This window comes from Grampus griseus (genome assembly GCF_964374135.1).
Source record: "Grampus griseus genome assembly, chromosome: 12".
Lineage (NCBI taxonomy): Eukaryota > Metazoa > Chordata > Mammalia > Artiodactyla > Delphinidae > Grampus > Grampus griseus.
In genome coordinates this window covers 32,914,707-33,058,885 of record NC_139006.1, presented here as the reverse complement: position 1 = coordinate 33,058,885, position 144,179 = coordinate 32,914,707, and the positions used below count along the sequence as shown (strand labels likewise).

The window sequence follows — 144,179 nt, the reverse complement described above, 5'->3', positions numbered from 1 at the left end:
TTGGGGGTGGGATAAATTAGGAGGTTGAGATTAACACATGCACACTACTATATATGAAATAGATAAACAAGGACCTACTGTATAGCACGGGGAACTATAGTCAATATCCTGTAATGACCTATGATAGAAAAGAATCTGAAAAAGAATATATAGGTGTATATACATATATATGTATAACTGAATCGCTTTGCTGTACACCTGAAACTAACGCAACACTGTAAATCAACTCTCCTTCACAAGAAAAAATTAAAATTTAAAAAGCTACTCAGTGTATTTACTCCTTCGTACACACAGTCTCTACAGAACTTTACCAGGCAATTTGGTAGACACTGGCCTCTAACCTAAGGTTCAGCCTCAATGCTACTGTGTTTTCTGGTTCTCTTTGATCTTTCTTTACACGATTCTTCGGGACATGCATCCTAAGCATGGTCTCCCTTGGTTACTATAGTGGCTAATAACTTTTCTACTCCTCTAATTAATTCTGAGGCACAGCAGTGGGATTTGCCTAATGTGGCTGACCTGGCCAGTTGTGTTTATTAGCTCCTCCTCTCCTGGCAAACTCAGCAGCCGGGCTATGAACTTGCCTCCACCTGTGGACCCGAGGGCTGGGTAAGTTGAAAGGATTAGGTCAGAGATTGTAACCGACTTGCTGGTTTCTCTGAGCCTGAGTTGGAACCCTCACCATCCCCTCAGGAGCGTAAGGTGCCATCACTTTTAGACGTCACGGTCCAATCAGAACAACCTGACTAGACAAAGCTGCCTTTTTATCCCCTCGCTCTCACGCATCAACCTGGGCGTAGTTCTAGTAGGAAATTTCAGAACTGATTTTGTGCTGCTTTTGTAACAGGCAGAGTTTTTCCATCTTTTCCTATTGGCACAGTTTATAAGATGCTCCTCCAGTGGGTGGATCCGAGATAGGCTGGGACCTGGGACCCTTTGCTGCAGTGCTTGCACCTGAACACACGTCTCCTCAAGCAACACAATACAAAGAAACTATAAGGGACTAAAAATAACGGCGTGCATGCACAGTTGGGGCAAATTCTGGACAAAAGATACAAAAAGACAAACAACACTCAACTGGCACTTCTGAAGAGCCAGGAGCAGAAACAGGGCACATGCCCCCTGCACACACCACCACCAAAGGGGTGGGCAAACCCCTTAAGCCACGCCTCCAGCCCGACCCCTGGACACACCCCTAACCTCACGCCATACAAGGAACCAGCTTGCCCTGCCTCGGGAATAAGCAAGGGAACCTGTTACTTGTTTTTGCTCCCTCCTGCGGAAGCAGGAGCCCCAATAAAGCCTTGCCTGAATTTCTTGGCTGGCCTTCTATCAGTTTCTATTGACTGGGGAAGGCCAAGAACCCTGGTCGGTATCAGATGTGCTCCTTGAACAATTTGCCTCTCTAGCTCCGTCCAGCACTGATGACAGCCTCCCCACTGCCCACGTCCACCCCCTTCCACACGGGAGGGGAAAGTCTGCATGAGTCTGAAGGACAAGTTCGGTCTCCCTGGGCACCACATGACAGTGGCTTGGACTCCACAAAAGCTCTGTTTGAAATAATACTGGGGTTTGACTTGAGCAGAGACTTTCCACTTCTCTTAAGATACTCAGGAAAAGGGATGCTTTCCCATTTAGTGTAAGCTGTTGGGTGCCCACAGTGTCTGGCACAGTTCTAACCAATGGACAAGTGCTGCCCTCCTTAGGCATGGCCCGAGACCACAGAGACCTTCCTGAAAATAGGTGGTGGTGAAACAGCCTCCTCACAGAGCAGTGGTTTTCAACTGGGGTTGTACCACCTCCTAATGGACACTTTGGAAACTTGCAGGGTTTTTTTTTAACTGAAGTATAGTTGATTTACAATATCGTGTCATTTTCAGGTGTACAGCAAAGTGATCCCATTATACATATATTTTTCAGATTATTTTCCATTATAGGTTATTACAAGATATTGAATATAGTTCCCTGGGTTATACAGTAAATCCTTGTTGCTTGTCTATTTTATGTAAAGCAGTTTGTGTCTGTTAACCCCATACTCCTAATTTATCTCTCCCCCCCTCCCTTGCCTCTTTGGTAACTGTAAGTTTGTTTTCCATGCCTGTGAGTCTGTTTCTCTTTTGTATATAGATTCATCTCTGTATTATTTTTTTAGATTCCATATATAAGTGATATCATATAATATTTGTCTTTCTCTGTACGGCTTACTTTACTAAGTATAATATTCTCTAGTTCCACCCATGTTGCTACAAATGGTATTATTTCATTCTTTTTTATGGCTGAGTAGTATTCCATTGTGTATATATACCACATCTTCCAAAGCCAATTGTCTGTTATGATTATGACAAAAGTAAGCACTCCTGCCATTTAGCGGTGAAGATGGGGGGGAAGGGCAAGATGCTCTATGACCTGCAATGTGAATGCAGGTCATATGTGCCCAATAAAAAATTGCCCAATAAAAAATTGTTCCATGCCCTACACTACTCTTGAATGTCCCGCAGAACAATTAGTACAAGTGAAAAATCTGTAAGTTTCTGATTCTAGAGTCTAAGTCCATTTTACATTTAAATATAAAGTATTTTTTGCACGGTTTTAATATAAACTGAATTATGCAGGGATACAATTACAAAGTAAAATAAGCAAAAGTGTTCCTTTGATTTGTTGGAAACTCTACCAAGAGCTGTTGCTTATTTCATAAAGTCACGTTACCAGTAGCTGTGCCATTTCTGGTATTTGAGTCAACTCTCTCAATGTCACCTGAGAGCTGTCCCACTCCCAGTGATTCTATGTATGAGGACATCATCTGACAACTTCACTATGCTTTCCAGAGCAGTGGTGCCTATGCGTTTGCATATTAAAATACACATTTTATTGTGAATGTCTTTCCTTGGATTTTCCCTTTATATTACATTAGAACATTATATTGATTTTTTAAAATAGTTTAAGTGTGGTTAAGCTATATTATCTATGAACTTTTTTTCAGTAAAAGGTAGCATTTTAAATACTATAAAAAGGAGGCCTTGTCTGATAAGATTGGGAACTTCTTCCTAGATATAAGTCTCTCTTCACATAGACTTTATTTAAACCTGATTGAGGATAGCTCACTGTAAGCCCAATCTACCACCTCCCTACCCAACACTAGTAGCCTAAAAGCCTATCAGTGACAGGACTTTCTTATACCAAATATAACAACAATTCTTATTAATTGAACACCTGTTATGTGCCAGGCCCTGTGCTACACACTTTCCATATATTGTATCTAATCCTCAACTCGCCAAAGGAAGTAGATTTATTATTAGCTCTGTTTTACAGGCAAGGAAATCAGTGCAGGACGAAGGTTAAATAACTTCCCTGAGGTCACACCATTGTAAGTGACTTGATCCATATGGATCAAATTCTAATGTCTGACTTTGCCCAAGACAGATGGGTCAGAATTCAAAACTGGAAATTTGGTAAGTAGCCAGGAACAGCCACGCTCATTTTGGCTGAATAACTGTGGAAAAGTGGAAGCAAAGAACAGGACACATCACCATCTATTGATCTCCCTCCTGGTTCTTCACCCCAACATTCGGACCCTCACTCAAGCCCCAGCAAATTCCCACCTGCCTCATGCTCTCAGCAACGGCAATCGAAAAGTGGCTCATCTGAATTGAAATGCGCAAGATATGCTGGGCATCCCTGGTGGCACAGTGGTTGAGAGTCCGCCTGCCGATGCAGGGGACACAGGTTCGTACCCTGGTCTGGGAAGATCCCACATGCCGCGGAGCGGCTGGGCCCGTGAGACATGGCCGCTGAGCCTGCGCGTCCTGAGCCTGTGCTCCGCAGCGGGAGAGGCCCCAACAGTGAGAGGCCCGCGTACCGCAAAAAAAAAAAAAAAAAAAAAAGAAAAAGAAATGCACAAGACATGTAAAATACATGTCAAACTTCAAAGACTTGGCACAAAAAAGGAAAATAAAATATCTCATTAATAATTTTATGTATATTATATATCTCTTCTCATGATAATGTTTTTGGATATATTGGGTAAAAATAAAGTAAAATTAAGTTCACCTATTTCTTATTATTAAAGTTTCTAATGAGGCTATTAAATTTTTTAAAATTATGTGTGGCTCATTTAGTATTTCTATTGGACAGAGCTGAGACAGATGGTTTTCCTGTCACTTAGTATCCTTTCCCTACCCCACAGTAATCTGCAGAAACTTGGAGTCTAGGGCAACTGTCTCCTCAAGTGACCATTCAGGCCACTGAAAGCAGCAGGAGAAAAGCATGGGTGTGGGAAGGGGAAGGTCAGCAGAAGTTCCTCCACATTTTCATTGTGGTCCTTTGGTCACTCGGATTGTGGGAACCACATGTCCATTCCCTATTTATTACTATTATTTTTATCCCATACGCTTCACACATCTGGCAGCACATGGGAGCAGTAGGCAAAATCTGGAACAAAAGCTGTGTTTAGATACATGTGTAAAGAAAAGTCGAAATATTTAGCATATTACCTAAATGTGATATTGTTTACATCTACCAACAGTGAAGGAGGTGGCTGGTAGCTCTATGGAAACCCAGACAAGTAGTACGAGCTCATCACAGATGGAAAGCACTAGAAATAGTTTAAATATAAACTGATTAAAGTCAGGGGAGTAAAGTCTATGACTTCATAAGATCTGTCCCTCCCAGGATCAGACCCCCAACTTCTGTACTCTGATCAATTAATAACAGCAAAAAAATATCAATTAAAAAACCAGAAAGGAAACTGAATTGAATGAAGTTGACTACAGAGATCAATCACAGGGATTTTACTCACACTTAATAACTGACCAAAATACCAAGTTAAAGAAAGTAAAGCTTAGGGCTGCCCTGGTGGCGCAGTGGTTGGGAGTCCGCCTGCCGATGCAGGGGACACGGGTTCGCGCCCCGGTCCGGGAGGATCCCACATGCCGCGGAGCGGCTGGGCCCGTGAGCCATGGCCGCTGAGCCTGCGCGTCCAGAGCCTGTGCTCCGCAACGGGAGAGGCCACAGCAGTGACAGGCCCGCGTACTGCAAAAAAAAAAAAAAAAAGTAAAGCTTATAGACAAATCACATGTACCACTTCAGTGTCTATTGATAGAAGAATTGTTCATTATTTCTTATATATCCTTACTGTGAGATATGACACACTTTGGGGAGGGGGAGAGGGAGGGAGGGAGAGAAAGAGGAAGGAGGAAGGAAGGAAGAAGGAGGAGGGGGTGTAAGGGAGGAAGGAAGTTTTAGTTCTTGATGTCCAAAATGTACTATTGTCTGTTGTGGCTTCCTCCCATCATGTTTCATAGCTCTTAGGGAAACTCAACACACTTGTTTGATACACAAGACCTGTCCATGCCAGAAAGAGCAAAGAAGAGCTTCTAATAATTATGCAGACAACAGTGTGAAACAACTGTTTTAACAACTTGGCTACAGTCTCTGAGCTCATTACTTGGCATGTGCCCACGAGGACCATTTGAGAGTCTTCAGCTGAGCCAGCCAAGCTGCTGGGGAACTGCAAAGCTCTCGCCACATCATTTTTCTGGAAGAAACTAAGCAAAATGCAGCTACATTTTGGAGGCTCTTTAGTTTCAACTCGAATGTGATCTAGTCTCAGAAAGTGTTTCTGGAGCCTGCCACAGAAGGGAGAGTTCATCTCTCCCTTCTCTCTGCTCCCTACTTCTTTCTGCCTATTACGTAATTAGGTGCCTGTAGGTTTGTCTTCCTTATCAGATGACAAACTTCACAAAAGTGAGGAGTAGGTCTTATTCCCTTTTATATCTCACCTAACACCTGGCGCATAGTAAGTTTTTGTTGTGTTGATTTAATCTCTCTTGACTCTTTTAAAGAGCGGTAGCAAAGAGGGGGCATTGGCAAAAGTAAGATGGACTGAATACCTGGTGGAGCTGAGTTATAATCCAGACCCTACCACGTAATCTCTCCTGGGTTCAGCTCTGCTCTCTATAGAACAGGAGGGCTAAACTAGCCTGTCTCCAGGGTCCATTTCACTTCCAAATCTTTGCTTCAGAAGTCTGAAAATGTTTCCATTTTGTCAGCTTGAGGATCTAGAGGATAAACTCTGTTTCCCATGTTTTTATTAGCTGCAAAGCCCAGATTTCCAGGAAATCTATATCACACTGTAACAACTCAATTTGAGATTTCTTCTAGTAAATCACGGACTAGCTTTTATTTTATTAAAGAACAGTCCAGGTTAAGCTGTTCTATATAATAGTTTAGTTAGGCGTAAGCACATGTGAGAGAGGAAATAGAGCAAAATCTCTAAGACAATGTTTAATCTCCTCTAGAGTGGGTACCATACCTCCTCCCCTTTTTGAACCACAGATGTCCAGCCCCTCTTGCATATAGGATGCTGCTTGACACATAATACATGTTTATTAAATAATGGATGAATGAATGTGTGAATACATGAACGAATGAACAAATGGATTTTTGGAAAACTGTTATCAAAATAGATTTGCAGTAAGAATGTGTATGTCCTGATTTTGGCTTTTCCCTGGAAGGGCCTAGATTCCTAGGCCAAAAAGAAAAAGAGAAAAAACCTGCCCATAAAGGTAAAAGAAACAAACAACTGCACAGCAGGGCAAAACTGAAGTGCTGTCTTCACCCAGAGATACCAGAGGGACTGATGTGGGAGAATCAGAGCAGGTAAGCCAAGACTCCCAGGTTAATTCTCATCAGGGAACACCCAGACCTTTGAATCCCCCTAGCAGCTCACTATGGAATTCAAAATTATTTCTGATTGAACTCCAATGCCAGCTGACAGTCTCCTCTAGAAGTTACAAGAAAATGATTGGGGATTATGGCTCAGGACTTTCTAAGATAACTGGTACCTTTGTTACTTCCCTTGGATTGCTGGTATCTGCAATATATTGGGTTGGCCAAAAAGTTCGTTCGGCTTTGTGGAAAAACCCGAGCGAATTTTTTGGCCAACCCAGTATATTTCTCTCTAATCATCATATACTGGGGGGGAAAGGAGACGTAGGTTTCTCATATTAAGGCAAACAAAAGAAGTAGAAGGCAAAGCTTAGGGAATGAGAAACTTCGGGAACTACAGTGAGAAATGACGTGTTTAACATAGAAAGATGAGTAAAGCTAACCCAGCTCTAGGAAAAAGAAGATGGTGTAAAGGACAGTGTGGGACTGGGAAGTGACCCTAGAGTTTCACGGACCGTAAATCCACTTGTCTCCCTTAACACAGAGATTCAGGACTGAGAACGAGCTTGGCAACTGCAGACTCTAATACTCTCTACTGAGAAGCATGAACCCCAGAGATAACTTGGGAGGTGCTGTGGAAATAGCTATTACAAGCCAACCGCACACGAGCCAGAAGGAGAGAAAGTCTCCAGTACTCTGAGCCCCTTTCCACCCATCATCTAAAAAGCTTGGCAGACAAGGAGAGATTAAAGCAATGATACAACTAATAAGTCTAAAGCTGTTCTGATGATTTTTCAAATCCTGGTATTCAAAAAACAATTTACATCTTGATCAAAGTCTTAGTTTTGGGAAATAATGAAGTATTAACTAGTATTAAAATGGAAATTAGGGGCTTCCCTGGTGGCGCAGTGGTTAAGAATCCACCTGCCAATGCAGGAGACATGGGTTCGAGCCCTGGTCCAGGAAGATCCTACATGCCACGGAACAACTAAGCCCACGTGGAACAACTAAGCCCATGTGCCAAAACTACTGAGCCTATGCTCTAGAGCCTGCAGGCCACAACTACTGAGCCCATGCGCCACAACTACTGAAGCCCACGCACCTAGAACCCATGCTCCCAACAAAAGAAGCCACCACAATGAGAAGCCTGCACACCAAAACGAAAAATAGCCCCCACTCGCCACAACTAGAGATAAGCCCGTGTGCAGCAACGAAGACACAACGCAGCCAAAAAAAATAAAATAAAATAAATAAATTTATTTTAAAAATGGAAATTAAAGGGCTCAAAATTTTCCTCTGCATCAGTCTTAACCAAAAGCCTTTCTAGTAGGCAGCCTCCCAGAGGGTTCTAATTATTCTTGCCCACTGCTACGCATGTTCCTCTGCTCTCCCCAACACCTCATTGGACAGAGGTGATTGGTGTAACTGTAGGATGTTGCAGAAATGATGGCGTGTGATTTCTAAGGGTGAAGGAAGAGCCCCTCCCAACGTGGAGTAAACAGAGAAGATCTGAGAATGAGGCAGAAATATTGAGGAAAAACCATCTAGCATCATAGCCCCCACATTAAGTACAAAGTAACACGAAAAATATTTGAACTTGATGGTACCCTGAAGATAATCAGAGCACAACAAAACCAAAATCCAGCTCAACACCTTACATAAATGAACGGCCATCAGAAGAAGAGGCGTGCCCACTGCTAGTCATAAATACCCTGTCTCTACTGTTCTGTACGTATTGTCCAGCATTCAGTCAAAAGCAACTAACAAGATGATGGATTTAAATCTATTCATAGCAAAGATTATACTAATTGTATATGGTGGAAACACACCAGTAAAAATAGAGAAATGATCACCCTGGATAAAAAATTAAGACCCAGTTATATGCTGTCTATGAGAAATCCATTTTTAAGTATATATAGATTAAAGGTAAAAGGGTAGAAAGATATATTATGTAGTCACTAATTAAAAGAAAATTGGAGGAGGTGCTTCAAAATGGCAGGAGAGTAAGACGTGGAGATCACCTTCCTCCCTACAAATACATCAGAAATACATCTACACGTGGGACAACTCCTACAGAACACCTACTGAACGCTGGCAGAAGACCTCAGACCTCCCAAAAGGCAGGGACAACCCCTACGTACCTGGGTAGGGCAAAAGAAAAAAGAAAAAACAGAGACAAAAGAATAGGGACGGGACCTGTACCGGTGGGAGGAGGCTGTGAAGGAGGAAAAGTTTCCACACACTAGGAAGCCCCTTCGCGGGCGGAGACTGCGGGTGGCGGAGGGGAAAGCTTCGGAGCCGCGGAGGAGAGCGCAGCAACAGGGGTGCGGAGAGCAAAGCGGAGAGATTCCAGCACAGAAGATCGGGGCCGACAAGCACTCACCACCGCGAGAGGCTTGTCTGCTCACCCGCCAGGGCGAGCAGGGCTGGGAGCTGAGGCTCGGGCTTCGGAGGTCGGATCCCAGAGAGAGGACTGGGGTTGGCTGCGTGAACACAGCCTGCAGGGGGTTACTGCGTCACGGCTGGCCAGGAGGGAGTCCGGGGAAAAGTCTGGACCTGCCGAAGAGGCAAGAGACTTTTTCTTGCCTCTTTGTTTCCTGGTGCGCAAGGAGAGGGGATTCAGAGCACTGCTTAAAGGAGCTCCAGAGACGGGCCCGAGCCGCGGCTAAAAGCGCGGACCCCAGAGACGGGCATGAGACGCTAAGGCTGCTGTGCCACCACCAAGAAGCCTGTGTGCGAGCACAGCTCACTATCCACACCTCCCTTCCGGGGAGCCTGTGCAGCCCGCCACTGCCAGGGTCCCATCATCCAAGGACAACTTCTGCGGGAGAACGCACGGTGCGCCTCAGGCTGGTGCAACGTCACGCCAGCCTCTGCCACCGCAGGCTCGCCCCGCATCCGCAGCCCTCCCACCCCCGGCCAGAGTGAGCCAGAGCCCCCGAATCAGCTGGTCTTTTAACCCCTTCCTGTCTGAGTGAAGAACAGACGCCCTCAGGCGACGTATACACAGAGGCAGGTCCAAATCCAAAGCTGAACCCAGGGAGCTGCGAGAACAAAGAAGAGAAAGGGAAATATCTCCCAGCAGCCTCAGGAGCAGCGGATTAAAGCTCCACAATCAACTTGATGTACCTGCATCTGTGGAATACCTGAATAGACAATGATTCATCCCAAATTGAGGAGGTGGACTTTGGGAGCAAAGATATATATATTTTTTTCCCCTTTTCTCTTTTTGTGAGTGTGTATGTGTATGCTTCTGTGTGTGATTTTGTCTGTATAGCTTTGCTTTTACCATTTATCCTGGGGTTCTGCCTTCCCGTTTTTTTGAGGGGTTTTTTGGGGGTTTTTTATTACTTAAAAAAAATTTTTTTTAATAATTATTTTTTACTTTTTATTTTAACAACTTTATTTTATTTTATTTTATCTTCTTCTATCTATTTTTTCTAGTTTTTATTCTGAGCCATGTGGATGAAAGGCTCTTGGTGCTCCAGCCAGGCATAAGGGCTGTGCCTCTGAGGTGGGAGCGTCAAGTTCAGGACATTGGTCCACAAGAGGCCACCCAGCTCCACATAATATCAAATGGCGAAAATCTCCCAGAGATCTCCATCTCAACACCAGCACCCAGCTTCATGCAACGACCAGCAAGCTACAGTGCTGGATAACCCATGCCAAACAACTAGCAAGTTAGGAACACTACCCCACCCATTAGCAGAGAGGCTGCCTAAAATCATAATAAGGCCACAGACACCACAAAACACACCACCAGACGTGGACCTGCCCAACAGAAAGACAAGATCCAGCCTCATCCACCTGAAAACAGGCACTAGTCCCCTCCACCAGGAAGCCTACACAACCCACTGAACCAACCTTAGCCACTGGGGACAGACACCAAAAACAACGGGAACTACGAACCTGCAGCCTGTGAAAAGGAGACCCCAAACACAGTAAGATAAGCAAAATGAGAAGACAGAAAAACACACAGCAGATGAAGGAGCAAGATAAAAACCCACCAGACCTAACAAATGAAGAAGAAATGAGCAGTCTACCTGAAAAATAATTCAGAGTAATGATAGTAAAGATGATCCAAAATCTCGGAACTAGAATGGAGAAAATACAAGAAACGTTTAACAAGGACCTAGAAAAACTAAAGAGCAAACGAACAGTGATGAACAACACAATAAATGAAATAAAAAATTCTCTAGAAGGGATCAATAGCAGAATAACTGAGGCAGAACTGATAAGTGACCTGGAAGATAAAATAGTGGAAATAACTACTGCAGAACAGAACAAAGAAAAAAGAATGAAAAGAATTGACAACAGTCTCAGAGACCTCTGACACAACATTAAACACACCAACATTCGAATCATAGACGTCCCAGAATAAGAAGAAAGAAACAAGGGACTGAGAAAATCTTTGAAGAGATTATAGTTGAAAACTTTGCTAAAATGGGAAAGGAAATAGTTAATCAAGTCCAGGAAGCACAGAGAGTCCCATACAGGATAAATCCAAGGAGAAATACGCCAAGACACATATTAATCAAACTAACAAAAATTAAATACAAAGAAAAATATTAAAAGCAGCACGGGAAAAACAGCAAATAACACACAAGGAAATCCCCAAAAAGTTAACAGCTGATCTTTCAGCAGAAATTCTGCAAGCCAGAAGGGAGTAACAGGGCATATTTAAAGTGATGAAAGGGAAAAACCTACAACCAACATTACTCTACCCAGCAAGGATCTCATTCAGATTTGACAGAGAAATTAAAACCTTTACAGACAAGCAAAAGCTAAGAGAATTCAGCACCACCAAACCAGCTTTACAACAAATACTAAAGGAACTTCTCTAGGCAGGAAACACAAGAGAAGGAAAAGACCTACAATAACAAACCCAAAACAATTAAGAAAATGGTAATAGGAACATACATATCGATAATTACCTTAAATATAAATGGATTAAATGCTCCAACCAAAAGACATAAACTGGCTGAATGCATACAAAAACAAGACCCGTATATATGCTGTCTACAAGAGACCCACTTCAGACCTAGGGACACAAACAGACTGAAAGTGAGGGGATGGAAAAAAGATATTCCATGCAAATGGAAACCAAAAGAAAGCTGGAGTAGAAATTCTCATATCAGATGGAATAGACTTTAAAATAAAGTGTATTACAAGAGACAAAGAGGGACACTAATAATGATCAAGGGATCGATCCAAGAAGAATATATAACAATTGTAAATATTTATGTACCCAACATAGGAGCACCTCAATACATAAGGCAAATACTAATAGCCATAAAAGGGGAAATCGACAGTAACACAATCATAGTAGGGGACTTTAACACCTCACTATCACCAATGGAAAGATCATCCAAAACGAAAATAAATAAGGAAACACAAGCTTTAAATGATACATTAAACATGATGGACTTCATTGATATTTATAGGACATTCCATCCAAAAACAACAGAATACACATTTTTCTCAAGTGCTCATGGAACATTCTCCAGGATAGATCATACCTTGGGTCACAAGTCAAGCCTTGGTAAATTTAAGAAAATTGAAATTGTATCAAGTATTTTTTCCAACCACAATGCTATGAGACTAGATATCAATTACAGGAAAAATCTGTAAAAAAATACAAACACATGGAGGCTAAAGAATACACTGCTTAAGAACGAAGTTATCACTGAAGAAATCAAAGAGGAAATCAAAAAATACCTAGAAACAAATGACAATGAAAACACGACGACCCAAACCTATGGGATGCAACAAAAGCAGTTCTAACAGGGAAGTTTATAGCAATACAATCCTACCTTAAGAAACAAGAAACATCTCAAATAAACAACCTAACCTTACACCTAAAGCAATTAGAGAAAGAAAAACAAAATAACCCCAAAGTTAGCAGAAGGAAAGAAATCATAAAGATCAGAGCAGAAATAAATCAAAAAGAAATGAAAGAAATGATAGCAAAGATCAATAAAACTAAAAGCTGGCTCTTTGAGATGATAAACAAAATTGATAAACCATTAGCCAGACTCATCAAGAAAAAAAGGGAGAAGACTCAATAGAATTAGAAATGAAAAAGGAGAAGTAACAACTGACACTGCAGAAATACAAAGGATCATAAGAGATTACTACAAGCAACTCTATGCCAATAAAATGGACAATCTGGAAGAAATGGACAAATGCTTACAAATGAACAACCTTCCAAGACTGAACCAGGAGGAAATACAAAATATGAACAGACCAATCACAAGCACTGAAATTGAAACTGTGATGAAAAATCTTCCAACAAACAAAAGCCCAGGACCAGATGGCTTCACAGGCGAATTCTATCAAACATTTAGAGAAGAGCTAACACCTATCCTTCTCAAACTCTTCCAAAATATAGCAGAGGGAGGAACACTCTCAAACTCATTCTATGAGGGCACCATCACCCTGATACCAAAACCAGACAAACATACCACAAAGAAAGAAAACTACAGGCCAGTATCACTGATGAACATAGACGCAAAAATCCTCAACAAAATACTATCAAACAGAATGCAACAGCACATTAAAAGAATCATACACCATGATCAAGTGGGGTTTAACCCAGGAATGCAAGGATTCTTCAATATACGCAAATCAATCAATGTGATAAACCATATTAACAAATTGAAGGAGATAAACCATATGATCTCAATAGATGCAGAGAAAGCTTTCGACAAAATTCAACACCCATTTATGATAAAAACCCTGCAGAAAGTAGGCATAGAGGAAACTTTCCTCAACATACTAAAGCCCATATATGACAAACCCAAGCCAACATCATTCTCAATGGTGAAAAAATGAAACCATTTCCACTAAGATCTGGAAAAAGACAAGGTTGCCCACTCTCATCACTATTATTCAACAGAGTTTTGGAAGTTTTAGCCACAGAAATCAGAGAAGAAAAAGAAATAAAAGGAATCCACATCAGAAAAGAAGTAAAGCTGTCACTGTTTGCAGATGACATGATACTATACATAGAGAATCCTAAAGATGCTACCAGAAACTACTAGAGCTAATCAATGAATTTGGTATAAAGTAGCAGGATACAAAATTAATGCACAGAAATCTCTTGCATCCCTATACACTCAGGATGAAAAATCTGAAAGTGAAATTAAGAAAACACTCCCATTTACCACTGCAACAGAAAGAATAAAATATCTAGGAATAAACCTACCTAAGGAGACAAAAGACCTACATGCAGAAAATTATAAGATACTGATAAAATAAATTAAAGATGATACAAATAGGTGTAGCGACATACCATGTTCTTGGGTTGAAAGAATCAACATTGTGAAAATGACTATACTACCCAAAGCAATCTACAGATTCAATGCAATCCCTATCAAACTACCACTGGCACTTTTCACAGAACTAGAGCAAAAAATTTCACAATTTGTATGGAAACACAAAAGACCCAGAATAGCCAAAGCAATCTTGGGAAAGAAAAATGGAGCTGAAGGAATCAGGCTCCCAGACTTCAGACTATACTACAAAGCTACAGTAATCAAGATGGTATGGTACTGGCACAAAAACAGAATTATAGATCAATGGAACAGGATAGAAAGCCCAGAGTTAAACCCACGCACATATGGTCACCTTATCTTTGATAAAGGAGGCAAGAATATGCAGTGGAGAAAAAATTGCTTCTTCAATAAATGGTGCTGGGAAAACTGGACAGCTACACGTAAAAGAATGAAATTAGAACACTCCCTAAGATCATACAAAAAAATAAACTCAAAATGGATTAAGGACCTAAATGTAAGGCCACACACTATCAAACTCTTAGAGGAAGACATAGGCAGAACACTCTATGATATAAGTCACAGCACAATCCTTTTTGACCCACCTCCTAGAGAAATGGAAGTAAAAACAAAAATAAACAAATGGGACCTAGTGAAACTTAAAAGCTTTTGCACACAAAGGAAACCATAAACAGACAAAAAGACAACCCTCAGAATGGGAGAAAACATTTGCAAATGAAGCAACTGACAAAGGATTAATCTCCAAAATTTACAAGCAGCTCATACAGCTCAATATCAAAAAAACAAACAACTCAATACAAAAATGGGCAGAAGACGTAAATAGACATTTCTCCAAAGAATATATACAGATTGCGAACAAACACATGAAAGAGTGCTCAATATCATTAATCATTAGAGAAATGCAAATCAAAACTACAATGAGGTGTCATCTCACACTGGTCAGAATGACCATCATCAAAAATCTACAAATAACAAATGCTGGAGAGGATGTGGAGAAAAGGGAACACTCTTGCATTGTTGATGGGAATGTAAATTGATACAGCCACTATGGAGAACAGTATAGAGTTTCCTTAAAAAACTATAAATAGAACTACCATAGACCCAGCAATCCCACTACTGGGCATATACCCTGAGAAAACCATAATTCAAAAGAGTCATGTACCACAATGTTCACTGCAGCTCTATTTACAATAGCCAGGACATGGAAGCAACCTAAGTGTCCATCAACAGATGAATGGATAAAGAAGATATGGCACATATACAGAATGGAATATTACTCAGCCATAAAAAGAAACGAAATTGAGTTATTTGTAGTGAGGTGGATGGACCTAGAGTCTGTCATACAGAGTGAAGTAAGTCAGAAAGAGAAAAACAAATACCATATGCTAACACATACATATATATGGAATCTAAAAAAAAAGAAAGAAAGAAATGGTCATGAAGAACATAGCGGCAAGACAGGAATAAAGATGCAGACCTACTAGAGAATGGACTTGAGTATACGGGGAGGGTGAAGGGTAAGCTGGGACAAAGTGAGAGACTGGCATGGACATACATACACTACCAAACCTAAAATAGCTAGCTAATGGGAAGCAGCCGCATAGAACAGGGAGATCAGCTCAGTGCTTTGTGACCACCTAGAGGAGTGGGATAGGGAGGGTGGGAGGGAGAGAGACGCAAGAGGGAAGAGATATGGAGATATATGTATATGTATAACTGATTTACTTTGTTATAAAGCAGAAACTAACACACCATTGTAAAGCAATTATACTCCAATAAAGATGTTAAAAAATAATAATACAAACGAATGTATATATCAAAACAGAAACAGACTCACAGATATAGAAAACAAACTAATGTTTATCAAAGGGGAGAGGGAAGGGGGGAGGCTCAAATTAGGGGCATGGGGTTAAGAGATACAAACTACAATGTATAAAATAGATAAGCAACAAAGATATATTGTATAGCACAGGGAATTATAGCCATTATCTTGTAATAAGCTATAATGGAGTATAATCTATAAAAATACTGAATCACTGTGCTGTACTCCTGAAACTAATATAATATTGTAAATCAACTATACTTCAATTAAAAATACCTAAGGTAAAAATAAACAAATAAAATAAGAAATATATAATAAAAAGTAAAAGAAAATGAGTGGCTGTACTGATATTGGAAGTAAACATTTCAAAGGATAAAAAGGACATTGCAAAAAAAAAGCCATTATATAATGATAAAGGTGTCGATTCATCACAAAGAAATAACAATCCTAAATTTGTATGCGTCTCACAACAGAACTTCAAAATAGATGAAGCAAAGTTTGAGAGAAATGAAAATAGACAAATTCATAATTAAAGTTGAAGATTCAACAATCCTTTCTCAGTAAACAACATAACAAGTAGAAAGAAAATAGGTAAGGATATGGAAGACCTGAATAACGTTATTAACCGACATAACCTAATTGATATTTCTTGAATGGTCCACCTCAAAACAACAGAATGTAAATTATTTTCAAGTGCACATAGAACATTCACCAAGATAGACCATATCTACAACCATAAACCCAGCCTCAAGGAATTTAAAAGAACTGAAGTTATACAAAGTGTGTTCTCCGATCACATGGAAACAAACTAGAAATCAACAACACAAAGATATCTGAAAACTTCCCACATATTTGGAAACCAAGCAATACATTTCTAAATAACTATGTCTAAGTGAAAGTCACAAAGGAAATTAGAAAATATTTTAAACTGAATGCAAATAAAAATACAATGTATCAAAATCTGTGAAATGCAGCTAAAGGAGGGCTTAGAAGGAAATTATACTAATAAGTGTTTATATTGCAGAAGAAGAAAATCTTAAATCAGTTATCTAAGATTCTACCTTAAACAGATGGAAAAAAAGAAGAGTAAATCAAAACACACAGCAATCAGAAGGAAGGGAGTAATAAAGAGCACAGCAGAAATCAATGGGATCGTAAGTAAACAAACAAACAAAAAAAGGAGAAAATTGAAGAATCAAAAATCTGGGCTTTTTAATCGACAGACGAATGGATAAAGAAGATGTGGTACATATAATAATAATACAATGGGGTATTACTCAGCCATAAAAAGGAATGAAATTGTGTCATTTGTAGGATGTGGATGGATCTAGAGACTGTCATACAGAGTGAAGTAAGTCAGAAAGAGAAAAACAAATGTATATTAATGCATATATGTGGAATCTAGAAAAATGGTACAGATGAACCAGTTTGCAAGACAGAAATAGAGATACAGACATAGAGAACAAATGTATGGACACTAAGGGGGGAAGTTGGGAGTGGTGGTGGGATGAATTGGGAGACTGGGCTTGACATATATACACTCATATGTATAAAACAGATAACTAATAAGAACCTGCTGTATAAAAAATAAATAAAATAAAATTCAAAAAAAAATCTGGGCTTTTTAAGATCAATAAAATTGAAAATTTTGCAGCTAGAATGATCACAAGAGAAAGAAGGCCCACATTACCCATATCAAGAATAAAAGAAAGGACAAAGCTATAATTCCTATAGACATTAAAAGGATGATAAGAAAATATTACATGAATTCTTATAGTAAATACTCCTTTATATCTGTCTTCTTTTGCTCAAAATTTGGGGGGGGGGGAATTCATCCATGGTGTTGAGTATGGCAATAGTTAATTGATTTTATTGTTATATAATATGTCACTGTATGAATATACCATAATTTGTTTACTTATTCTACTATAAATTGGCTTTTTTATTGTTGCCATTTGAGGGCTATTGCTACAGCTATAAAATTGCTACATAAACGTCCTTGTGTATGTCTTTTGGTGCACTTACAAAGTCAGTTCTGTTAGATATACACCTAGGAGTGGATTTTCTGAATTATTGGCTATGCGTGTGTTTAGTTTTACTACATATTGCCAAAGGATTTTTCCAAATGACTGTGAATTTATAAGTCAAACAATAGTTTACAAGTGTTGCATTTGCTCGTCATTACTTGCAGGACTCATAAATGATCATCTTCATTGTAGTTGACAGCATTTATTCTCATGCAAAACTCTTTCTTATATCCAAAGACCGTTAACCTTTCCTCAGGCATAAGTCAGGCACCATGTCCTGGAATGCCCTCGTGTGTGGGGACGGAGGGGAAGATATAATAATCAAGCTTAAATGGTTCTTTGAATACTCTCACCACAGTGCTTGAGGTGAGGAAGACACATCCCCAGTCTTCTGTTTTGAGGGGTCGAACTCATAGCACAACAATAGCTTCCTCTCTCTTTCTTAAATTATGGTAAAATATATCTAACACAAAGCCATTTTCACCATTTTTAAGTGTACAATTCAGTGTCATTAATCACATTCACAATACTGTGCAACTATCATCACTCTGCATTTCCACAACTTTTTCATCATCCCAAACAGAGACTCTATACCCATTAAACAGTAACTCCCATGACCTCTGCCCCCAGTCCCTGGAAAGCACCATTCTACTCTCTGTCTCTATATCAACAGCTTTCTCTTAAACTTCATCACTAAATCTTCTGCCTGTATTAAAGAAGCCTACATTTCTACGCCCTTACTACACGTACAATGCCAAAGAGTCATAAAACACAGTCCTGAGTACTTCCTCTGAGAATTCTTGGTCTGACTCCCATACTTAGAAATTTCATTCTTTGTATATGTTGATGGCTCAGTCAAAATGTATCCATTAAAATGGACCTAGAGTCTGTCACACCGAGTGAAGTCAGTCAGAAAGAGAAAAACAAATACCATATGCTAACGCATATATATGGAATCTAAAAAAAAAAAAAAAAATGGTACTGATGAACCTAGTGGCAGGGCAGGAATAAAGATGTAGACATAGAGAATGGACTTGAGGACACGGGGTGGGAGGGGGAAGGGGAAGCTGGGGCGAAGTGATAGTAGCATCGACATATATACACCACCAAATGTAAAATAGATAGCTAGTGGGAAGCAGCTGCATAGCACAGGGAGATCAGCTAGGTGCTTTGTGACCACCTAGAGGGCTGGGAGAGGGAGGATGGGGATATGGGAACATACGTATGCATATGGCTGATTCACTTTGGTGTACAACAGAGACTAACACAGTATTGTGAAGCAATTATACTCCAATAAAGATCTATTAAAAAGAAATTCTCCATTAAAATTCTATTACATGAGCATGAAACCTTAATGAATTACTTTTTTCCCCTTTCATCTTCCTGCATCTCTGACTGTCTTTTTGTACTGTCCTTCTAAAGAGTCAGAATTTTTTCACAGGAGAGTCTCCATGAGTTCTGCTTGCCATAATGTGGCTGATGTTTGAACTTGCTGTTGTGGCTTTGACAGTTTAGGAAGCAGAATATTTCCCAACGTGGGAAATGTGGGTTTAATAGATCCTCCAGTGCATCGGTCCAACTGATGCACTGTAGGATCTATTAAATTTAGCTGCTATCGTGGGAGTTCCCCCAGTAACTCAGCATTTCTATAAATGTATGATCCTGCAAAAGGATGTTCTTACATATTTGCACAGCACTTTTGGCCTTTCCAGCAAATTGAAGATAATGAAAACTGGTAGTAAAGTGTTAGAAATTGTCTCTTTTGGTGATACATGAAGAAATTGCCTATAAATTGTGATCTACTATCTATAACAAGTTCTTCTGAAATCTCCTTATGAGCAAAACAGATCCTTCATCTCTCAAATGACATCCAACCTGGATAAAGAGTGCTTTTTCCTCCCAATAGAATGAAGAGTGATTTTTCCTCCCAATAGAATGAAAAACCTGCCTAATATGAAGAAGTGTATATATATATATGTATATATATATATATGTATTCGTAGCGAATCTTCCCCAAATTGCTGTCATTTCACATTGCCAGCACTGTACATTTTCCCATCACCAGAGCTTAACCTGGAAAGGACCTCAAGAAATCTTTCATCTGTCATCGTTTCAGGGGAAAGTGTCCAAATTGGCAGTCGGAAACTGTCTGCCAACTGCATAATAGCACCAATTCACAAAGCACTCAAATGAACCAACAGACCAGTGAGCGTCTTGACAAAAGGACAAGTCATCCTCACCTATAGAAGGCAACACAGGGAGGCTTCCCTAGCTAAAAATCGCCCCATTTAAGCTCTATGTCAGTAGTCGGCAAACTTGTTCTGTTAAGGGCCAGAGAGTAAATATTTTAGACTTTGTGGGCATCTAGACTCTGTCACGAGTACTCAACTTTGCCACTGTAGTGCAAAAGCAGTCAGACAATATGGAAACAAATGGGTTGTGTTACAATAAAACCTTTATTTACAAAAACCATCAGGGGGTGTCACCTGGCCCATCGTCCATAGTTAGCCAACACCTGCCCTACATATTCTTGAATTCTAAATCAGTTATTATGCCTTTGCATTAAAAACTGTCCTTTGCATTAGAGGGTAACTAAGTCTGTATTATTATCAAAGTATTATTATCAAAAATTCCTTATTTTTAAGGAATTTAAATATACATATAGTAGACCTCAACCCATATCTCTTCAGCCTGAGTTCTCCTATATCTGCTTCAGTTGCTGGCCAATTAATTTATGACAAAGGAGTCAACAATATACAATGGGGAAAGGGCCAGTCTCTTCAATAAATGGTGTTGGAAAAGCTGGACAGCCACGTACAAAAGAATGAAACTGGACCACCATCTAACACCATAGACAAAAATTAACTCAAAATGTATTAAAGGGACTTCCCTGGTGGTGCAGTGGTTAAGAATTTCCTTGCCAATGCAGGGGACACAGGCTGGATCCCTGGTCCGGGAAGATCCCTCATGCAGCGCAGCCACTAAGCCCGTGAGCCACAACAACTGAAGCCCAGGTGCCTAGAGCCTATGCTCTGCAACAAGAGAAGCCACCACAATGAGAAGCCCACAAACCGTAATGAAGAATAGCCCCTGCTCGCCGCAACTAGAGAAAGCCCATGCACAGCAACGAAGACCCAATGCAGCCAAAAAGTAAATAAAATTTTTTTAAAATGGATTAAAGACTTGACTGTAGGACCTGAAACCATACAACTCCTAGAAGAAAACATAGGCAGTAAGCTCTCTGACATCAATCTTGGTGATTAGTTTTGCCTTTGACACCAAAACACAGACAACAAAAGCAAATATAAACAAGTGGGACAATGACAAACTAAAAAGCTTCTGCCCAGCAAAAGAAACCATCAACGAAATGAAAAGGCATCCTACTGAATGGGAGAAAATATTTGCTAACCATATATCTAATAAGGGGTTGATACCCAAAATATATAAAGAACTCACTCAATAGAAAAAAAAATTTTAAAATGGACAGAGAATCTGAATAGGCATTTTTCCAAAGACATACAGATGGCCAAGAGGTACATGAAAAGGTGCTCAATGTCACTAATCACAAAGGAAATACAAATCAAAACAACACTGAGCTATCACCTCACACCTGATAGACTGGCTGTCATCAAAATACAAGAAATAACAAGTGTTGGCAAGGATGCGGAGAAAAGGAACACTTGTGCACTGTTGCCAAGAATGTATATTGGCGCAGCCACTATGAAAAACATTATGGGGATTTATCAAAACATTAGAAATAGAACTACCATATGATCCAGCAATCCTACTATGAGTTTTTATTCAACGGGGAAAATAAATGCTAACACAAAAAGATATATTCACTCCTATGTTTACTGCAGCATTATTTACAATGACCGAGATATGGAAGCAATCTAAGTGTCCATCAACAGATGAATGGTTTTAAAAATGAGGTTTGGGGGGATCTTCAAGACGGCGGAGGAGTAAGATGTGGAGATCACCTTCCTCCCCACCAAGTACATCAAAAATACATCTACATGTGGAACAACTCCTACAGAACACCTACTGAACGCTGGCAGAAGACCTCAGAATTCGCAAAATGCAAGAAAATCCCCACGTACCTGGGTAGGGCAAAAGAAAAAAGAAAAAACAGAAACAGAAGAATAGGGATGGGATCTACACCTCTGGGAGGGAGCTGTGAAGGAGGAAGTTTCCACACACTAGGAAGCCCCTTCACTGGCGGAGATGGGGGGTGGACAGGTGAGAAGCTTCAGAGCCACAGAGGACAGCGCAACAGGGGTGCAGAGGGCAAAGTGGAGACATTCCCACACAGAGGATCAGTGCAGACCAGCACTCACCAGCCTGAGAGGCTTGTCTGCTCACCCGCTGGTGCAGGTGGGGGCTGGGAGCTGAGGCTCGGGCTTCACAGATCAAATCCCAAGGAGAGGACTGGGGTTGGCTGTGTGAACACAGCCTGAAGGGGGCTAGTGCGCCACAGCTAGGAGGGTGTGAATCCAGGAAAAAGTTTGGACCTCCCTAAGAGGCAAGAAACCATTGTTTCGGGTGCTCAAGGAGAGTGGATTCAGAGCACCACCTAAACGAGCTTCAGAGATGGGTGCAAGCCGTGGCTATCAGCTCAGACCCCAGAGACAGGCATGAAACACTAACACTGCTGCTGCAGCCAACAAGAATCCTGTGTGCAAACACAGCACTATCCACCCACCACTCCCCTCAGGATCCTGTGCAGCCCACCACTGCCAGGGTCCCATGATCCAGGAACAACTTCCCAGGGAGAACACACAGCGTGCCCCAGGCTGTTGCAACATCATATCAGCCCCTGCTGCCACAGGCTTGCCCCACATTCCAATTATAACTACCGTACCCCTCCCACACCCCAGCCTGAATGAGCAAGAGCCCCCTAATCAGCCACTGCTTTAACGCCCCCCCCCCGTCTGGGTGGGGAAAAGATGCCTGAGGGCAACCTACATGCAGAGGCGGGGCCAAAACCAAAGCTGAACCCCAGGAGCTGTGCGAACAAAGAAGAGAAAGGGAAATCTCTCCCAGCAGCCTCAGGAGCAGCGGATTAAATCCCCACAATCAACGTGATGTACCCTGCATCTGTGGAATACCTGAATAGACAACGCATCATCCCAAAATTGAGGTGGTGGACTTCGGGAGCAACTGTAGACTTGGGGTTTGCTACCTGCGACTGATTTGTTTCTGATTTTTATGTTTATCTTAGTTTAGTGTTTAGCACTTCTTATCATTGGTGGATGTGTTTATTGGTGTGGTTGCTCGATTCTTTTCTCTTTTTTATTACTATTATTTTTTCATAACTTTTTTCTTTTTTTAATTTATTTTTCCTTTTCCTTTATTAATATTTTTTTCTTTATTCTTTTCTCCCTCTTCTTCTGAGTCGTGTGACTGACAGGATCTTGGTGCAGCAGCCTGGTGTCAGGCCTGAGATGCTGACATGGGAGAGCCGAGCTCAGGAGTAGGACCACCAGCCTTCTCCAGAGACTTCTCTCAATGCCACATAATATCAATTGGTGAGAGCTCTCCCAGAGATCTCCATCTCAACCTTAAGACCCAGCTCCAGTCAACGGCCAGCAAACTCCAGTACTACTGAGGGTCCCATGCCAAACAACTAGCAAGACAGGAACACAACCCCACACATTAGCAGAAAGCCTGCCTAAAATCATACTAAGTTGACAGACAACCCAAAACACACCACCAGATGTGGCCCAGCCCACCAGAAAGACAAGATCCAGCTCCACCCACCAGAACATAGGCACCAGTCCCCTCCACCAGGAAGCCTACACAAGCCACTGAACCAACCATACCCACTGGGACAGACACCAAAAACAACAGGAACTACAAACCTGCAGCCTGCAAAACAGAGACACCAAACACAGTAAGTTAAGCAAAAGGAGAAGACAGAGAAATACACAGCAGATGAAGGAGCAAGGTAAAAACCCACAAGACCAAACAAATGAAGAGGAAATAGGCAGTCTACCTGAAAAAGAGTTCAGAGTAATGAGAGTTAAGAGGATCAAAAGCTTGGAACTAGAATGGAGAAAATACAAGGAATGTTTAAGAAGGACCTAGAAGAACTAAAGAGCAAACAAACGATGAACACCACAATAAGTGAAATTTAAAATTCTCTAGAAGGGATCAATAGCAGAATAACTGAGGCAGAAGAACGGATAAGTGACCTGGAAGATAAAATAGTGGAAATAACTACTGCAGAGCAGAATAAAGAAAAATGAATTGACAACAGTCTCAGAGACCTCTAGGACAACATTAAACACACCAACATTCGAATTATATGGGTCCCAGAAGAAGAAAAAAAATAGAAAGGGGGCTTCCCTGGTGGCGCAGTGGTTGAGAGTCCGCCTGCCGATGCAGGGGACGCGGGTTCGTGTGCCGGTTTGGGACGATCCCGCATGCCGCGGAGCGGCTGGGCCCGTGAGCCATGGCCGCTGAGCCTGCGCGTCCGGAGCCTGTGCTCCGCAATGGGAGAGTCCACGACAGTGAGAGGCCTGCGTACCGCAAAAAAAAAAAAAAAAATAGAAAGGGATTTAGAAAATATTTGAAGAGATTATAGTTGAAAACTTCCCTAATATGGGAAAGGAAATAGTTAATCAAGTCCAGGAAGCACAGAGAGTCCCATAGAGGATAAATGCAAGGAGAAATACGCCAAGACACATATTAATCAAACTATCAAAAGTTAAACACAAAGAACAAAAATTAAAAGCAGCACGGGAAAAACAACAAATAACACACAAGGAAATCCCCAAAAGGTTAACAGCTGATCTTTCAGCAGAAACTCTGCAAGCAAGAAGGGACTGGCAGGGCATATTTAAAGTGATAAAAGGGAAAAACCTACAACCAACATTACTCTATCCAGCAAGGATCTCATTCAGATTCGGTGGAGAAATTAAAACCTTTACAGACAAGCGAAAGCTAAGAGAATTCAGCACCACCAAACCAGCTTTACAGCAAATGCTAAAGGAACTTCACTAGGCAGTAAACACAAGAGAAGGAAATGACCTACAATAACAAACCCAAAACAATTAAGAAAATGGTAATAGGAACATACATATCAATAATTACCTTAAATGTAAATGGATTAAATGCTCCAACCAAAAGACATAGACTCGCTGAATGGATACAAAAACAATACCCATATATATGCTGCCTACAAGAGACCCACTTCAGACCTAGGGACACGCACAGACTGAAAGTGAGGGGATGGAAAAAGATATTCCATGCAAATGGAAATCAAAAGAAAGCTGGGGTAGAAATTCTCATACCAGACAAAACAGACTTTAAAATAAAGACTATTACAAGAGAAAAAGAAAGACACTACATAATGATCAAGGGATCAATCCAAGAAGAATATATAACAATTGTAAATATTTCTGCACCCAACACAGGGGCATCTCTATACACAAGGCAAATGCTAACAGCCATAAAAGGGGAAATAGTCAGTAACACAATAATACTAGGGGACTTTAACATCCCACTTTCACCAATGGACAGATCAGCCAAAAGGAAAATAAATAAGGAAACAGAAGCTTTAAATGATACATTAAACAAGATGGACTTAATTGATATTTACAGGATATTCCATCCAAAAACAACAGAATACACTTTCTTCTCAAGTGCTCATAGAATATTCTCCAGCATAGATCATATCTTGGGTCACAAATCAAGCCTTGGTAAATTTAAGAAAATTGAAATCGCATCAAGTATCTTTTCCGACCACAACACTACGAGACTAGATATCAATTACAGGAAAAAATCTGTAAACATACAAATATATGGAGGCTAAACAATACACTACTTAATAACCAAGAGATCACTGAAGAAATCAAAGAGGAAATCAAAAAATACCTAGAAACAAATGACAATGAAAACATGACAACCCAAAACCTATGGGATGCAGCAAAAGCAGTTCTAAGAGGGAACTTTATAGCTATACAATCCTACCTTAAGAAACAAGAAACATCTCAAATAAACAACCTAACCTTACACCTAAAGCAATTAGAGAAAGAAGAACAAAATAATCCCAAAGTTAGCCAAAGGAAAGAAATTATAAAGATCACATCAGAAATAAATGAAAAAGAAATGAAGGAAACAATAGCAAAGATCAATAAAACTAAAAGCTGGTTCTATGAGATGATAAACAAAATTGATAAACCATTAGCCAGACTCATCACGAAAAAAAGGGGGAAGACTAAAATCAATAGAATTAGAAATGAAAAAGGAGAAGTAACAACTGACACTGCAGAAATACAAAGGATCATGAGAGATTACTACAAGCAACTATATGCCAATAAAATGGACAACCTGGAAGAAATGGACAAATTCTTAGAAAAGCACAAGCTTCTGAGACTGAAGCAGGAAGAAACAGAAAATATAAACAGACAAATCACAAGCACTGAAATTGAAACTGTGATTAAAAATCTTCCAACAGGGCTTCTCTGGTAGCGCAGTGGTTGAAAGTCCGCCTGCCGATGCAGGGGACACGGGTTCGTGCCCCGGTCCGGGAAGATCCCACATGCCGCGGAGTGGCTGGGCCCGTGAGCCATGGCCGCTGAGCCTGCGCGGCCGGACCCTGTGCTCTGCAACGGGAGAGGCCACAACAGTGAGAGGCCCGCGTACCACAGAAAAAAAACAAAAAAAAAGTTAAAAAATTAAAATGAAGTTTATATATACAATGAAATATTATTCAGCCATAAAAAGAATGAAATCTTACCATTTGCAGCAACATGGATGAACCGCAAAGGCATTATGCTAACTGAAATAAGCCAGACAGAAAGACAAATACTGTATGACTTCACATATACGTGGATTCCAATAAAAACAAAAAACAAGCTCAGAGATACAGAGAACAGATTGGTGGTTGCCAGAGGCACGGGGTGGAGGTGGGGGCCGAAATGGGCAAAGGGGGTCAAAAGGTACAAATTTCCAGTTATAAATTATATAAGTCATGGGTATGTCATGTATAGCATGGGGACTATAGTTAATAATACTGTACTGCATATTCAAAAGTTGCTAAGAGAATAGACCTTAAAAGTTCTGATCTCAAGAAAAAAAAATTTGTAGCTATTTGTGATGATGGATATTAACTAGACTTACTGTGGTGATCATTTTGCAATATAGGCTAATATCAAATAATTATGTTGTATACCTGAAACTAATATAATGTTGTATGTCAATTATACCACAATAAAAAATAAATGCTGAATCAACAACAACCAAAACAACAGGTCAAATTAAAACATCATGTAAACAGAAACAAAGTTGATTTATGTAAACAAATTTTAATATTTGACTGGATTCAATCATTTCCCTTAGCGATATGCTACAAATATTTGATATGTATTTAACACCTCATATATGAACGGATCCTAAGCTGTATGTGTCGACTCTGTCCTTTGGAATATCACAGTTTAGGGCAGCACCACAGGGTGAGGAATCAGGCAAATCTGAATTCAAATCCCTACTCTGCCTGTCTACCATCTGTGTGAGCTTGGATGAGGTACCTCAACTCTCTAGTTTCTTCATCAGAGAAATGGAGACAGTATTACCTATTTGCTGTTTCTCCCTGCAGGTAAATGAGATAGTACATAAAACACCCACAGGGCACCTGAACACAGAAGCCACCTGGATATTAGTTCCCTTTCCCATTTCCTTCTCAGCTTAAAAGGTCAGCTGTAAAGAACAGATGACCAAGAACGCCATGCACCCAAGTTCAGACACATACTAAGACCAAAGTACATATGCCCTTTATACTTTGGGACTAAAGAAGCAGAAAGGTACTGATTGATCAGGAATGACCACGTACAGAGCACAGAGCATCCTCATTATACTCAGAACAGAGAAGCTCTGACTTGTAGAAGCATCAGCTACAGAAGCTGTCTGCCTTCCTAGATGTAAAGATATCCTAGAATTTATCTTTTCAAAAATTATTTTCCAACATGCCTGTCCACATTCAAGGAGTATTTCATTTAATTTTTGTTGTATAAATAATGGGTTGGGATAGTGAGTGTTTACAATTGTCTGCATTCTCCAAGGCCAATTTCATCATGAATATCTGGGTCCTGGGAGAGTCACATTGAAGCAAGTGCCTATTTATTTTCCTGCCCTCTGAACTCTCATGCCCTTCCTCACAGGACTTCCCTAACTCACAAATCAAGGGAAAGACCATATGCTGAATTATGACAAGATATAATGCCTATTACACAATTAATATAGTAGTGTTTACCACAAAGAACCCTTTGATATTGTTCAAATGTCCACAATAGTTATGTTTCTTCCTCCTTCACACCAGAGATTATAGTTGTAACCTCCTCCCTTTAGAAAAATATAATTTTTCTTATCTCCTACCATGGCAACATGGCAACTTTGTTGCTTCCTTCCAAGCCTTGCCTTTATTCTCGAGACTCCAATACCAATACAAGAATTACAGAGGCCTCTGTGCGTGCCCTCATGTTGGTGGAAACACCTTCCAGGACATCTCCATACTAACTAATCTTACCTGCTCAAAGAAACCCACTCTATCTAATTTATCTGTATCAACAAAAAATATCCTAATAGTTGCAGGAAGAACGACTTCTACCATTCTGTAAAAATGTGTTTTAAATTTTTAGAATAACTAAAGCAAATTTTTTGACAGAGTTCAGGTTCCAAAACTAAGAAGTCAGCAGATTGGTAATGCATAAATCATCTGATAAAGATTCATTTTAAGCAAAGATGCACTTCCCAGGGCTTAGATTTGGAGAAGAAAACTTGGCCATAGGGGGAAAAATATATTCTAATTGGAAAATCACCAGTATTGAGTTTTATGAAACTCTGGAAACTTCATACAATATTACAGCAAATTTCTTAAAAGTGAGGGCCTTGTTCACTCACTAGCTAGGTGATCTGAGGACATTGCTTCATCTCCCGAAGTCCTAGTTACCCCACCAACAAAATAGAAATTGTAATAACATGATTTACCTCATACACTTACTGTGAGGATTGAATGAGCTAATGCATATATAGCCACTTAAGTGACAAGGACAAATGTGTTCCTCCCTGAGTTCTTCCATGTTTTCTTCCACCAAATCCTTTAAAAGAAAAGGTTCTGCTTTCTCTCTTCTTTGCTTTCTTTTCCTTTTCTTCCCTTGCTTACCCTCGAAAGGATTCTATCTTTGCTGACTTCATTCCCAAGTTTTTAAGATAAAGATTCGAGAGCAAGGGGTAGGGAATAATAGAGTTAGAGAAAAGTGGGAGAGAAATAAACAGACAAACCTGCTCAGACTTCAGGGATAGTAAGGGGCAGCTGTGTGAGAGACACCAGAGCACGTGGAATAATGGATATTTTCGGAGCAGAAAGGGGCTTTGGAGACGTGTTGAGATTTGTGCTGCTCTGGGTTATGCAGTGAATACTCTTTAATGAGACTCATGTTTCCTTTCAATTACTTTGGCCTGCTGTTCAGGGTTTCTTTGAATGTGACTCTGCATGGAGACTGGACCACATAGGACTCCAGCTTATATGTGATGACAAAAGACAATGATGATGATTGTATGATCCTCTTCCTATATGCAAATGTGGGTGGGTATAGTAGTCACTAATTTTCCATGGAAGCAGGATACTGTTTTGAAGTCCAAGTATATTCAAAGAAGATAACATGAAAAAGAATATTCTGGGTTCTACATGGAAAACTGATGCTCTCTCTTTGAAGAATTATAAGCATTATTTTAAGAAACTTTAAGAAATATTTGCCACAATAATTTACCTAAAATCCCCAAATCAGACAACAAAAGCTAGCCAGAAGCTCCTAAAATATTTTGACATGTAAGAAAATATACTGGCAAGTATAGAATAGGGAAAGCCAAAATCAGATTAAGAAACGATATACAGGGCTTCCCTGGTGGCGCAGTGGTTGAGAATCCGCTTGCCGATGCAGGGGGTGCGGGTTCGTGCCCCGGTCCAGGAGGATCCCACATGCCGCGGAGCGGCTGGGCCCGTGAGCCATGGCCACTGAACCTGCGCATCCGGAGCCTGTGCTCCGCAACGGGAGAGGCCAGAGCAGTGAGAGGCCCGCGTACCGCAAAAAAAAAAAAAAAAAGAAACGATATACAGCAATTAACACTAAAGAAGAAGAAACCTTTGGTTCCCAGTTTCCACATTCATAAAATAAAAAGGGTGAAAGAGATCACACTGCCTCATGAAGCATTAAGGTCCTATGGAGTTGCCGTTGAGATGAAAATGATGAAGTAAAAAAAAGAGAACTGAGTTGTCCAGGCTCTGAGTCCTTCACCCCAGCTTCAACCAAAGAGACATATCCTCAAAACTTTTACTGATTGAGGATAACATTATATTTGGAATTTTTTTTAAAAAAAGAATTCTCTGGCTTACAAAATGTTTTTCAGTATTCAATTAGCAGGTCTACTTCCTGCTAGCTCAAAAGTGCTCCCAGACTAAGATATGTTTTAAATATTGCTGTAAACAATATTTCCCATTTAAAATTTGTGCAGATGTATTTTATCAGTGATTCACTCTAATGTTTACAGAATATAATTTTATTAAAGAATAATATTTTATGGGAAAGGTCATTTTAAATAAAGTATTCAACTCTACAATTTAAAAAGAGAAAAGCAAAACAAAGCCAATAAAATCAATAGCTAGAAATGAATTCATGTGATAAAGGTAAAATTCTTATCACAATGCCTGACACAGAGTAAGTAATTACACTCACTAGCCAGATAAAGAAAAAAGGTTAATTAATAAATCAAAAAGCAGAAAAATGTTGTAATTGATAAACAAGAACAGGATCTGTAGAGGAAACGTGTGGGGTGGGCAGAAGTAGGGTAGGAGACACTAAAACAGATCAAACATTGACAAATCCGATCAAGGAAAAATAAAATCACAACCTAAATAAATATCATTAGAAATAAAACAAGACACAAGTGATGTAAAGATATTGAGAATTAGCATCATTTTTAAACAAGGTGAGATCCACCAGAGAGCAGACAGCAGAAGCAAGAAGAACTACAATCCTGTAGCCTGTGGAACAAAAACCACATTCACAGAAAGATAGACAAGATGAAAAGGCAGAGGGCTATGTAACAGATGAAGGAACAAGATAAAACCCCAGAAAAACAACTAAATGAAGTGGAGATAGGCAACCTTCCAGAAAAAGAATTCAGAATAATTATAGTGAAGATGATCCAGGACCTCGGAAAAAGAATGGAGTTAAAGATCGAGAAGATGCAAGAAATGTTTAACAAAGACCTAGAAGAATTAAAGAACAAACAATACAATAACTGAAATGAAAAATACACTAGAAGGAATCAATAGCAGAATAACTGAGGCAGAAGAACGGATAAGTGACCTGGAAGACAGAATGGTGGAATTCACTGCTGCAGAACAGAATAAAGAAAAAAGAATGAAAAGAAATGAAGACAGCCTAAGAGACTTCTAGGACAACATTAAACACAACAACATTCGCATTATAGGGGTCCCAGAAGGAGAAGAGAGAGAGAAAGGACCCAAGAAAATAACTGAAGAGATTATAGTCAAAAATTTCCCTAACATGGGAAAGGAAATAGCCACCCAAGTCCAAGAAGCACAGAGAGTCCCATACAGGATAAACCCAAGGAGAAACATGCTGAGACATATAGTAATCATATTGGCAAAAATTAAAGACAAAGAAAAATTATTGAAAGCAACAAGGGAAAAACGACAAATAACATGCAAGGGAACTCCCATAAGATTAACAGCTGATTTCTCAGCAGAAACTCTACAAGCCAGAAGGGAGTGGCATGACATACTTAAAGTGATGAAAGGGAAGAAGCTACAACAAAGATTACTCTACCCGGAAAGGATCCCATTCAGATTTGATGGAGAAATCAAAAGCTTTGCAGACAAGCAAAAGCTAAGAAAATTCAGCATCACCAAACCAGCTCTATAACAAATGCTAAAAGAACTTCTCTAAGTGGGAAACACAAGAGAAGGACCGACAAAAACAAACCCAAAACAATTAAGAAAATGGTCATAGGAACATACATATCAATAATTACCTTAAATGTGAATGGATTAAATGCTCCAACCAAAAGACACAGGCTTGCTGAATGGATATAAAAACAAGACCCATCTATATGCTGTCTACAAGAGACCCACTTCAGACCTAGGGACATATACAGACTGAAAGTGAAGGTATGGAAAAAGATATTCCATGCAAATGGAAATCAAAAGAAAGCTGAAGTAGCAATACTCATATCAGATAAAATAGACTTTAAAATAAAGAATATTACAAGAGACAAGGAAGGACACTACATAATGATCAAGGGATCAATCCAAGAAGAAGATATAACAATTATAAATATATATGCACCCAACATAAGAGCACCTCAATACATAAGACAACTGCTAACAGCTATAAAAGAGGAAATCGACAGTAACAGAATAATAATGGGGGACTTTAACATCTCACTTACACCAATGGACAGATCATCCAAACAGAAAATTAATAAGTAAATACAAGCTTTAAATGACACAATAGACCAGATAGCTTTAATTGATATTTATAGGACATTCCATCCAAAAACAGCAGATTACACTTTCTTCTCAAGTGTGCATGGAACATTCTCCAGGATAGAGCACATCTTGGGTCACAAATCAAGCCTCAGTCAATTTAAGAAAATTGAAATCATATCAAGCATCTTTTCTGACCACAATGCTATGAGATTAGAAATCAATTACGGGGAAAAAAACGTAAAAAACACAAACACATTGAGGCTAAACAATACGTTACTAAATAACCAAGAGATCACTGAAGAAATCAAAGAGGAAATTAAAAAATACCTAGAGGAAAATGACAATGAAAACACAACAATCCAAAACCTATGGGATGCAGCAAAAGCAGTTCTAAGAGGGAAGTTTATAGCCATACAAGCCTACCTCAAGAAACAAGAAAAATATCAAATAAACAATCTAACCTTACACCTAAAGGAACTAGAGAAAGAAGAACAAACAAAACCCAAAGTTAGAAGAAGGAAAGAAATCATAAAGATCAGAGCACAAATAAATGAAATAGAAACCAAAAAAAATAGCAAAGATCAATAAAACTAAAAGATGGTTCTTTGAGAAGATGAACAAAATTGATAAACCATTAGCCAGACTCATCAAGAAAAAGAGGGAGAGGACTCAAAATAATAAAATTAGAATTGAAAAAGGAGAAAAAAATAAAAATAAACAAGGTGAGAGCACTAACTTTAACTAGGAAAGGTTTACAGAAACTTGGGGATCCAATGTTTTTGAGTGATCCTTGTTTGCCATTGGTGACTGTGGGGAGAAAGTGTGAGTAGATTTTAAAAGGACATGAGTAATCTTGCTAGGCAGAAGTCCCCATATCATCTTCAAGCAGATGGCAGAAGTAGCCTTCAACTGGAAAAAGCGATAGCTCTTACTTCTGTAGGCCCAAAGCGTCCAGGAAATTCAAGATATTTGAGTGTATTAACTCAAATGTCTAGATCCCAAGTGCTAATACTCTATTCTTGCCAAGTCAGGGCCCTGACCTTGGATAACAGACTTGGTAAGGTTCAAAATTTTCCTGGACTTCTACAACTCTTACAATCAAAATACATGCATATATATATATATATATATATATATATATATATATATATATATATATACACACACACACACACACACACACACACGTGTGTATAGATATGTGTGTATATACATCCATATACACATATTAAAAAATATAATATTGGGTTGGCCAAAAAGTTTGTTCGAGTTTTTCCATAAGATGCTACAGAAAAATCCAAACGAATTTTTTGGCCAACCCAATATATAATTAAGAAAAGAAAGAAATCTAAAAATAAAATAAGCCTGATGGACTAGAAATTTCAAATCAATGTATGGAAAGAAATCACCACATAATTATATTAAAATATAGATGAAAACATTTTATACTTATCCCTTCTTCTGCCCATGTGCTCTTCCACATTTTTTCAGAACAGGCTTTGACAACAGTCCTTGCTTTTCACCCATCTTTCTTTAACCTTGAGATTAGAGGTATGTTCTTTTTGAGAGAATCATTTGATGTTCAGAAGACTCAAAAAGGCTTGTGAAGTGACTTTGAAAACCTCGAGGTCTTTTATGCCACTTTAAGGCAGTCCTTCCTATCAGTAGGTATTTGAAATCTCTCCCCTGCAAATTACCATTTTCCTTGGTTCACAAGTCCAACCTGCAAGTTTAAAAATGGGTCAGGGATTTGAAAAATTCAAAGTAAAATCCCCTGCTAGAAAGCAATGTGATGACATAGAAAGACTCAAGAGTCTAATCATTTTTGATGCCTCGATGGGCCATGACCTTGAGCAACTTAGTTAACTCTTCGGCTGCTACACTGTATAAAACTGAAAGAAGCAAGCGCTTGGGTCAGCCAACTGTGCAGGAGAAATGACACTGTCAGGAGCAATGTTTGCCAGAAGTGAATGCACACCTCAAAAGATGACCCAGAAATCCACAATTTCTCCAGTTTACTTTGCCAACCTGAGGATGATTTGTTGGTTCTTAGTGGCCCCATGGGAACATAGTATTAAATAAAGGTTTGAGAGGTATGCAGCTAAGAGGCATGTATACTCAGGTTTGAGTGGCATGTAGCTCCAAGCTAATTACCAATACTTTTCCCTCAGAAACCTAGCTTGGATATGATAGAGAAACAGGAGGCATTTAGGTTGAACCGAAAGTATCATTATGTCCCCTTCTCCAAACTATCTACCTAATCTTTCCCCGACCACAGTCCATCAACTCAAGTTAATTTGGCAAAGAAGCTCCTCTTTTGGGCTACAGATGGGTATTAAATATAGTACAGTATATAATATATACTATACAGTATATAGTATAAATAGTCATTTACTCCTTAATGTTAAAAAGCACTAAGTTCGTTCAGGCTCAATGACTGGGAGTTTTTTATTAAAGGAAACAGAAAGAAGAAAAGCAATCATGGAAAGTGAATTCCTTAGGCAGGGAGGAACAGAGCTGACCCCATGCGGGTTGAGAACTTGGGAGCATGTTGGCACGAGGTGGACACTTGGTGTCAGGAGGTTGGGGTCGGATATGGAAGTAGAGAGGGCAAAGGAGAGAAGTGGCCGTGGTTTGCCAGGTAACTGTCCCAACATTCATTTGCGGGAAACCTTACTGGAGGTTCGTCTGACTAATGTCTTGACTGGAGTAATTCAGACTTGCTTGGAAAACTGCAATCTTCTGTTCGCCAGTTTATTCCAGCCTCTCCAGTCCCGTGCAGGCTAATTCCAGTCCTAAAGTATCATTTCAGTCCCTGCCTACTTGGAGATAAAAGTGAGAAAGGAGAAAACGGAGAAGAGAAGGGGAAAAGCTACATGCCTTTTCCCTGCAGACGCAGGAAGCAGGTAGGTGACTCCTGCTTTCAGGACCCGTACTCTTCCCCATTCTATTCCGTTAAGACTTCTCCCACTCAAGTGAGCCACTAGAAATTATTCTCCATAAATGAGTTAGACCTCCAAGATTTACATAATTCAGAATAGATCTGCTTTACTGCAGGTCTTTTTCAAGCGGTTAGGGCTATGTAGACACAAGCAAGGAATCATTTAAAGTAGAATCGGGCTGAGAGTGGTCACTGGTAGAGGGATAAGAGAAAATGAGAAAGATTGCAAGGTCAATGCCTGTGTAAGTTAGGATCCAGTAAGGAGACAGAAACCACATAGTAATGTGAATGAGAAAAGTTTAACGTAAAGAATTATTAGCATGGAATTGGAAATAACGGAGAATTGGCTAATAAGAGTTAAAGAGAATACTTAAGAACCAGGAGGAACAGATATATGGAGCAACCCGTATCCTTAAGGTTGAAATGGGTACCCTCAGAAGGGCCCTCTTCTCCAGGGCTGAAATGCTGTCTCCTTTGGGAAGGGGAAAACCACGGCTCTCTGGGTGGTGGGGAGTTCCTAAGTGCCTCATAAGTGGGACTTGCAGAAAATCTGCCCTCCAGGCGCCAAGGGAAACTGCTGGAGGAAGCCTTCCCTGTAGGAGCCCAGTGTAAGAGAAAGCCATGACCCTGCGGGCTCCCAGAGCTAGAGAGAGCTGAGCCATTGCAAGCGCGGACCGCTGAAGAAAGTGTGAACCAGGAAGGGACCGGGATAGAGAAAACCAGGCTGCTACGGGACGTGAGCACTGCAGAAATCACACTCTGCAGGAGCCCAGCACTGGAAAAACTGGTGACACTGGCCGAGGCGAATGCACAAAGCATACCTTGGCGAGTAGCCCACACTCATCAGCAGGGCACCAGGAGGTCTGAGGTGCATGATGTCCATGTAGGTGGTCGCCAGGCCAGAGCTGGGGCTGGGCGCCTTCAAAATGGCAGTGTACTCTGGGCACACAGCTTGAATTGAGTGCCATGGGACGCTCCCCCCCCCCCTGCCCCACCACACACACACACAGCTGACAAATCCAGGGAGAAGAAGCAAGTTCCGCAGCTGCAGAACTAGGAAGCCCCATCTTGTACCATCACCCTCTAGCTCCCTCTACTGGCAAAGCTTGACAGAGTACTTGCGGCAAAGCAGAAATGTGCTCCATGGCAGCAGAGAACGGTAGGGAAGGGTGAACGTGCAGCTGAGAAGCCATAACTTGAGAACGGGCAGAATGCCTAGTAAAGAATCATAAAACTCAATTAAGTGTACCTACAAATAACACCAATACTAGTTATGTCATCCAGCGATAACTTGGAAAGCCCAATTACGGTATAACGTTGGATAGGTAATAACTAATAGTAGTCTCAGTTTATTTTTATTGAGGTATAATTGACATATGACATTAGTTCCAGGTATGCAACATAATAATTTGGTATTTGTATATATTGCTAACTGGTCGCCACAGTAAGTCTAATTAACATCCATCACCATACAGAGTTATAACTTTTTTTCTTGTGATGAGAACTTTCAAATATGCAATACAGTATTATTAAATATAGGCACCGTGGTGTACCTTATATACCCATGACTTATTTTATAACTGGAATTTTGTACCTTTGGATCTCCTTCATCCATTTTTCCCACCCCCCAACATCCCTCCCCTCTGGCAAGCACCAATCTGTTCTCTGTATCTATGAGCGCAGTTTTTTTTGTTTTTTATTCTACCTAAATGTTGTCACAAGTGGCAAGATTCCATTCCTTTTTATAGCTGAGTAGTATTCCATTGTATATATACACCACATTTTCTTTATCCATTTATCCATTGTTGGACACTTAGGCTGCCTCCATATTTTGTCTATTATAAATAATGCTCTTTTTGTTTTCTTTGACTAAACACCCAGAAGTGGAATTTCTGGGTCACGTGGTAGTTCTATTTTTATTGTTTTGAAGAATCTCCATGACGTTTTCCATAGTGGCTGTATCAGTTTACATTCCCGCCAACAGTGCACGAAGGTTCCCTTTTCTCCACATCCTTGCCAACACATTTTATTTCTTGTCTTTTTGATGACAGCCATTCTCATAGGTGTGAGGTAATAACTCACTGTGGTTTTGATTTGCATTTCCCTGATGATTAGTGATGTTGAGCACTTTTTCATGTGTTTCACTCTTAACCATCTGTATGTGTTCTTTGGAAAAATGTCTATTCAGATCTTTGGCCCCCTTTTTAATCATATTGTTTGGATTTTTGCTATTGAATTGTATGAGTTTTCCTATATTTGGGATATTAACCCCTTATAAGATATATGATTTGCAAATATTTTCTTCCATTTGGTAGGCTGCCTTTTCATTTTGTTGGTAGTTTCCACTGCTATGCAGAAGCTTTTTAGTTTGTTGCAGACCCACTAGTTTATTTTGCTTATGCTGCCTTTGCTTCTGACATCAAGCCCAAAAAATCACTGCCAAGACTGATGTCAAGGAGCTTACTGCCTATGTTTTCTTCTAAGAGTTTTATGGTTTCAGGTCTTACAGTCAAGTCTTTAATCCATTTTGAGTTAATTTGTGTGTGGTTTGAGATAGTTGTCCAATTTTGTTTTGTATGTGGCTGTCCAGCTTTTCTGACACCGTTTATTGAAGAGATTGGTCCTTTTCCCGATGTATATTCTTGGCTCCTTTGTCACTAGCTTCAGTTTTATTAATTGCAAGCCATACATTGCTTACCCCAATTCACCAATAGAATCTAGCAGATGAAAATGGCACAGTTCAAACTCATCATTGGCCACAACCCCAAAAACTTCCTTCCTCATTTACTCAGTCCTCATCCTCCAAAGACCTAAGCTTTAGAGTTGCACATGATTCTTCTGATTCCGTAGCCCTTCCGCCCCCAGCGTTTAATGAATCACCATCATGGTTGTTCATCTTTATTTCTACTACTACCAGTGCAGGAAATTAGCTCCTAACACCATGACTTTTACAACAGCTTTCCGGTTTATGTTTTTGTCTTCCCTCTTTTACTACTTTAACGTATTCTATAATAATCGTCAGACGTTAACCTCCGTAAACACTTCGGTTATATCACATTTGTTTCAAAAAGTAAATAACCATGTTTTGTTTGATCAAATTAAACTTTCTTAACGTTGCATAAAATGTGCTACCTCCATGGGCCTCAAATGACTTTTCCGAGCCGTCTTATTAAGCAGCCCTTTTGCTTTGCATCTTGCTATGGGCAGTGCTTTTCCAGGCCTTCCAGCATTTCTCCATTGTCTCATAAAGCAGGAAACTGATGGTTTACTCTCCTAGAAGAAAATGGTCTCTACGTGCTCCCTCTCTAATCTTTTTGGTACAATTGAGAAAAGGAACTGAAAACACTTGATTCAGTACCTTCTGGACACTCTCTTTGGAAAAGTGTGCCCTCAGGTTGCCTATATTCTCTGCTTCTCCAGGCAGTAAGCTTACAGAGGCATCTATTTGCTGTTCCGGTAAATCAACGTACCAAGCAGAGAAGCAGTATAGCGAAATGTAAGAGGTACACTGGCTGCACATCTGAACTATATTCTCCAATCCAGCTTTTATACAATTAAAATTTATAAGATGGAAATGTGGTATCCATCTGTTTTAGGAACATATTTTACTTTCATGTGATTCCAAATTCTGGAGAGGAAGAAAAATGCTACTTAGCTCTCTCCCTAAGCCCCACCCCTATGCTTGGCACGGAACTACAGCTCACACCAGGGCACAGGTAAAAACACTGCTGCCCAAAGAGGTTAAAGCGACTAGCCCAACCGTGTGCCTAGCTAGTGAAAGAAGGATTTAGGCAGTCCAGATTTCGGAAGTCCAAATGTAATGTTACTGGTAATAAACCATGATTCTTTCTATGTGGGAGTCATTGGGGTCCCTTTGAAAATCTGGTGAAAGCTTAGAACCCTCTCTTCTAAAAAGGGCACATTATCACAATAACACTTGCAACAATTTCAGGAGGTTTACAGACTCCCCAAATCCTAAAACTGACCCTCATGCGTTGCATGGAGTCCAGGGTAAGAACTTCAAACTAACCCCTATTCTGCTTGTACCTTTTAAATTTATATTTACACTCTTCCTCCTTCTCTCATTTCATCTTCCGTCCTGAAAAAATCTCATTCTTTCTACAATGTCCACTGGTTTTTGGTCATTTAATTTAAATTTTTAAAGTATTAGCTAGCATGCTTCCCAGGTCTATGTTCTTAGTTCTAAGTGGCATTTAACTGTAGAAACAACTAATATCCCCTCCAAGACAGCATGACACAGCTGTTATAACCTGTACAAAATGTTACCTCTACGCACAGACTCCCGAAACTAGATTTTGAGATAGATGAACTGAATTGAATTTTGAATATTAAAGTGATGCCTTTAAATTACACAAAAATGCACTCAAATTCTAAAATGGGTAGGTATAATAAATTTGGGACACATAGATTTGGTCAATACCATCAAAATGCCTAGAATAGAATTGACTAACCATTTTAGGTTGAACTCACATATAAAACTGATTAATAATGAACAGTTGGCACAGTTCTAATATTCACTGCTTCTCAGATCATGCCAATATTTTGTGTAGCCTGAAACATGCAAATTAAAATTATTCATATTATGCAAAATGAACATAATAACATCTGTTATCCCCTTCATGTCACAGGATGTTAAGTGCAAGTTTCACCCGAAGACCTAAGGACGGTACATAGTGCCTTCCAAAGGAAGTGCGAGACTCCATGAAGAATTCATAAAGGAAACGTCTGGAAACAGTTCATAAGCCTCATGCCCCACTCACATGAAATGTAAGAAAAAATTAAATTTGATATTGAGGAAGGATTTATTGGGGGGGCGGGGAATATTTGGAGAGAGCTCTTTTCCTGCAAGAATGAAGGCAATGGATGTATTTCCTCTTCAAGTCAAGTAAAAGGGGCATTCTGTGTCCCCTAAGTTAGAGGTCATGGTTAACCGGTATCTTCTTCCTGCCCAGGGGACCTAAGGTATAAGAAATAAGCTTTGATGGCAGAGTCAAGGAAAATTACTGGATCTTGGACACCTTGCATGTGATGAGTTTTTCAGAGCAAAGAATGTATGAGTGTTTGGGGTGGATCAGATGTGGGGCACTCATGGGAGACCCAATGTTCAGTCTTGTCCAAAAGGGCTGGCTGACTCAGCTTCAAACCTCTGCCAAGTGTGTAAGTGCTGACGCCAGGTCATGGAACAGCCATCAGATGAGAACCTTCTTGACCACCTTTCCTTAACTCTCTCCTTGCATGCAACCTGGTGTAGTAGGAACAGAAATGGGGAAAGAGACAAGAAGTGGATCAGGTCCCCTAACCCAACCCGAGCCCTTACAGGTGTGGTAGGTCCAGGCTGGGGGAGGGAGGAGATGCACCTTTAGATGATGGGCACAGTCATGAATATCATGGGGGACTGGACATGTAAGTCCCTGGAGTGAAGCCATTTACATACGCTGGGAGAAACCAGACAACCCAGCGAACATGACTTACATTTAATCCTGGGCAGGAGAGAAACAAGGCGCAGTGGGAGCCAAAAATAAAGTTGTTCATGATTAAATCCCCCAGGAAGTGTTTGCTCAATATTTATTTAACATTGTAAAACTAAAGGAGAGAAATTTTAATCTCCATCCCTTTTCAAAAATAAATTAAGATATAACACTGGCGTCACAGTAATCTAGAAACATGTAAACAGAAGTAAAGATAAGCAGACCTCTGCCAGAGGGGGAAAAATACACAAACAGTGGAAAACAGGCTGGTCAGTTTATACTGACATCAGTGAGATGTAATTATACCGTTCTTACGTGGTTTAAAACATATAAGCATAACATGGCGTGCATGAACTCGGAGAAAAATTAACTGGTGTTATGGTTATCACCAAGGCACCAAACAGGCTAAACTGAAAGACCAACCCAAGCCCCACATTTAATGACAAGATGATAAAAGATAAGCGCATTATGAACCTAACGTCTGTAGGTAGATGTTATTGCAAGATAACCCTGAGGGAGGTAATAGGCAGAGTAAAGAGAAGGAACATAACAGGAAAAGGTGTTTGGGTTTGGTTTGTACACATGAATATCTCATTTTATTGCATTTCGCAGACGCTGAATTTTACAAATTAAAGGTTTGTGGCAACCCTGGGTCAAGCAAGTCAATGGTACCATTTTCCCAACAGCGTTTGCTCTGCATGTCTCTGCATCGCATTTTGGCAATTCTCCCAGTATTTCAGCCTTCATTATTATTATATTTGTCAAGGTGATCTGTGATTAGTGGTCTTTGAGGTTGCTATTGTCATTGTTTTGGGATGCCACGCACCACTACCATATAGAGGGCGAACTTAATTGATAAATGTTGTGTGTGTTCTGACCGCGCCACCGAATGGCAGTTCCCATTTCTCTCCATCTCCTGAGGCCTCCTTCTTCCCTGAGACACAACAATATTGAGATTAGGCCACTTAATAACCCTACGTGTTCAAGTGAAAGGAAGAGTCGCATGTCTCTCACTTTAAATCAAAAGCTAGAAATGATTAAGCTTAGTGAGGAAGCATGTCAAAAGCGAAGACAGGACAAAAGCTAGGCCTCTGCACCAAACAGTCAACTTGTGAATACAAAGGAAAAGGTCTTTAAGGAAATTAAAAATGTTACTCCAGCGAACACATGAATGATAAGAAAGCAAAATGGCATTAGATAGATTGTTAATAATAAAAAAAAAAAGATGCAGTAAAATATACGTAGATACTAGTCTATCCTTTCATAGGCATAAGGTGATATTTAATGTAAAATTAATAGCATCTTAGTTTTCTTACTGTTTTATAATTTTGCTTTCAAAGAATCACACTACCATTCAGGATGCCTCTCCCATAATCAAAGAAACAACATATCAGCCTATCATCTCAGGTCAGTGATTTTTTTTTTTTAAAATGTAACAATGTTTCCAATGCTGTATTATGAATATGACTGTAATACTGTGTGCCATAAAAATTTTATAATGATTAGTGCATATGCTATGCCACTGTGAAGCAATCATATCAGTTACACAAGGCGACCATAAAGCAATCATCCTGCTGCTTCTGTATTATCAATGCACGAATAGCGATACCTATAAATAAATACAAGATTTTTCCATGTTATCTTTTCATTTTTGATGTCTAGTGTTAATACACATCAAAAATGGAAAGATATTGTCTTTTCTCCACTGTATATTCTTGCGTCCTTTATCAAAGATAAGGTGACCATATGTGTGTGGGTTTATCTCTGGGCTTTCTATCCTGTTCCATTGATCTATCTTTCTGTTTTTGTGCCAGTACCATACTGTCTTGATTACTGTAACTTTGTAGTATAATCTGAAGTCAGGGAGCCTGATTCCTCCAGCTCTGTTTTTCTTTCTCAAGATTGCTTTGGCTATTCGGGGTCTTTTGTGTTTCCATACAAATTGTAAAATTTTTTGTTCTAGTTCTGTGAAAAATGCCAGTGGTAGTTTAATAGGGATGGCACTGAATCTGTAGATTGCTTTGGGTAGTATAGTCATTTTCACAATGTTGATTTTTCCAATCCAAGAACATGGTATATCTCTCCATCTGTTTGTATCATCTTTAATTTCTTCATCAGTGTCTTATAATTTTCTGCATACAGGTCTTTTGTCTCCTTAGCTAGGTTTATTCCTAAGTATTTTATTCTTTTTATTGCAATTGTAAATGAGAGTGTTTCCTTAATTACTCTTTCAGATTTTTCATCATTAGTGCATAGGAATACAAGAGATTTCTGTGCATTAATATTGTAACCAGCTACTCTACCAAATTCATTGATTAGCTCTAGTAGTTTTCTGGTAGCATCTTTAGGATTCTCTATGTGTAGTATCCTGTCATCTGCTAACAAACAGTGAGCTTTACTTTTTTGTATAGTATCCTGTCATCTGCTAACAGTGAGCTTTACTTTTTCTTTTCTGATCTGGATTCCTTTTATTTCTTTTTCTTCTCTGATTGCTGTGGGTAAAACTTCCAAAACTCTGTTGAAAAATAGTGGTGAGAGTGGGCAAGCTGTCTTGTTCCTGATCTTAGTGGAAATGGTTTCAGTTTTTCACCATTGAGAATGATGTTGGCTGTGGTTGGCCTTTATTATGTTGAGGTAAGTTCCCTCTATGCTTACTGTCTGGAGAGTGTTTATCATAAATGGGTGTTGAATTTTGTTGAAAGCTTTTTCTGCATCTATTGAGAAGACCATATGGTTTTTCTCCTTCAGTTTGTTAATATGGTGTATCACATTGATTGGTTTATGTATATTGAAGAATCCTTGCATTCCTTTGTAAACCCCACTTGATCATGGAGTATGATTCTTTTAATGTGCTGTGGGATTCTGTTTGCTGCATTTTGTTGAGAATTTTTGCATCTATGTTCATCAGTGATATTGGCCTGTAGTTTTTTTTTGTGACATCTTTGTCTGATTTTGATATCAGGGTGATGGTGGCCTTGTAGAATGTGTTTGGAAGTTTTCCTCCCTCTGCTATATTTTGGAAGAGTTTGAGAAGGATAGGTGTTAGCTCTTCTCTAAATGTTTGATAGAATTCACCTGTGAAGACATCTGGTCCTGGGCTTTTGTTTGTTGGAAGATTTTTAATCACAGTTTCGATTTCAGTGCTTGTGATTGGTCTGTTCATATTTTGTATTTCTTCCTGGTTCAGTCTTGGAAGGTTGTGCTTTTCTAAGAATTTGTCCATTTCTTCCAGGTTGTCCATTGTATTGGCATAGAGTTGCTTGCAGTAATCGCTCATGATCCTTTGTATTTTTGCAATGTCAGTTGTTACTTCTCCTTTTTCATTCCTAATTCTATTGATTTGAGTCTTCTCTCTTATTTTCTTGATGAGTCTGGCTAATGGTTTATCAATTTTGTTGATCTTCTCAAAGAACCAGCTTTTATTTTTATTTATCTTTGGTATCGTTTCCTTCATTTCTTTTTCATTTATTTCTGATCTGATTTTTATGATTTCTTTCCTTCTGCTAACTTTGGGGTTTTTTTGTCCTTCTTTCTCTAATTGTTTTAGGTGTAAGGTTAGGTTGTTTATTTGAGATGTTTCTTGAGGTAGGATTGTGTGGCTATAAACTTCCCTCTTAGAACTGCTTTTGCTGCATCCCATAGGTTTGGGATCATTGGGTTTTCATTGTCATTTGTTTCTAGGTATTTTTTTATTTCCTCTGATTTCTTCAGTGATCTCTTGGTTAATTAGTTCTATATTGTTTAGCCTCCATGTGTTTGTATTTTTTTACAGATTTTTTCCTGTAATTGATATCTAGTCTCACAGCGTTGTGGTTGGAAAAGACACTTGATACGATTTCAATTTTCTTAAACTTACCAAGGCTTGATTTGTGACCCAAGATATGATCTATCCTGGAGAATGTTCCACGAGCACTTGAGAAAAATGTGTATTCTGTTGTTTTTGGATGGAATGTCCTATAATTATCAATTAAGTCCATCTTGTTTAATGTATCATTTAAAGCTTGTGTTTCCTTATTTATTTTTGTTTTGAATGATCTTTCCATTGGTGAAAGTGACGTGTTAAAGTCCCCTACTATAATTGTGTTACTGTCGATTTCTCCTTTTATGGCTGTTAGCATTTGCCTTTTGTATTGAGGTGCTCTTATGCTGGGTGCACAAATATTTATAATTGTTACATATTCTTCTTGTATTGATCCCTTGATCATTATGTAGTGTCTTTCTTTGCTCTTGTAATAATCTTTATTTTAAAGTCCATTTTGTCTGATATAAGAATTGCTACCCCAGCTTTCTTTTGATTTCCATTTGCATGGAATATCTTTTTCCATCCTCTCACTTTCGGTCTGTATGTGTCCCTAGGTCTGAAGTGGGTCTCTTGTAGACAGCATATATATGGGTCTTGTTTTTGTATCCATTCAACCAGTCTATGGTCTTGTTTTTGTATCCATTCAGCCAGTCTATGTCTTTTGGAGCATTTAATCCATTTACATTTAAGGTAGTTATCGATATGTATGTTCCAATTACCATTTTCTTAATTGTTTTGGGTTTGTTATTGTAAGTCTTTTCCTTCTCTTGTGCTTCCTTTAGCATTTGTTGTAGAGCTGGTTTGGTGGTGCTGAATTCTCTTAGCTTTTGCTTATCTGTAAAGGTTTTAAGTTCTCCATCGAATCTGAATGAGATTCTTGCTGGATAGAGTAATCTTGGTTGTAGGTTTTTCCCCTTCATCACTTTAAATATGTCCTGCCACTCCCTTCTGGCTTGCAGAGTTTCTGCTGAAAGATCAGCTGTTAACCTTATGGGGATTCCCTTGTATGTTAACTGTTGTTCTTCTCTTGCTGTTTTGTTTGTTTGTTTCTGTTGTTGTTTGCAGTACGCCAGCCTCTCACTGTTGTGGCCTCTTCCATTGCGGAGCACAGGCTCCGGATGCACAGGCTCAGCGGCCATGGCTCACAGGCCCAGCCGCTCCGCGACATGTGGGATTCCCCCGGACCAGGGCACAAACCCGTGTCCCCTGCATCAGCAGGTGGACTCTCAACCACTGCGCCACCGGGGAAGCCCCTCTCTTGCTGTTTTTAATATTTTTTCTTTGTATTTAATTTTTGATAGTTTGATTAATATGTGTCTTGGCGTGTTTCTCCTTGGATTTATCCTGTATGGGATTCTCTGTGCTTCCTAGACTTGATTGACTATTCCCTTTCCCATATGACAGAAGTTTTCAACTATAATCTCTTCAAATATTTTGTCATTCCCTTTCTTTTTCTCTTCTTCTTCTAATTCTTCTTCTAATTCGATTGTTGGTGTGTTTAATGTTGTCCCAGAGGTCTCTGAGATTGTCCTCAATCCTTTTCATTCTTTTTTCTTTATTCTGCTCTGTGATAGTGCTCTCCCCTATTTTATCTTCCAGGTCACTTATCCGTTCTCCTGCCTCAGTTATTCTGCTATTAATCGCTTCCAGCAAATTTTTAATTTCATTTATTGTGTTGTTCATCACTATTTGTTTACTCTTTAGTTTTCTATGTCCCTGTTAAATGTTTCTTGTATTTTCTCCATTCTATATCCAAGATTTTGGATCATCTTTACTATCATTACTCTGAATTCCTTTTCAGGTAGACTGCCTATTTCCTCTTCATTTGTTGGGTCTTGTGGGTTTTTACCTTGTTCCTTCATCTGCTGTGTATTTCTCTGTCTTCTCATTTTGCTTAACTTACTGTGTTTAGGGTCTCCGTTTCACAGGCTTCAAGTTCGTAGTTCCCACTGTTTTTGGTGTCTGCTCCCAGTGGGTAAGCATGGTTCAGTGGGTTGTGTAGGCTGCCTGGTGGAGGGGACTGGTGCCTGTGTTCTGGTGGATGAGGCTGGATCTTATCCTTCTGGTGTGCAGGACCACATCTGGTGGTGTGTTTTGGGGTGTCTGTGAAACTGTTATGATTTTAGGCAGGCTCTCTGCTAATGGGTGAGTTTGTGTTCCTGTCTTTTTAATTTTTTGGCATAGGGTGTCCAGCACTGTAGCTTGCTGGTTGTTGAGTGGAGCTGGGTTTTAGCATTGAGATGGAGCTCTCTGGGAGAGCTTTCGCTGTTTGATATTATGTGGGGCCGGGAGGTCTCTGGTGGACCAGTGTCCTGAACTCGGCTCTCCCACGTCAGAGGTTCTGGCCTGACACCCAGCCAGAGCACCAAGACACTGTCAGCCACATGGCTCAGAAGAAAAGGGAGAAAGAAAGAAAAGAAAAGAAAAGAAAGAAAGAAAAAAGAGAAAGAAAGAAAGTAAAAGAGAGAGAGAAAGAAAGAAAGGGAGAAGGAAAGAAAGAGAGGGAGGAAGGAAGAAAGAATGAAGGAAGGAAGGAAAGAAAGAAGGGAAGAAAGAAAGGAAGGATGATAGAAAGGAAGGAAGGAAGGAAAATAAAATAATTAAAATAGAAAAAATTATTAAAAATTAAAAAATTAAAAATTAAAAAAAAGGAGAGAAAGAAGAGAGCAACCCAACCGAAAAACAAATCCACCAATGATAACAAGCGCTAAAAACTATACTAAAAAATGAAAAGAAAAAAACAAAAAAAAACCAGACAGAACCCTAGGACAAATGGCAAAAGGAAAGCTATACAGACAAAATCACACAAAGAAGCATACACAGACACACTCACAAAAAGAGAAAAAGGAAAATATATATATATATAATTTAAAAAGAGAGAGCAACCAAATCACTAAAGAAATCTACCAATGATAATAAGCTCTAAATACTAAACTAAGATAAACATAAAACCAGAAACAAATTAGATGCAGAAAGCAAACCCCAAGTCTACAGTTGCTCCCAAAGTCCACTGCCTCAATTCTGGGATGATTCTTTTTCTATTCATGTATTCCACAGATGCAGGGTACATCAAGTTGATTGTGGAGCTTTAATCCGCTGCTCCTGAGGCTGCTGGGAGAAATTTCCCTTTCTCTTCTTTGTTCTCACAGCTCCTGGGGTTCAGCTTTGGATCTGGCCCCACCTCTGTGTAGGTGGTCTGAGGGCATCTTTTGGGAGGTCTGAGGTTTTCTACCAGCGTTCAGTAGGTGTTCTGTAGGAGTTGTTCCACATGTAGATGTATTTCTGATTTATTTGTGGGAAGGAAGGTGATCTCCGTGTCTTACTCCTCCGCCATCTTGAAGGCGCCCCCTGGTGGGGAGTTTTTTGGTTGGAGTTCATTCTAAGCAAGAGTTTTCCCTGATTCTTCAGTTATGTGTTGGTAGTTTGTTTTAAAATTTGTTTATTCTTACTAAAACTTTATATTATTGTATACGGACTATAGATTCTGACCATGATTTACTTTCATATTCAAACTGTCCTAGATTTGACCACTGACAGTCTTCAAGCTGCCTTCTGTGCCCTTTTGAAATGTCTCATAATTTTTCAAGCCCTTTCTTATTTTCTGACCCAATTTGATGTTCCAGTTTATTCTTGTGTTTTCCTTGCCCTAGCCCTGGAATAAGACATTTCTCCAAGAAGCATCCCTGAGTCCTTTGGGGAATGTCATCTTGCAATCAAAATCTTGGTATTTGTCTAAATCTTAATAGAATAACAGAAAATCCTTATTATTCACTGAAACATTCTACTCATAAAAACAGGCTAACAGGTTGCCCACTCCCACCCCTTTGCAGGCATGGGTGTCAGGAGAGGGGCTGGTTTCTTCTCAAGCACTTTGCATACTTCTTTTACCTGCATTGCTCTTGCCCACCCCTGCCTTTAAACCCATCCAAAAGCAGGGCTATGTGAGAACACCCAGCTGCTTTCCTGCAGAGGTAGGTGCAGAGCAGCTGATCCTAACTCTGGCTCAGGGAAACACGGGCCAATCCTTGAGAGGAAGACTTGTCAGACTTTTTCATTGTGGTACCATACATATTACATATCATTTATCATTTTAACCCTTTTAAAGCATACAGTTCAGCAGTACTATGCACATGTACAATAATCACCACTAGCTACTTCCAGAATATTTTCATCATCCCAAACAGAAACCCATGGACATTAAGCAGTCACTCCCCTCACCCATTTCTCCTCCCCCCAATTGTGGTGGTGGCCACTGGCCACCGCTTATCTGCTTCTGGTCTCAATGGATTTGCCTGTTCTGAGTATTTCATGGAAGTGGGATCCTATAAAATGTGGCCTTTTGTGTCCAACTTCTTTCACTTAACATAACAGTTTTCAAGGTTCATCCATGAGATAACATGTATCATTACTTCAATTTCTTATGGCTGAATAATATTCCGTTGTATGGCTATACCACTTTGTTTATCCATTCATCAGTTGACGGACATTTGAATTGCTTTCACTTTTTGGCTATTGTGAATAGGGCTGCTTTGAACATTCCTATACAATTTTTGTTTGAACACCTGTTTTCTGTCCTTGGCATCTTTCCTCTCCCGTTTCAAAACCATTTGGCTATTTGGGTCCACTTGCAATTCCTTACGAATTGTAGAATTGGATTTTCCATTTCTATAAAAAGGCCATTGGGACTTTAGTAACAATTTTATTGACTCTGTAGATCACTTTGGATGTCATCTGAACCACAAATAATTTACCAGTTTTCCTGCAACAGCACCACCCCTTTTACATATATTCATTTTAGAGTTAACGCTACATATGGATGCAATTTTATATCCTATTCCTCAGGGTCTTCCTTTTTAAAATATGTATTGATTATTCGTGACAAAATTACAGCTCAAAGAAATCACAAATGATTCATATAAACATCTCCCATGACATGGAAATTTATTTTCTGAAAATGGAAGTCACTCCATCGTCCAAAAGTGAATGAATACCTGTGAAACCAAATGACCCAAGTGTACTGAAAACCAAGCATTCAAGCTTGAATTGTTTGAGATGCTTAACAACAAAAACAGTGCTCTCCATCTCCCTCCTCCACGAACTGGCATCTCACAGAAAGGAGCTTGTACCCTCCTCTGGCACCCCAATTTTTATGGCTGCTGTGAAATCTAGAGGTCACCTGGCTCTGGTGGCCAGTGGGGCTTGTGCTCAAGGGTCCCCCAGGACTAGAACCACTGAAGAAAGAGTTCTTACAAGGCTACTATCCCTAAAGCCTAGCAACAGATACAAGTCAGAGGAGACTTTCTGTGAAAGAGGCATATTCTCTTCTCATCATAGCTGCAGCCTCAGGGGCAGGCTCCTAATTAAACATATCTGGGGCCTAATGTAGTCCTGTCCAGAGATGTCAGAGAGACTGTATCTTCTTTGTGTGCTCTCCCTCTGCTGCACTGCAGAATGCTAGTATATCCCAGAGGGGAGCTTTTCACATGTCTGGTGCACTGGTTTTTGCAGCTGCTGCCCAGGGTATACCCCTTGATTACGTGGCTCAGGTGGCCGGGGGGGGTGGGGCTTGTGTTCCTGGGTCCCTTGGGACTGTAACAATCAGCCTTGGCAGGCTACCAGCCCCAGGGCACTGTGCAGACAGCAGACTGAAACAACTCCAATCTTTCTGTGAAAGAGGCCTATGTGCTTGTCCTGGAGCCTAAGCCCGAGGGGCAGGCCTCTGGCATGGCCCACATCTCTTGGGAGACCGAGGTCAGTGAACATCATCTTTGCACTCTCCCTCTGCCTTGCTTCAGCTCGTCAGCATCCCTTAAAAATGAGCTTGTTCATGTATCTGGTGCCCCAGTTTTCGTGCCTGATGCCCAGGGATGCCCCTTCATCACCTGGCTCTGGTGGCGGGCAGGGCTTGCATCCCCGTGTCCCACAGGACTGTAACAAACGGAGACAAAGTTCTTAGCCAGCTACCACCCAGCACAGACAGCAGACTGAAACATACCCCTTTCTCTTTCTGAGAAACAGAAAGACTAGCTCTGGAGCTCCAGTCTGAGGGGCAGACTTCAGGTTCTCACACATCTAGGGGTGCACTGAGATGCAATCTGGGGATGGAGGCCAGTGGACGCCATCTTTGTACTCTCCCTCTGCCTCATTCCAGGCCACCGGTAAGTCCTGGAAGGGAGCTTGTACACGCACCTGGCACTCTTTTGTGACTGCTGCCAAGAGGACACCTCTAGGTTGCCTGGCTCTGGAAGCCAGTGGACTTCTGCTTGTGGTCCCATGGGGCTGAACATATTCGCACACTGTAAAGGTTGCTGCCTGAGGGTCTGGCTTCCAATCAGTCCAAACCTAGCTGCTAAGATCCTCCCCTTTGGACACTAACAGGTATTGGCACGTCCTCAACTACTGGGAGCCACTAAAAATAAAATGGTTGCTTAGATAATCACAAAGGTTTAAGAGACAACCAAGAGGTAGGGCAGAGTTAACAGTTCATCTCCCATACAAGGCCACTTCTTCAAGACTGGGAGAGGTGGCTATTTTATATAATGCATAGAAACAAACACAGAGAGTCAAGTAAAATGAAGAAACAGAGGACTATCTTAAAAAAAAATTTTTTTTTAAAAGAGGAAGAGTAAACACTTCCAAATCCATTTTGTGAGGCCAGCATCACCCTGATACCAAAACCAGAGAAGAACACCACAAGAAAATTACAGGCCAATATCCCTAATGAACATAAATCCTCAACAAAAATATTAGCAAGTGAAATTCAACAGTACATTAAAAGGATCATACACTATTATCAAGTGGGATTTATTCCAGGGATGCAAGGATGGTTCAACATTCACAAATAAACCAATGTAATGCAACATATTAACAAAAAGAAGGACAAAAATCATTTGAACATATCAAAAGATGCAGAAAAAGCATGGGACAAAATTCAACATTCATTTTACAATAAAACTCTCAGCAAAGTGGATGTAGAGGGAACGTACCTCAACATAATAAAGGCTGTATGTGACAAAACCATATATGATGCCATGTATGGCATCATATTCAATGGTAAAAAAGCTTGAAGTTTTTCCTCTAAGATCAAGACAAGGATGCCCACTCTTGCCAATCTTATTTAACATAGTACTGGAAGTTCTAACCAGAGCAATTAGACAAGAAAAAGAAATAAAAGGCATCCAAATCAGAAAAGAAGACAAAAAACTGTCACTATTTGCAGCTGACATGAAATTATGTATAGGAAACTCTAAAGATTCTACACAAAAACTGTTAGAATTAATAAATGAATTCAGTAAAGTTTTGGGTTACAAAATCAATATAAAAAATCTGTTGTGTTTCTATACACTAATAACAAACTATAAGAAAGAGAAATTTAAGAAACAATCCCATTTACAATTGCATCATAAGCATAAAATATGTAGGAATAAACTTAACCAAGGAGGTGAAAGACTTGTACACTGAAAACTTTAAGATATTAATGAAAGAAATGGAATAAGATGCAAGTAAATGGAATGATAGCCCATGCTCATGAATTGGAAGACTTAATATTGTTAAAATGTCCATACTATCCAAAGCAATCTGCAGCTTTAATGCAATTCCTATCAAAACACTAATGGCATTTTTTCACAGAAATAGAGCACACAATCCCAAAATTTGTATAGAACCTCAAAAGAGCCCAAATAGCTAAAGCAATCTTGAGAGAGAAGCACAAAGCTGGAGGCATCACATGCTCTGATTTCAAACTATATAACAAAGCTATAGTAATCAAAATAGTATGGTACTGGCATAAAAACAGACACTAGGCCAATGGAACGGAATAGAGAGCTCAGAAATAAACCCACACATACATGATCAGTTAATTTATGACAAAGAAACCAAGAATATGCACTGGGGAGAGAGAGTTTCTTCAATAAATGGTGTCTCAAAGACTGGACAGCTACATGCAAAAGAATGAAACGGGACCACTACCTTACACCATTCACAAAAATGAACTCAAAATGGAATAAAGACTTGAATGTAAGACCTGAACTCATAAAACTCCTAGAAATAAACAAAGATAATAAGCTGCTTGATATTCGTTTTGGCAATGATTTTTTTTAATTTGACACTAAAATCAAAGGCAACAACAGCAAAACTAGGGGTTCTACATCAAACTAAAAAGCTTCTGCACAGCAAAGAAAATCATCAACAAATGAAAAGGCAACCTACCAAATGGGAGAGAGTATTCACAAATCGTATATCAGTTAAGGCATTAATAACCAAAATGTATAAATAACTCATATAACTCAGTAGCAAAAAATACACAAACAATCCCAGTAAAATATGGGCTGAGGATCTGAATAGACATTTTTCCATAGAAGACTTACAGATGGCCAATAGGTACATGAAGAATTCCTCAACGTCACTAATTAGCAGGAAAATACAAATCAAAACTGCAATGAGATACTGCCTCACGCCTGTTAAGGTTGGCTATAATCAAAATGACAAAAAAACCCAAAATGTTGGCAAAGACGTAAAGAAAACGGAACTCTCGAGTTTGCATTGTTGGTGGAAATGAAAATTGGTGCAGCTACTAGGGAAACAGTATAGAGCTTCCTCAAAAAATTAAAAATAAAACTATCATATGACCCAGCATTTCCACTCCTGGGTATTTATCTGAAGAAAACAAAAACACTAACATGAAAAGATATATGCACTTACATGTTCACTGCAGCATTATTTACAATAGCCAAGATACAGAAAAACCCAAGTGTCCATCGATGGATGAATGGATAAAGAAGATGTGAGATACATATATATATATACACACACACACACACATACATATACATAATACATATATATACACATACATATATATAAATATACACAATGGAATATTCAGCCATAAAAAAATGAAATCTTACCATTTGTGACAACATGGATGAAACTTGAAGGCATTATGCTAAGTGAAATAAGTCAGAGAAAGACAAATACCATATGATCTCACTTATAGGTGAAATCTAAAAAATTAGAAACAAAAACCCAAACTCATAGATACAGAGAACAGATGAGTGGTTGCCAGAGGTGGGGGGCATGAGGGGTGTGCAAAATGTGTGAAGGGGGTCAAAATGTACAAATTTCTAGTTATAAAATAAATAAATCACGAGGATGCAACATACAGCCCGGTAACTATAGTTAATAACACTGTACTGCATATTTTAAAGTTGATAAAAGAGTAAATCTTAAAAGCTTTCATCACAAGAAAAAATAACTTTGTAACTATGTATGGTGACAGACGTTACCTAGGCTTATTGCAGCGATCATTTTGCAATATATACACATAGGAAATCATCATACTGTTTACCTGGAACTAATATAATGTTATAGGTCAATTATATGTCAAAAAAATTTAAATTAAAAAAAACAGAAACTTATTTCTCACAGTTCTGAAGGCTGTGAAGTCCAAGATCAAGGTGTTGGCCCACTGGGTTTCTGGTGAGGGTCTTCTTCCTGGGGTTGGCAAATGGATGCCTTCTTGTTGTGTCCTCACAAGGCAGAGAGAGAGAGAGGAAGCATCCTCTCTCATGCCTCTTCTTACAAGGGCACTAATCCCACCACGAGGACTCCATGCTCATGACTTCTTCACCTCCCAAGAGCCCTACCTCCAAACACCATCACACTAGGAATCAGGCTTCAAGATATGAATGGAAGGCAGGGGACACAAACATTCCTTCCCAAGCAGGAAGGAAGGACCTTCCCAGGTTGTCCTTCCCAAGCAGCTGCCACACCCCAGATGGACATTTTGGCAGTCTAGGAGAGTGAAGAGCTGCTTGCAGTATCAGTGAGTTTTTTTTGTCTCAACACCCTCTGAATAACCCAGTCTACGTGTAAACTTATTGCTTCTACACATCCGTCCCTTTCAGTCCAATCTACAGGCTCATACTTTCCCATCCCTTGGATAAAATCAAATCTTATGCAGTTTCCATAAATGTTATGGCCAAATTCAAATAATGCAGTTCTTCAGGTCATTTTCAGCCAGAAGAAGAACCATTTCATTTCAGTAATCAAATGTCTAACCTGATGTTTAATAATCTTATTAATTAAAACCAACTCCTCTCCTCTAGCTCTGGGGTAATTTAGACTTTGAAGGCTACAGTGGGGAGGAAACCAGGGATGGTTTCTTCATTCTTAGCCTGCCCTGGGTTTCTGCTCCTGCTTCCACTCACTAGGCTGCCTCTGGGTCCTCTACTGCTGGACAGGGAACTGGGAAAAGAGTTAAGGAACAGCTGGCAAAGATACTTTGTGTGTTTACTGTACCATTTCCTCTTCCTTCACGTACAGGCAGACTACATTTCCCAGCTTCCTTTGCAGTCAGTTTGGCTAATAAAATGTCACCTCCAGACCAGGGCAGGTAAGAGCCTGTGTACCTGGCCCATTCCTCCTAAGGTCCCTGCTGCAACAGCCTTAGAGACCACATGTTCCAGATGATACAGCAACAAGATGGAGCAAGGCCCTCAAACCCCATTCATCTTTATGTGGGCACAGGAAGAGCTTTCATTGTATTAAGCTGATGTGATTTACAGTTCATTTATGATTGCAGCAGAAACGATTCTACTTCAGCTGATACCAACAGGAAAGTTCGTATGTAGCTGCAGTGGTTGCAACCATGCATTGTCCTCTGGGTGTGGCAATTTCTGACACGGGGACACTTTCATAAGATCCTCAGCAATAGCCCCATCTCCCAAGATGCAGGCAGTGCCCCTCCTCTATCTGGTTGCTTTTGACTCCTTAGCCCTTGGTTCTGGCAGTCTGCCTTTCTGCTTGCTCCCTCCAGGCAGCCCTCTTAGACAGAGTTCTCTAAAGGACCAGGCTGGTCATACTTGGTCCAGGGGAGCACCTTTTGACCCACGTGTATGATGCTCCTAATACATCCCATCTTTCCCTTTTTCTGCTTCTCAAGCCAATGATCAGAACCACTTGGGTTTAGATTTTTTAAGCCCTGTGTCAAACCCCAGTTCCTCTGTGTCCTCCAAACTACAGGAGACACATATCAAACTTTCTGGGTGATTCCCTTGAAGCCCCTCTCACTTGGCTTGAAATAAGGAGAACCAATTCCCTGTACCACAGCAAACATAAGACAGTCATCCTACATTTCTATTCCGATAGATTCCTCTGCCAGGCTCTTCAACCTACACCGTTTCTACTGGAAATGGATGACCAACAGGGCTAATTAATCTTGGTCTGTCTCCTTGATCTTCAATTTGGACACACTCTGGGGGGTAATTAACTGCGGGGTACTTACAAATCACAACTGAACCCGAGAAGAAAAATAGTCTTACATCCAATTACATCAGTAAAATAATCATGGGGTATTTTGTCACTCCAATTGTCCAAAACCATTTGAGAGTTACTCTACTGAGACTCTGTTTCCTCACCAATAAAATTGGAACAATAATAAAGATAAAATGAAATCCCGTATTCAATAAATGTTCTTATTTTTATTGTCATATGGAAATTAAAGGGGATTTTGTGTATCAAATGAGATAAAGCAGGTGGAAATATTTTATAACATGTAAAGGGATATTTTGTACATGAAAGTTTATATAGAAAATCTGTATTATTTATACAGAAAGTATGAGAAAAAACACAAACATACCAGCACAAGCTATGCTGTCTAAAAATTGCTGCATTATAAGGTATGCTTAAATTGCCCAAGAAACCCCAGAGGCTACAAGGCAGCCTGTGAAAATGTGGTCTAGCAAGATTTCAAGCAGCAAAAATGCCAGGAACACAGAATCCTGCTTTCACTACTGTCTCTTCCCTCAGAATCTCTCTGTGCCTCACAGGAGCCATAAACATTGAGCATCCTCTGGTCCCCATTCCATAGGAATTCCTAACCCTCCTCTCCGGGGTAAAGATTTCTCCTAAATTGATAGGCAAATACCACTCCTAAATTCAGGTTTTGAATGAATCAGAGTTGCATATAACAGAATACTAATTAAGACTTAGGTCCGTCTTGATTTTGACTTCAAAAAACAACAGTGTTGATTTCGTTTCTATCTTCCAAACTCCTGTTGTCTTATCGAATAACTTTAGGTCAGTTCGAATCAGTCATTCAAGAAGTGAATTCAATTATTTCTGAATGAAATATGTTTTGTTTTCCAAATGCATTTCCCTTCTCAACCTCATTCAGAAATCAGAGTTTGGATAGCTCCCATTTTGATGGCAAACTGCCTAGTTCCATCAGTTTTGGAACTGATTTCAGACACATGCAGAATCCCACTCATTTTCGTTAGTAATTACATTCATAAATATAATGCAACTTCTAGATCTATATGACAGAAATGCTGGCTCAGATATACTGAGGTGCATGTACAAGACACTTGTACTCTGAGATACTCATTCTGTCTGCTTGGAATGCTCTTGGACAAGTACCCACATGGCCTGCTCCCTGACTGTACCCACTCCTCTGTTCAAATGGTACTTTGTCAGAGAGAACTTCCCTGAACCCCCTGCCTAGAATGGGTCCATCACTCCCCATCCTCTACCACTGTGTTCAATCATGGCACTTATCCCCACATGACATTCTATGACGTGTTTGTTATGAATTGACATGTTTGTCTTCTGTACTTAAATGAAAGTTCCATGAGATCAACAGTTTCATTCACTTTGTTCACGCTGTAACCTCAGTTCTCAAAAAGATTATGTAACGCATACTCAGTGTTCGACAAATGAATTATCTCTTTTTTTTTTTTCTTGGCTCCTCGGCATGTGGGATCTTAGTTCCCCCACCAGGGATTGAACCCAGGCCCCCTGCATTGGAAGCACGGAGTCTTAACCACTGGACCACCTGGGAAGTCCCATGAATGAATTCGTTTTGTGCTAAAACTCATTACTCCTCCCAAGATTTGTTAGTCTTCTACATTTTCTTTTGTTGGCAAAGTATCTTAGAGATCATCCAAATAAGGAAACTAAAGACTAAAAGGGTGGCATGACTTCTTCAAGGTCACATCCTTAATTAGTGAGCAGGCCAGGCCTAAAATCCATGTCCTGACTCCTAGACACCGTTACAGCACACTTCCTTTGCTTTATACTCATATGATAGGGTTTGCCCTTGAACACAGCAGATGACTTAAAAGCACAGGCTCTGATTTCAGACTGATTTCAGATTCCAGGTCTGACACTTACCAGCTATGAGAAAATGGATGAATGATGTCTTTAAGGCTCAGTTTCCTCACCTATACAAAGAGGGTAATAATAACCACCTCATGGAATTATTGTGAGCATGTATAGCACTTAGAACAGTACTTGGAAAACAGTAATCTCTCAAATGTTCCCTCACATATTATTTCCAACTTTTATTCTCCTGTTGCCTAGCACTGCATTTTTTATTTTTTACAATACACAAAGTTCTAAAATGTTTTTGTGTAAAAATTCTTTAAAAATGTTTTCTCTTTCTGCCAAAGTTCTACGGTTCCTTTATTCTCAGAAAGAAAAGTTGCCTCCAGCCCTTAACCTTATCCACAACTCCAGCCACACAGAATCAATGGCGTATATTGAAAGACTTGGATTTCAAGATTCATCATGGAAAACAGAAATATACTTTTAATTGACCAGTATTTCCGCTTTGCCCTATTTCTTGAATTACAAGAGAAGTTAGGCTCATTTTCTGTAAGTTTCTTACTCCCTAGGGAAAAAAACAGAGGTACTGTTACCTTTTACCAGAGAGAAGAACTATTGTTTTTTCACCAAAGAGAATATTGAGCAGAGTCACCAGACCTTTGTAGGTGTTACCTTTAAATCCAATATATACTGTAAGCTGGGAGTCAGTTCTGTAATGAATGGGTTCTGCTGCGAACATACAAGTAAAAAGGTAACTTCGTTCTCAAATTTGTCTCTGTGTGTTACTGAAAATGTATTTCTCTAAATGGTCTTCTTGGTCTCAGCAATCAGATATTAACAGAAGTTTCCTGATATCCCTAACAATGGCCAACACCAATAATCTATTGGAGACTTTGGATGCCAGGCAAGGTGAGGTAAGCCCCCTACACCCAACGACTACAACTTTCAAAAAAGCAACCAGGTGAGGATTTAGAAAAGCAACTATCAGTACGCAGATTGAAGAAGGGAGTCAAAGGTGAAGAAGCAATCCATACGTGGGTGGGCTTTTTTCCTGTCTCTCCTCCCAGCTTTGAAAAGAGGGTGGCCCCAGCCATGGAACTGCACAGCCGAGGTAGCAGCAAAGCTTTCAGCCCATCTTTCTGGCTTGAGAACAAGGGAAAGGAGAGCCTGTGTAAGAGAAATTGCTCCTCTCTCACCACTTTGTGTCAAGGGTGACTCCAGCTGCCCCAGCCTGCAAAGCAGTAGTGTGGGCAGCCTAAACCCAGAGAAACCCTGACTTCCTGGCCAGGGAACTGGGAGGAGGGAACCACGGAGAGCCACAGCATGGGAGTGATCCCAGGAACAGGAGAGCTGGGGAAGCACACCCCCTAATTCCATGCAGGAACTGGCACGAACCCTAGCATGGCTCCTGAGATGCACATGTGTGGAAAAGACCCAAAGGAGCATGGCAAAGACACTGAGATTAGAACTACAATGGAAACCAGAGCAATCCTACCCTTGGTTATATATCCAAGGAAATTAAAATCAGTACCTTAAAGAGATATCTGCATACCCATGTGCACTGCAGCATTACTCACAATATCCAAGACATGGAAACCACCTAAATGTCCTTCAGTGGATGAATGGATAAAGAAGATGTAGTATATGTGTGTGTGTGTGTGCGCGTGTGTACACATATATACAAACAGGGGAATATTATTCATCCATAAAAAAGAAAGAAATTTGCAGTGACACAGACGAACCTGAAGGGCATTATGCTAAGGGAAATAAGCCAGACAGACAAAGACAAATACCACATAGCACCACTTATATGTGGAATCTTAAAAATATATATATTAAGCCAATATTGTAGAAACAGAGTAGAATAATGTTGCCAGGGGCTGGGGGGAAGGGGCAAATGGGAAGATGTAGGTCAAAGGATACCAGAAAAAAGTAGATTGTCCTCCATAATGTGGTAGGATCTCATCCAATCAATTGAAGGCCTGAATAAAACAAAGACTGATCTCCCCCAGGAAGAAGGAATTCTGCTTGCAGACAGCCTTTGGACTTGAACTGTAACATCAGCTCCTCCTGAGTCAACAATCTGTCAACTTGCCCTACAAATCTTGGACATGCATCTCCACAACTGTAATGAGTCATTTCCTTAAATATATACCAATATATATATGTGTGTTTGTGTGTGTGTGTGTGTGTGTGTGTGTGTGTGTGTATGTCGTTAAAATATATAATATTATATACACACATACATCCTACTGGTTCTGTTATACTGGAGAACTCTGATTAATACCCTTGCCCCGGACTTCCCTGGTGGTACAGTGGGTTAAGAATCCACCTGCCAATGCAGGGGACACGGGTTCGAGCCCTGGTCTGGGAGGATCACACATGCCATAGCAACTGAGCCCATGCACCACAACTACTGAGCCTACGCTCTAGAGCCCGTGAGCCACAACTACTGAAGCCCGCGCACCTAGAGCCCGTGCTCCACAACAAGAGAAGCCACTGCAGTGAGAAGTCCGCGGACCACAACAACGAGCAGCCCACACTCGCCGCAACTAGAGAAAGCCCGCGCACAGCAAGGAAGACCCAACGCAGCCAAAGATAAATAAATAGATAAATAAATAAATTTATTTTTTTAGAAAACACGCTTGTCCCCTGTCTCTTAACCTAGAAGCTCTCATGATGGGGCAGCACAGCTGCTTGCTGGGAACTCAGTGTGATTCCAGCTGCAAACATCCTACAATCTCTGGAACCTCTAAACAAGGGTAAGGCAAGAAGGATGGTTCTTTTCTTGGTCCACCTACTCCATGTGCTAAAAGATACCTACAAGTGCCACGAATTCGATCGTTCTGTAGACAAACCAGTGGCTTCTGTGAATGTAGCCATAGGTATCGTTTTCTTTCAGAAAAGCAGGAAGAAACTACACTCAGACATCAGCCTTAACACTCAGCGGGGACATAATGGACTTTTATTCCATTTTTTAAATCTTGTTGGTCATACTGTATCATAGCACAAAACGAATATGAATACAAATGTTTTTAAAAGCTCAATGACAAAAGTCAGTAAGTAGCAATAAACAAAGCTTTCTGAAGATCAGATACCCTGGGTACTGAGTTTAGGACATGCTTGAACCTCACTGGTCTACTAGACCTCCGAGCTGACCAAGGAAGCCCCATGCCCTGGTTCTACACGCATGTGTGAATGTCTACAACAGGAAAGTGTTGGAAGCCTCGCTGCCTCGTTACAGTCACCTTGGGCACAAGAGATGTTTCCGGGTGCTGTTTCTGAAGCACAAATGGATAATTTTGCTGACAGATCCAATTTTTTAATGTTCTAAGAATAAGGTTAAAGTCATAGAAGTTAAAAGAAAAGCATATCTTTATACCATATGACTTAGCTTCTGGAAGCCTGATGCTGGTGCGTTTATACTTACGTAACATTTTACAATTTAGCAAAACATTTTTACACAAATTATTTCCCTTTATCCTTGCCAAACTCCTATGATGCCGAGCAGGTAGATAATATCCTCATTGTACAAATAAGCAAACGAAAGCTGAGACTGGTTATGTGAGTTGCCTACACTCACGCAGCTAACATAGAGTGCGTTCGGTACAAGAACCCAGGGAACCTGATTTTTAATCCCCTGCAATAATTAACATATTCTTTTTGACTACATTTTTCTAAACTCATCAAACTAACAAAATTTTGCTTAATAAGGAAAACACGAAATTAATAAGTGTACTTGTAGGTAGTCAAATGTTAATGAAATAATAAATGAGTAGATAAGCAAACAAAATACTTTCAAGGAATAGCAACTACTGTTTTCAAATACACATGACGACCAAATCTAAAGCAACGAAAGAGATATAGGAAATCTTCCACAATAAACAGTCCAGGGGTCCTTTATGATGTGTAGTTGTCAGTTACGTATATAAATGACCTCCTTGTGAACAGCCCTCAACCTTTGTCAACCATGAATGGGTTTGCTTAGGCAAACTGATGACGTAAAAGTAATTCAGCTAAATCCTATCAGAATTACTTCACAATTAGAATAAATACAACCTGAGGCTAAAGTTTTATATCTTAGGAGTGCTTCCTCCTCAGCTTTCCTGTCCCTAAATTATTAGCATGCTTTCCCAAGATTTAACCTTTGTTTTTGCTTCAGGTACCGTAAGAAAATTCCCCATGGAAATTAATTGGGATTGTAAAAATAAAGGACCAATGCCCAGTTTTAGAAGACTGAGCATTGTTGCTATTCATACACTTCCTTGGTGACACTATAGGGATACTCATCCTGTCCTAGTCTCCTGCTGTACTACAGACATCCCAGAAAGAAAGCTTAGCATGAGCAAAGTTAAACCAGAAGGAAGAAGGGATTTAACAGCCACTAGGAGCATGGATTAGAGAGCAACTGTTAGGACAAAATGTAGCTCTGATAGTGCTGATCCAAAAGCAGGTCTCCATCTAAGCTTTTCTAATTATTTCTATATTGCTGACTTTAAAACAGACTCGTTATGATATATCTATACTCTTCCAGTGACTGGAGGTTAAGTAAAGGCACTCTTTTGCTAAGAGGGAAAGAAATGCAAACATAATCCGCGGCATTGAATATTAAGCAAGATACAAAAAGCCTTGGAGAAAAGAAGGGTCAGAATAAATGGCAGCCCACAGGTCGGTGGAAAGTGGACAGGAATGAACACACATATGCTAACGAAGTGGCAAGGATGTGGTAGAAAAGTTTAAGAGCTCTCTAGAGAAAATCAAAAGGAAGCAGGGGTGACAATAAGGGTGAAGCAGAGACTTGGAAGCATGAAAATGGAGCAGTGGATGAAAAAATATTGCCTGCTATATCAGCAAACAAAGGATTCTGCGGCCATGAAGCCCTCAGCCACTGCAGCCACCCCCAGTGGTGCACCCTGAGGGGACTCAGGATGGGAAAGAGCAGGTTGCTGGCCCTAGACAGCCAAGGTGCGTAGCCAAGGAATGATTTCAATGAGCCCAGACGCTTGCAACTTCCCATACATAGAAAAGCCTAAATTCCTTAACTTGAGATAACTGGTTTTCTTTAATTAAAAGTAATCTTTTGATGTTCCAACCACCTGGTTTTTGGTGCAAAACCCCCTATATATCCTGGCTTCTCCCTCACCTCTTTGAAGCAGTCCCTCAGAGCAATCTGAGAGACCATCTTCCAGGCTTAAGTCCTCAGAAAATCTGCCGAATAAAACATAATTCCCAACTTTTAGGTTGTGCCTTTTTTTTTTCAAGCGACAGAGCTCAATTTCTAGGAGAATGGTTTTCCACTGATAGAAAGACCACTTTTCATCCTAATTTCAAAACCGTAACGTGTTTAGCAGTGGGCGTTTCAAACTCTTACCCAAGTACATAGCTTGAAATTGGGGGGTACAGATCAATGAAGTGGCAAATTCCCCTAGCCCACGTGTCAAAATACCTGTGTTCTTGTCCTTTATGTCTACCAAAGATACAGTCCTCCGTTTGGACAACGTGCAACATGTCAAGATGAATATCTAACCTAAATTACATCCAATTATCCCACCCAGTAGATGTATGCTCTTGGGTAACCCAGAGCATTTGTAAGGAGCTGGACTCTACTATAATAGATTATCTCAAAGACACCCGAGAGATTTAACATCATGCAGATTCTAAGTGCATTTCTAAAACTATGTCCTGATAGTTTTTTTTTGTTTTTTTTTTTTTTTTTTTTGCGGTACGCGGGCCTCTCACTGTTCTGGCCTCTCCCATTGCGGAGCACAGGCTCCGGACGTGCAGGCTCAGCGGCCATGGCTCACGGACCCAGCCGTTCCGCGGCATGTGGGATCTTCCCGGAACGAGGCACGAACCCGCGTCCCCTGCCTCGGCAGGCGGACTCTCAACCACTACGCCACCAGGGCAGCCCTGTGTGTGTGTGTTTTAAAGTTCTTCTAAGACGAGTATAAAAACTCTCCTAAGCGTTTTTTCTCATTACACATAAGCCACTAATCTCTTTAACATTTCTCCTTTTTTTTTTTAAATATCATTACCATGTTGGACCCTTAATTCCATCCCTCTAGACTATTTCCAGAGCTGGGGAACCTCTCACTTGCCTCACATCACTCTTTTTCAAATCAATCTTGTATTTAGCTGCGAATTGGCCCTCCCAAAGCACCAGTACAGATCATTGTTCTTATTTAAAGTATCTTAATGACGGAATCATTTCTATTCAGCCCTCACTGCTTGGCTGGACATTCAAGGATTCTCCGGGACCGGGAAAACCCCTGGTTTGGCAGCCTCACCTCCCTCCCCCTTTCCACAAAGCTCTGCCCCAGCCCATCAGAAGTGCTGCCATTCCCTGAACCAGCTGTGAACTTGACTAGCTCTGTGTCTTTCATCCCCTGCGCCTCCTTCAAGGTCCAGTAAGTCAGAATCCATCCCTGCAGTCACGTCTCCTGGAGGCACCGAGCACCATGGACAGGCGTCAGGACCAACGTCATGGACCTCAGACCCAACTTCTCCTGGTGCTGCTGACATGCCCCTCTCCTCTTCCCCGCTCCGGTAGACCCTGCTGCCTGGTTTACCTCTCAACCTTTCATCTTTTTACCTGGTGCTCTGGTTCCTCCGACATTCCTCCTGTCTCTGTGGTTTATCCTCTGTGCCTCAACTCTGTATCAAAACAACCCTATCATCCCTCTCTCAGCTTTACGCTGAAACTTGATTATCTCCTCGCTCCCCTCCCAGCTACTTCATTGTTCTCTGACCTGATCCTTTTCCCTCCTCAGAGGAAGAACTACTATGGAATCCCAGCCCGCCTCCAGGAACTTCTAGAGACCCCACCAGTGGTCCAGCCTGGAGACTGACATCCAGTGGCTCCTGCAGCCTCTTCCTGGCTGTGCCTGCCATCTTGTGGACACAGATGGTAACTACACCAGGGCTGGGCTCAAACACCCACCTAAGGACCAAAAGACTTTTGTTTCCTTCATGGAAAACAAGATACCTTGAATGCCGCCGTACGCACGATGCCTACACTGGGTGTTCCAGGCAAATGGGAGTTCTGGGTTTGCTCAGATACACCTCATAAAACATCTTATATAAAACCATCTAGGGCTTCCCTGGTGGCGCAGTGGTTGAGAGTCCGCCTGCCGATGCAGAGGACACGGGTTCGTGCCCCGGTCCGGGAAGATCCCACGTGCCGCGGAGCGGCTGGTCCCCTGAGCCATGGCTGCTGAGCCTGCGCGTCAGGAGCCTGTGCTCCGCAACGGGAGAGGCCGCAGCAGTGAGAGGCCCGCGAACCGGAAAAAAAACAACTATCCTGCAGAACACTTAGCACCATGCTTTTCCCTAAGCTCTTACTAAATGTTCTGGAAAATTCCGAATCTAGCTGTTCCAACCACGGTCCTATAATTAACTTAGAGGCAACTTATGTCAAGCGCCAGAACTCTTGGCCTACCAATAGATTAGATTCCAAAAGGCTATTTTTAGTTCATGCGTTTCCTGAGAAATTTAAGCTTATAGTCTCTATATATATTTCCGCTACTTAAGAGTGTGGATCAATCCTTTGCCGTTTTAAAACAAGGCACATTCTCATTCTCCGTGTGAACATACGTTCTGTAGGCAACTCCTCTATTTTTTTCCTGCTGCTGTGCTTTCTGTATTTGCCCTTTGTCCTGGGGGTTCTCTGTTTGCCTCCCCACCTGCCACCCATATCACATCTTTCTCTTCCCCACTCTGTGGCCAGGAGACTGACCGATGCAGACAGAATCCCCCGGGCTCCCTGCCCTCTGACTTCCTGTAGAGTTGGGTCTTTGAAAGGAGGCAACGCCTTCTGGAAAGGCATGTAGTAGTCTTCTAGGGTTGCCATAACAAAGCACCACAAGCTGGGTGGCTTGAACAACAGGAATTTAATTTCTCACAGTTCTGGAGGGTACAAGTTCCAGACCAATGGGCCAGCAGCTTGGTTCCTCGTGAGGTCACACTCCTTGGATTGCAGATGACCACCTTCTTCCCGTGTCCTCACGGGGTCTTCCCTCTGTGTGAGTCTGCGTCCTAATGTCCTCTTCTTATAAAGGACACAAGTCACATTGGATTAGGGTTCGTTCACTCTCATGGTCTCATTTTACCTTAATGACTGTATTAAAGGCCCTATTTCCTAAGAATTCACATTCTGAAGCGCTGGGAGTTAAGGCTTCAACATATGAATGGGGGGTGGGTGGAGACACAATTCACCCCATGACAAGGGTGAAGACGTCAGGTTGTAGATTCCCCTCCCCACTTCCCTGCCTCAAGGCAGTGCTGGCAGGGCACGCCCTTCTCCCAAGGCTGCAACCCTCCCGGCTCTGGCAACACTGTTTCCTTCGCTGACCCTTCAAGTCCAGGAACAGGAAGTGCTTCCACCTCCTTCGTTTGCCAGCGGATACCTTGTATCCATCCTGGTTCCCTTGCTCCTTTTCCTACCTCTGTAAATAGTTCTATCATTGAATAAGTTTCACTAAACCCTTAGGAGTGTGCCTCTGCTTCCTTCTGGAACAGGGGTCAGCAAGTTTTTTTTTCTATAAAAGCCAGAGAGTAACTACTTTAGGCTTCGCCGGCCATAAGGTCTCTGCCCCCATGACTCGACTCTTCTGTTGTAGCCCCAAAGCAGCAGCAGACAACGCGTAAATGAATGGGCATGGCCGTGTGCCCATAAAACTTTACTTAGGAAGATAGACGGTCTGCCAGACTTGGCTGGAAGAACAGTTCTCAACCTCTGTTAAAGAAGCCTGACAGTGGGACTTCCCTGGTGGCGCAGTGGTTAAGAATCTGCCTGCCAGTGCAGGGGACACGGGTTCGAGCCCTGGTCCGGGAAGATCCCACATGCTGCGGAGCAACTAAGCCCGTGCGCCACAACTACTGAGCCTGCGCTCTAGAGGCCACGAGCCACAACTACTGAGCCCGCACCACATCTGTGAAGCCCATGCGCCTAGAGCCTGTGCTCCGCAACAAGAGAAGCCACCGCAATGAGAAGCAGCCCCCGCACCTCAATGAAGAGTAGCCCCTGCTTGCTGCAACCAGAGAAAAAGCCCACATGCAGCAACGAAGACCTAACACAGCCAAAAATAAATAGTATAGCACAGCCACTGACCCCTCACTGTGATACAAGTGCTTTAAACCAGCAAAGCCACACCTGGCTTCCAAGTTGGTGCCAAAATCATTGACAGTTCTTTCAAGACGCGTCAAATTCTGAAATGAACTCAGCCTTGTCTGGAGTTAACACTGGGTAACTAAGCATCCCACATTAGCCATGACGCTCCACGTGACCCTGACTTACAGAAGCGTTCTGTCTTGCCCATCAGCCTTCCTCGTTTCTTGCTACTTACTGTCGACGGCATGAGCACACCCTGTCCATCTCTTTCATGATTTGCTTTGTCCTTTAGGATCGTCCTCAGTGCCAACTGATTACCCCACGTGTGTGGACAATCAGAGGTGGGGTTTTCAGGAAGCTGATGACTCTTCAGGGTCCCTCATTTGCACACACCGCTTCATAGTCCCAGACGATGTTGTTTGCTTTTGTAAAGTCTGCAGAACTAACGTATTTTCGCCACCGTTTGTGACGACTGCCGGATCTTTCCACACCTACCCATCCCACTCCCTCTCACGTGGGGTAACACTAGAGTGGCCGTGAGAACACTGGGGCTCTGATTAAAAGGAAGTTGATTTGGGCAGTGGTTCTGAAGGCTAAAGGGGAGAAGGATAAAGTTGGTGAGGAGTACCTTCAGCTGTGATGCAGGTGGACACCTATGTCGAGAGGGAGAGAAGAAGGGGAATTGGGGAGGAAGGGCTTTCATCTTCACGGCAGAGCTGAGAGTCTCAGTCAGACCACTGGGGACACCCAGAGCAAGAGTGTCCACTATAGTGCCACACTGGGCAGAAATGGCTGGAGTTTAGTACCCCGTCGTGCTCCATCATTGGCTGGAGAGGCCGGGTGTGGCCTCAGTGGATCTCAGGGGCATGTCAGCAGGAGGCTATGAGCGGACTACATTCCTCACGGCAGGCTGTCTTAAAAGGAGATCTGAGCAGTGTATCCTCACGGCTGCCAAAGGTTGGTTTAAGGGTGATAGCGGAAGGGAGGATAGAAAACAGCGAACACAGACCCCGAGCCACTTAGTCCTAAGCTTTTCAGTGGGTTAAGAGAGCTGCGAGAAGTCTTCTAAGTACAGAGCTCTCCTGAGCCCAGCTCAGGCACCTCAATTCTGTAGCTAACAGGGGCCAGCAAGCCAGGTCTTTGTGTACCTGAGAGGGCAGAGGCAAGCCTGATACTGATGTACTTTGGGGGACGGATCTGACCCAGGTAGTGACTCTTGTATCTGAATTCTCAGCTGTCAGTGTCTATTACTGTTGGCTTCAAAATCATGGGGTCTAAGATTCTGCTCAATCAGCCTGGGGGGGAAATAACTCTATCACGACACTGTAATTCCTGAGTACTTTTGAAACGTAAAGAGAAAGGTAGGAACCTTTGGGTGGGTCCATAAGAATGTTGCTGTGGTAGCCTGTGAGAATAAAAATGTGATGCTTAGCAATGCGCCGGAATAACATAGGCACTCAAAGGTATTAGATTTAGTTGAGGCGTTTGGCTTTTATTCCGCCGTTGGACACAGCTCACGGTTAGCTCTGGTCTCACGCAGAGACGGCCACATCTCTCTGGTCTAACTGGATGCCCCAGAGGACTCTGGGAGTAAGTGCCACTCAGCCTGCAGCTGACTCCTGTGTCTACTTACTTCTTTTCTGAGACGTTTGGAATAATGACTTAACGTGGTCCTAAAAGTTTTGGACGTAAAATAATAGCTTCTGCGCAGAAAGCTACTGGAAAGACTACCCCTTTGGAGATAATAGAAATATTCTCTCTATGGATTTTAATTACTTTCTAAGAGGTGATATTGCATAATAGCTAAGAGCCCAGACTCTGCACACTAACTAGGCTCAGATTTTGTCCCCCTAGCTTACTTGTTCTATGACCTTGGGAAAATTATTTAACTCCACACTCAATTTCCTTATCTGTAAAATGGGTCTGATGTATATAAAATGGACACTTGGTATATAGATAATACTTAATAACCTGTTATTATTATCATCCATTTTAAGCACCTCTTGGGGATAAAAGTTAAAATATATTCATATTTGCTTGCCTTTGTATAAAGAACCTCTGGAAGTATATATAAGAGGCTCATGTAAGTGGTTACCTGTTGGGGTAGGGAGTGGAGGATGAGAATTCTCAGTGATTATCTTTCTATGTGTACACACACACACACACAGACACACATACACACAAACCACTGAAGACATTTTTAAAGTTCTTCATGTATATCTGATAGAGACTGAAATCCCGTCTCTGTATATGTCCAAGAATGTCCACAGCTTAAAAGGGGAGGGGGGCATTTTAAAACTTTTAAACTCCTCTTCACCACCGCATAAATGTGGGGTTCAAATCGCCAAAAGAAGACTTGTCCTGACACATCCCAACTTACAGGCAGAGTTCCAACCTCTCTCTTCCCCTTTCTATCCTCCCATGTTCCCCTCATCTTTCCCTCCGTCTCCCTCCTTGTCCTCTCTCACTGTCCCCAGAGGTTGGGTCAGGATCAAGAAGACTCATCAACCACGGAGATTTGGGCTGACTCTAGATTTCCCCTTTAAATGGCTTCTTTCTCTTCTCCTTAATTAGATGTAGCAAGATGGCCCTGGGCCCACTGGGGGTGGGCTGCATACACACTAATGCTCTCATTACAGACTTACAGGCTCGTCTGTAAATACTTACCTCCTCTAATCCTCACAGCAGCCCTGTGGGGTAGGTACACGATGAGGAAACCAAGCCACAGAGAGTTCTAGATTTCAACACCACTGACTGCTGAGCCGGGACTGGAACCAGCCTGGCTCCAGAGCCCTACCAACCACTCCATGTTGCCTCAGCCTGGCTCTAGGCGCCAGGTATGGGGCACTTTCCTCCCTTATTTGTCTTGGCCACCCTTCCCCACCACCAGAGGTATAAAATCCATGGCTTGGTATTAGTGAGAGGGGGTCCTGGAGGCCCATGGCTTGTTTTTAGTGATGACCTTGGGTTAACCTCTCTTCTGGCTGTCTTCCCTCTCTCTTTCTACAAGCTCCCTCCTGGGTCATCAGCAGATGCACTGGGTCTGAGGCTAAAACAAATGTTGCCTGGACATCCCCTTGGCCCATTTGTCCCGGGTAACTGTGGTACAGGCTCCCAGGTCCCAGCCAAGCATTATCTCTTCACCTCCAAGGTTGGTCTGCACAAGGACATCATCTAGGTGATGTGTCAGACATGCTGAAGACACCCGGGTAAAGATGCCAATAAAGAAACATTGGTTTTCGTCTAATTCTTTGCCAGAATCTTCACATGCCCCTCTTCCACCAAATGTGGATTTCTAGACTTACAGGGGTTGGGAATCCCCAAGGGTGTGGCCCTGGGCCTCTCCCTCTTTGTAGCCCTAACCGGTGCTGCCTAGCACTTACCCTTTCCATGTGTGCTGGCCCAACTTCAAAGTGCTAGCACCTGCTGTCTTTGCCTGAAGGCAAAACTGGGGGGACCAACGGGCCAGGGAGCAGACACCATAGAGCCGTGACTGATGGACGGTGAGAAAATTCTGAGGCTCACATTCTCTTTCCCAGAGCCCCCTCCTCCCTGGAAGAATTAAGTTCTATCTGCCCACAGTAGAAGCTTGTTTGATCATACAGCCTTTATCAGCTTCTTCCCCCACGCTTTCAAAGGATGCACTCTCCAGGCTTCCCTGGTGGCGCAGTGGTTGAGAGTCCGCCTGCCAATACAGGGGACATGGGTTCATGCCCCAGTCCAGGAAGATCCCACGTGCCGCGGAGCGGCTGGGCCCGTGAGCCATGGCCGCTGAGCCTGTGCATCCGGAGCCTGTGCTCCGCAACGGAAGAGACCACAACAGTGAGAGGCCCGCGTACCGCAAAAAAAAAAAAAAAAAAAAAAAACCACTCCCCTCCTGTTATTTCCCGAGATCACCTCCCAAATAAATGCTTTGAACGCAAAACGTTTATCCAGGGTCTGCTCCCGTGGGAACACAAACTAAGACACTCTTCCATCTCAAGCAGACTTAATACAACTGTCAGCAGCGGCAGCGTCTACCCTGTCCACCCCCAGGTAATGTGTGTAATGCACCTGGCCTGTGTCTAACATGCAGCAGGTGCCCAATAAATGTCGTTGGATCAGAATCAGCCATGCACACTGCAGTCCTCTATGGATTTTACAGGCATTCACTGCAGGGTGAAACCGTTTTCATTTTCAGGCATTAGACCCAAAGGGTTTTTTTTTGGTGTTTTATTTTTTTTTAACTTAAAAAATTAAATAAGTCCTGGCATACTCCATGGTGCCTTGGCAAGTAGAAAACGGACCAAACACATTAGATCCTTTGCCTGGCCGGTCTTTGAAACAGTGGGACAAAAAAGGAAACTCATTACATGTCAAGCTCAGATGGTTAGATTCTATTTTCCGTATTAGACCTCCCCAGGCTACAGGTGCACAAGCTCACAGGTGCAGAGGAAGCTTAAAGTGGTTGTTGGGCTCTGCCTAGTTGGACATTATGCTAAAGTGGTTGCGTGAACTACTGATCTCAGCGTCACCACTTAGCTCTGTCTTGGCACTTCAGGATTCAAAACAAAATAATTCACAGGGATTTCAGTTTAGACAGTAGTTACAAGCACCCTAGTTACCCCCGAATGGTTGAGGCTCTGCAAGAAATTCAACAAAGCAGAGCTTCAGAACTTAGAAGAGAAACGGTAGAATAAGGCAATGAAAGGGATCACAAGCAACTTGGCATCTTCCCAAAGAGGAAGAAGGAAATGGGGAAAGAGTGCTTTTTATTCTACGTCATTTGATTTCAGCTGATCGTGAATCATACCATCCTCTATTTGTACAGTTCAGTAGATGTTCGAGGCACCCTCGAGTCCATTGTCACATTTATTCTAACAACGTTCTGTCCTCTGCTAGGCACGTCTCAATCATGTCTGCAAATTACACGTATTATGTCATTCAATCTTCCCAATAAGCCCACGAGGTGTATTCTAATGGAATTCTCATTTTACATGTGAGGAAACCAAGGTTCGGCAAGGTTTGATCATTTGCCCAATATCTTACAGCTAGTAAATTGCAGAGCTGCCATTTAAATCCAACTTTGCTGTCTCCAAGTACCTACTTACACCACGAAATAGACCATTAACTAGGTATATGGACCAGGGCCACCTTCTGGCTGTGCCATTTCAACTAAGGTCTCTATTTCTCACCTGTAAACTGGAAAGGCTGCATGCAACTTGCTCTAATACTGCTCTGGCTCTAAAATTCTTTGACGTCGCCTAACGTTGGTGCAGGAAGCAGCAGGCAAAAGCCCTACAGGAAGATATTGTAATTTCAGAATGTGGCCACCAGGTGGCAGCATGGTACTTCACTTTGACATAGTTCCCAAGGTCAGATTTACCACCAAGGAACTCCACCCACGTGCCTATTAGGAAAAGTATCCTTCTCCTAGAGGTATCTGCTTAGCACAGAATTATCCAAACTGCAGACTGTATGTAAGCTTGGGGCAAAGCAGTACAACCTCATCCCTTCATTATTTTTAACTAATTTGATCTTTCAAATTTAAAAAGAACACTTGAAAATAGTCATTATGGGAAACAAGTCAGAACTTCTCTGACTTTCCCACACTATTTTACCATTTATAATTGATTGCCTCTTAATTTACATGTGTTGGGTTGGCTGCAGAAATATTTTTAATTCTTAGGGTCTTTAGAGCCCTTAAGTCTGGGATTGATCAAGGGATTGATAAACGTGGTTTTCCATCTTTTTTTGATATTCATAAATGGTCTTTTTCAGAAACGTAACACTTTTCCAGGAAAAACGGTTGGCTCATTATTTCGAATTGGAGAGTTTTCTCAGCCTTATGCAGACAAAGCTGTGAAAACACTTTTCACTCGACCTAGATTCTCAAACCTCTCAAAAAAATCCAAGACTTGGACTTCCCTGGTGGCGCAGTGGTTAAGAATCTGCCTGCCAATGCAGGGAACATGGGTTTGATCCCTGGTCCGGGAAGATCCTACATGCTACGGAGCAACTAAGCTGGTGAGCCACAACTACTGAGCCTGTGCTAGAGCCCGTGTGCCACAACTACTGAAGCCCGCACGCCTAGAGCCCGTGCTCTGCAACAAGAGAAGCCACCGCAATGAGAAGCCCACGCACCGCAAGGAAGACCCAACACAGCCAAAAATAAATAAATTTTTTAAAAAGAAATGGACTAAAATTATAATTTTTTAAAAACCCAAGACTTTCTACCCACTGTGAAACTTTTCTACACACTGAGAAGAGATCACTTCTCTTACTCAAATACCAGATTTTTTCTTTCTCTGCTTTCAACTAATTCTAGACCCTAAAACCTCCAGGTCTGGGCACTTTCTGCAACAGAAATAAGCATTTCAGACACCCTCTCCCTTGCATTTCAGCCTGGAGCGCTGGGCCGGAAGATGGCTGTGACCCCTGCAGTGCCCGCCCACCTGGTTCTCGTTAAGGTTACCAGGCACTGCCCATGCACAGTGACCCAGGAGAAACTGGACCCAAGATTAATGCTGCCTAAAAATTCCCACTACGAATGTCAACTCTGAGCTGCGGGATTCTTGTCATTAGAAAGGAAATAAAAGCTTACAGGCATTTTCTCTCACTTCAAGATGTTAAGTGACCATCCACTAAAGGTAAGGAACACGCATGTAAGGACACAAGGAGTATCATTAAACAGGGAGAGAAAATTGTACCTATAAAGAGTCACTAGAGCACGATCTCAAATTTCATTTCAATGAAGGATCCCAGGGAAGAGAGAACAGAACACACAAAAAAATTGTATAAAATATATAGGGAAGATATTTAAAGAAGGAAGTCATTAAAAATGACAAGTCACAGTGGCACACTATTCTTAACATCTCTGGGGCTTTTCTCGGATCCCATATACGCACACTGCACTCTAGAAAAATCCATTTATTGGTCGCTAGGAGAGAAGGATGCTTGCCCTTTGCATTTCAAAAATCCTCTCCCAGCTACCCTCCAAAGGACAGAGAAAGAGGCAAATGAGAGCTCAAATTCCCACGACCTCCACCGGCCTCTTTGATGCTGTCTTTGGCTTGACCTGACCTCTGGGATATATTTTCACGACCTAGCACACCGCGTTTAATGTATTATTACCTCTTCTCCTGGATTCAAGATAACACAGCTGTCGTGCTATCGCCTCATTGTCTGGTTTCCAAAATAGACACCTATATTCACTCTCCTCTCCTTTTGGGAGAAAATATCCTCTGCCCATGACCTTGACGTAATCGTCATTTCAAGCCGAGACGTTAACTGGTTTCAGAAGACACCAGCCCTGACAATCATAACCAAAGAACACACATAGAATTTATAAAGGAGGTCATTCGGGCCCATCAAACAATTCCTAGAGAATCGCTTTCCCCTGGACAGGCACTGCCTATTATGAACTGTTTGTAATGCTTAATTGAATGTCATAGGCTAGGATTGACTAATTCAGAATTCCTGATACTTCAAACTACATGGGGCTCTCGTTCATTCATTTATTCATCAAATTTTCATCGACATCTAATACACGTCTGGCACCTGCTGGGGATGGGAACAACATCGTGATGTGGAGGTTAGAGGTTGCCATTGGTGACATGAAGGACATATCCAGGGTGCCGTGTGAGCCCACGTCCCCAGGAAGGATGGGAGACAGGAAGACGTGAGGGATATTTAGGAATCTGAATGGGCATAAAGCTGAGAAGAATGTGTCAGGAACAAGTCCTAAGTTTCTGGTTTAAGTTTACCTGATAAATGTGATGGCATACACCACGGAGAACAGTACAGAGGTTTCTTTAAAAACTAGAAATAGAGTTACCATATGATCTAGCAATCCCACTCCTGGGCATATATCTGGAGAAAACTCTAACTCAAAGATACATGCACCCCAATGTTCACTGCAGCACTATTTACAAGAGCCAAGACATGGAAGCAACCTATGTGTCTATTGACAGATGAAGGGATCAAGAAGATGTGGCACAGATATACAATGGAATACTACACAGCCATAAAAAGAATGAAATAACGCCATTTGTATGTAGCAACATGGATGGGACCACAGATAATCTCATTAACTGAAGTAAGTCAGACAGAGAAAGACAAATATCACATGACATCACTTATATGTGGAATCTAAAAAGATGATACAAATGAACTTATTTACAAAATAGAAATCGACTCACAGATATAGAAAACAAACTTATGGTTACCAATGGGAAAAGGGGGATAAATTAGGACTTTGGGATTAGCAGATACAAACGACTATATATAAAACAGATGAACAACAAGGACCTACTGTATAGCACAGGGACCTCTACTCAGTACTCTGTAATGGCCTGTATGGGGAAAGAATCTAAAACAGAGCAGATATATGTATACGTGTAACTGATTCACTTGGCTGTACACCTGAAACTGACACAACATTGTAAATCAACTACACTGCAATAAGTTTTTTTTTAAATAAAATAAATATGATCCCTAGAGAGAATATCATCATTCAATTCAACATCATCCTTGATCCAGAGTTTTCTGGAACTTCATTAACCTCTTGGCTTGATGTACTGAGCCATACATTTCTCCTGTGTTCAGATTAGTGTGGATGGGTTTCTGTCATCTGATAACAAGATATGACTGACCGACACATCTTTTATGTACATTTCCCAAATTTTTATTATGAATATATATTGTTTTAAGTAATCAGATATTATTGGCTTATTTTTTTAAAGGTAATTACATAGGCAAGTCTAAAATTCTGGTTAGAGTCGTCATACTGACTAGCCTACTGCATCTTTTTCTTGTTTCTAGGATATAGTCTCCTGGTAGCCTCCTTTTATAAGCGGCTCAAAAGCATCAAAGGAACAAACCAGGTTTTTCCAAGCAGACAGGGGACAGTCACCTAACAGACTACAAGTCACAGAGCCCCAGTATGTACTCACAGTATAAGGGGTTGTCTGACTTTACTGAGACCCACAGTTCTTTAAAGAGGTAGGACTTTTTTTCAGGTATCACAGATGTCAACCCCAGAATTTATCCAGAAAGTCAAGAATAATGTCTGAGTCTCAACTCTACAAATCAAATAAGGAAAGAAAACAGACTAAATTAATGTAAAGATTTGTCCTCTTGCTAATATTTCAAGTCTGCTTTTTAACTCATAGAAGATAAGGCTGGAAAAAAACTTGCAAAAAACAAAAAGTCTACAAGGATGTTTGGGAAATATGCTATAACCATAGAGTCAATGGGTCCAAATGGCACAAATCTCAAGATAACAAGGGAACTAGCAAGTGGGTCTACCAAAGCCTTATAATTTACTACGAACAATCACATTGAACGTAATGTGGTAAGTTGAAAAAAAAAAAAATGTCGTTTTCTCTGTAAGAAAGGAGATGATCCCTAAACCTGCACCGAAAGAGAGATACCTTCACACAACCCTAAAATGGTCATGTTGTGAGTAACTGAACCACAACTAAATTAAGAATCTATCATAAGAAAAGAAAACGAATTGATGGCCCCTCTACATTAAGAATCAGTTGATCTGTTTCCAAAACAATTGTGTAATAATGTAGTAAGATCTTTTAAAATGTGCAAACTGCCTTTTGACCTGATAATGCCATTTATAGGGTTTTGTCCTTGAGAAATAGCTGAATTAGAAAAAAAATAAAACTTTAAGCACAAAGATACACAATGTGTATTGGATTGGAATTAATCTAGTTGTCCCAACAAGAAAGGTAAGAAGGCTGGTTGAGGAATTGGTATGTCCGTCAACGTCAAATTTAACCCAACTCATGCATAGTTCAACTGCCAGTGGTCTGTAAAGGAGATTCAAGGCCATCATTCTTATCATCCTATAACCCAAGAAATTAACCACTTATGGCAAGCAAAGGAGTTTAATATACCATGTGGCTTTTTATTGCATCCCTGCAGCAAGCTTTCCTCTTCATACATACAGACATACACCCCAGGTGTGAAGTATTGATACTTAACAAGATGACAAAACCACAGAACTGGATTCAACCCTGCCCCACAAATCATCAACACACGGATAATTCCTAAGCATGGCTTTTGAAAGTTCATGTTCATTATTTCATAGAAAATGAAAAGAAAGTTGTATTCATTTATGCTGGATGTGAGAACTGAACTGAGACTCCTCAAACTTAAGATCCTAAAGCACTTTCAATCCAGGTTTTCTTTTTTTTTGGTTGGTTGGTTTTTTTTATTTTGGATTTTGCTTTTGCTTTTTAGTTCAGACTAACAAGGTAAGAGGGAAAGGAAAACTATTTCAGAGATTTTTTTAAGACAAAATAAGGCAGAAATGTTCTTGTCTGATTAAGCCAGCCTCATCGTGCTGCTACAGTGTAGTCATGGAAGAGACAACTCAAAAAAGTAAAAAGAATATAAGTAAGCATCACTGAAAATATTAGGCAGAAATTAAATCTCAAGGTCTGCTGAAGAACTTGTTTCTAATGATAGCCCGATACTGCTTTTCAACATCTAGAGTGACACCTAGTGTCCAGCAAGGGAAGTGAAGCTGTTCTCAAGTTCAGAGTCGCCTGAAGCTTTCACTTGCTTCACATCCTCTGCGGAGGGTTAGTTAAAATGGACCCTCTTCGGCTCCTTTTGCCTCAGAAACATGGGCACAAGTTGTAGGCAGCTGTTCAAGTCACCAGCACTGTCAACGTTAAGAGTCGTGGAGAAACTTGACTCTCAACGATCTGACGATGCACGTTGGATACCTATTTGCAAATTCAGGTTAAAAGTAGATTAAAAAATCATTGACACAAAAGTCAAGAAATATCCTCCAATAGAAGATGAATTACATAGATTATGACATAGCCTTTCAACAAAATTCTATGTAACTCAAAAGCTTAAATGTTTAATGACATGGGGAAAACATTTCTGATAGCCTGCTAAGTAGGAGAAGAGAGTTACAAACAACATACAGAGAATGTTCCAATTTTGTAAACAATTTAAAATGTATATACCCGCACATAAAATCCCAGAAGTTATCGGGAATAGTGTTTGCCTTTGAGCAACAGGATTAACCAGGATTTTTTTTTTCTCTTTTTAAAAAATTTTTGCAACAAAAATACAATTAAAAAATTTTTTTTTTTTTTTTTTTTTACCAAAAACAAAAATCTAAATAAGAAGCAAACTGGGAGATACTAAAATGTCATAAATTAGATAAATAAAAGCATGACTGAGTTTTGCTAGAATGAGGGGGGTGGAATCGTACATAAAGTTGGGTAGGAAAAAATATTGATAAATATAAAATTTGCAAAATATGCTGCATCGTTTCCTGCTCATAGATTCACCATCTTACTACAACTCGATCTTTTTCAAACACTATTCCTCCCTCTGTGCAGCAAATGCTGGGGCCTAGTTGCCAATTCAAATGTCTTAGGGGTTGGGAGCACACTGAAATGGGTGAATCAAATCACTGCAGGAAGTGGTGAAGGCTGTGGCACCTGAGAAGGGCCCGCCTCGTCAGAAGGCACACAGTATAAATGTTTTAACATCCTTTCTTCTGCTGTCCAAATGCACTGAAGGTATCTGGCACAAGAGTTAGACTGGGACCTCCATGTATCAAAGATTGTGTGTAATTCAATATGGCCCAGGTGGCCATATTCAGGATGGCCCAATTCAATCTGGCCCATCATCACTTAGAGTTATGAACACGGTAGCTAAGTGAATGTTTTGTCAAATGTGCCTACTGCTGTAGTCGTTCTGTTTAGATATTCTGGGAAGTCAGGGCCAACTGTTTGTCTGGATACTCTTCAGTTGACAGTACAGCCGGGACCTGTCAGAGGCAACAGACTCAGATCTAGGTTCCAGCCCTGCCACTTTGTAGGCTCTTCAACAAATTCCTTAACCTCCTTAAGCCTTAGCTTTCAAATCTGCACAGTGAGGATTATGACCATATTTAATGTGGCTGTGCTGAGAATTAAACGAAATTCGACTTTGAAAACACTTGAAATAGCGGAAGCTTAGGAAATACTACTTATTACTGTGTGACGTTGCTACCTGGAAATTACCTCGCATCGCACCTTAAAGTAAGTTTCAAACAATCCCTGGTTGAAGCCTGGGTCTGCAACCTTCTCGCACTCTTCCATCAGCTTCTTTCTCAGATTTGCCAGGCTCCTTCCCTTCCATACCTCATCACTTCACATAGAATGGAGCCCTCTATGATATCAAGCTCTTAACTTTTCTGAAAGGAGAGTTCCCTTGATGGTTGACGGCTGACCATTGATCAAGAATTAGTACAGTGAAAGTCCCACTGCTCAGGGGGAACATTCTGGACCTGTTAGACCATGTTATAACTCCTCAAAGCTGCACAATTTTGAATCGTATTCATCTCTACGCTCCAGGCTTCATGGCTTCTCACTAGTACATGTCACTTGAGGCTGGACCCTCCAAATTCTCTTCCTTTATATTGCCAGCCTCTGTTAGCGCTTATGTCAGCCTTTATGGAAGATTTGCCTTAAGAACTTCACAAGTGGACTTCCCTGCTGGCGCAGTGGTTAAGAATCTGCCTGCCAATGCAGGGGACACAGGTTCGATCCCTGGTCTGGGAAGATCCCACATGCCGTGGAGCAACTAAGCCCGTGCGCCACAACTACAGAGTCTGTGTGCCACAATTACTTAAGCCCACGCACCTAGAGCCTGTGCTTCACAAGAGAAGCCACCACATGAGAAGCCCATGCACCGCAACGAAGAGTAGCTCCCGCTCGCCACAACTAGAGAAAGCCCGTGTGCAGCAATGAAGACCCAACTCAGCCAAAAATAAATAAATTTAAAAAAAAGAAAAAGTACCTTCCTTTAAAAAAAAAAAGAACTTCATAAGTATCCAGGTATGAACCTACTACTATTTATACAAGGGGTATTTTCTGGCTCTAACCCAAGTAATATTCAGCATTATATTAATTTCCCTTTTTGTTTTGGGGCAGGGACACTAACGTGTTAAACAAATCAGAAATTAATTCAAATGTATAAATGAATTTTACAGGGTACAGTCTAGAAATACTATAGGGTTAAATTCAAATTATGGGACTATTATAAGCAAAAACATTTAACTGTTTAATGGTTTTTATCTAAAGCTCCAAAAGACAATGTGCAAGTATTACATGTTAAATTAAATCACACATCATTAACGTTGTTGTATACAACTGGTCATAAACAGATAAAGGAAAAAATGGATTATTAGTTTTAAGAAGAATTGGAAAAGGCAAAAGAAAGAGTAAAGGGGAAAAGACACCAAGATATATAAGGTAACTGGATCAAAAATTGCTTCCAAAGATTTAAAATGTTCTAGCCAAAAGAATCACATCATGAGACTTGAATATATGTTTACAGAACCATTATTAATAATCTTTGGAAAACCAAAACAAAGGAAAAAATATCAAACGATTAAAAATTGGCAAATGTTTCAAGTTTCAAAAAGCATTCATTATGGATTGATGAACTTGATATCAATAACCAGCAACATTTCAGGACAGGTTATTAAAGAGATGGTCTGTGAACATTAAAAAAAAAGGCAGTTCTATTTTTAGTTTTTTAAGGAACCTCCATACTGTTCTCCATAGTGGTTGTATCGATTTACACTCCCACCAAGAGTGCAGAAGGGTAAGAAAAAAAAATGGTACTGATGAACCTAGTGGCAGGGCAGGAATAAAGACATAGACATAGAGAATGGACTTGAGGACACGTGGGGAGGGATGGGGGGGGCAGAGCAAAGTGAAAGTAGCGACATATACACACTACTGAATGTAAAATAGCTAGTGGGAAGCAGCAGCATAGCACAGGGAGATCAGCTCGGTGCTTTGTGACCACCTAGAGGGGTGGGATAGGGAGGGTGGGAGGGAGACGCAAGAGGGAGGAGATATGGGGATATATGTATACGTATAGCTGATTCACGTTGTTATACAGCAGAAACTAACACAGTATTGTGAAGCAATTATACTCCAATAAAGATTAAACAAAAAAAAGGCAGTCACTAGTTTGCAATCATATGTTCTTTAAAAATAGGCCATAACAACCACATTTTGATATTGACTAGCTATAACAGATTGGGGGTTAAGATCCTTGAGTTTGTGTGGTTATGGGCAAGTCACTTGACTCTGGACTAAATACCCCAGTGTTTTCCCTACAAGTCACTAATGGCTGTTGGTCTAGAAGTTTCCATGGTGAAATATACTGCAGAAATAGTTGGTTAAACAAAGATCGATAGGTTTCATTGTTGCAGAACTTCTCAGAGTCTTTGATAAGTTCACGTGCATTGCCAGTTTCCAAGAGTGAGCTATGACATGCAGTGTCTTCCAAATTAATTGCATGGAGAACAATTTTTTTCCCCAGAGTATCTTACAGGACAAGGCTCCTATAGAACTCTGAGAAATGCTATGCTGAAAGTCCCTTCAGTTCTAACATTTTATGACCACATGTGGTTAATTATAAACTATTAAAGTCAATAGTCACTATGGCTACAATTAAATACCACAGTTTAGAAACACTGTGTCAGATTTTCATACACATAACACAAAAGCAATTAAAGCCAAAATATATCGTATGTTTGGACTCTGGAACTTACACATTAAGTGATTTAAAACTCAATTTCAAACTAAATTTTAAGGCAACTTTAGATGCCATTAAGCTTGTTTTTCTATTAGTTTTTGTCCCAGGAGCTATTAAAGTATCCATCCTGATGGGCTATCATTCATTCCATTTAAACTGCATGTTAATTCACTTATAAAAAGAAGCAGGAGGACAGGAGGTGGGGGATGGAGAGAGCGCAGCCCCTTTATAATCTGGTTAGGTAATTCTGCATCCTTAATTAGATGAGAAAAACCTTTCAACTTTATCTCCTATTTGACAGGAGCCCTGAGATATGTTCCAGATACAGCACCAAAAAAAAAAAAAAAAAAAAAAGATGGTATCATTCTGTAACTAAAAACATTCTCTAATCACATTTAAGTTACTAATATGCACTTTAAGGCTTATTAACAAAATACTTCATAGTATTGATCAAGATCTTCCTTCTTAGGTCAGTTAACATCTATGATATATATGTGTACAGATTTTGCAAGTACTCATCCCTCTACTTAAGAAGAAAAGGATTCCTCTCTTCTTCCCACATCCTACTCCCAGTGCCCTTGACTCTGATCAAGATTTCCAGGGAAGTCTGAGGTTCCCCCAAGCCCTCAGTTTCCTCAGTTCAGCAAACTTGCAGAGAAGGTAACCTCCTCACTCTTCTCCTTACTAAACTCCCAACTCCCCTATTTACCTAGCATTTCAAAAATACATTGACTTCTCTGCCAGACATTTTATAGTCACCTTGGTCTAAACCTAATCCTCACAATGATCTGGCAGAAAGACAGTGAGGAGGCTGTCACCCTGCAGTGAGGACGTGCAGGCTGGGAAAGCAGAGGGGAAAATTAGGACCCAGTCTCCCCGCTCCTCCCGCGGCGATTCCCACTCTGCCACCAGGGTTCACACTAGGCAGTGGTCATGAGTTGCAAACAGTAGGACGCTTTCCTTTAGATTCTGATCTCACCATTTATTAGACGATGGCTTTGGTTAACTTACTTAACTTCTCTACATCTCAATTTCCCAAACTGTAGAATGTATAGATTGTGGTACACACTTTATAGACAGATAAGGATTAAATCGGTTAGTATATGCAAGAAACTAACCATGGATTTTAGAACATAATAAATGCTAATTAAAGTTTTTATTACTTAATTTCTTTATTCTTCCAAACCATGTATATTGAGCACCCACTCTATACAAGGCAAGGGAGTTGTGGTCATGGATTCTGTAGCTCATATATTATAATTACTGTAATTTACATGAGCTCTTAACAGACAAAAAGACCGGAAAGCTGGGGACCAAGGTATAGTAGTGCCCCATGAAGGATGAGTAGTACCCCACGGTAAGGGGATGGAATGAATCTAGGTAGACCCAAGTATTATTAAATAATAGTAATAAATCAGAAAAAAATTAAGCTTGTTAACACTTTGCTAACAGTATTCACACCTCTTCTTTCCAAAACTTCCACTCATCTCTTCAAACTGATTTCTTGGTAGCAGAATCTCTACCATGGTTTAGAGATAAGGTACACTTAGGTTTAAAGAATAAGGTACTTAAACCACTATCTTAAACTCTCAATTAGATAGAGAAAAATGTTCAAGGGACATCCAAAAGCTTGGGAAAATGTCCTGTGGAAATCGTCAGTAGTCTTTAGGTCCTGGGAGCGCAGATACAGTTTTTCTGAAGGATCCAACAAACTCATTCTGATTCATTGGTTGGCTTCTCTCTTGAGGGACCTTATTATAAATCACAGTCAAGACTCTCCCTCCTGAACGCTTTTCACCTTCTGCTCAGCAGTTGTGTTCTTTTCTTGGGTTTGGTGATGCTTTCGGTACCCTTGAGGGGGTGATTTCTAATGACAGCAGAAGAGTTAGTGACAGAAATGAGCACTGCCCAGCTGACATCACTGTACACAATACGAAGCGGCAGCATCCTCATAAGACCTCTCTAGGCAGCTGAAGGAGGAGAGCTCACGCTCAACTGTAATAATATGGAAAAGTGATTATTTTCTCTACAAGAGGCATATGGTATCTTTCCTAAGAGTTCTCCGATTCATCGGTTTAAGGTATGGGCTGTTATTGACATAATTCCTGCCACAAGATAAAGTCAATCTTAGTCCTACTATGCCTCTGAGTAGCTGCCCAAAGCATGATAACCAGAGGTCTTAAAATTCCTTCACCATTTCATCCCACTTGCAAAATAAAGAAAGGCCAGACTGAGCGGGATCTCCTTTCACCTGTGCCCCATCCCTAAAATGCAGCACAGCTCAAAATATACACTGGGAAGTCTAAAGTACAACTCAATTCCACATTGACTGAGTTCAAACCCTATTCAAAGCACTGCACACTATCGTGGGAGTGCAAGAATGGTTAAGATATGGCCCCTACCCCAGAAGGATTTACAATCTAGCAGGAGAGATGGACACTTCTTAGCGATTGTAAAAAGATGAGGCAGATCTTAAGATAGAGGCATCCCTGTGAGCTTTGGGGCACATGGAAGGCTGTGCTTAGACCAATCTCACTGGGGGAATGAATGAAAGTATAGAGCTGTGAGAAATACTTTTAGAAAGAGAAGATTCTTGAGCTGATTCTGGAAAGTGAGTAAGAGATTCCAAGATAAAAGATGTTGGGGAAAGTGTTCTGGGTTGAGGGGACTACGTGATCACAGACACAAAAGTGTGAAATTAAAGAGAAACTACAAGTATTTTAGGACGACGACGAGAGCATAAAGTGTGAGTTAGGAAGTGGTGCGAGATGAAGCTAAACACATAGAGGAGGTGATCATTTACAAGTTATTTTTGATCCATGAAAAATGTATTCTTGAAATCCAAAATATTTTTAAAATAATAATTTAAAATTTTTATTTAGGGGCTGGGATAGGAAGCATTGGGAGTTTGGGATTAGCAAATGCAAACTAGTGTATATAGAATGGATAAACAACAAGGTCCTACTGTATATCCCAGGGAACTATATTCAATCTTGAGATAAACCATAATGGAAAAGAATGTATATATGTATAACTGAGTCACTTTGCTGTACAGCAGAAATTAACACGACATTGTAAATCAACTATACTTCAATAAAATATTTTAAAATAAATTTTTTTATTTAAAACAACGACTTTTCTTTCCTTTTCTTCCATTTCTCTAGTTCGAAAAGATTTCCATTGACATATCCGTTCCTCCAAGGGCCCGTTCCTGCTCTCCTTTGCCATTTTATATCTAAATAAACCTGTTAGTTTCTACTTTATATGATATGCATTTGAATAACGTCTTCCCTCCCTTTCCTTTCCTAGAACTTAAAACCATCTTGCAAAGTAGGATTTTCACAAGTACCCAACATCATAGCTTTTCAACAGCATCTGTGTGGCGCTTTGAACTTTTCTAAACATTAACATGATTTCTTAAACTAACCCTCTAAGGTAATGTAATAGCGTACTTTTCCCTCTAGAGGGAGTGCAAGGAACTTTCTTTCACTCCACCTCTAAAGAAGTGGTTTTTTGTGTGGGTCAAGGACAAAAGGGAATCCTCGTAGGTATATAACTAGATCATTAACCACAGAACATAACTCTTATAAGACTAAGTGTAGCCTTTATGGGTAGTATAAGTAGAACTGAACTGGATAAAAAAAATTATGTTTTCTTGGAACTTTTTTCTGCATGGGACCAATCTAATGGTTCTCATCCTGTCATGCATATGGTATGAAAGACTTTGCCAAGGATTACCCCTATCTTTGGAAGCCCAGAAGGAATAAAGGTGGGTTTAAAAAAAAAAAGACTCAAAGCAGGTATACAGCCGGATACTTAGGCCTTCCACTAGTCCAGGTAAAAAGGTTTATCCTGCTTGTTTCACCAGGTTAAGAAACCATGTAGTGGTCTTAGCTCTGATGTCTTGCAAGGATTAAGGATGCATTTGCCTCAAGAGCTCTTCGTTCATTGAGCTCTTGGGACCCTCACAGGACTGAATGTAATGACACCAGCATTTGGATACCATTCACCTACCAGCTAATAGTAAAAAGTAGAACTGTGTAGACATATAGAACAGACTTGTGGTTGCCAAGGGGGATAGGAATGGGGAAGGGAATAATTGGGAGTTTGGGATTAGCAGATGCAAACTATTATATAGGATGGATAAACAACAAGGTCCTACTGTATAGCACAAAGAACTATATACAATATCCCGTGATAAATCGTAATGGAAGAGAATATGAAAAAGAATATATATACATATAACTGAGTCACTTTGCTGTACAGCAGAAATCAACCCAACATTGTAAATCAACTATACTCAATTAAAAAAAAAAAAAAGTAGAACCACGTAATGATCCTTTGTCTCTGAAATAATGGAAACAAGCACCAGAAAGATAAACTCATTCGCTTCAGGTCACAAATCTAATTAGTTTTGAAAAAATATCAGCATCAGAGTGGTTTGTAATAGTTTAATAGTTATATTATTTCAGCAGGAACTCCAATTTTCAATAAACTTTTAATGTAATAAAGTAAAAATAAGTTACTGGAGACAAATTAGGATATGAAGCTACTCCAAAAGGAAAATTATTTTAGTAAAGATGATGGAAGGTATTTCTGTTGTGTTGCCTTTGTTTTGTTTTTTCTAAGACAGTAGCAAGACTCTGAGTTCATAACTCACTTTGAATGAAAGAATTCTCTTTGGAAGCTTGGCTGCCAAGGTTTCCAAGAAATCGAGAGGTCATATATCTGAAGAAGACTGCTTTTTTTTTTTTAAAGGGATGACATTTATTCCTTTTCCAAATGTTGTAGTAAAACCAGGTGGAAGAGAATGGTTCTAGCAGTTAGAAAAAAAAAAAAATTACAAATCTGGGGTTTGGCCATTAAAAGTTATTTACAACAATGGAAGGGGGGAAAAAAAAAAGACAACAAGAAGCTGTTTCACATTACATACCTCCCCCCCACCCCAAAGCTTAATACTTGCTTACCAAGTCAAAAAAGAGAAACGGTTGATACACAAGCTGGAGGTTTGCACTTGAGTAAGACATTTATAAAAACCTAGACAGGGGCAGTGTCCTCCCCAGCCCAGGTGCCACTAGGCACAGCACGAGAGACTACAAACTCAACAGGGGAAGGCTGGACACTCAGGGTTTGGGAGTGTAGGCACCTCCACATCTGGCTCAGGGATCTGGGGAGTAAACAAAACCTACCTGGAAAAGAACTGGGGAAGACAACCAGCAATTGACAAGAAGACTACTTCTAATTGTCCTAATGCCACAGAGCTCTAGTCTCTGGAAAAGAATAAAAGTCTAACAAATGACTTTTAATGCAAGTTATTTGTTTACTACTTATATGAGTTATTATAAAATAGGCCTACTTTTCATTTAGAACCAAGACCAAAAATATTTACTTAATTTTATCCTAAACGTGCATGTTCAGACTTAGGACATAAATACACCGTAATACAGACACACACATGCAATACACACGTGTGTGTCCACGTGGACGTGCCCATATGTGCACATTTCTACACAGAGCATAAATCTTACTCCTTTCCTGATTCACTTTAACCTTCTTTTCCTCTTTTCCCTTCATTCACCTCTTCTTCTTTCAAAGATGGATTCAGAATTGTCAAGGCACGGTAATGATGCAGAAGCTTGATGGTGGGAAAGATGATTGTGGAGGAATACAGAGGGGTTTGCAGAAAGTTGGTCAAAAAAGACAAGAGATGAAAAGGGTTGTTATCTAATAGCACTGGATTCCTTTATTACCCACCATGACATAATTTTAAGTGACCTTATCAAAATTTCCTCGCTACAAAACACTGTCTATCAAAAAGCACATCAGTAGAGTATGTAGTTACTCAAGGTTGGCTTCAAGTTGTAATCCTAAAACAAATGAAAGTGAAAATCGGGGTTTTGTTCTTATATTTGATCCCATTATTAAAAATGTGATCTGTAACTGGTACGATATCACTGGTACCACGTCTAGATTAATAATTCACAGAATCAGAGGATTTCTGCTTTGGGGAAGGATAGCAACTAGAAAAAAGAGTGGATCAGTTACCAAGAGCATACTTGAAATAAAGCAGAGTGGCGGGATGCAGTGGAACCTCGGTAAACTGGAGTTGCAAATCAGGGCAAGTCTTTCCAGAGTGAGCTGTTTTCTTTAAAGGAGGAGGGGAGTGGGGTCTTGGCTGATTCTGGGGCGAAGACTGAAGAAAATGAAATCAGCAAGTATTCCGGCAGTCCAATGGACTGAATGGAAACATGAGATGTCCAAAATTAGGCCAGATCTCCCCCAAAGGACTCATGCTGAATTCCGGCAGAACAGGCAGGAGGCTGAGGACCCAAGGGCTCTGAAAGGCAGAGTGAAATTCCCCATAATCTCATGATGCCTACGAAACAAAGTCCCTTTAGAAGGATGAGGTCTGCCTCAAACATATGAAGCAACTGGAACTCTCATATATTCCTAGGAGCAGGGTAAATTAATGCTACCATGTTGGAAACCTCTTTGATGGAATCTAGTAAACACATATATACTATGACCCAGCAATTCTACTCCTGGGTGTCTACCCAAAGGAGATGGCATATACCTACCCAAAGATATGTACAAGGGTATTTATAGAAGCTTTATTTGTAATAGCCAAAGTTGGAGGGAAACCCTAGTAGAGTTGATAAATAAGTAGTGATATATTTATATAATAGAATACACAGCAAATTGAAAAAAAAATTACCCCTATTTGCACCAACATGAGTGAATCTCACAGACAAAAAGTTGAGGGAAAAAGGACAAAAAAAAAGTTTATACCACATGATTCCATCTATATGAAGTTCAAAAATAAGCAAAACTAATTTTTAATTATATAGCTAAAATAGTGGTTAGCTTTGTGGAGGTATCAACCAGCCAAGGGCATAAGGAAATGTGCTTATGTGCTGGAAACATTCTGTTTCAATCTGGTGGCACTTACTTGACCATATACACACATAAGAATTCATCAAGAGGGACTTCCCTGGTGGCGCAGTGGTTAAGAATCTGCCTGTCAATGCAGGGGACACGGGTTCGAGCCCTGGACTGGGAAGATCCCACATGCCGCAGAGCAACTAAGCCTGTGCGCCACAACTACTGAGCCTGCGCTCTAGAGCCCGCAAGCCACAACTACTGAAGCCTGTGCGCCTGGAGCCTGTGCCTCACAACAAGAGAAGGCACTGCAATGAGAAGCCCGCGCACCACAAGGAAGAGTAGCCCCAACTGGCCTGAGGCAGGGAAACGCAATCATCACAGGTTGCATCAGACCGAAACTTTCCGGACCACCCAGTTTCAGGAACTGACCTGGGGACTTTCCACCCGGGCCAGCCTTCCCGCCTTTCGAGGGGCTGAACTAACGGTCCCAAGACTGAGGCGACCGGCACCATTGCCAAGATACCCGAAAAGACCACCAAATAAGGAATACCCTGCGCCCTCCCGGATTCACCACACCCCTTTCCCTTCTTCCCCTATAAATTCTGCCCAAACCCTCGCCCGGGCGCGACTTCTCCGGCCCCTTTCTCTCGGACCAGTGAACCTCGCCCGGGAGCGCTCCCTAATAAAGCTCACTTGAAGCTTTCCTCTGTTTCGCGGTGCCGTTTGTTAAGATCCGACCTTACACCGCCCACGTGCAGCAACGAAGACCCAACGCAGCCAAAAATTAATTAATTCAAATTAAAAAAGAATTCATCGAGCCGTACACTTACATGAAACCTCAATAAAAACATACCAAGGGGCTTCCCTGGTGGCGCAGTGGTTGAGAGTCCGCCTGCCGATGCAGGGGACACGGGTTCGTGCCCCGGTCCGGAAGGATCCCACATGCCGCGGCGCGGCTGGGCCCGTGAGCCATGGCCGCTGAGCCTGCGCGTCCAGAGCCTGCGCGTCCGGAGCCTGTGCTCCGCAACGGGAGAGGCCACGGCAGTGAGAAGCCCGCGTACCGCAAAAAAAAAAAAAAAAAAAATCCTACATAGAATCATTTAATTTTAGAACTAGAAAGAAGCCTAGTGATCATCTTAGCCAACTTTTAGTTTACAGATAAAGAAGCCAAGTCTCAGAAAACTTAAGAAGCTTGTTAATATCATGCAGGTAATTTATTCATTTGTTCAACAAGTAATTACTGGAAGTTTATTCTTTGCTGACACTATATTAAGATACAGGTTATCAAGACGGACACATTACCTGCTTTCATGAAGCCTACAGTTTAGCTGTAGAAACAGAAATTAAACAACCTAAAAAATAAACACGTAATTACAGATTGTGATAAAAATTGTGAAGGACCAACACAGGGTGTTTTTAGTGATCGCACCTGGAGCACAAGCCCAGCTCACCTGACAGAACAGTGCTCTCTTGATTCCAAAAAACACTGCCTTTTCCCATAAACTTTGAACTTTTAAAACACTAGGAGCAAATTCTAAGTCTACATAAATTTATTTCTCCAGATTTCAGAGGGCAACCTTTAATTATAAAGCATGGGAAAAACAATAAATAAATGTAAAGGAGTGACTCTCTCAAGACTTGCCAAAAAAGACTCGATTCCAGCAGGAAGAGCACTGCTAAAATTATTGGACTTGAAATTTGCTTCCTGTTTGTTAAATCTCAGTACTTTAGATTCACGAGGCGAACGACCTGGCAATGGTCTCTCAACCACTTTCGCCTCCCGTGCCTGTTTGACATTTATGTGGATCCAACTGTTATAAAATAGCCAGAAATTTGGAAAACAGAACCGAGATAAATCAATCTCAAGACAACCAAAATCTCTGTAATAAAATGAAAATACACAACACATCTGATTTCTTAACCAACTCACGGTCTGTTACTTTGGAGATTTGTTTTGAATGACGCCAACTTCCGCTTGAGATCTGGGGCAGATGATCTTCCCAGAAAGGCTGCCCTGATTTGCCTGCAACAAAACACAAGTCATTAGTAACCTCAATTTTCTTTAATAGGAAATACCCATAATACCAGTGTCTTGAGTTTGGGTCCCCCCACCTCGAGAAAAGTACACTCTGAGATGAAGATTTGAGTGAAAGTAGTTAATTTCGGAGCTCACCCTAGGAAGCATCCGTGGGGAGATGGCGGAGAGAGACAGGAGGGAAGGGCTGTTCACACCTGGGACACATCAGACTTGCAATGCTAGGAGCCTCGGGATTGGTCCGCCTAAGGGCGAGGAGGCTGGGGTACTTATGGACCATCCATCAGCATTTGAGGGCTGCACCTGGGGACTTAGCTCCCTGGTGCTTCAAGCTATCCCTTGTGTGAGCTGAGCACACAGGCAGAAAGTGACAGCTTTTGTACTGAGACACCATCTGTGCAGAGGAAAATGGTAAATACTAAGGGACTATAAAAGGCCACCAACGGTGTTGGCCACACATATTAGTGGAGTGTTGGTGCAAGCGCGTGCCAAGGGGTCGATTCTTACACACAAATGTCAGGCATGTACAGAAAGCGCTGGTTTAACAGTTAAGTAGAAACCAGCTAAGAGAGGATCTAAGGCACAAGACCAACTTGCTTTAAAAACTGAAAAGCAGTATGTGCCAACGGGCACAGGAAAAGATGCTCAACATCACTAATCATTAGAGAAATGCAGATCCAAACTACAATGAGGTACCATCTCGCACCAGTCAGAATGGCCATCATCAAAAAGTCTACAAATTAATGCTGGAGAGGGTGTGGAGAAAAGGGAACCCTCCTACACTGTTGGTGGGAATGTAAATTGGTGCAGCCACTATAGAGAACAGTATGAAGGTTCCTTAAAAAACTACAAATTGAACTACACTATGACCCAGTAATCCCACTCCTGGGCATATATCTGGAGAAAACTATAATTTGAAAAGATGCTTGCACCCCTATGTTCATCGCAGCACTGTTTACAATAGCCAAGACATGGAAGCAGCCTAAATGTCCATGGACAGAGGAATGGATAAAGAAGATTGGTATATTTATACAATGGAATATTAGCCATAGTGAACAATGAAGTGTCATCTGCAGCAACATGGATGAACCTAGAGCTTATCATACTAAGTGAAGCCAGCCGGACAGAAGAAGATATCATATGATATCACTTGTATGTGGAATGTAAAAAAAAAAAAAAAGATACAAATGAACTTATTTACAAAACAGAAATAGACCCACGGACAGAACAGAAACTTATGGTTACCAAAGGGAAAGGGGTGGGGGGATAAATTAGAAGTTTGGGATTAACATCTACACACTACTATATATAAAATAGATAATCAACAAGGACCTCCTGTATAGCACAGGGAACTCAATATTTTGTAATAACCTATAAGGGGTAAGAATCTGAAAAATAATATATACATATATATGCATAAATGAATCACTGTGCTGTACACCTGCAACTAACACAACATTGTAAATCAACTATACTTCAATTTAAAAAAAAGAAAATTTACAAAATAGAAAAGTAAAAAAATAAAAGCAGTATGTAAATAAAGCTATTTTTTTTCTTTTATTACTTAGACCATGGACCATCTGTGGCCTAGGCATAATAATCAACAGAATTACTTTTCCCAAGGGAAGGTCAGCCTGGGTCTTCACAGCTGCAAGTCTTGTGATCAGTTTCAAAGGAAGAATGAGCCAATAGTTGTCACGTGTGGTACCAAGGGAATTTATATATATAACAATTCATTTTTTTTAACAATTCATTTTTAATGTAATGAAAGAAAAAGAAACTAAATGGAAACTAAAGGAATTCCTACACCTTGAATAAATCTTTATCATAAGATATTATTTTCTAATACATTCCTCACGGGTTAAGGAGAGAAACTATGAAATCAATTAAGACATTGGAATCCTTGGGGTTTTTTAAACTAGATCATTCAACTTAAGATCAGATAAATTCTCTTCCTCTAACAGATGAAGTCATTAGCACGATATTTCCCTTGCCCCATCTCCTGATTTTTGTAAGTTACATTTCTATACTGTCAAGATAGAACAATACACTTTTCTTTAGCTCAATTTTTGCAGTTATATCAGGTTCACTTGATATTTAAGTGAAAGCACTGCTCCTTACCAGTCCTTCTACTGCAGCTTCCCTACACCTAGATTCTTTTTTTTTTTTTTTGCGTTAAGCGGGCCTCTCACCGTTGTGGCCCCTCCCGTTGCGGAGCACAGGCTCCGGACGCGCAGGCTCAGCGGCCATGGCTCACGGGCCTAGCTGCTCCGCGGCATGTGGGATCCTCCCGGACCGGGGCACGAACCCGTGTCCCCTGCATCGGCAGGCGGACTCTCAACCACTGCGCCACCAGGAAAGCCCCTCACCTAGATTCTTTATTTCGATTTACCTTTTTAGTTGGCTGAAGTTCCCGGCCAAGCAGTTTTTCCAAGAAGGGCCCTTGAGTACGACTTTTTTTTAATGCTTGCCTTTGTTCTTGAGTGGCATCTTGGCTGGGAATAATACCCTTCCTTCACACTTTCCTTCCTTCAGAGCTACTCTGTACCTTTCTCCCTTATGCTAGGTTGTCACACGCTGCGATGAAGTAGTCTGATGCCAGCCTAAAGTTCTACCTTTGTAAAACCTAGGTCTCAGCCCAGAATTTTCAAGAATTTTTCTTTTATTCTTGGAAATATTGCTGTTGAGCATTTGTATCCATTTTCCTAGAATATGAGGGGATTTCTTATTTTCTGTTTTTAAGTTAATTTTTATTGGAGTATAGTTGCTTTACAATATTGTGTTAGTTTCTGCTGTACAACAAAGTGAATCCCCTCTTTTTTTGGATTTCCTTCCCATTTAGGTCACCACAGAGCACTGAGTTCCCTGAGCTATACAGTAGGTTCTCATTAGTTATCTATGTTATACATAGTATCAATAGTTTATATATGTCAATCCCAATCTCCCAATTCATTCCACCACCACCCCCCCAATGAGGGGATTTTTTAACATGTATTTTCTTTCTTTTCTTTTCTGTCTTTTTTCATTCCTGTAAGACCAGGTCGTCACTTCTTTCTAAAAGGAGTCCTTTTTCCTGTTTCACCTATTTCTTCCCAATGGTCATTTCCCCTACACTGTAGCCAGAAGACAAAGAGTAATGTCACCTCCTCATTCACGTTTCTCCACATCTGGCTCAGGATTCTGCAGCTGCTGAGGCCTAAGGGGAAGAGAAGCAACTTCACCTGCTCTGTTGTGATTTTCTATTTTGTTACTTCTGGAGTCTCCCGTTTCTTTTCTTTTTTTCTTTTTATTTTTTTTGCGGTACACGGGCCTCTCACTGCTGTGGCCTCTCCCGTTGCGGAGCACAGGCTCCGGACGCGCAGGCTCAGTGGCCATGGCTCACGGGCCCAGCCGCTTCGCGGCATGTGGGATCTTCCCGGACCGGGACACGAACCTGCGTCCCCTGCATCGGCAGGCAGACCCCCAACCACTGCACCACCAGGGAAGCCCCCGTTTCTTTTCTTTGCTGCCACTTTTCAATGGTGATGGCATTGAGCTTTTTCTCCTGATGACGATTTTTGCTGGCCCTTTACTATGTGTTACATTTCTGATTCTGTAAGGCAGTCCGTTCCATCTTAACATAGATATCCCTGGAATTTATATTCTTAAGCTCCCTAGCTAATGCATATGCCCACAAAGATCAGTGATGCTGATGTGTGTATTCTTACACCCAATAGTACTCACTTTTCATACTTACCCTCTCTGAGATTCAGTGTGACTTTCTCTGCAAAAGGAGAATAAAATCTTCCCAGCTACACCTTAATTATGAAGTTGTGACAATGAGATATGTGAGTTAGTGTGTAGTCATATATTTCAGAAAACTTTCTCACACTCAAGAGAGCTGATATTATTATTGTATTTTCTACTTTCTCTTTACATAAACTGACAAATTACTCAAACTGGATTATTTAGTTTCTTTACCAGTTTGGGTACTAGAGTTGCTGAACTAGTTACCAGATTTTTCAGAGATTTTATTCTCTACTGTATTTTATTTAGAAGAGTTGCTACTGTGGATAAATGTAAAATTCCCTCCTTTCTGTAGTTTTTTTATAGAGACCTTAAACCTTGAATATAGCCTGAATGGCATAAGTTCAGTGGTTATCTTTAAATGTTGATTCATTTATTTGTAACCTGAAACCACAACATAAAGGAAGACTAAGCAGCTAAAGAGAAACAAGGATGAAGCGTGAGTTCTTTTTACAACACTCTTCACGCTGGGTAGGTGACTACAGAAAAACAAAGCAGCAGAAAAGAATTTGTCTCCAGTTCCACCCCAGGGACAGGCAAAGCCCAAGACAAACAGCTGAACAGGCAGAGCTGGGAAGCCCACGTGCATTTACTATCTATTAAGCCAGGAAGGTAAAGGGCATGAAATACATGTTCCCACTCATTCCTAAAACCAAAAGCTCTGTGCTGGTTCGTGTAATAACCAAGGGGAAGCCCACCTTGATCCTACGCCGAATGAAGTTCTGTCGGCCCCTTCAAAACCCCATAACTTTATACCGAGGCAGATATAAGGAGGAGTTTAACAGATACATTTATTTTTATGGCTGAGTTTTCTTAGGATTCTGCCAATGAGGCACCTACCTGTCGAGTGCAGGGATTAACTTTCTTTTCTCCTTCCAAGAACTTATCGATATCTCTGTTTCTTGCTGGAGACTTTCCATCTCACAAAGATCATGAAAGACACTCAGCTTTGCCCCATCTACTTACCTTTACTTCCTGAGATCTAAAGGCCACTTCTTAGCACGCACCCTTTTCTGCTCAAGCCTCAGAACACCCATCCCACAGCTGTCCTCAGACAGTGACAGTGAAGGCCTGTTAAGAAGTGCTTTCAGGGTCACGAGATCTAGAGGTTTGGAACAGCCTTGGGATGCCTCGTAGCCCCATGTGAAAGGACCAAAGAGTAGGGCGAAGAAAACTTGGCTATAAATGACAACGTATTTCAAAGCTGGACATATTTTATTTATAAATAACATTTAGATACAGAGGTTAATCAGATATTCTCCAAGATCCCCAACGTACTAGCACAGACACACCAGAGAGGAAAGAGAACGTGTTTATGTGTTTCTGACATACGGCAGCAAAAGCCAAGGCTGGTTATATCCAGACATCTCAGTAAACAGAGTGCCAGATCACTTGCAAATTACAAGCATTGGGTTTATTTTGTTATTTGTGGGTACTCCTGAATAATTTCCCTTAATATCTTCATTCCTATTATCTAGGCTGTACAATTATATCACATCCATTATATGACTTCAGGTCAACTTAAACTCATTCTTCAATTGTCATGAGTACTACTTAAAGAAAATTATGAACAAACCATATTTAAATGTTAACCCCTCTGCTCCCTCCCACAGACATTCCCCCTGTGAATTTATTCCATCTGTACATGGTGTGAGACAGTCTAACAGAACTGATAAGAGATTGTTTTCATTTATTTCTCAATAGTATCCATTCTGGAAAGTGTAACATATTGGAATTCTAGAAGTATGTCTTAATATCAGTCACACTTCATATGTTGATACTTTGCTTTTTAAAAAACTATCAAACGTAAACATTGATACTCTGAAGCCCAAAAATTTCTAACAAAGATCAAATTCTTCATCTGTTCCCAGTAGCATCAACTCAGTAACTGTTGGGAAACCCAGGAAATGGGACTCTAAGGACACAGAAAGGTGTGCGGTACCCACATGAGAGTGGAGCGGAAGTCATTCTGTTGCAACAGAGATGGCTTTATTCATTCACACACATATGGTCCCATGACTGCTTTCACAGCATGGTCCCTTTGTTGATCCCACTGTATTTTCATGTTTCAGTTGAGGAAATGATTTTCCCATTTTATGTGTCATTCATTCCTGATATGTATGATTTTCATAATCTCAAAAAAAAAATCTAATTTGTGGATGGGAAAAGAAAAGTTCCTATTAGCAAGGTACTAGTGCAAGTGCATAGTCTGATGGCAACACAGCATTTATAAGTCCCCAGAGCTTCTTCCAAGGACCCTGCACCCCATAAGCTGACCCTAGGATATCTCCAAGATGGAATCTACAACTCCAGTTTCTCTTCAAGGGGCTGCCGACATCGGCGACTCGTGCATTTAGATTCACCTGTCTTATTTTCATCTTGAAATGGAAAAAGAAATCCATAATATTTCCCAAGGATTTCTGCACAGAGAGGAAACATTAACTATCAAACAACTGACAGAACTGAGACTGAGTTCTGGAAAAGCTGGGGTCCTCCTTTTTAAAAAAACAATATGTATAAATACATGCTTTGGTAAGATCCTGAGGGACTTAGAATTTGCCTTTGCTTAATATGATCTTGGACCTCAACCCACTTTAGTAAAGCCTTCAATTCCATATCTGAGGAGGACTGTAACACCATTCCTTTACCTTTCCAGCACATCTTGTTTAAATATTATAAAGATCACAGTACAGCTCTCGGTGTTTCAGCAGAAAGAACTGCTGGTTAAGGTCACAGACAGAATGCATACAAGGCCAAAGTAAATAAACATAGGGAATCATTTAAAAAAAAAAAAATGAACTTTAGAAATGAATTGTGCTGCAAAACTACGTTTGCAATGACAGTGTCATGTTTGGCCCGACTACGTTTCAGAGGCACTGCATCAATATAAACAGAAGCATCTAATGCACTTTTGCAGAACAGTGCTTCTCGGCCAAGGCCTAGTGTGAATTCATCCTACTGCTAGGTGTCGCTGACACTTCGGTCCGCTTTACTGGCAACATTTTTGGCAACGCATCCTATGCTAAAAAAAAGGCTGGAAACCAAGCGTGTGACAAGAGCCCCATCCACCGTGTTACTTCTTTTCATGCTTCTTGGTTAATTCCCCTGCGCCTGGCCGGAAGCTGCCCCGAGGGGTGTCGCCAGCCCCGGCTTCCCTCTGCCGACTCTCCCGGGAGACCTGCTGCACAGCCCGCAGGATGGCATTCTGCACGATCTGTTTGCTGGCGATCTGCAGCTTCGCCTCTTCCGGCTCACTTCCAGGTTTCTCACCTAGCCGAGAATACAAAAGGGAGGTGAAAAGAACAAGATTAATTAATTAATCTTAATTAATTAATTAATTTTGGGAACCGTGACAGGCAAAGGCAGGTAGGAAAGGAGAGACTCTAACAAAGGTAATATCTCTAGAGGGACCCACATTAGTTGCAGGGGTGCCCTACACAGCACACACCACTCTTGTCTCCACGTCTCCCTTTCCAACACAACCTCCATGTGTCTGCCCCAGCGATGCACCCAATTTCTATTCTCATCATCCCAGCATCCTCTGCTGCTAGCGGTGGACATGAGACATAGTCCTGGCCAGTGAGGACCCTGGGAAAGTTTCTGGAAGGGGGACGGACTCATGCCCCCTTCGGCACCTTCCCTTTCTTCCTATGCAGGATGCAGACATTACACCTTTAGGTGCTGTAGCCGTCTTACAATAAGCATGAGAAGAAAGCCAACATTCTCGGCATGGTTGGGGAGAAAAAAAAGAACCCATTTGGAAAGCATCATTCAGCATCTGTACCAATCCTGGACCACGTACTTCTGGACTTCTTTGTATCCAAGATAAATACACTTCTTTTTGTTTCATCTGCCATTAGTCAGGTTTTATGGTACTTGCAGGCAAACATATGCTTAATGGATACAACTTCACTTGGGGCTGGAGAAGAACAGATTATTATTGAATTCATATTAAGCTCCATGCTGCTCCTGGAATAGCACCCCAAGGAATGAAACCATTCATTCCTCAGAATCCATCCCCCATGATTTAGAAGAACAGGGGTTGGCACACTTTTTCTAATGAGGATCAGACAGGAAATATTTTAGATTTGTGGGCTCTACAATCTCTGTAACAAATACTCAGCTCTGCTGTGGTAACCTGAAATGAGCTATTAAAAATAAGAAATAAGAATAAATTTAAAAGGCAGGCTGCAGGCCAGATTTGGCCCATGGACCATAGTTCGCCACCCCGATCTAGAATGGTGGGAATTTTCTAATTAGAAGGCAGGCAGTCCACCTAACACTGACCCTTCTCCTTCTTCCTTAAAAACAAGACAAAACCCTGATTTTACTTGGGCAGCTCTGTAACTAGGTAGAGCTAGGTTCTGACCAGTGAGGTGGAGGTTCATTTAGTGAAAATTCTGGAAGAGGTCTTTAAGAGGGAAAAGGAAGGTAAAGGCCCTTTGCCCCCTCCCCATCCTACTGCCTGCAACTCTGAAACAATGGTTGTCTCTACCAGGGCTCTTGGTAACCAGGAGGGAACCTTTAGAATGGAAACCATTTTCAGGGATTTGGGAGGAAAAAGTTAGAAGGAGCTTGCATCCAGTGACCACGAAGCCACCATACCAGTCCTCAGCTGCCCACCTCCAGACCTTTCTCATGTTAGAAAAAAAAATAATACATCTTATCTGAAGCACTATTATTCTGAACTTGCTTTAATCATGCAGCAAACTTCACACGAACTCAGACGTGGCAGAATGATCATGAATCTAACATCTGGCTGAAGTGCCAGTATGAAAAGTTAAAATCCCACCTGCTTATATTTAGAACAATAAGTAGATGGGCATCATTCCTTACTCAAAATCATCTCTTCCAATGTTACCTCGATTCAAATATTCTGCCATGAAAATGTATTTTAAATGGGGGCTGGCTTTCACCAGGACTGACTGATTAACAACAGAATTTATACACCCGTGAGAAAAACATCACACAAGAGAACACTGCATCATTCTGGAAGACCAGACATATCTTTTCTCTTTAGACGTGTAACCGTCATTTACTCAGCATGTGTCACTAGCACTATCCCCTGAGGGATTTACAGTCTAATGAATGAGGCAAAATGAATGTATTCAAAACTAAAGGATGGTCCTCGCTCCCACCCCCACCTCCCCAAAACAGCAGAATAAAGTGAACAATCTACACCAAACCAAGCAGAGAAGCAGTAGAGCCCAGAGTCGCGATGTGTAACATACTGAAACTTTAAATTGGCAGAGAAGAATACTTCGAATATTCTCTTAGAAAAAAGAGTGAACAGTAATATCAAGAGACGCGAGGGCACAGCAATTAAGGATACGTGTTTTGAAGCACTTCAGAGCCGGGTCCAAGTTCCTTCTACCACTTACAGCCCTGTGATCTTGGGCAAGTCACCTCGCCTTCCTAAGTCTGTTTGCACATCTGTAAAATGGGCAAGTAGTATCTATTTAGGGGTGGTTGCTAGAAGATCAAGTGACGTAACACCTATTCATCACTCAGTGAGGTTCCTGAGCACTTAGTGTCCACCACTGTGTACTGGTTGGGGTACAGACTGGGCAGTTGTAACGGAGAAACTCAAACATAGAAGAGCTGACACGGGAAGACATGTTGCCTGCTCTCGCCTGTAACAGCCCAGAGGTTCTCCTGCGAGTAGGTGGTCCTGCTCCAACAGGCTCTCTCAAGAGCCCACTCCCTTCCCTCTCATTACTCTGCCCCCAACTGCACGGGTGGAGCTTATTAACCAAGGTCCCATCTGGGGCTGGAAGGACGCCAAAGAGAAAAGGGAGGGCAGGTCAGTTCCTTTTGAGGAATTGCCACAGACCCTGTGACTATCACTCTGCTCACATTTTATGGCGGGAAACTGAATCATATGGGCACACCTACCACACAGGCGACTATGAAATACAGTCTTCAACCGGGTAGCCATATGTCCAGCTACAACTCAGGGAGGTTCTATCGCTAAAACAAAGAAGCAATTACTTCCACACAAGGGCAAGGCTAAATTGAAAAGAGGGAGGATATACACTTGCACTCCCTGATCCTCAGGGAGCTCTGGCTACGACCAACAAAGAGCATAAGTGTGTGGACAAACAAAAACAGTTCAAACGGTCCATGTTTGCTCCTGGAAAGAGTATCTTAGCCAAACCAGATCTGTGTTAACGCTAAAAAGTCCCTAGTGTGAAGCTACTTTTCAATCTTTGGATGGAGGAAGGAAGAATCTAAGGATAAGAGTAAGCTGATTTCTTAGAGAGAAAGAGAAAGAGAAGAAAATCTACTCTAAATTTAGCTGTGACTTAATAGCTGAGCTAAATAGTCTTCCCCTCGTCCATCCATTATGAAGATAGGGACTTCCCTGGCGGTCCAGTGGTTAGGACTTTGCCTTCCAGTGCAGGGAGTGTGGGTTCCATCCCTGGTCGGGGAGCTAAGATCCCACATGTCTCACGGCCAAAAAGCCAAAACATTAAAAAAAAGACAGAAGCAATATTGTAACAAATTCAATAAAGACTTTAAAAATGGTCCACATCCATTATGAAGATAAATTGACTAAAAAGTCAAAGGCAGGGCTTCCCTGGTGGCGCAGTGGTTGAGAGTCCGCCTGCCAATGCAGGGGACACGGGTTCGTGCCCCGGTCTGGGAAGATCCCACATGCCGCGGAGCGGCTGGGCCCGTGAGCCATGGCCGCTGAGCCTGCGCGTCCGGAGCCTGTGCTCCGCAACGGGAGAGGACCCAACAGTGAGAGGCCCGCGTACCGCAAAAAAAAAAAAAAAAAGTCAAAGGCAGTCTGCATGATGCTGTGTCTGGAGCATCCCTTTGGTGACTTGCAAGGCTGGTATAACCTTAACTGCCCTCATTACCACTTTGCTCTGGGTCGGGAATATCTATCTACAGTGAGGATGTGGGACAAAAAAGAGCTGCAACAAGCTGGAACAGAGAAAGACAAGGATGAAGAGGAGGGTAAAGCCACTCAGAGCATTTAGAGAATAAAAGCAAAACAAAAAGTTACATATGGCACCACAGAAGGCTCTAAGCAGCCAAAGCAGCCCTGCAAAAGGAGAATAAAGCGGGAGGCAACACACTTCTCAATTTCAAGCTATTTATAAACACTGCACTAATCAAAACCATACGGTACTGGCATAAAAACAGACATATAGACCAATGGAACAGAACAGACAGCCCAGAAATAAACCCATGTATATACGGTCAACTAATATTTGACAAGGGAGCCAAGAATACCCAATGGAGAAGACAGTCTCTTCAATAAATGGTGCTGGAAAAATTGGACATTCACATATGAAAGAATGAAACTAGACCCCTATCTCACACCACTCACAAAAATTAACTCAAAATGGGGCTTCCCTGGTGGCGCAGTGGTTGAGAGTCCGCCTGCCGATGCAGGGGACACGGGTTCGTGCCCCGGTCCGGGAAGATCCCACATGCCGCGGAGCGGCTGGGCCCGTGAGCCATGGCCGCTGAGCCTGCGCGTCCGGAGCCTGTGCTCCACAATGGGAGAGGCCACAACAGTGAGAGGCCCGCGTACCGCAAAAAAAAAAAATTAACTCAAAATGGATTAAAGACTTAGATGTAAGACCTGAAACCATATAATTCCTAAAAGGAAACATAGGGAAAAAAGTTCCTTGACAAGAGTCTTGGCAATGAGTTTTTGACTATGACACCTAAAGCACAAGCAACAAAATTAAAAATAAACAAGTGAGACTACATCAAACTAAAGAGCTTCTGCACAGCAAAAGGAATGAAAAATGAAAATTTCAAAAAGGAAAAGGAAACCTATAGAATGGGTGCAAACATTTGCAGATCATATATCTGAAAAGGGTTAATATCCAAAATATATAAAGAACTTATACAAGTCAGTAACAGAAAAACAAGTAATCCAATTGAAATACGGCAAAGGAGCTGAACAGACATTATTTCCAAAGAAGATATTCAAGTGGTCAACAGCTACATGAAAAGATGCTCAACATCACTAGTCATTAGGGAAATGCAAATCAAAACCACAATGAGGTATCTCCTCAGGTCTGTGAGAATCCTATCATCAAAAAAACAAGAGATAGGGCTTCCCTGGTGGCACAGTGGTTGAGAGTCCGCCTGCCGATGCAGGGGACACGGGTTCGTGCTCCGGTCCGGGAGGATCCCACATGCCGCGGAGCAGCTGGGCCCGTGAGCCATGGCCGCTGAGCCTGCGCGTCCGGAGCCTGTGCTCCGCGACGGGAGAGGCCACAGCAGTGAGAGGCCCGCGTACCGAAAAAAGAAAAACAAGAGATAAATGCTGGCGAGGATGTGGAGAAAAGGGGGCCCTGGTGCACTGTTGGTGGGATTATATATTAGTGCAGCCACTATGGAAAACAGTATGGAGGTTCCTCCAAAAATAAAAAATGGGACTACCATATGATCCAGCAATTCTGCTTCTGGGCACATATCCAAAGGAAATGAAATCAGTATCTTGAAGAGATGTCTGCACCCCCATGTTCATTGCAGCATCATTCATAACAGCCAAGACATAGAAACAACCTAAGGGTGTATCAACAGATAATGGATAAAGAGGTTGTGAGATACACACACAAACACGCGCACACACACACACACACACACACACAATGGAATACTATTCAGCCATTAAAAAGGAAGGAAATCCTGCCGTTGTGACAACATGGCTAGACCTTGAGGACATTATGCTAAGTGAGATAAGTCAGGCAGAGAAAGAAAAATACCATATCATCTCACTTATATGTGGACTCTAAAAGAAATCAAAAAACAAAAAACTCAAACTCATAGAAGAAGAGATCAGACTTGTGATTACCAGAGGTGGGAGATGGGGGGTGAAGGAATTGGATGAAGGTGGCCAAAAGGTACAAACTTCCAGTTATAAGATAAATGAGTACTGAGGATTTAATTTAATGTACAATGACTATAGTTGTCTTTTGAAACTTTCAAATATAAATTTGAAAGTTGCTAAGAGAATATATCATAAAATTCTCATCACAAGAAAAAAATTTTTCTTTTTCTTTTTTTGTCGTATCTATGCGAGATGATTGATGTTAACTAAACTTATTGTAGGAACCATTTCACGATATGCATAAGTCATTATGCTGTCCACCTTAAATTTTTATGATGATGTCGATTATATCTCAATAAAACTGAAAGAAAAAAGTTACATAAACCTCAGATACATGTTGTGTGTTAGATTCCTTGGTATGCAAGGAAAGATACTCTCTTCTGCTTCCTTAAGTTGTTTTGGGGGTGGGGGTGTTACTGTGGGGATACACGTGTCACAGCCAGACGTCATGGAAATGGTCGGCTGAGTCTTACATTTCAGTTCAGAAACTGTAATAACCCAATATAGCTCCAGTGATTGGATTATCTAGATTATTCTCTGCTGTTAGAGAGTTTCAACGCTCCATCGGCTGCTTCCAACTAACAACTCTCCCTTTCTTCCAGCCTGACTCCCTGACTTCATGGCCTTTACTTATTCGTGACCTGTAGTGCTTCGTGACTTTGCACGCTGCCTTCTCTCTGAGAACCTTTCAACTAAGATTCTACTTGCAACTGCCTGATTCTGGCCATTTCTTCAGTTGAAATTCCTGTGCAAGAACACGAACGACTCAACCACCGTCATCCCTGAGATACAGGACTTTCATGCCAGGCCATCGATTGAACGCCTGGGGCTCATTCTGACCCAATCAGGTTGGATCAAGAGGTGGAACACAGGAAGGAATCACCCAGGCCCCCTGGGGGGCAGAGCACGGGGTGCCGGTGAGGGTGGAGGAAGCAGGCACGCATCCAGTGTAACAACTCGCTGGTGCTCCTCTGGCATTCACGTAGAAGGACAGGGTCTCTGAGAACATCCCCGTGGACACCCTGAATATGAGTAAGTGTGAAGAAGTGCATTACGCGGGGTGGAAGGCAGAGCCAGCCATAGAAACCCTCAGAGTCTTGCCATTTAATTACATCCATTAAATTTACTTGAAATTAATGAATCACCCACATGTTGTAGGTGGCCAATTGCCTAGTGTTAAATGATGTAAACGTCCTCTAGCCTAATTAGTGTTTACCAAATCCTTTTGGTATTTCACAAAAGATGATGCATCAATTTAATTAGCTTTAAACTCAAAATGCCCAATATAAATACGCTGAAATCAAGAATGTGATGTAACCTAATTCGTCTTCAGCTCTTTCCACCCTGAATCATAACCCACTCCCCCCGCACCACCCCACACACACACACTCAGACATCCCTGTGGTCGTGCTTCCCTGAGCCCCACCCCCGCTCACCCCGCCCTCAGATCCTGCTGTTCCACCTGCCCCAGCCCCGGAAGGCAACTGAGGACCTCCATTGCAATGTGGTTAATAACTGGTCTTAATTCCTTATTCATATCCATTAAAACTATGCCTCTAAGGACCATAGGAAGGTCCTCCTGATAAAAATATACACTGTTTGGGCTTCCCTGGTGGCACAGTGGTTGAGAGTCCGGCTGCCGATGCAGGGGACACGGACTCGTGCCCCGGTCCGGGAAGATCCCACATGCCGCGGAGCGGCTGGGCCCGTGAGCCATGGCCGCTGAGCCTGCGCGTCCGGAGCCTGTGCTCCACAACGGGAGAGGCCACAACAGTGAGAGGCCCGCATAACACACACACACACATACACACACACACAATGTATTTATACACACACACACACACACACACACACACACAGTTTTTTCCCCTAAGAACCTAAGTGTCATTTACCTCTATGACATTAACCCTATTATATTGCAGTTTGGTGGATTTGAGAAAAGGTCAGTGTTCCCATTTTTGAGGCAGAATCCAATTAGTGGTTCTCCCTTGGTCGTACAGAGGAGGGGGGCAGAGGCTGTATCAGAAGCGGCATCTCTAACTGTTGCCTCTCCCCATTAAATATGCAAGTTACAGACGTCCCTATCAGGACAGGATGGGGCTCAACCACCACAGCCTGCCCCCTCCCTCCAATGCAGTGCTGCTGATGGTGACCAGGGAGCATACTTTTTATCTTCCCCTCTGACTGCTTGCGACTATAAAGACAGGCTTATCATTCATCAATGACTAGCACACGAAGCACAGAGAACAAGAACTAATTCTGGTCCCTTTATTAATGGAATGATAGTCTATTTTCCAGCTCTGTAACTACAGGAATTTTCCATGATGGACCAGATGTTAGCTCTCACTCATCTAGGCCAAATGCCAACGAAGCCTTCCTGGCTGTCCTGCTTTGCCACTGAGCGAGCAAGGTGAAGTGACATGCATTCCCAGGGGTTTCCAAAAGGTAGACTTGAGATATGGAAAGCAAGACAGGTATGGCAGGTGGGGGACACTTCTAAGTCATATTTGATTACCACTACCACCCCTATCAAACCAAGTACAGGGCCTGAAGAATCACCCTGACTCTGCCTGCAATGGCCAGGCCTCTCAATTCAGAATGTGGCAAGCTACTCTTAGAAACTACACAGCATTCGTTATTAAAATGTCCTACAGAACAAGGTAAGATGAATCAGAAAGATATTTACAGAGCATCTGCATGCAGGGTGCTGTGAAGAGTAACACAGGCCACGAGGCCAAAGTGTTTCATTCACACATGCATTCATTCATAGAAGAATTACCGAGCAGTTGCTATGTGACAAATACTAGGCTAGATATCAGAGATGAAAAAGGATGAGTCCTGGATCCCGCCTTATTGGAGTTTAGAATCTAGTGGAAGAGTCAGGCGTTGATCAAATCATCCATTAGGTTTATAACTTTGAGCTGCGATGCACGCCATGAAGGGGGAGCATATTACAAGGGGAGCTGATGTAGTCTGGGGGCCAGGGAAGGATGCCCAGATGGAGGACTTGAAGGGTTCACGAGGCATCAGCCCATACAAGGCAGGCTGTGGGAACAAGAAGCGAAGAACTGCGCAGAGGCAGAAAGATCAAACCCAAATGGAAAGTCCCCGGAGTGTGTGGGGCAGAGCCCTGTGGGGACCTGAAGGCTGGGTACCACGGGGGGAGGGGGAAACGGGAGATGCTGTGGAAAGCGGTCCAGCCCAGACGGTGGAGGTCCTGGGAGGCTGGGAGGTGGCGGGTCTTTTCCTGAGAGTAACACTGCATCATCACCAAATCTGTGCCATGCAGGGCGGCTGGGCAAGTGTGAGGGGAGTTACGTAATCCAGGTGGGAACGTGCGGCTTTGGAGCAGGCCTTGAAAGACAGTTGGAATTTGGAAAGAGAAAAAAAGGGAAATTCTTTCCCTGACCCTGGCGGGCAGGACAGACGTGTGACTCACGGACTTACCGTGTCCTAGAAAGCTTTGCCCTTGTAGAGCTATCTCATTATTTTAGAACATAATTAAACTTATACTATATGGCTGGCCTCCCATGTGTTATTTTTAGGAGAGCCATAAAGAATCATGCCCATAAAACTTGAAGAGGAAAAGACAGTTTTAATCTAGAAATCAAATTTGAGTATTTTGGCCAAAAAGAGCAAAGGTAATTTTGAAAACAGAATAACAAACAGGGAGGACCTGTTTCAACAGCTCTCAATACTAGACATAAAGCTACAGTAATTAAGAAAGTGGGATATTGATATAGCAGTAGAAAAACTGACCAGTAGAATAGAATAAGGAGTCTAGAAACAGCCCTCCACATTTGGGGTCACCTGATTTACAAAAACACCAACACAGTAGTGAAGTAGGGAAAGCACGGCATTTTCAAGCAATGGGGTTGGGCCTAGTAGTTATTCATATGGAAAAATAAAGAATTTTGACTACCTCACATTATGCCTAAAAATCAGTTCCAGGTGGATTTCATATCTGTATTTGAAAAGCAAAACAAGCTGGAGCACAGAGGATTTTTAGGGCAGTGGAAATATTCTGTGTGACACTATAATGGTGGACACACGTCATCATACATTTGCCCAAACCCATGGAATGTATTAATATAAAACCAAGAGTGAAGCCTAATGTAAACTACAGACTCTGGGTGATGACGTGTCCATGTAGGGTCACTGACTGTAACAAATGCGCCATCCTGGTGGGGATGTTGATTAGGGGAGTGGCTGCGCATGTGTGGGGCAGGGCGTATTTGGGAAATCTCTCTACCTTCCCCTTAATTGTGCTCTGAACTTAAAACTGCTCTTAAGGAAAACAGTGTTTAAAAGACTATAAAGCTTTTAGAAGAAAATATAAAAGAATATTTTTATGACCTGGGAGTAGGCAAATATTTCTTAAACAGGACACAAAAAGTAACAACCATAAAGGAAAAAATTCATACGTCAGGCTACCTTAAACTAAGCAGTTTTTGTCATGGAAACACACACACACACGTGCGCGCGCGCACACACACACACACACACACACACACACACACACACAAGAGAAAAAAGCTTTTCACTTGAGGAAGCTGAGGCAGGAAAAATGTCTGTAAAAATGCCATCTTGGAAATGCTTTAGGTATTTAATTTTCTGAACACTTGGATAGCAAATAACTCCATCAAGACTGGGTTATGAGTTCCAAGAGACGCGAAAGGCGGTTTTGACCTCCACATGCATTTCTGCAAAATTCAGCTTCAAGTTTCCCTCCTTTCGCCCCAAAGACGAAGGAACCCCAACTCCTCTGGTTCCTAGTTTTTTGTGGCCAGTAGCAGCTCTAGAATTTCTATGCAGGAGGGATTCGGGAATGGCAATGCAGAGGAAAGGGGAAACCAAGAATCTGTCCCCAAACTACGGGTGTGCATGACACTTTCCATGAGAATGAAAACAAGTCCATTATCCACATCAAACAACAGGGGGCGGGAGGGGGAGATGGGCCCCCAACCACCCTGTGACAGCCACTGCCCCTCTTCTCAGCTTTTCTAATCAGCTCACTTCTCCCGGGTGGCCATGTCACCCACTGCCTGTCCTCCCCTCCCAGGGCCACCAAACAAACCCAGCTGGCCAAAACTGTGGGCTCCCGCAGTCCCCCGTGCCAGGGATGTGCCAGGAAGGGACAGCAGGTGGGGTCACAGCCCAGATGGCCACTCTGGAAATATGGGAGCCCGGTATTAAGGGGACAGAAAAGGTAAGCACCATGTGAGCGCATGTTAAAAAAGGCGACATACTGGACCCGAAGAGAAAGCAGAACCAACCTGGGGACGCTGGGGATCGCGGACGCCCCTCCCACCCTCGGAGCCAGATCCCTGCCCCAGGCCTTCCCTCCACCCCCGAGTCTCGGCTCCCCCCACCGCCCGGTTCTGCAGCCTCTGCTTCCCCCTAGTGGCCACTTCTGGGGTTGCTGCAGACACGGGATGTATGGGGTGTGCGTGTGTGTGTGTGTGTGTGTGAATACTTTGAGTGTATGAGTGTGTGAGTGTGTAAATGTGTGTGTGAGACTGTCGGCAGGGGAAATCTTTCATTCATGAGACAAGGCTGTGGTTTTATTTAATTAAACACAGTAAGAATAACCAGCACATCCATGGTACTTTCTGACCACAGAAACTCTCACAAGCCATTTAATTTGTCCTCCCAAGAGTTCTGGAGCAGCTGGAAATACAGTCCAGAGGTTTCCTGTCCTCATTCAGATGAAAATTACTTGACCGAATTACCAGATCTCTTAAATATTTAACAGAAGATTCTGAGTTCCTAGGCAAAACTAGCCACATGCTCTCCCTTCCTACTCAAAATGGAAAGGGAGGAAGGAGGAAGAGGAGGAGAAAGAGAGGGAGGAAGGAAGGAACTGATACCAGCTCTCTGAGTGCCTTCGGAGGAATCCTTAAAAAGCAAAAACAAGGGGCTTCCCTGGTGGCGCAGTGGTTGATAGTCCACCTGCCGATGCAGGGGACGCGGGTTCGTGCCCCGGTCCGGGAAGACCCCACATGCCGCGGAGCGGCTGGGCCCGTGAGCCGTGGCCGCTGAGCCTGCACGTCCGGAGCCTGTGCTCCGCAACGGAAGAGGCCACAGCAGTGAGAGGCCCGTGTACCGCAAAAAAAAAAAAGCAAAAACAAGGACTTCCCTGGTGGTCCAGTGGTTACGCCTCCATGCTCCCAGTGCAGGCGGCGTAGGTTCGATCTCTGGTATCCTGCATGCCACATGGTGCGGCCTTATAAAAAAAAAAAAAAAGAAGAATCCCTCTCGTACTGTCCTCCCTAAAAATAAACAGCGTAATCCTCACAATCACTGTTTTTCTGCTAAAGAAGGAATCAAATTCCCAGCTGTGACAAGTCTTCAGTGCAAGATTACATTTTAATGTCTTGTCTGAAGAATCTCTCAATAGTCATTCTTCATCCCTGGAGGATGGGAGTATATTGCAGGACTCTCAGGAGGATGACCAGAGGAACACTATCCTCTGATGTAAAGTAGAAGCATTCCTACTCTCCTTGAAGGAGCAGCTCCCAACCTTTTGAAGATGATTCCTTTGTCACGTCAAAGTATTTCACATAGCCCCTCATGACCCAATGACAAAAAGAGGCTATGAATTCAGAAATTCTTTTAGATGAATGAAAATGTTATTAATCTCCACAGCCTCCACATACGTTTGAAAACTTGCAGAAGTTCTGTGAGACCGTGTCGTCCAGCCACAGGAAGTGTGTGTTGCAGGCGCAGCATCCCTGTCCCTTGAAACAGCTCATGGCCCCCAGGGTCCCTCTTGCTCCCACATCACTCTAGAGATGCTAGAAGCAGTGAGAGGCAGACAGATGCTATAAACGAATTCCTGATGGAGGGACGTGAGCAGAAGCCGGGGCATGCTGTGGAACTAGCCTTCCAACAGCCATCCTCAAGTCTACCTGCTCCTAAATAGTCACTCACGAAACACTGATTACATGTCTAAATGTGCCAGGTTCGCACAAGACAGGCCAAGTTTTCACCTTCCGGAAGGATGTGATGTCTAAGCTTTCTCACAGTTTTTAAGGATCATAAAATATTTTAAGACTTAAAAAGATGAACAGGGATAAAGAATCAAGTCTCTCAGTTCTTTAAGCAGAGAAATGGAGACCCAGGTACTGTGTGAAGCCACTCACTGGGGTCCCACTCTGTACGTCCCTGAGCTGGGATTAGAACTGCCTGCCAGGAGTCCTTTCCGTGACGCCTCCCTGCTGTCACCTGGTCTCCAGAAGGCAAGGAGTTGGCAGCTCGGAATGCAGCCCAAAGATGAACTCGTCCTCTGCACAGCATGGAAACCACATAAACACATGCCAGGGCTTGTTTCCTAATTTTTTTTTTTCCCCACATCAAGTCATTGTCCTGTTATTACACCTTTTATTTATCCTTCCACTTGCTCCTCTGACAGAAGCCAGAGGAACCTTTTTAAATGGAAACCCAATATGTCACTCCACGGCTCAAAACCTCCCCTGGTCTCCCACTGCAGCTGGAGTGAAAGCTCACCTCTCACCATGGCTTTCAGGGCCCTGCTGACCAGGCACCTGCCTCTCGTCTGACCCCAAGCCCTCCCTCCTTCTCTCACTTGGTTTTGTGTTCAGTTCATCACTAGAAGACCCAGTGTTGAATGCCCATTAGCACTTACTGTGTGTCTTAGTCTGTTCAGGCTACTATAACATAAATACCACAGATCAAGGGGCTTAAACATCAAACATTCATTTCTCACAGTTCTGGAGGGTGGAATTCTAAGATCAAGGTGCCCACAGATTCGGTTTCTGGTGAGGGCCTGAGTCTTGGTTCACAGATGTCTTTTCACTGTGTCCTCACATGGTGGAGGGGTGGAGAGATCTCTCTGGGGCCTCTTTGATAAGGGCACTAATCATATTGATGAGGGTTCCACCCTCATGACCTAATCACCTCTCTAAATCCCCACCTCCTAATACTACCACATTGGGGGTTAAGATTTCAACATATGAATTTGGGGAAGGACCCAAACACTGAGCCCAGAGCACTGTGAGACCCTGAGCAAGCCAATTTCCTCCCCTATAAAGTGGGCACAATAATAGCACCTCCCTCATAAGACTGTTATGAAGATTAAATACGTGAATATTTGTGTGCTTAGAACTGTGACTTAAAGCAAGGAGTACAAAAAAAAAAAAAAAAAAAAAAAAAGCAAGGAGTACCAAAGTCAGGGGTCCCCAACCCCTGGGCCACGGACCAGTACCGGTCAGCGGCCTGTTAGGAGCCAGGCCGCATGGCAGGAGGTGAGCAGCAGGTCCCCATCACTCCCCATCACTCATATCACTGTCTGAACCATTCCCACCTCCTACCCCTGTCCGAGGAAAAACTGTCTTCCATGAAACTGGTCCCTGGTGCCAAAAAGGTTGGGGACCCTGACCAAGGTGACTGTTAAATAAATTAAAATACAAAAAGCAAAAGAGTTTGGGTCTACATGGATTTCAAGCCGTCCACCTTTGTCTAAAATTCAAAACCTTTAACATGGGGCACTTGACCCTTGGTAGCAATGCCGCGTTCAGTTTTCTGAACTTAATCCTGAGAAGAAAAGTCTTCCTTATACTGCAGCTCTTTGAAAGTCTCTCATCAAGGGGGAATAAACAGCTGTCAGGAATGAACCTACCACCCATCTGCTTGCAGCAGCCTGGCCTGTGCTAATGGTCCGTCCTTCCTCACGAGACCATCAGCCCCCGAGAGCACAACCCCATCTGTCCCGCTCACCCCTCCGACCCCAGGGTCTAGCACAGCCCTGGTTCACAGCAGACACTCAGGATTTGTTGGGTGAAGGACTGCTGTACGGGGTGCTCAGTTTCTGTTCTCCAATCTGTTCTGTCTTCTCCTCTCTCTCTGCTCCCATTAATTCCCGGCTCTTGGCCGCCTTTGCTACGTTTTACTGCTTCACTGCAATGAGAGTCCAGCTCAGGAGGAAACAGCTGAGGAGACGTCCTTTTGGCACCAGCCCGGGCCTCCGTGCAGAAGGCACCCTGGCGTAAGAATATCAGAAAGGCTGCTCCAGTTTCTAGGCCACATCTAACCAGGCCAATGACGACCTTTGAAATTTTACAGCAAGTTCCTCTCTCTCGTTTCCTATCAGCCTGTTTTTCTCCCTTCTCTCCTCCTTTCTCCTCCTTACAGACCCCCTGCGTGTCAGTTCTCAGCACCCTCCATTTGGTTTCAAATACTTTTCAGAGCAAGGCGGTGTGAAAAGTCCCTTCAGAGGTTGAAGCGTGATTTTGTTCCTCCTGGTCAATCGTTTGCCATGAAGACTCTCCAGGCATTTATCAACTCCCTGAACCCTGCACACATCGGGCTCTAATGAATCAGGTCTCACAGCAGGTGCTCAGAGGCCGTCAGCCTGTGCGGAGGGGGCTCCTGTCCTAGAGGTACTGGGTTCGAACCCCACCTCCAGACTTCTCTGAGCTCACAGGAAGCCTTGCCTTCCTCACACAATACACGCAAAAACACCTGATTTGTTTTTGTAGCAGAGGAGTGAGAAGGCAAATCACCGCTGCTTCCCCTACAAATTGGACGAAGAGAGAACAGAACGCCTTCTTCAACCATGAAGCCGAGTTTCCCTTGGGCAAAATTCTAGTAGACGTGGCTTTCCTTTTATTATACCTTCTTATATAACCATGAGAATCTTGGCTCTTGTTGCTGTGTTGGGGTTAATTAGAAAATGAGAACAGGTGGCTGGAAATAGAAAAGGAAGTGAAGAACAAAATCAGATGTTTTATGTCTTTTTTTCTCTCCAGTGATATTTCAGAAGGAAGAAGAAGCTGAAGGAAAATAAACCCAGACGGTAGGAACCGTTGTTAGACCCACGTGACGGGGGCTCATTTCGCGTCTCGCCCTGGGTCGCAGGGAGCTTTGGCTGTCAGCCTCAAACCTCCAAGTCAGAGCACAGCAAATGCACTGAGCATCTGGTCTGAGAATCAGATTCGGAGAAAAGAAGGGAGGGAGGGAGGGAGGGAGGGACGGAGGGACGGAGGGATGAAGAAAGAGAGAAACAGTTTCTCTGAGGATGCAAATTAGCTACCCCAAAATAAAATTAAATCACATGCGTCTGATTGAAACTGTAGATAGTAAAAAAAAAAAGCTTTCAGCAAAGCAAACTACGGAAAATAGAAATTAACTACGTAAGACACATTGTAACTAGTTTAAGACTCAAGACTTCACATTTACATATTATTTAAAGTGCTGCCATTTCTGTTTTAACGAGTGAAAATAACATATTTGCATAGGTTTGCACAGAGATCACAACAGAAATGCTTTCCGAGGTGTATTACATAAATATGAGGATTAAAAGTGTTATAATAAATATTCCGATGCCATCAATAGTTGAATGTGGTATGTGCTTGCATCGTGGTATATAGCAAATAAGGCTGAAGGGATTCTTTCAAATTCTGCCGTAAGTTCCAAATTCCCATTTTGTACAGATTTCTCTTTAGAAAGACCTAAGATCAGCACGACTAGGGGCATAAAGAGCAAAAGGGTCGCCCAGTCATGGCACAAGCAGCAGAAAACAGTGAACACACAGAAAGAGGATGATCCTTCACTGAAAAGGTGAGATCGAAGTGACGGGCCCCAGGCAGGTCACTGACCCTCAGGTGGGTTGGTGGTTCCCGAAACCCGGCATCACCAGAGCCACATAGTCAGAGTCACGTCACAGGGAAGACGGTGGGGGATGGGCTCAGAAGTTTACATATTTAGTCACCACGGCAGGTAATTTTGATGCAGTTTCAGGTGTTACTTAATGCTCATCTTCAGTCTATACCCATGGAGCATGAGGAAATTCAGTGGGCAAGTGAGCATTTCACCGTTTACTTAATTAATGGGGACAACCAAACCGATAATCAAAGCCCCCAAGTGCAAGGGGTGTCTTTTCCATTTACTGAATTAGCTGAGTGCCAGATCCCACGGCACTCTGGGAAACACTAATCAGACATTCATCTTCGACAAGCTTTGACCCATTAATTTCAAAATTCTAACTGTTGCTACATCTATGCCCCTCTCTTGGTCTCCAACCAGGGTTATGGAGATTAGTATTACTTCCAGGGTTTTCCTCTTTAATTACAGTTAAATTTGTCAAAGCTCTCAGGTTCATGGACAATGTAAGAAAACTACTTTTTTTTGAGGGAAATGGAGCTGCTTCTTTAATCATTTTTGGATCATTGAGAGATGGAAATAAATCAAGGAGAAAACCCTCAACGCCTGCTTTGTTTCGAGGCCAAAGGCATTATTGACCAGAAACACTCTCAAGTTAGAAGCTCTTATCTATGGAAAAATTCCTTCTCATATACACGGTTTAAATGCTTTGTATGTTAAAGTCATGTTGTCCTCTTGGCAGCCTTCAAGCTATTTATTTCAATACTTGATTGGAGTTAATAGATATGAATTAAAATGGATTCTAAGAAGTAATAAAATTAGAAGACATACTTCCAAATCTCTGAAGCTTTAACAGGTAGAATATTTGCAAATGATAAAAAAAAATGCTGGCAGAAAATGTTATCAATATGTGTGTTCAGGCTGAGCAATATGACTCGGTATCTTTTGGATCCATCTGGTATACTTAGTGAATCACATAATATACCAGGCAGTTTATTTTAAAATCTAATAGTACAACAATTAGGCCTTTTTAGAAAACTGTGAAAAGGGTGGAGGTTGTAATTCTATCAAATGAACAGAAAAGATCATACACATTTGAATATATATCATAGGCAGATATTACACCTGTATTTGGAATATATTCTCTAACTGTGTGCAGAAAATCTAGAGCAAGATGAAAAAAAAGGATGGTTGAAAAAAAAACCCAACTCATATTTGAATTTAAAATGCACATGGAGGACTTCCCTGGTGGTGCAGTGGTTAAGAATCTGCCTGCCAATGCAGGGGACACGGGTTTGAGCCCTCATCCAGGAAGATCCCACATGCCATGGGGCAACTAAGCCCGTGCGCCACAACTTCTGAGGCTGCGCTCTAGAGCCCGCGAGCCACAACTACTGAAGCTTGCGCGCCTAGAGCCCATGCTCCACAATGAGAGAAGCCACCGCAAAGAGAAGCCCGCGCACCGCAGCGAAGAGTAGCCCCATTCGCTGCAACTAGAGAAAGCCCCGGCACAGCAACGAAGACCCAACGCAGCCAAAAATAAATAAATAAATAAATTTATAAATAAATAAATAAATAAAATGCACATGGAAATGATGTTATGTAAAAAAACCATGTTAACCCAGGGGGAGGGAAAAATTAATCCTAGCAAGATGACAAAAAGATAACAAATATACCCTATTAGTGCCTACTCTTATTACAAAGTTCATTTTCCTACACTGGCTAGAATTCTGTGAAGTTGAGGAGCAATCAGTTCACTGCTTGTGGCTTGAGGTATGGCTAGCACAATTTAGAGGCACTGGTGGATTGCAGATATGACAATTTTGTATTTATTTTACTAAATGAGTTCTTCATTCACTCAAAAGAAAATTAACTCTGGAAAAGCAAGTGGAAAATGTGTATCTAATTTCTACTTCATTATCTCTAATCCAGTGAACTCAACTGTTTTGCATAGAGCTAAAACGGTCAAGGTCATACAATCTGGGATGAGCCAGGCGGCTCCAGTCCTTTCCATAAATAGGGATCGCAGCTCTCAACATGTAAGCTTGCTTCAGTGTATCCTCATTGGTCACAGGGGAAAAAGGTGGTTGAAGGTGAGTAGCTTAACAAAAATGTTATCACAACATTTGAAAACAACTGTAGCACCTGCCTTACAAGTAATACATAGGACATTAGTGTCATCCTTTATACATAACATTTATATCATGTAACATAAAAATGAATTGGTGCAATAATGCATTCCCAGTGACAATGCATGAGGGAAATTACCATATCACTGGTCTTTATGAATGATATTAAAAGTTGGGAGTAAAAACCATTACCTTTTATTCCATTATGTCTAAAAACAAAATGTATAAGTAATGTTGTCCTCAATGATTTGAATTAATTTCCACCTTTCCAGCCCATTAACTGAATATTTCTCAACTCATTATTTCAGTTCCTGCTGTAGACAGCTGGCGTCTCTCTTATGTGTACTCTAGTCTACCAGCCAGATAGGCTGCAGAGCATGAAAACTCACTGAGGAAATATGGATCAGTGCCAGTCCCCATGAAAAAGGAAAGATGAACCCAGCAAAACATTCTATTGAAATGTTTCAACGTCTGTCTGCTGCTTATCAAGGGGAGATGTCATCTACGACTTTAACTGGTGCCTAAGAAAAGCAAATAAAATGGTCCATCAGCGACTGGCTCCATCCCATGCTCACCTGGTAACTGGAGAGTGGCGAGGTCTGCAGGGCACATACCTGCCAACACCCCAAGGGTGGTATGAGTGAAGGGCAAGAAATAACAGCAGTAACAACAAAGCACTTCACTTCCTGTGCTCTGTCTGCTCTCTGTAATTATAGTATGACCTTTAACCCATCAGAGCAGCAGGAACACAGGGACACTCTGGGGTCACGCCCAGTTTTCAGATAAAGTAGAGATGAGAGTTTTCCAAGATGGGATGCTAAGGGTTCTATCTGGGCACTTGTTCTGTCTTCAATCCCTGTCCTTAAATCAGGTACCAGGGAGCTTCACCCACACATCCAACGTGGCCTAAGTGGAATCCTCAGCGGATAAGCTAAGAACATCTATAAACTTATCTCTTGGAGTACAAGAAAAGTGCAATACAGTGTGAGCAGACATAGGCTGCATGTCTCACCTCACCTCTTTCTAAGGCTGGCACTGCTAACCCTCCTGTCACTTGTTAAAAGTGAGCTTGGCTACATCCCCAGTCTCCAACCAGTGCTCCAGACAGCCTTTGCCAGTTGATTCTTAGAGAAAGCAGTTTGCATTTCCTACATGGCAGAACCCACACTGGTCTTTTTTTTTTTTTTTGGCCACGTTGGGTCTTCCTTGCTACATGCAGGCTTTCTGTAGTTGCAGCGAGCAGGGGCTACTCTTCGTTGCAGTGCGTGGGGTTCTCATTGCGGTGGCTTCACTTGTTGCTGGAGCACGGGCTCTAGGCGCCCGGGGTTCAGTAGTTGCGGCACGTGGGCTCAGTAGTTGTGACTTGCAGGCTCAGTAGCTGTGGCGCACAGGCTTAGCTGCTCTGCGGCATGTGGGATCTTCCTGGACCAGGGATAGAACCCGTGTCCCCTGCATTGGCAGGTGGATTCTTAACCACTGCACCACCATGGAAGTTCCCACAGTGGGCTTTGATAAAGGTCTGATTTGCAGCCAGTTTCACCCCTAAGTTACTAAGCAACTTGACAATTCATTTGACCTGTCTGGTTCAAGGTTCCTTTTCTAAAAATCCTCTGATATTCAGCGTTCTAAAATGTGCTATGCAATTATTGTGATAAACTATTATTTTCATAGCTTTTAAGCTTGTGATTTTTTGGCAAATCAACTAGAATGTACACAGTATACAGAAGGATTATAAGCATCTATTAGTGAGAAGGTTCCCTAAACTAAATAATTACCTAAATTACCTAAAGTGCCCTAACCCCTCCTCAAAACCAAGCCCCCCTCAATTATTATATTACTGATTATTGGTAGGAATTAAAATGTTCACATCTTATAGCAATGCATTTGGTTTTTTTTGCCATTTTGCCCCAACAAAATGCTAGAGTTGTCATTTTTCTGAATTAACACATTTGGCTTTCAGGCACTAGTCAGTTGCCAACTTTTCCCTTTTTGTTTTGCTCTAGGGGGCACAAAAAAATCTTTGCTGCGCTTTTTCTCCCTGTCTGTCCTCCCCCACAGCAGGCACAGAGGACCACCGTCCAGGGCTGCTTCAGGAAACAAGGCACCATTTTGTGTCCAAAAGCAGAAAATCTGATTCTCACCACAATATTTCCACATGCTCCATGTTATAAGAACCATATTCAAACCACATCCCCATGACAAACACACAGGAAAGACGAAAGCTGTTGATAAATACCAATTCCAGACAGAAAAGTCTGCTCAACACGGATAAAAGGAAGGTCAGAACCCGATTTCATTCTTGGATCCTTGCACAATCAACGCACAAAATGACATTTGAAATTGTTTTCTTAGAAGTTGACAGAGCATGATTTAAGGTTACAAGAATGTTAATCACAGTAAACATCTTCAGTAACTCTAAACCAGAGTTCACTAAAACATGTGAGCATGTTTCCTTTTGAATCAGTCACAGGCACTACTTTTAAGTATGTTTCTGCTCCTAAAGTCACATCTACCATAATATTTTTCACCATCTGCAAAATGTAAGGCGTGACTGGCCTAGGTGACAGTGACTAGTAATTTGCTACACTAACATACATAGATGTGCTAGTTATTAGAGAATGGTCCCCTTGTCTATCATATTAAAAAAGAGAAAAGAATTAAATGACACAGGAAGAACATCACACGTGATTTTCATTCCCGCATACTCAAATGTTTTTAAATTATATAATCATTAAGGTAGTGTGATCTTAGCACCAAAGCAGTCAGATGGATAAACGGAACAGGTTAGAAAGCCTGGTACCTGACATTTGGTAAAGAAGGCAATTCAAATGAACAGAGAAAGACAGTGAGAAAACTGGGTAAATTTTTTTTTTTAATTTTTAAATCTCTAACTCCAGATGGAGAAAAAATGGTGACTGTTTTTAAAATAAAGAACATACATTGGATGCATTAGAATAGATGTATGTGGTTGGAGAGAGAAATGGCACTGAGGATGGAGGATAAAAGGAAAAAAAGAAAATAAAAAAACAAGAGCTCTGCATGGACCAATGATGATGGTGTGCCGGAAGACAGAGAGGAAGGGAGAATCAAAAATGTAGAGCGAATATATATTGGATCTTGGGGAGAAAAAGTCCTTCTAAGAATAAAAACAAAGAAAGAAATCACAAAGAAGATTGATAAATCTTACTACGTGACAATATAATCTTCCATATGTCAAGAAAAACACAAACAATTTTCAAAAGCAATAAACTAGGAAAAATGTTGGTTATATATGTGAAAAGCGGTTGGTATCTTAATATGTAAATAGGTCTTGCAAATCGATGACAACCCCAATATAAAACAGAAGTTAATTATAATGAGCAATTTACAAAAGAAATAGTCATACTGATCCACTAAGCACAAGCATTAGCCTGTGTACTTTCCCATATATAAAAGTACAAAAAGGACTAAACCCACAAACACAGAAAGAAGAGAAAATGGAACAGAGGGCACCAATGAAGAGAGAGCTTTACAAATTTGTGGACAAAGAAAAGCATATAGGATTGAGTAGACATAGGAAATAGTCAGAAAAAGCCACATCCTAGAATATACTAGAAGAGGACTGTCAAGAAGGTGGGACTCAGTCAGCCCAAGAGAGCAGAGAGACTCTGGGATCAGAATCCACAGTATTGTGGAGCAGAAGAAGTCGGATTCAACAAATGCAGAATGTGCAAAAACAATAGCAATATGCCTTCATCCTCCTTCTTCAGTCCTATCTTCATCCAGAACAAAAACATGATGGGATGTATCTCTCCCCAGGCAAAAATAAGCCAATAATAATAATAATAAAATGATGGCTGGTTTCTACCTCATGTCCACAAGATGGCTGCAATAGATCCAGGCATCACAACCTCATAAAGCAACATCCAGAGGTGGAAAGTGGACTCCTTCTTCCTTCTGACTATTTCTAAGAGCTAGGAACCTTTTACTAGATGCCTTCCTCCCTTTCCACCCCCTCTACACATGTCTCAACCAGCAAGATTTCCTTCTTATCTATTTGGTTATATGGCCACCCTGAACCAATCACTGGCAACAGGAACGGAACCATCATTATAGCCTAGACTAATCAGTGTTTACCTGAACCACATGGGTGAAAGGTAGATACCAGGACAAAATCAGGGCTCACCCAGATGAAGGAGGAGTTGCTATTGTCTAGGCGAGCATCAGTGTCTGCCACAACCATGTTGTTAACTTTGCAGAAATAGCAGGCAACGCCATCCCATCAAGAGTTTATAACAACAGACTCTGCAACAGAAGTGATGTTTTACAGGGCAGATTCTCATAAACCATTGCCAAACAGCGGTAATAATAACCATACGACAGCATTTTGAGTTTTATGACACTGCCCTGGCTCTACCTTAAATATTTTACTTTTCCCTAATCCCCACTGAAAAGTTTTCCCTACAGTCTAGTTGGCATCAGAATATGCGTCACGTTTATTTTCCCACGTGGCCTTCTTTCATACTTTCCCCCACCTGAAGTGCTGGACGCCAATCTTTGTAGTAAATTACTGCTGCCACCGCTGCTGCTGTTTCTAGCTAATCTTCACTAAGCACTTGCTATGCTCCTGGCACAGTGAGCACATTTTATGAATTACCTCCTTTATTCCTCTAACCGCCTACAGGAAGTAGTGCTGTTTCTCCTACCTGCAGGCAGAAAGACAGGACCACATGCTCTGCTCACTGCAGAGGAGACCACCATTTCTGCCCCTGTCCCCCAACCCAATCTGAACATGACTGCCCCTGAATTATGGCTATTGCCAGAATTTCTGTCGCTTTTGCTTTTCCTTAAGCCCTATTATGGAAAAGGGCAACAACGGGTGCTCTTCTGTATCACTTATATCTTGAAATGAATGAACAGTCTGCAAGCACAGTTGGGTGAAGTAAAGGGAGGAGACCGATCTGAAAACTGTTTATTCAGCGGAGCAGAAGGAAACAATAAAGAAATACGACCCACCGCATCATTCTGCCATTGCCGTAATGCAGCCTTTCTTAATAACCAAAACAGCCAAAGTAGCCACCAATGATTGAGCACCTACATGATCTACTACCCACCAAAAAGTGGATGTCATTTCGCCTGTTTTACAGATGAGGAAAGCTGCAGCTCAGAAAGGTTAAGTACCTTTCTGAAGGTAGCTCAGCCAGGAGGCTGCAGATCACAGTTCAGATCCAAGCTGCCCAGTTCCAAAACTCACGCCCATTCCTCCTCGGCACCACCCTGTCTCCATGTTTCTATACCTTATATTGTTTAAAATGCTCCTTTATCCTGAAACCTACTACCAAGTTTTTGTATCTTTGTCTTGGTGTAAACATTTTCCTTATGGTTCCTGCCTCCAAAGCTAGCCTCGCTAAGAAATGTGCCCTTTGGATGACAAGGACCATAAACAGGTGCTCTTCTCTTCACAGGAAACAATTCTTTAAAAAACAAACAAACAAACAAAAACAGTGTGGGGTAACTACGTAAGGGATCTAAAGGAGGTGTATCTCTCAGGGATCTTCAGAGAAACAGAACCAATGGGGTAGAGACAGAGCTAGAGACAGAGATTTAAAGGAACTTGCTCACGTGATCGTGAGGGCTGGCAAGTCTCAAATCTTCAGGGCAGGCCAGCAGGGAAGGGTTGATGTTGCAGGCGAGTCTCTGGAGGAGGAATTTCTTCTGCCTCCGGGAGCCTCAGTCTTTTCTCTTAAGGCCTTCCAGGGATGGGATGAGGCCCATTCATGTTTGACAGAAATCTGGGGGCCATCGCCTGGCCAAGCTGACATGTAGAATTAACTGCGGTAGGAAGGCTGGGTGAGATTTACAGCGGGGGCAGCAAATGCACGGCGCGCCGGCGCAGCCAGCGCCTCTGCCTGAGCCGCCACAGACACCCCCCGCCAGCCAGGGCCGTCCTCCCTGGCGAGGTCTGCACAGCTTAGCTCCGGGAAGCCAGGCTGGACTGGAAGACGAGATGAACCCACTGGCCTTCCCCACACCAGCACCACGACCATGGGTCACATTCCACACGCCCACCACCAACAAACTTGGCAGCTCCAGGCTCCTCTGAGGTCCCTAGAGGGTCTAACAGACAGATTTAGAAAATCCCGATAAACTAAAAGCAAGAAAACACTTTCTCTCAATTAACATATTTCTGAGCAAAAAGATACAACTTTATAATAAACGATACACATAATTTTCTAGGAAAGAAATGAGTCTTCATTAAAACATGTTTATATTAACTATCTACCATTACAGCCAATGCCCAGCCAGTATAGTTATTCTTCACCTGCAGCCCCTCAATCCCATACCGGCCTGAAGTTTTAATAACTGTAACCAATGAAATTTTACATTGGGAAAGTGTTATATCTGCCTTTGGGAGTCAGCAGACAGAGGCAGCTGAGAGTTCCTGTAGACCCTTTTTTGCCCAAGTTTCTAGAAGGACAACTCAATCAGCATGAGCTTGGCCAAGGCCAATGTAAATGTGCTTTTTCTAGGGAGAGCGCTGGTCAAGCTATGCCAACATGATGATGATCACAGAGGCGTCATTAAGAAGACAAAGTTTATCTGCAAAGAACTGGTCCAAGGTAGCAAGACTCCCATAGTCCCAAGTCAGCATCTCAGCCTATGGGAGTGGACTCGGGCTGGGGCTTGCTGGGCCCTGGGGTGGCAGGGGAAGGTTTCTGAAATGAACAAGAGCCAGGCAGAGGAAAAAGGCCTGCCACACATCCCAGCCCCCTCCCGCCACCTGAAGTCCTGGACTGTGCCATGTATACCTCCTGTCCACCCACTTCATCAGGTACAATCTCCTCATACAATTATATTTGTATATAAGACTGACACACCTTCACACATTTGGCATAGTCAAAAATATTCTGATTTTTAACAAAAATACTGCCTTGTATGCATTATGTGGCAAAATATGTGGTATCAGCAGTTTGGGCAGAATTTCACCTGATCCTATCAACCACAAAATAAAGGCAAAAAAACCAACTTTGCAACTGAACACAAATACACTACAAGTTAGAGAAAAGGCCTATTCCTTTTATAATCAGGTCTATCTTTGATTCCAAGGATCTCTGGAGACAGCGTATTTATTACTTTAGTAATTATTTAGAGGTCTATTTCCATGACTGCCAGCTCTGTAAGTTTCCATTGTCTGACCTTAAACAATAAGCACTCACAACTTTGAGCTCATGACCACAGTTCTTTCACTGGATGGCTGAGCAAGTTAACCCCTGGCCTTCAATTTCCTTATGTTGAAATTAGGGGTTGGACTGGTAACTCCAGAGTTTTCTGTCTCTGCTAACCAAAGAATTTATACAGTCCCCTAATGCATTTTACATGCTCCGTAATAACAATAGCTCACGTATTTACTGCTCCATATTTGCTAAATATTTTATTTATGAACTGACTCACAAAAACTGTATCAAGTTAAGTCAAAGGTAGTGTTTTCCCAATAGGACCACAACAACATCTCTTGGTCCCCCACGTTCTTCAGAACCTTGCCATCCCTCATCAAGAGATGGAATCTATTTCCCTTCCCCTTGACCTTGTGTGAGCATTTGGGACTGCCTCAATTAACAGAATATGGTAGAAGGGATGGCTTGACTTCCAAGGATAGGCAATACCGCGTCCACCTGGCTTTTTCTCCCTTAGGGTGCGTACTGTGGAACCCAGCCACCATGCTGTAAGGAGACCCAGGCCACGTGGGGAGGCCACGTAGAGGTGTTCCAACCAACAGAATCCAGCTAGGATCTCAGCTGACAGCCAGCATCAACCATCAGTCGTGGAAGAGAACATGGCCTCAGATATTCGTCATCCCAGCCGATGCCAATGGAGCAGAGACAAGCTATTTCTGCCTTCCCCAAAGTGAAGATTCGTGACCCAAATGACTAGTGTCCTTTTGTTAAGCCACTGAGTTTTGTGGTGGTTTGTGATGCAGTTAATAGATAACTAGAATAAGGCTGGTAGTATTTTATCCTCATTTTACACATGAGGAAACAAGCAAAAAAAAAGACTATGTAAGTTGCCCAATATCATACAGCTTGTAAGCAGAATTTGAACCCAGGCAGGTTGACTCCACAGACTGGGCTCTTAGTATGCTATATATCTGCTTAATAAGTAATTGGTGACAGAATGATGAGTCCCTGATTCACAGCCCTACTTATTCCTTGTGATATTTCACTGACCAAATTATTTAATATATTTTACATAATTTTATACAATTATATGTATTTTCCCCCAAGAAATCATGTTACCAAAGGCTAAGATGATCCATAACAACATTTTAGGGAAGAAGAAAAAGAAACCCTATATCAGAAAGAGCTTTTCTTGGTCTCTTCTATTTGTACTTCCCAAGAATATAAGAAATAGAATTTTTACTGCCGGGAGAAGCAATTTCTCAAGTGCCTGACTCAATTCATTTATACCAAATCTATAAAACTCCCTCTTTCATATTAAGACTGTGAAGATCAGGTTCCTGCCAATGAAGAAAAGAGTTACAATGGAAGAAAACAGGGGTGAGATCTAGATAACACACTGTTTGTTTGAAAGTTTACAGCATAATCAGATATTTTGAAGAAGGACAAATGATTTGGTGAAAAGTCTTATTTAAACATTGTCTGAGTTCTAATGCATGAGAAATGTTTCATTTCACAACTGGTTAAAAATTATTTAATCATTCAAATCCTATAATTTGATATTGTAATATGCAAAATAAAGAGTCTAACAGAACCATCCTAATTACTACTAACCATGAAAATGCTCAGATCCTCTTCCAGGAGAGAACTTGCTTTGACTGACCATACGCTGCTGCATAATACATGTGAATTTCCCTGGGATTCACCGCATATAATTGCTGAAAGCCTTTTGTGAAATTACACACAAAAAAATTTTAAATATCACATCATGGGGCATAGTAGGTGTTTTTTGGTGTGTGTCGTATTTCATTGTGTAGCTTTCTCATCTTCTGTATATTTTTTGTTTTCCAAATCATTGGTTCAAGAAACTGACATTTTCCCCACATCCAAAAAGAAGAACAGCCATCAGTGACATAAAAGCACATCTAAAAGCAGCTGGTGGGCTTCCCTGGTGGTGCAGTGGTTGAGAGTCCGCCTGCCGATGCAGGGGACACGGGTTCGTGCCCTGGTCCGGGAAGATCCCACATGCCGCGGAGCGGCTGGGCCCGTGAGCCATGGCCGCTGAGCCTGCGCTCCGCAACGGGAGAGGCCACAACAGTGAGAGGCCCGCATACCCTCCCCCCCCAAAAAAAAAAGCAGCTCACAACTCGACTGTGAGCCAAAACAGAAATGAGGGGCTAACTTTGCTTATATTCTAACTGGAATAAAATCGTGTCCTTTCCTTTGACAGAGAAAACAGAGTCAAGACACCGAGCAGTTGTTTTTCTAGTCTCTGTGCCTAAGCATGATGACAAGCCCCCTGAGGGCAGGGGTCACGTCTGTTTCACTCGCGCCCAGGTCTGGCACAGAGTGTTTGCCTCATAAATTAATTAACATGAATCAAGCTCTGGGAATTCAGAGGGAAGCTTCAAAGAACCTTCCTGAACGCTGGGAGCACAGAGCTGTCATTAGGCCCTGGGCCACACGGATGGCGGTCAGCGGCAGCAGCAGCAAGTGCCGCGAGCGCCTGTCCGGCCTGGCCCTTCTCTGCCCTCATCCCCGCCCCTGCCATCTGCTGTGCATGGTTACGGACCTAGAAATGGGATACCAGGCAGAAAAAGGGGGTGGGGGGATTGATTCTGGGCTGTCTGGGATCTTTGCTCGCCCACCCCCAGCACACTTCCTGCCACCTGAAGACAACAATCCGAGAAAGATGCTCTGAGCTCTTACCCTACAGCTTCCCCCCTGCCCCGGACCCCTCTCCACCCCAGGGTTCGTTCTGCACCTGCTCTCTGCCCCCTGCCCTACGTTCTCTGGCTTTTCTCCCACGAACATTTTTTTTCAACTTTCAGATGTGCAGAAAAGTTGCAATAGCGCTGTGGACTCTGGTATTGGAGACAATCCAGCCTGGCTAGGAACAACCCCGGGAACCATCGCACAAGAAGGGCCAAGCCTCTCAATGTCCTACCCTGTGGGAGAGGCGGTGCCCAGGAGGGTTCCCTTTCAAGGGGTCACTGCCTACAGGGACCCTGAGGGCCATGTACCACGTCCAGGCGTGGTCAAGGTCCACCTTGGAGAACCTGTCTCTCCATCAGCAAATTGACAGCAAAGAGCAGTAAGCACAACTGCCCACTGAGACGAAGCACTGAGGGGCCCGACTACTGCAGCGTAAACAGTCCCTCCCCGCAAGGAGCAGAAGGCAGTGGTCTCTGGGGGAGTGACCGTGACATTGAGGAACATGGAGCAGAGCCCACCAGGGGAACAATTCTACAGACAAAGAGAGAACCGGCCCTGTGTGCAGGCCTCTGATACTCTTCAGAGGCAGAATAGCAACCTTTGCAGCAGTGCCTATGCTGGGGAGGCAGGCATCAGTACCGTACGACGTTTAGCCGCATCCCTAGCCTCTCGACCAGATTCTAGTAGCCAGGGCCGGCTTCATGGGCATGGGACCGGTGCAGGCACATGAAGCCCCACATCTGGAAGCCTCCTGCGCTTGATTCAATGCTCTGCTGTCACCACCTTGAAATTCTTAATGATCTTATCTTTGAACTTGAGTTTTGGGATGATGGAACAGAGAGATATCCATGCAGTATGTCATTCCCTGCCACCCCATACGCATAAAAATGTAGCTTTAGTGATGCCCCATGAGCACAGAATTCCAGCGGATCATGATGTGTGTGAGTCCAGTGAGGCTCAAAGCCTCCATGCGAGTATGAGGTAAGTGTGTTATGTCTACAACTGGGGGAGGGGTCGGGGGTGGCGACACTTGCTGTTAGAGCCACAGCTTGCTTAGAACACGGGAAGAAGGCTATAGCAGTCTAGGAAACATGCACGACCAATGGACCCCATTATATTCTTTCTTGTTCTTACTGCTCCCCTGTATTAGCCAACAACCTAAGCTGAAAACAGTGACATAGAAGGAAAGGGAAAGATGGGGTGATCCTTAGTTCCTTTTTTTCAGTCCTTCCTGAGTCATCAGTGAGCCTAAGGTCACATGTTGGTAGAACATGTGCGTTCAGGAAGTGAAATAAAGACAGTTCAGTACGTTTTGTGCAGCGTTTCCACTGTTCTGGTCAGAAGTATATATGCATGTTCAAGCTACAAAATTCAAACTGTGTAATTTCATTACAAATAATCATTTTGAACAATAAATATATATAATCACCTCTTGTAGTAGTATTACCAAAAAACTCAGGCAATTCAAGCCCAGGGTCACCAAAACCAAGTGGGACACTTAGCATATTAAATAGCATTAAATATTTATTTTCAGACTCATGCATTATATGTAATACTCTATAAAAATAAACATACTCTTCCTATTTTATGATATGTAAATTGATTCTAAGTTAAATTACATAACAAAAATATGTCTTAAGCCTAAGGGAAAACTGATTTGACGATATACTTATCTTGATTCTTTTCTTCTGTGTTTGAAATCTGCAGTGTTATGCCCTTCTGAAATGTGGAACCGAGAAAACTGTCCCTATTTCTCCATTTGACCCAGACTACTGTAGGAACACCAAAAGCTACTTAGAACATCACTGTAGAGCATATAGAATTGCCACTGCCGGGTGGAATTCCTGGTATATTCCAGGGGTTCTGCCTTATTCCTTCTTCAACTGTGACACCACGCCCATCTAAGAGTCATGCCTGCAGGCAAACCACCGGGCAAGAAGGTTATATCCCATGGTCTCAGTGCAAGTCCCTGGTTGAAATCCCTCTAGGACTGTATGCTCCTGCATTGGAGGACTGGGCTACCTTGGCTTTGACCCCTAGCCTTACCAAGGTGGCACTCATCTGCCTAGACCCTCCTGCTAATTGTCATGATAATCCTGCTTGTCTACCTGCCATGGTCATTGAGTGACTGTCATCTCCTCACAAACAAGTGGGACAAGACCACTCCCAGTATCTAAAGAGTGACAATCCTACAGCCCTGCTAATAACCAGAAGAGGTATCTTCCTTCAACCAGAGCAGGGCCTGGCTGGAAAGACCCCATGTGGGCAGAAGAGTTAGAAACTTCTCTCGCTTTTTACTCTAATGGGATGACTATGAGGTGAAAACAAAGATGACCACTGGTTCATTCGTTCATGCATTTATCCGGCATGTACCAAGTGCTTGTACGTGCCCCGTTCTGAGAAGAGAAGACACAGGAGGGATAGGAGTGAAGAACCAGGTGAGCTGCCTGCCTGGTGCGCTTGCCCTTTGAAGTGAGATCAGTGGTTCTCAGCCCAAATGCAGTCAACCACCTGGACGGCCTTTAATGAACACTTACACTTACGGCACACCACTAGAGATTTTTATTTTACGAGCCTGGGTTGGACCCAGAGCACTGATAGATTTTAAAAGCTTCCAGTGTGTAGCCAGCATTGAGAATCCCTGAGCTACAGCACAGATAGTTACAGGTGGGCTGGAACCCCACTGGGACCAAGAAGTAAAATACCTGTGATCACATCAAAATCCCAACCCTTTTAATGTACTGTATGCTGATTTCCTTTGGGGTTTCCCTTGATGTTTAATAAAAGTCCCCCTGGCTCTGCTTGGAGAAGCAGAAAAAGATCCATCTACCCAGGCTGGAGGCAACTCTTCAAGGGGAACACAGCACATCTTAGTCCTGTCCTGGTGGTGGCAGTGGTTAAAGGGAGATGACCTCAAGCAGAGTCAGGCCCAGATCAAACACATCTGTTCACCTTAGAGAGTTTCCTTTTAGGTCTTTAATATATTTCTGCCTTGAGGACATCTTTACTGTCATTTAGAGGTTATAAAGACCATTTCTTTAAAAGGTACATTCATGTGCCTAAAAGCAAAGACAAAGGGGGCTCTGCTTCTCCCTTGGTGGTCCCTGTCTCCCCAGCCCACACTCCAGCACTCACACACGCAGGGTCCTCACGCACGGTGCAGTGGCACTAAGGGATGGTCGATAGAAGAGGGTTTCTCTGGAGTAAGGCTTTCCTATTCCCCAGGGCAGGCTTCCCAGGAGGAATCAGACCCAGGGAAAGACAGTCTCTCCCTCCCCAGCAGAATCGACCCACCCCTCCTCTTCATGCCCCTTTACTCTCTGCCCTTCAATCACAGAATTCTAACCCTTTAGTGTACTTCTGGATATCAAAGTCCCAGTGTCCACGCCCAGCAGAGTGTCTGGCTCAGAGAAGATAGGCAGTGAATGAATAAATAGATGAAATTATCTAAAGTGTGTGTCCCCCACCTCCACCCACCTATCCATGGCCTTCCCTGACATCCCCAGCTCCATCCTCACCAAGGACACTATTGCTCTTTCCCCAGGTCAGGTTGCAAGTGGCTCTAAGGGCTCTGCTCTGCTCCAAGGAATCGGAGGAGGAGTGATCACACCTACTCTTCTTCCTGAGTCCCATTCTGATGGCTAAGAGCTCCACCCTACTAGCAATGCCCCAAAGGCACAAGAAAGAATGGCAAGATAAGGGAAACTTTAAATGTTGTCCTTCTTGACCTAAGTTATTTTTAGAGCGAAACAACTATCATGTATGGATTTGTACAGCATGGCCTGATTGGTGGTGAAGTAATTTATTCTGAAGCATGAGTCAGATCGCAATTAAGGCTACAGGGAACTTCATTCCAAATTCCCTGGCTAGGGGTGATCAAAATCTCATCTACGGTACTGCAATAAAGATAGAATTTCACTTTTTATTCCTGCAAAAATGTAAAATTTAAATGGAAAGGCAAAAAAAAGCAAAAAAAAAAAAAAACCAACACACACACACACACACACACACACACAGAATGTTAGAAATAAATTCCATGGAAAAAAAATGAACAACTTCTGTCAGACAACACAGAAGTGCATTCTATGGAGGCCTCCTGTCTAAATACCAAAAAGACCCATTATATGTGGTTTATGAGATGTGTTCAGAACACAGACTTTACATTCGTAATCTGAAAATATTTCTTGAGTACCATAAGCTCTATTTCTCTCATTTGGAAAAAAACAAACAAAAAAACCACGATATTTTAAAGGGAAAGAAGGCATTTCATTTTTGTCTACTAATTTCAGCAAATAGATCCTCTGTGACTATTTGGAACATGAAATAGCATTTTAGCCACAAATTAAAGAAAGGCAGTTTCTTTGTGCCTTGCTTTAAAAAATAATGCATGTGACACACCCAGCACATAGTAGGTCTTCTACAAATGTAGCTCCCTTGCCTCTTCTTGCATTCATCTTCTCTGCCCAATAAACATCTGTGCTGAGAACTAAGATGCTAAACCTCTAAGATGCTGGGGAGGACTATTTAGAAAATATTTTGGAAAGAGGGGCAGGAAGCACATCACTTACCCAAAGTCACACAGCAAGTCAGGGAAACTTTTGAAGAAAAATTCCAACCTCTCTGGTAATCTGTGGATCATGACTGTGAGGTTGTCTCAACAAAGTTAATGGCTTTCTTCCCAATGAGATTTATGTAGGACCAAAGATAATGTTCAAAGAATAATATCTAAGAGTGTGTGTGGCCATGACATACGATCACGAAATGGGAACTTAAGGCTCCAGGAAAAAAAAAAAAAGGTCATAGAGAATGTGAAACAATATCTCAAATCCCAAAATACTAATTTACCCTAACTACGTAGTTAAATATTAAAAATATACTGCATTATACCTTTACCAGAAAATCATCATTCAGCTTTTAAATTTAGAGAAGATCAGAATGATTCAGATCAGCAAGACCGCCATCTGCTTTCAAGCACGCAGCTGCAAGCCTTTAAACAGCAACTTTCCGTGATTCATAACTTATTCATCCCAGGATGCACTCCGACACCTGCTTTATCATCATTTCACCTTGTCAGAGCATTTTACTTTAAAGTTTTGTAACCTCTACCCAGGTGACACAGTGAACCAGTAAGCCAGTCTTCTTCTATGGAAAGAATCAACTGTATAGTTCCCTAAGACTGATGGTCCAATCTTGAAATCATATACATGCATATATATATATATATATATATATAAAATACACATTCTTAGTCATTGCCTTTTAAAACAATAATGTCAGTAGTTGCTACCATTTAGCACCCCGTAGTCCAGGCACTTCATCTTTATCATCACCACTCTGGAAAACAGATATTCTGATCTTCATTTAACAAATGAGCAAATCAGCAAGATGGGATGACTTAGCCAATGCCACAGTGTGGACATGGCAGAGGTGAGCTATTTGCACCCAGGCCTATCTGTCCCCAAACCCAAGCTTCTGCAGCAACCAACTATGCCTCATATTTGAATTGCCGTCAAATAACTGAAATATTCTCATCAGTTGTATAGAGGAGGAGAGACTATACTTAACCCAATACCATTTATTCTCGACCCAAGAAATGTCTTGCATGTGGCACTTAGTTAATATAAATGCTTTAGAAATTATAAAGCACTGTGTAAATCTGTTAGAGCTTTTTATTTTCCCTTCTATTTTGGCAGTTCTGGCTGTCCACTGTTTCACCCTCCATCACTGGCAGCGGCCAGGAGAAGATGAAGAATCCAGGAAGTGTGAAAGGACAGAGCCCATTTGAAGGTGGTTGAGAGAGTAACTCGTGTCCTCTAACTTGGAAGAAGAGATGCTCAATATACAGAGATTCTCCCCAAAGGAGACCAGTTTTACCTCTTTTTCTTTGTCTCTAATTCTAGCGTGCAAATTGTCTGCTGCTTGCTATGTATTTAAAACTACGTTGTGTATAGAAAATAAGTGCACCCAATGTCAAATCTTGGTTCTGAAACATTAAATTGATCAGGCATTCTGAACCTTTCTTCTATCATCTATAAAAATGGGAACAATGACAACTCTGCTCTACGTCTTTTTTTAAAATGATATGTAGAAGACAACTGAATGGCATGAAAAGATAATGGTACGTCCTGTAAACAATCATGTCCAAAAATAACAGCCATGTCAGGATAATCTTTTTGTTTAAGAAAGTGAAAGATGTAATTATAGAGACAAAGTCTGAGAAGTTGTATATAAAAAATTAACAGTTGTTGCTGCTGGATAATATTGTGATTTTTATTTTCTTCTTGATTATCTATGCTTATTAAAATTTCTAGAACTATAACAACAAAAATTTTCAAATGATGAAATATTGTTTAACTTTAAATGATAATGGGGAATTAGAAAATGCAGTAATGGGCTTCCCTGGTGGCGCAGTGGTTGAGAATCTCCCTGCCAATGCAGGGGACACGGGTTCGAGCCCTGGTCTGGGAAGATCCCACATGCCGCGGAGCAACTGGGCCCGTGAGCCATGGCCGCTGAGCCTGCGCGTCCGGAGCCTGTGCTCCGCAACAAGAGAGGCCGCAACAGTGAGAGGCCCGCGCACCGCAATGAAGAGTGGCCCCCACTTGCCACAACTAGAGAAAGCCCTCGCACAGAAACGAAGACCCAACACAGCCATAAATAAATAAATAAATAAATTTTTAAAAAAAGAAAACGCAGTAATTATAGAAGAAAGACATCTAGGCAGTCAGTAGCTAACTTACCACCTTTAAAACTCTGCATTTGATTAAAAAGAAGACCCAACAATATGCTATCTACAAGAAACCTACACTGAATATAATGATAAAGATATTAAATGTAAAGGGATGGAAAACGATACACAGTCAATTCTCATTTAGAGTAGTTATATTATAAAGTCACTGGAAACAGTGAATTAGCAAATATGGAACCACTGCTCCCAAGGGAAACACAAGGGTTAGGTTCCTGCAAGCCTCTGGTCACAACATTTTTGCCAACCGATCAATACAAAACTTTGTTGTATGTATGTTTCAGTTTAAAGACATCTTATTTATTTGTTTGTTCATTTGTTTGTTTTATTTTTTGGCCGCGCCATGCAGGGTGTGGGATCTTAGTTCCCCGATCAGGGATCAAACCCATGCCCCCTGCAGTGGAAGCGCAGAGTCTTAACCACTGGACTGCCAGGGAAGTCCTAAAGACACCTTATTTAATACATGATGCTGATTTCTTAACATCGACCTCACAGCCAACAGCACTATAACTGATGCCTGAATGGACCTTATCTAACAATCTCCTCCTCCATATGGCACATCACAACTTTCCTGTACTTAGGACATTAGACGACACCTCAGCACCACACCTGAAGGCCACATTAAACAATGAAATCACCAAGAAAAACACAAATGTGTAAAAAACTAAACAGACCACAAAAAGCACATTTGTTTACAGTATGAGAGCTGAAACAAAAAGGTAAAACATTGCCTTGTTCACCTCAGCTGGGAACATGTATATCAAGCAACTCAAATTTTTTGCCATTCTATACATGTGCTTGAATGACAGAGAAAGCACTGCAAATATTGATTCCCATTGATCTATTTTACTAATAAATTTTAGTGAGTAGGAAAACTTACGAACATGGAATCCATGAATGATGAGAATCAACTGTACCGTGCAAACACTGCTCAAAGGAAAGGTGATATGACTAGGTTATTATCAGCCAAAATAGACTTCAGAGCAAGAAAAATTACCAGAGATAAAGATACAACAATCTTAAATGTATATGCACCCAATAAAAGAGCAGCAAAATCATGAAGAAAAGGTGATAAACCAAAGGGGAAACGAAAAAATCGAGTTTTTGCTAGAGGCTTCAGCACTCCTCTCCTAGTAATCAATAGACCAAGTAGACTGAATATCAGCTAGAATATAGAAGAATGAACAACATCATCAACCAACTGTAACAAAATGACATTTATAAAGCACTTCACCTGAAAAGAGCAGATACACATTCTTTTCAAGGGCACGTGAGCCATTCACCAAGATAGACCATACTCTGTCTCAAAAACAAACCTTACCTAATTTAAAACAACTGAAACCATAGAAAGCTTATTTTTCTGACCGTAATGAAATTAAACTGGAAATGAATAACAGAAAGATATGTAGGGAATCTTCAAATAATTGGAAACTAAACAACACACTTCTAAGTAATTCATGGGACAAAGAGGAGGTATCGAGGAAAATTAGAAAATATTTTGAACTGAATGAAAATACAACATTAAAATTTATAAGATATTCTAAAGCAATGCTTAGATGGTAATCTATAGCATTAGATGCTTATATTAGGGAAAAAAAAAAAGAAAGAAAAATCCCAAATAAACAATGTGTCATCTTAAATCTGGAAAAAGAGAGGCAAAGTTAAAGCAAGTAGAAAGAAAGGAATGATAAAGAGCAGAAACCAAGGACACTGAAAATAGGAAAAACAATAAGGAAAATTCATGAAACAAAAAGATGTTTCTTTGAAAAGATTTTTAAAAATTAACAAACAAACCTGTAGCCAAAATGTCAAACAAAAATAAAAACATAAATTTCCAGTATCAGGAACAAAAGGGAGCGATCACTACAGACCCCACATAGATTAAGCAGATAATAAGAGAATATTACAAAGAAATTTATTCATATAAATTCAACAAATTAAATGAAATGGACTAATTCCTTTATTTTTTTAATAGATCTTTATTGGAGTATATAATTGCTTCACAATACCATGTTAGTTTCTGTTGCACAAAGCGAATCAGCCATATGCATACACATGTCCCCATATCCCCTCCCTCTTGAGCCTCCCTGCCACCCTCCCTACCCCACCCCTCTAGGTCATGGCAAAGCACCGAGCTGATCTCCCTGTGCTATGCTGCTGCTTCCCACCAGCCAACTATTTTACATTCAGCAGTGTATATATGTCGATGCTACTCTCACTTCACCCCAGCTTCGCCCTCCCACCGCATGTCATCAAGGCCATTCTCTATGTCTACCTCTTTATTCCTGCCCTGCAACTAGGTTCATCAGTACCATTTATTTTTTTTTTTAGATTCCATATATATGCATTAGCATACGGTATTTGTTTTTCTCTTTCTGACTTACTTCACTCTGTATGACAGACTCTAGGTCCATCCACCTCACTACAAATAACTCAATTTTGTTTCTTTTTATGGCTGAGTAATATTCCATTTTATGTATGTTCCATATCTTCTTTATCCATTCACCTGTCGATGGACTTTTAGGTTGCTTCCATGTCCTGGCTATTGCAAACAGTGCTGCAATGAACACTGTGGTGCATGTCTCTTTTTGAATTATGGTTTTCTCAGGGTATATGCCCATTAGTGGGATTGTTGGGTCATACGGTAGTTCTACTTTTAGTTTTTTAAGGAACCTCCATACTGTTTTCCATAGTGGTCGTATCAATTTACATTCCCACCAACAGTGTAGGAGAGTTCCCTATTCACCACACCCTTACCAGCAATTATTGTTTGTAGATTTTTTGATGATGGCCATTCTGACTGGTGTGAGGTGATACCTCATTGTAGTTTTGATTTGCATTTCTCTAATAATTAGTGATGTTGAGCATTGTTTCACATGCCTCTTGGCAATCTGTATGTCTTCCTTTGTGAAATGTCTATTTAGGTCTTCCTCCCATTTTTTAACTGGATTTTTTTTTTGATATTGATCTGCATGAGCTGCTTGTATATTAATCCTTTGTCTGTTGTTTCATTTGCAAATATTTTCTCCCATTCTGAGGGCTGTCTTTTTGTCTTGTTCATGGTTTCCTTTGCTGTGCAAAAGCTTTTAAGTTTAATTAAGTCCCATTTGTTTATTTTTGTTTTTATGAAATGGACTAATTCTGTTAAAAACTACCAAAACTCAGCCAAGATAAACAGAATGGTCCTATATCTATTTAAGAAATTTAATTCATGGTTAAAGAGCTCCCTACAAAGAAAACTCTAGGCCCAGATGGTTTCACTGATGAAATCTACCAAACATTTAAAGAAGAAATTATACTACACCATCTCTTCCAGAAAACTGCAGAGGAGAGACCATTTCGCATATCATTTATGAGGACAGCATTATACTGATACCAAAACCACACAAAAATAGTGCATGAAAAGTAAACTGTAAACCAACATTCCTCATGAACATTGACAAGAAATCCTCAACAAAATATTAATGAACTGAATAATATATCATGACCAAGTGAGTTTTACCTCAGGAATGTAAGGCTGGTTCACTATTTGAAAATCAATGTAATCCACCATATTAACAGTCTAAAAAAGAAAATCCACTTGGTCATATCATCACAAGCAGAAAAAAACACTTAACAACGTTCAACATCTATTGATGATAAAAACTTGCAGCAAACTAGGAATAGAAAGGAACTTCCTCAATCTAAAAGAGTAGCCACAGAAAATCCTACAGCTAACATCATACTTACTGGTAAAAGACTGCATGCTTTCCTCTAAGATTGTAAACAAGGCAAGAATGTCCACTCTCACTACTCCTATTTAACATTGTACTAGAAGCCCTTGCCAGTGCAAAAAGGCATAAAACTGGGAGGAAAAAAAAAGGAATAAAATGGCCTCTATTTACAGGCAACATGATTGCCCACATAAAAATTCCCCCAAAATTTACAAAATAGCTCCTATACCTAATGAGAGAGGTAGGTAAAATCATAGGAAACAAAGTCAACATGCAAAAACCAATCATATCTCTAAACTGGCAATGAATGTTTAGATACTGAATTTTTTTAATGTCATTTAAATGCTCCTCCCCCAAAAGAAATACTTAGGTATAAGTCTATCAAAACATATGCAAGATCTGAAAACTACAAAATATTGATGAAAGAAATAAAAGACCTAAATAAATGAAGAGACATATCATGTTCATGGATTGGAGACTCAACATGCTTAGGATATTAATTCTCCACAAACTGATTTATAGATTTCACGAAATTCCAATCAAAATCCCAGCAGATTTTATGTAGATATAGGCAAGCTGATTCTAAAATTTATAGGGAAAAGCAAAAGAACTAACCAAAAAAATTTTGAAACAGAAGAACAAGGCCTTCTCTTGTCCTTCCACAAGGACCTTCACTACTTGACTTTAAGACTTGCTGTAAAGCTATAGTAATCAATATGTGTTGTTAGTGGAAGGATAAGATGAATGAAACAGAACAAAGAGTCCAAAAATAGGCCCATATCAATATAGTCAAATAATTTTTTAACAAGTTACAAAGGCAATTCAACAGAGAACAGTGTCTTTCAAAAAAATGGTATTAGAACAATGGGACATTCATATGCAAAAAAAAAATTTAAACTTGACCTGTAATTCACATCATATCCAAAAATCAACTTATTATGGACTGAATATTTGTTGTCCCTCCAAAATTATCATGTTGAAGCCCCAACCTCCCATGTGATGGTATTAGGAGGTGGGGCTGTTAGGAGACAATTAGGTTTAGATGAAGGGATAAGGGTGGGCATCAAATCCCATGATTCAATCTAAATGGAAAATTATAAAACTTTTAGAAAATCTGCCTGACCTTGGGTTATGAAAAAGTTCTAAGACATCATCAAAAGTAAAATCAACAGAAGAAAAAAATCAATAAATTAGACTGCATCAAAATTTAAAACTTTTGCCCTTAAAAAAGGTAAAAGTGTTAAAAGAATGAAGTCAAGACACAAACTAGAAGGAAATATTTGTAAATCACATATTCAACAACAGATGTGTATCCAGAATATATAAAGAACTCTCAAAACTCAATTATAAGAACACAAACATCTCCCCGCAAAATGGGCAAAAGATTTGAACAGACACTTCACCGAAAGAAGATACACATTCAACAGGGACCTACTGGACTTCCCTGGTGGCGCAGTGGATAAGACTCTGCGCTCCCAATGCAGGGGGCCTGGGTTCAATCCCTGGTCAGGGAACTAGATCCCACACGCATGCCACAATTAAGAGCTCATATTCCACAACTAAGGACCCTGCCTGCCACAACTAAGACCCCTGCTGCAACCAAATAAATAAATATTTTTAAAAAACCCAAGGGCCTACTGTATAGCATAGGGAACTCTACTCAGTATTCTGCAATAATCTATATGGAAAAAGAATCTGAAAAAGAATGGATATATATATATATGTATAACTGAATCACTTTGCTGTATACCTGAAACTAACACAACATTGTAAATCAACTATACCCCAATATAAAATAAAATTAAATTACCAAAAAAAGAAGACACACCTATGGCAAATATTGATAAAATCCTGAAAAAAATTACCAAAATCATTAGCCATTAGGAAAACGCAAAATAAAATGACAATGAATACCATTATATGCCTGTTAGAAAGACAAGGATGCAGACCAACTGGAATTCGCAAACATTGCTGATGGTAACGCAAAATGGTACAACCCTTCTGAAGAACATATACTTACTATAAGATCCAGTAGTCCCAAGCCTAGGTATTTACCCTAGATAAACGAAAACCTATGTTCATACATAACATGTACAGGAATGTTTATCACTTTATTCATAATCACCAAAAACTGAAAATAACCTAAACTTTTGGGAAAAGGGATAAACACCTGTGATTCCGTTCATACAATGGAATACTACTCAACAATTAAAAGGAATGAATTCTTGATATAGGCAACAATGTGGATGAATCTCACTGACATTATACTGAGTAAAAGAAGTCAGTCTCAAAAGGTTATATACTGTATGATCCCATTTATATGACATTCTGGAAAAAGCAAATCTGTTAGAGTAGAAAACAGATCAGTGGTCACCAGAGGTTAGGGGTAGGAGGAAAGGTTTGATTACAAAAGGGGTAGCAGGAGGAGATTTTTTGGTACAATGGAACTGTTCTGTGGTCATTATACAACTCTATGCATAAGTTATAACTCAGAGAACTGTACATCCAAAAAAAGTCAATTTAACTGTATATAAATTTTTTTAAATAATAAATTAAAAAATTTTAAAAACCCTTTATGCCAACAGAAGAGAATTTAAGTTGGCAGACTGCAAACCTTACCGTTAAGACAGTCTGCTATATAATTTATTCATTCATGGATCTCTCAAGAATTGGTAAGAGATTTATATAAAGAAAAGCTATAATACCCTTGCAATAATTATTTTCTTAAATACTTTTGATAGCTCTCTCTAGAACTATTTTTGCTAAATGTTTTTCAAACTAATCTTAGAAGTCAAGGGACTGGCTAATGGCTTATAATTATACCATTTTTATTCCCCCCTGAAATCCTTATCAGACCTTGACTAATTCATGTGCAAGAGAAGAGAGATCGCTTTGCTGACAGAACCTCTTACTTGAAGGCAATCCAAACAAAGTCAAGTACACATTAGGTCCATCTACAGAGAGGTGCATTTTAACCCCTGAAGTATATACTAATCACTGGGAGAAAGGGAGGAATTGCCCAGGGATAAGGAAGCTTCTGTCCTCACTTTCCACCTCATACTCTATTCTTTAATAGCTCTTCCTTAAGGGAGGAGGGGTTGCTCATCTGATTGTTCATAGTCTTGAATTCTTTGGGTGAAACCATGGCATTGAAAAGACACTTGAATTTGTGAGCATCTTCTTTCTCATCCTGGAATAGGCCAGGAAATATCCCGACATTCTCCTGTGTGCTTTTTTTCACTTCCAACACCCATGTCCAGTGGTCTTTCTTCTTTCTTCTGCTTTGACTTTATCCACAAATTGGTAAGAATGCCTTGATATTCCCCCACAAAACCAACAGTACCATATGGGAAGTCCAGACATTTTCTTCCAGAACTTTTTCCTTTTCTCCCAAGTGGGAGCTTTTGCTATAGTCACAGACTAAGTAACCTGGGTCAATTTAGTAGCATATGCACAGGAGCTAAAATATTTTGCCATGTTGTTTGTGTCACCCTCTTTCCTTTAGCACTGGTGGTATGCATCTAAATCTTCTCAAATTGCTCTATGAAGAAGGATTCTAACCACTGTTTGGGAGTAAGAAAGCAGGAGGAATAGATTAGATATTTAGGAAAAGCAAACGGCCTGCCTTTGACCTTTTACCTCAGCCATGGCCCCACCCCCACCCCAGCTTAGTTTAACCTATGTTTAGGGATATATGGTATTTACAGAGAAATTCTGTAATTTTTTATTTCTCATTTAACTGTTATTAATTTTGTGTAATTCCTTTAAAGGGAAGAAGCAATGAGTGATAGCAGCCTTCAGGTAACTGAATTCTCAAATAATTAGTAGCCTTGGCCCTTACCTTTAAGGGGTTTAACATTGGTATGCACAAAACTAAAACCCTCTTAAATTACAAAGCCTATGAATGGTATAAGAAGGGGGAAAAGTGTAGAATTGAATTGTCTACCCTATGTAAACTGAAAAACCACCCAAAGAACCTGCCCCACTTAAGCCCTGCTCCTTATAATCTGTAGATGAACTGAAACAAGAGTGCAAGACTATTTTATACTATATGATGAGAGTGAATCGTAACTAGAGTTATATAAGGTTATTTCTCCTTCATTCCATTATACTTCTGGACTTAAATTTGCTTCATGAATCTCTGTCACTTTTCACCTTGCCTTTAAGGTAAGCAAAGAGGCAGCAGAACCATTTAAAGGCAGGACAGTCTATACAGGCAAGGCCGGAACTAGGACTCAGGCTTCTTGTCTCCCTTTGCTAAAATCCAGAAAAGCTACAATGGGTTTTGAAGGGCATAGTACCCACTGACCCAATTTTATGATCAGCTCACTGTTAATCTGTTACTATATTCATCTTGAATTTTCTAACACTTTTTATTAATTTTGGAATAACCATAGCACTTGCCTCTGTTCCCTCCCTTTCTGAGTGTCAGGTTGGCTTGGAGAAAGGGATGGGGGAGTATTTCCCCTCACTTAGTACAAAACATCTGGATCCCCAGATTAAAGAGATTTAGAAGAGCAAGAGTCCTAGAAATGAGGTTGTAATGCTGAAAATCTGGCAGAATTAAAAAGCAATTCATTGTTCTGATCTTCTTTCAGAATAATATCACTACATGAGTTAGAAGACTTATGATCAGTAGATGAGAAGGTAATTGACATAATATTTTTAGCACCCTGTTCTTACTGCCCCAAAATGCTTATGACTTTTCAAGAGAAACTCAAAATTGAAGAAATGACCCAAAAAGTGTTTCCCTGTGAGTTTCAGTACATATCCTATTCAGGTCAATTTGTGCTATCTCTAACAGTTATGAAAAGATAGAACTAATACAAACTTGGGGAAAAATGGAAAAATAAAGCCCTACCCAAATGGTGGGCTCCAGAAATTCCCCACTGCTCGTTACACAATCTTCCACCTATTACCATGCTTTTAGAAAATGCCTAGTTAACATCGCCCAACAATCCTCACTGCACAACGCCAGCCCATCCCCCCCCCTCGGAAGTGTAAGAACACTTCCCTTTGGCTATGTCTGACCTTGGACCAAAAAGCAGCTATCCCTGAAACTAAGGTATTTTGTCTGAGGTATAAAAAAGAAAGAGAATCTGAAGTCAGAAAACTCCAGCTGAGGCTGGCAAGACAATCTGGAACCACCACCTCCCTGGGGGGTGGTAAACTAGAGATGCTACTGCTTACCTCAGAGGGCAACCTGAAGATCGAATGAGATAACGACCTGAAAATGCTTTTACAAAGTGTTAAGTAGCTTATAAATGCAACAAGGAGCTGCTATTTCCCAACGTCACAGATTCTGGGTTGCTTGAGTGTCCTTCACTGTACAGAACACCGTCTCCCCTTGAGTTATTTGGGGTGGGCAAAAGGGCTCCTGGGCTTTCCTCTAAGGCATTTCTCTGAGTCACTGCCTGTGGTGAGTGTCAGAACGACAGAAACTCATTCCTGCCTCCTCAGCTAGCCTGCTGATTTGGGGGTGGGGGGGCTTCCTTTTCTCCAGTTTTGCTATGTGAATTTTTTGAAGGCCAGGCTCAATTCTTACCTTTTAAAAATGCATTATACCTCTCCTCCCTAGCCATCTGAGGTCAGTGGCCACAGCAAATGCAAATCAACCTTTTAAGTTAAAGAACCATAACAAAATTAAAGACTTCCAGGCCCCTCTACTCTTTTCCTTACTTTTTCTTTTTTCTTTTTTCCCCCACAACGGTCTTCAACGATAGCAGAGCCTGTCATTTAAGAGAGGGGGAAAAAAGACTGAAGCTCTTCCCTAGAGAGAGCTTTCTACGTTAATAATGACCACGCTTTCCCCGCCACTCCCTAACTCTCCTGACCTCACCCGAAACACACGCCCATGTCCTTGCTGGGGGGCTGGGGAGGCTCACTCAAATACACACACGCGTACGCCAGTCCGCCGGTCAACCGCAGGCAAATGACTCTTCGCCAACTTGTAGCCACAGAGAGCAGCAAAGGGACTGAGTCCTTCACCGCCAGCTCCAAAAAGACACTGCAACAGCCAGCGGCGCCGCAGGAGCAGCCTCTGTACTGCAGCCTCCGGCCGCTGGAGTTTCAGATCTAATTCCTTAAGGAGTACTGCTCTTCCGCCCTTCGTCCCACTCCCTGGGCTTCACACACTTCTCTCCCCAGGAGGTCGGGAGGAACGGGGTCACTCGATCACTTCTACGGAGGGGGAAGTGGCACTGAAGAAGGTTCCCACCGAAGTAGCCCGAAACCCACTACTCTTTGCCCCACCTCTCCACCCTCCCGCTCAAGTAGGCGCCTGTGCTGCTGTGAAGGTCCCAGTTCGCAAGGTGCCTGAGTCCGACGGGATACGGCGCAGCAGGCGGCATTAGCAGCGGCGGGGCAGGACGAAGGCTGAGCTTCTTACAGGACAGATGGGGCGGGACTGGGGAGAGGGGCACTCTCCCTCCCGTCCCCCGCTCACAGGCAGTAATAACTCCAAAACGCACGGGTGGGCCGAAGAGAAAAGTCTTTTCTCTCTATCCTCTCCCGTCTCTTCCCTGCTCCCCTTCCGGACACCTGGTGAAAAAGCAAGGTGCTGGTGTACCTGGAGCGAACACCATGATTTCCTCCAGCCGCTGCGCCCCAAGGTAAGGAGAGACAGGCAGACGGACGGACAGACGGAGGGTGAGCGGCAGACCAGGTCTTGGGGTCCGGTGCAGGTGGGCGCGCGGGGCACGCGCCGGCCGCGGGTCGGGACGGTCAGCACGTCGGACAGCTCCACGGCGCGCGATCCCGGGGCCGCAGGTCCCGCCGCAGCGGCGCGCTCAGCCTCCACAATGCACTGCTCTGCCGGCGGCCACCACGGCGGCGGGAGGAGCAGAGCTGATGCCTGCTCAGTCCGTTCCTCATTCCCGCGCCAGCTCAGCGTACACTGCTGCTTGGGGAGCAAAGCCTTTCTACCGCTTCCACAGAGAAGGACAGACGGAAGAGGAAGAGAGAAAAGGTAATTGCCCGGCTTCCCGGCAGGGGGACAGCTAATTGCTTCTAATTACCTGCTGTCTCACGCCCCCGTGGATATCGGACTGACATTTAGGATGCGTTTGCCCTTTTTTTTTTTTTAACATATATTAACTCAAAGAGCTTTACTCTAGAGGCTGACTCTTGAGTTCTCCGAGTTGGGCTAGCTCTGAACCGAGGGGTGGGGCCTCCAAGTTCATCGGTCCTTGAAGTCCAGGGCCGCTCTCTCGCCCCAAGTCCCAACCTTCTACTAACGTCAGAAAGGAAGCTGGAGGGAAGGACAGGCTGACGATGGAGCGCGTGAGGAAGGCGCCGCTATCAGGCCCCGCTCCCAGGCGACTCTGAAAGCTCCCAAGCTTGGAGGCCCCCAAGGTCATCACATTAGGGACAGCAGGGCTGGCCAGCGCAGAGGAAAGACCTTGGTGGGGCGGGTCTCCTCCACCAACAAACACATACCCTGTGAAAGGTAGGGCCAACAGAGTTCCCTTCAAGTGTGAGAACAGCCCTGAGACCCATCCAGAAATATCAATCCTTCCCCTGCCTTCACCCCACTGAAAACCATGCCCCGGTGTACACCCTGTTCTACTCTATAAAGATGCTGGGACGTGCCCCCAGGCTCACTTCATGCTTCAAATACGCTGCTCATTTTAAAGCATTATCTCGTTCTCCCAAGAAATGCTCATGCAGTGTGGACAGCCCACACTAGATATTGCCCAGATAGAAACAAATCCATCAGGGTTACAACCCCTGAGCTAGGGTGACTTAAGAATACTCTAGCCTCAAATCAAATTGTCAGTGGCTTTGGGTTTTAGCCTCTATTTTTGCAGCTGAATGGAGTTTTCCAAGAAAGAAGGGTGATCAGGGTCATCTCCAGTGTTTTACAGGGTTTCTTCACTTGCACCTCTCCCTGGAAAATGGAGCTTTTCTGAAAATGCAAGATTTCTTAATAATCTGGTTGGTGGCCACACGTTCTACACTCTTTTGGCAAATATTAAGCATTTTTCAAATAGCCTTATTGGCACTAGTTTTGTTCAAAGGCATCTGATACACTGCAAATGCAAATCGTTCTACAGCTCTTGAACTACAGTTTGCATGGAGGCATATGGGCAGCCTAAGCATAAAACAATCAGTACTGCTCTTAGCACCTGGCTCAACATGGGCTTGAACAGATGGGGCCTACCTCAGCAGCAACAAGATACAAGTCAGCTGATGGGCAGGATGAAG

General features: G+C 41.7%; 1 protein-coding gene across 1 annotated transcript; it reads right to left on the bottom strand.

The window, feature by feature from the left end:
• Positions 1-97,105: 97,105 nt before the first annotated feature.
• On the bottom strand, positions 97,106-143,027 carry AKAIN1 (A-kinase anchor inhibitor 1; the record flags this gene model as incomplete). Its single annotated transcript, XM_082668476.1, has 2 exons — positions 97,106-97,302; positions 142,991-143,027. 2 exons carry the CDS (start codon positions 143,025-143,027, stop codon positions 97,106-97,108), a joined length of 234 nt encoding a protein of 77 aa, XP_082524602.1.
• Between the last annotated feature and the right edge of the window lie 1,152 nt (positions 143,028-144,179).